Here is a 134,849-nt window from a genome sequence, read left to right as displayed (position 1 = left end):
CTCAGACAGGGTGGAGGAACAATGGCAGAGCGCGTAGTAGGGATGTTCCGCGGTAGGTTTCTCTCACCGATTGGAGCATCATGCGCCTGCTGTTCCTGCTGCGCGAGAGCAGCCTGTTGAGCAGCAGTCTGCTGAGCTTGGATGGTCTGCTGCATTTGGAGAATTTGTTGTTGTATCAGTTGCATTTCTGCAGCAAGATCATCATGATGGCCGTGATCACCCATGGTGGTGTTGGTTGGCCTTGGCTGTTGTCTGTTCTCTCTTTCTAACCTTGCAAGCTCTTGGTTGCTTAGTGTAACTAAATGTCCTTGTGCGTTGCTCCGAGTATGTCTACTGGTCATGCACCTGTAACACTAGCTGCAACAAAGAGAAAAGAGCAAGTTAGAGGTCTTAGACTAAATAAATAATCGAAAAATAAAGGTAAAAAGATGGTCACCGGCAACGGCGCCAAATTGATATTACGTGTATACGCACAACAATTAACCTAATGGGCACACTACCACAATCGAATAGTATGTCGATGTAGCACTTTAGGATCGAATCCACAGAGACCAAATGTTACATTTTATTTCTATGGGATCAATATCAAGCTAAGACAAAACGATGAAATTCTAAATAAGAAAATAAAACAAGCAAGTAACAGATTTGATTGGAGTTTTCAGATGATGAAGAATGCTAGCCTAGGGTGCTTCATTGGGTGTTAACATGATGAACCAAACAATTATTCAAACTCGGTTAAGAACAGTCTAGAACTCAGATTTCTTAGATAGAACAGCCTGCTCTCGCAGAGCTGCTCCTTTTGCAGAGCGACCTTGACACCTAAGCTCTCACTTGGATCAAGGGTCGGTAGCAAATATTAAAGCACAGATCAAATGTGTTCACAAAATACCCTGATGTATACTCTCTCTGATCAGCGATATGATGTTCGTTTATAACAGATCTAGCAACCTAATTCATGGTTAATGATAAAAGGTTAAACCTAGATTCAAACACTAAGTGATTAGATTAGTATTAGCATTAAGAGCAGTTATAAACGAAGACAAAGAGATGAAGCTTATCTATGTTCAGTTCATGAATCAACACCCTAGAACCCTAGACTAACAAATCCGACTACTCAGCCATAGCTCAAGAAAACACAGAGATCATAATAGGAGAAGACATGAAATAACACTGCAATAAAAGAGAAATAGGGTTCAGGAGGTCTTCTCTAAAACGAGAGAGATGAAGATCCTTCTCCCTTTACAAATCCTCAAATCCTAAAGTCTCCAATCTTTTCTTGTCTGTAGAATAGCGTAGAGTGTCAAAGAAAATAAGAATAGAATATGTCTAGAGGCCACAGGCGGCTGGGAGAAGAAATTAGAAAATCTAGGGAAAATCCCGAAATTAATGAGAAGTTTCCATAATTTTCGAGAGCAGGCCTGGGGTTGCTCCGTAGGGGTGCTCCGCGGCAGAAAACTTCCAATTTTCATTCTTTTTTTTCATGTGTCTCTCCAAATGCCTCCTTACCTAATCCACACCTGCAATGACTCAAAAGGACTAGAAAGACTCGATAAAGACTTGAAAACAATTAAGAAAACATATATAAAAGATGTCAAAAACACCATATATCACCTGTTGATACACTAAAAATGAATCCTTGCTACTGTCAAGTTAACAGTGGTAATTGTAATATTTGAGATTCAATCCAGAGGACCAGTTTACTCTTTATTCTTACGAGTTCAATAATAAGCTGAGAAACAAGTGGGGTTTAGAGAATTAATTGTGACGCAAGTAACTAGAATACCTAGATGGTTCAAATTCGATTTAATTGAAGCCGGCTTAGGGTTATTAATCGGGTGTCAATGCAAAACTGAACAACTATTCAAGTGCAATGAGGTGCAGTCTAGAACTTAGATCACTCGGCTAGAACAATCCACCATCGTGGTCTTGCTCCCTTTGCAGATCGGTCTTGAATCCTAAGTTCTCACTTGGAACAAGACGCGATAACAAGCCTTAGAGACAATATCTTATTAGTTCACTTAATACCCTAATATCTACTCTCGCTGATTAGGGATACAAAGCTCACTCAATATATGTCAATTTATCTCCTAAGCGGTTAACTACGTGATTAAATCAGAAATCGAACATTAAGTGATCAATTCAATGTAAGCAGTAAGAACAATATGAATGAAGAACAGTTAAGATCACTTATTTGTGTTCAGTTCATGCGGCTAACACCCTACAACCCTAAGCAAGCTTAGCCTACTACTCAATCATAAAGCAGGATGACACAGACATGGTTTATGAATAATAATGCATATAAAATAAAGTAGAAAGACAAGGGTTCAGGATGATCTTCTCGTGAAGATGAAGCCTCCCCCCTTACAAGTTGCTTAATCCAAATAAAATAGTTCTAGGTCTCTTGCCAAAAACTAGCGTAAGAAAAAGAAATGATAGCATAGGCCTTTTTTATATGGAGGCGCTGGTGGTAAAGAGATAAGAGAGGGTGGAATCTAGGGCAAACTTCCGGAATAGGAAGTTTCCTTAATGATCGGGAACAGTCAGACGCTTGTTCTCTTCAGGAACAACCTTCGGGTTGTTCTAGATGGCTGTTCCGCATCATATCCTTCAAAACAACATCTGACTTCCTGAATCTCTCTTCTTTGCTCTTTCACCTGCTCCAAACCTGGAATGATATCAATTAAACACGAATTAGGACTGAGAATTAGCTCAAAGCACACATATAATGGTATTAAAAACACCATATATCAATTCCCCCAGACTTAGATCCTTGTTTGTCCTCGAACAAGGCCAAGCCTCAAGAACAGGGAGAAAGGTTTGAAAGAGTGGGAACTCGCTTTTCCTGAATAACCATGCTCTTACCACACATCTCTGAACCATACAAGCTGTAGACTTAGACCGCACACCCTTACCAGAACACCTACGATCGCTGTTCGAGAATCAGCTCCGTACTCTCTATCTCGTACCTGAAAAGGTTGCACTATCGAGACAAAACTCCTTAAACATCAATTAAGAATAGCGTGAGCTTCTCTTTACAGACACTATTCAGGGTAGACGGGTTGATAAGGAACAGGCTGTTTTATGGTGGAGCTGAGAGTGTTTAGGGGCTACCGTATTTGAGTGTATGCAGGATATCGCGCAAAATAGCAAGAGAGGACGGATCTATTGATGTCCACACCCTTTACTCGTTTCTGCTTCATGGATTTGGTTGTTCTCCACTTTTGGGTCAATCATATGATTGTTCTCCAGCTCTTGACTTCTTTTCTTATTCCTCAAAAATCGGTACCAACTCCTGGCTCAACCCTTCCCAGTGGCGTGTATCTTCCGAAGTTACCTTCCCCATCTCCATCAATAAATAAATAAAAGCATATTGTATATAAATAATGTTTTTTTTTTTGAATAACAGTGATGGGTTTCGAGGGAAAGGTATCGGGGTGAATGTTTTTCAGCCACTGGTGGTCTATCCTTTTGTTTCTCCCGGGTCGCCATTGTTCCTCTGGTCAGATCATGCACCCTTGAATGTTCTTTTTTATTAGGGCTTGATCTTGTCAACTGTTCTCATTATGCTTGCTCTCTCTTCTCTGAATGTAAGACATTAACGAGTAAGGGGCTGCGTCAATCCTATCCTCTCCGACCTTTTTGCACATATCTGCACATATGACATTGAAAAACAGAGTGCATGAGGGTGAAAATAAAGGCTTAGGTACAAGGTTGGAACTAGCTAAAGATGAGCTAGCCACTCAGGATCAGCAAGATTGGTAAAAAGAATAAGAAGCCCTGAGCGTGGGTCTCGTATCCCTGATCTAGTGCCCATAACAAGAAGAATTTCAGTCAGGATTAGGTTCAAGTTAGGTGGAGTTGAGTCTATCCAGTGTAACCTGATCGGATGAGAGCTTCTGGAGAATCAAATGAGATAAGTCAGAGGGTGTTCCAGGTCCAAGTGTGGGTCTTTCATCACTGCTAAGGTCACTGGATAAGAATGTTAGAGCACGAGGTGGTTAAGAGAATATATCACAAGGTCCTAATTCCCAGAAGAGTTTTAGCTGACTCGATTTTAAACTGACTCAATAAAACATCCAAATGACATAAGGACTGATGCAAAAACAAAGAAATAAAGTTTCAGCATACAGTGCTTCCCCCAAACTTAATTTACACCATCTCTGGTGTGAAATGAATCTGAGGTCAGCTTAAAATCAACACAAGGCATAAAAATAAAACATAAAAATAAAGAGTTCAGATGGATAGAACAATGGATAGAGAATAGTCCTCGCGGACTCAGTCGGACTCGCCGCTCTCGGCTGGATCAAACGAACGTCTGTTGCGCGAGCGATGAACCTCCTCGGTCGAAGTGCCTGTTCCCATAGGCGCCTTTCCAGGTCGGTGCGATCGTGGAGCCTGCTCTGCTGGAGGCTGTCGCTGGTTACTTCCGCCAATGCAGCCTCCAGTGATGAGATGGAGGATCCTCCGCATGAGGCTGTTGTTCTTCCGCTGCGAGTCAACCATTCAGCGTCGGTAAGCCTGATCATCGGTCACATCAGCCAGCTCTCCGAGGTCGTATGACGGTTTAGCTTCTGGGGTGATGTCCTCAACATCTTCCATGTCCGCGTCAGGGACTGCAGCACGTGGATCAGTGCAAAGGAGCTCAGGTGGAGGGAGGAAGCGTGTGTTGTCGAACACGCTGAACCTGGTGATCTCGGGGTGAGGCAGTTTGGTGAACAGCTGGGTACCGGCCTTATCAAAGAAGTTGTAGGTCTCTTCATCACTCATGATGTGGCATGCCATAAGGTACTTGATGTCAAGGTACTGAACCTCTTTGTTGACGATGTACTTGCCGAGATCAATGCTGAAATGCTTGAAGAGCGGTGTAAGCAAGCTACCGCTTCTGTCCTTCTTGTTCGAACCGTGCATAAGACACTGCCGCCTCTCGCAGATCATGGTCATGAAGTTGAAACCGGGGTTCGTTTTGACCTTTCGAATTGGAATGCCGGACCCAGAAGCTCGGATTTCATCCTCAATACCAGCGTACACGATTTGCAGCTCCCCGTTGGTGACCTTCGAGGTGAGATCTTTAGCGAACAGGAGGTTTGAGATGATCTTTGTAATGACCCGAAGCGCCGGGTTCCTGATCTGCGACTGGTAAGCCTTGCCGGGTGTAAAGTTCCCATTCGCAATGCAATCCCAAAAGGCGTTAGAAGGAGAGAACTTTTTCGCAACCGCTACTCCTTTCGGTTCAGTGGCTGTCTCATAGATCTCATTGAGCTTGTCGAGGGACAAGGAGCAGTACTCTCCATCGGCCATGAAAGAGAATGAGCAGTTGGCGTAAGAGGGTGCATTGGAATCCTCGTACGTGATCGTGGCGGTGGCGAGCACTTGGCGAGCAAGGTCTGCGTAGAGCTCATGTGTTGTATAGCACAGAGGAGCTATCCCTATGGCGTGTAGCGTCTCGAACACGTGCTCGTCGATCCCAAGATCAGCCAGAGTCTCCGCGTGGCAGAAACGAGTGGGTAACATGTCAACCCGGAGGAGGGCGTTGTAACGCGCTGTTGTTCCCTTATTCCATCCCTCGTAGTTGAAGTCCAAGAGGAGTAGGCTGTCGAGATCAATCGGTTCACCCTCTTGTTCATGGGGCCATGGGTAGGTCGCGGAGGTTTGTTGTTGTGCTTGCGGGGGTGGCGTACTGCTCGTGCAGGTCGCTCGCGTTCTCTTGGCTGATTGCTTAGTGCGTGCCATCTGCAAAGCAAACAAAAGAAAGCTTTAGTTCTGTTATGCGCACAGGAGAAATGGAATAGAACAATTTTCATCCCTCCTTATGCAAACCGTAAATTGCCTTGACACGACAACCAACAAATCGAAACTTAACCCAATAACTCCATTCAACTATCCACAAACCGAATCCAAACAGACCTATCAATTGCAAATCGCAAATGTGAAATGAATCATGAGTTCATCTTCTAAATCAACCCTAACAGCAAAAGGGAAAATCGAAATCAATGTAATACAACAAGGATCGATCTATTGAAGCGGTTAGAATGATGAACTTTGCAAACTGAGTATTGCGATTTGGATGAGGATTGTCGAGCCTCTTACCTGTAGAAACTGGTGAAATGAACTGCAAAAACAGAGAGAACTCGAAATTCCAAACAAGTGAGAAGCAAAACCAACTTAAAACGATTGAGAGACAAAGATTTGGTGGTCGCTTAAAAATCGCAGGGGGAAGGGTCAGTGTACGGCGCAGTGAAAAGGGGGAAAGTGGAAGGGTGGAGCCTTAAATAGGCAAAGCCCTAACTGCCCTTCTCCTTCTTTTTTTTTGGTTCGGAACACTTACCCGGAACAGGCAATGGGTTGTTCTACCAGAAGAACAGTCCTTTGGTTGTGGTGACAGAAGTGTCCGATTTTATTTTATTTTTATTTTTTTGACCTACAAAATAAATCTGAGAAGAAATAAAATAGACTATAGAAAACAATGTACACACTAACCAGTGGGTTGCCTCCCACCAAGCGCTTGGTTAAAGTCATTAGCTTGACTTGGATCAGCCGATCAGGCTGATGGGGGATCACTTAGGGGAATTTCTTCGCCCTCTGCGATAGTGGAGTCAGCAAGGTAATGCTTTAAGCACTGCCCGTTCACTACGAACTCGTCTCCTTTTCTGTCCAGTAACACAACAGCTCCGTAGGGTCGAACTTCCTTAATAGTGAAGGGTCCGGACGATCTAGACTCCAGCTTGCCTGGGAACAACCTCAACCTTGAATTGAAAAGCAAGACCTTATCGTTTGGTTCAAAATGTCTGGCAATGATGCGCTTGTCATGGTAGGCCTTGGTCTTCTCCTTGTAAATTTTGGAGCTTTCATAGGCGAGGTGCCTTATCTCTTCCAGCTCATGGATTTGGATCATGCGTCGCTCGGTTGCTGGCTTGATGTCGAAATTCAGTAACTTGACTACCCATGCAGCTTTGTATTCGAGCTCGACAGGGTGGTGACATGCTTTACCGTAGACCATGTGATAGGGAGTTGTTCCCAGCGGCGTTTTGTAGGCTGTTCTGTAGGCCCATAATGCATCGTCCAGCTTAAGTGACCAATCCTTTCGTGAAGTGTTGACAGTTTTCTGGAGAATGCTCTTGATCTCCTTATTGGAAACCTCAACCTGTCCACTCGTCTGCGGATGATAAGTGGTTGCCACCTTGTGCTTCACTCTATTCTTTTTCAAGAGTCCCTGAAATGCCTTGTTGATGAAGTGTGTTCCACCATCGCTAATGACGACTCGAGGCACTCCAAACCTCGGAAAGATGATGGAGTTGAACATCTTAGTCGCCACTTTTGTATCATTAGTAGGGCTTGCTATCGCTTCTACCCACTTAGATACATAGTCAACGACCGACGAGGATGTACTCGTTCTTGAAGGACGAAGGGAATGGTCCCATGAAATCGACTCCCCAACAGTCGAACACCTCAACCTCTAGAATGTAATTCTGAGGCATCTCATTCCTCTTGCTGATGTTCCCAAGTCATTGGCATGCATCGCACCTGGATATGTAGGCTTGAGCATCCCTGAACATAGTTGGCCACCAGAAACCTGCTTGAAGGATTTTGGAAACCGTTTTGAATGTAGCGAAGTGGCCTGCGTAAGATGAACCATGGCAGTGATGTAGGATTCCTGGAATATCTGCCTCTGGAACACACCTTCTGAACAAGCCATCCTTGCCATGTCTGTACAAAAACTGTTCATCCCAAACATAACGCCTCGCCTCCCTTAAAAATTTCCTCTTGTCGTTTCCAGTGAACTTAAGGGGTTGCTTTTCAGCAGCAAGAAAATTCGCAATCTCAGCAAACCACGGGAGGTGAGAGTACTGCTTTTGGATCACGGCGACTGGATTTTCCGCGACGTGATAACAATCGGATCTCCTTCCCAGAGGTTGTTCCGCGATGCTAGAGCAGTCAGATGTGATTCGCAGAGGTTGTTCCGCGAAACGCAGACCAATCGCATTGACGAGTTCCACTGGGTGTTCTTCATCAAGAGTTGTGTCGTCATCAATCTTCATTCTGGACAGATGGTCTGCAACCCCATTCTCAACTCCTCTCTTATCCTTTATCTCAAGATCGAATTCTTGGAGGAGAAGAATCCACCTTAACAACCTCGGTTTCGCATCTTTCTTTGTGAGCAGATTCTTAAGAGCAGCATGGTCTGTGTGCACAATCACCTTAGATCCCACCAGGTAGGATGTGAACTTCTCGAATTGAAAAACAATAGCCAGGAGTTCTTTCTCTGTTGTGGCGTATCTGGACTGAGCTTCATCCATAGTTTTGCTCGCGTAATAGATCACATGACGTTTCTTATCCTTGCGCTGCCCCAGTACTGCTCCAACTGCAAAGTCGCTTTCATCAGTCATGATTTCGAAGGGGAGATCCCAGTCTTGCGGTTGCACAACAGGTGCGCTGACTAGAGATCCTTTGATGGTGTGGAACGCAGCTAGACACTCACTGTCGAAATCGAACTTGATCTCCTTGCAGAGCAGTCTGGTGAGTGGTCTCGCTATCCTTGAGAAGTCCTGGATAAACCGTCTGTAAAACCCAGCGTGACCCAAGAAACTCCTGATAGCTTTCACATTTGTTGGTGGTTGCAAACTCATCATCACCTCGATCTTTGCCTTATCCACCTCAATTCCTTTCTCGGAGATCTTGTGCCCCAGAACAATCCCATCTGTGACCATGAAGTGGCACTTCTCCCAGTTGAGCACGAGATGTTTCTCCTCACACCTTTTTAGTACCCTGCACAAGTTTGACAAACAGACATTAAATGAGCTTCCATAGACGCTGAAATCGTCCATGAAAACTTCCATAATGTCTTCGATCAGGTCAGTAAAGATTGACATCATGCAACGCTGAAATGTTGCTGGCGCATTGCACAGGCCGAATGGCATTCTCCTGTAAGCGTACGTTCCGTAAGGGCAGGTGAACGCCGTCTTCTCCTGATCGTCTGGATGGATAGGGATCTGAAAGAAACCTGAATAACCATCTAAAAAGCAGTAATATGGGTGGTTAGCCAATCTCTCAAGCATTTGATCAATAAAAGGCAGTGGGAAGTGATCCTTTCTAGTTGCTGCATTTAATTTCCTGAAATCAATGCACATGCGATGTCCTGTCACTGTCCTAGTAGGGATCAATTCATTCTTTCATTTGTGATAACAGTGATCCCACCTTTCTTAGGTACTACATGAACAGGGCTGACCCATTTACTATCAGATATGGCATAGATTACACCTGCTTCAAGAAGTTTCATAATCTCTTTCTTAACGACATCTTTTAGATTCGGGTTCAACCTCCTCTGATGTTCGACAGAAGTCATTGATTCATCTTCTAGGTGTATTCTATGCATGCATAAATCAGGTGAAATGCCAGGTATGTCAGCTAGCGAATATCCTAATGCCTTACGATATTTCCTAAGCTCACACAAAAGCAATGCAGTTTCCACATTATTTAGCTCAGCATTGACAATGACAGGATATGTGGAATTCGGACCTAAGAAAGCATACCTGAGCCCCTTGGGAAGGGGTTTTAGCTCAACCTTGGGAGCTTTAAGCTCGCTCCAGGGATCCTCTGGTTAGTTCGACAGAACAGGCGAGTTCGGTGTAGGGATCGCTCTAGATGGAGTGGTTTCGACCATGTTGCTCTCCTCCCCCAGACTTAAACTTGCCTCCATTCTTCCCATACTCCTTGCGGAGTCAAGCATCTTGGCATACCTTTCTGCATCAATGTTCACGACACTCTGCTCGGCGTCGGCTCGCACTAGTGCAAGCTCCAGTGGGTCTTCGGTAAGAATCTCCTCGATCATTCCTTCTCAAGGTTGGAGCGGATCAATCCCTTCATCAACCTCAAAGGTCTGCCCATCCAACATTGGCTTCTTTAGTAACTCATCCATCTCGAACTGCATAACTATGTCTCCAAGATTCAAATCAATCTTCCCCTGTCGCACATCAATGATGGCTCCAATAGTACATAAGAATGGTCTTCCCAAGATGAGAGGATCTTTAGACTCTTCTTCCAGTTCTAGAACAACGAAGTCTGCTGGAACAGAGGTGTTCCCGACCTTTACTTGGAGATCCTCTAGAATACCAACCGGGGATTTGACTAATCTATCTGCGAATACCAATGACATCTTAGTTGGTTTGAAATGCGTGTATCCTAGACGTCGAGCCACAGAGTAAGGCATGAGATTCACGCTGGACCCAAGGTCAACCAAGGAGCATGCAAAAACTGTCTTCCCAATCTGGATAGAGAGGACAAATTTGTCGGGGTCTCCTCGCTTCTTTATCTGCCTGTTCTGAAGCACTGCGCTGCACTCCTTGGAAACCGTCATGAACTCGCTCTCCTCTGATATTTTTCCTGAGATCAATCCCTTCATAAAGCTGCGCATGGAGGGCATCATCTGGATTGCATCCATCAAGGGGAGTCGGACGGTTAGGTCCTCCAGCATCTTCCTGCACTTCATTTCCTCTTTGTCCTTACGTGTGGCACTTGCTGGAACAGGGTAAGGGACCTTAGGAATGTATTCGCGAGGAGGAACAACCTCTGGGATCGGGCGCACCGCTTCAGCTGGTTGTTCTGGCCCTGGCGAACTTGTTTCAAGTGCTGGTTCTGTATTCCTCTCATCTGCTTGATCGGCTGGCAGTTGTTCCGACTCTTTCTGCTTCCCTTTCTCAGCCGCGGTGAACCTCCTCCTTTCTGGCTCGGAAAGTTGCTTTCCGCGCCTTAGCTGAACCGCATTGCACTCCTTGGGGTTTTTGTCTGTTTTACCAGGTAGAGTACCTTGCTGCCTCTTGACACTCTCAGCAGTCTGAGCTATCTGAATGTTCATCTGTCTCATATGGCTTGCGACATTATCGTACTTGGTTCTCAAATCTCCGAACATATTGTTTCATTCTGGTATTGATCTCGGTAGTGACCTGGTTCAGAGCTATCCCTTGGAGCTGTTGTCCTTGGAGGAGTTGCTGCAACATGGTTTTAGTTTCATCTTGCGGAACAGCGACAAGGGTGGAAGTAGCGACCTGATTGTTCTGGTGGTTCTGCATCTGAGGTTGATTGTTCTGTGGTTGGCTTAGAACATAGGCTCGGGGTTGATAGTTCTTCTGATACCCCGCATACTGACCTTGGTTGCTCTGCGCCGGATCAACTGGTTTGTCCTGCTTAGGCCAGAAAAGCTGTGGATTGTTCCTTACGTTAGGGTTTGGGTGGTAATTCTTCAGCTGCCACCCTTGCCCATTTACGTAGCTCACTTCCTGCTGATCGTCTCCTGCTTGTTCAGCTTCAAACGCCTTGTCGCCTGCACTCTTCTCAGGAGTTGCTTCTTCCATTATGAAAACCTGGCTTTGGTTTCCCTTAAGCAGTTGGTCCACTTTTGCCGCTAGGTCATCTATACTGTTCACACTTTTGGAGCGATCATGCTCCTTGTTCTTATTGAGTGAACTCGAAGCCATGTTCTCAATCAGCGCGAACGCACCAGGTGTGGTTTGAGTCATGAAGTCTTCGTTACTAGAGGAATCAAGGGTATTCCGGAACTCATAGCTCACTCCATCGTAGAACACCTCCAATATGTAATCGTCATCAGACCCATGGTGTGGGCACTCTCTCTGGTACTCTTTGTACCTTTCCCAAGCTTCATGAAAAGGTTCATCAGATTTTTGCTTGAAGTTGGATATTCTATGCCTTAGAGCCGCAGTTTTGGACTTGGTGTAGAAGTGGCTCAGGAATGCTGATTGAACCTGGTCCCATGAGGTTAGAGAACCGGTTGGGAGAGATTGCAGCCAACGAGAAGCTTTCCCTTCGAGAGAGAATGGGAACAGCGTGCATTTGACATAATCCGGTGGCACTCCATTAGAGCGAGAAAAATTGCAAATCCTCTCAAAGGCCTCTATGTGGTCCATTGGTATGTCTGAAGTGAGGCCGCTGAACGTGCTCTTCTGTACCAGACCTATCAATGCAGGTTTGATCTCATAATCTTGTCGAGTACAGGGTGGAGGGTTGATGGGAGAGCGGTTTGTAGCGAAGCTCCGCGGAAGATTTCGCTCCCCAATAAGAGCACCACGCTCCTCTCGCGCGGCGTTCTCGGCTGCTTGTTCCTGAGCAGCTTGTTGCTGATTTTGGATGGTTTGCTGCATCTGCTGCATCTGCTATTGCTGATTCTGAATTTGTTGTTGAATGAGTGCCAAAGCAGCAGTGAGGTCATCCATATTGTCGTGATCACCCATGTTGGTGTCGGTTGTTCTTGGCTGTTGGCGGTTCTATCTTTCTAATCTTGCGAGTTCGTCGTTGGTCAGTTGATGTAATGTTCCTTGTGCGTTGCTCCGAGTATGTCTACTGGTCATGCACTTGGATCATCTATTCTAACAAAGAAGTAGAGCAAGTTAGATATCTCAGACTAAATATTAAACCGAAAAATAAAGGTAAAATCTTAGTCCCCGTCGCAACGGCACCAAAACTTGATACACTAAAAATGAATCCTTGCTACTGTCAAGTTAACAGTGGTAATTGTAATATTTAAGATTCAATCCAGAGGACCAGTTTACTCTTTACTCTTACGATTTCAATAATAAGCTGAGAAACAAGTGGGGTTTAGAGAATTAATTGTGACGCAAGTAACTAGAATACCTAGATGGTTCAAATTCGATTTAATTGAACCCGGCTTAGGGTTATTATTCGGGTGTCAATGCAAAACTGAACAACTATTCAAGTGCAATGAGGTGCAGTCTAGAACTCAGATCACTCGGCTAGAACAATCCACCATCGTGGTCTTGCTCCCTTTGCAGATCGGTCTTGAATCCTAAGTTCTCACTTGGAACAAGACGCGATAACAAGCCTTAGAGACAAGATCTGATTAGTTCACTTAATACCCTAATATCTACTCTCGCTGATTAGGGATACAAAGCTCACTCAATATATGTCAATTTATCTCCTAAGCGGTTAGCTAGGTGATTAAATCAGAAATCGAACATTAAGTGATCAATTCAATGTAAGCAGTAAGAACAATATGAATGAAGAACAGTTAAGATCACTTATTTGTGTTCAGTTCATGCGGCTAACACCCTACAACCCTAAGCAAGCTTAGCCTACTACTCAATCATAAAGCAGGATGACACAGACATGGTTTATGAATAATACTGCATATAAAATAAAGTAGAAAGGCAAGGGTTCAGGATGATCTTCTCGTGAGGATGAAGCTTCCCCCCCCCCTTACAAGTTGCTTAATCCAAATAAAATAGTTCTAGGTCTCTTGCCAAAAACTAGCGTAAGAAAAAGAAATGATAGCAAAGGCCTTTTTTATATGGAGGCGCTGGTGGTAAAGAGGTAAGAGAGGGTGGAATCTAGGGCAAACTTCCGGAATAGAAAGTTTCCTTAACTCAAACTCTTAATTTTTTCAGGTCGACCAAACTCTTTTTTCATACATGATCTGTATTTCAACGTTCTCTTTATTTTTGCAGGTGACGACGATGCAGATTATCCTAAGTGGTTACATGAAGTAATTCAATCTCCACTTGTAAAGGTCACCACATCACAGATGTATTTCACACGAGGCTATACTTTTCACACATATGAGTATGGTAGACAGCGGGAGACCAGTAACTATGGAATATGTGTGAAAGGGGAAACAGATTTCTGCGGGATCTTGACGGAGATTATTGAAGTCGAATTCCCAGGGATATTGAAGCTGAAATGCGTTCTCTTCAAATGTGAATGGTTCGACCCCGTCGTCAACAGAGGTGTTACAGTTTAAGAAATTCGGTGTAGTTTATGTCAATGGTGGACAAAGGTACAACAAATTCTTTTTTGCCATACATGAGCAAAATAAATTAATTTCTACGTTTTTTTTATTTTTGCAGGTACAACAAATTCGAGCCTTTCATCTTAGCTTCACAAGTAGACCAAGTTAGCTTCCTTCCATACCCTCGGATGAGAGAATCGGGAATAAATTGGTTAGCCGTGATCAAAGTTACACCTCGAGGATGAATCATCAGTGGAGAAGAACCACCATTGCAAGAAGAACATAAAAATGAAGTCGAGGAACCTGAACAAGAAACTGATGACATCCTTCTCATTGATCCACATAATCATGAGTACGAAGATCTTACCGACGATGCCATGGACGAAGCTGTTGAAGACGAGTATAATGAAAATGATGATGTTTCTAGTGATGACGAGAATGTCGATGTATCCGATTGATGTATTTGTTTTTAATAAGATTGATTTTCAGAATTAATGCATGTGATTTGATGGATTTAATCATGAAAAACTATTTATATAATTTGATTTTGTGTAAGGTAATGGGAGTTTGTATTAGAAATAGGAGATTGAGATTATAAGTTAAGGAATTGTGGTTTTAGAATTTGGGGTTTGGAATGGAAAGAATAGATTGAGATTAAAGGGAAGATGGGTTTGAGGTTTGGAATATATGAAGTAGAAGATAAGGAAGATGGGGTTTGGGGTTTCGTATTTTAGGGATTTAAACATAATCCTCGTAAGATAACAAGGAAATAACGACGAAAAGAATGCGGGACTCGTTAATTCCACGTAAGCAGAAATCGTCGTAAAGACATCGTAACCGGAAAACGGGGGCCACGCTATTTCCTCGTAAATAATAACACGGACCTTGCTATTTCCTCCTAAATGAACGACCAATATTTGAAAAAAGAAGAAAAGAAAGATATTGGAATCATAGGTGGGAAGAAGCAAGGCGAGACCTACGTAAGTCTAGCCTTGTCTCCGCCCACATGTGTTCCCGTATCTTTCTCTCCTTTTTTTTTCAAATCTTTCTAATTTGAGAAGCAAACTGGTGAGTAATTATCTCTGATTTGAGAAGCAAATCGGTGAGTTTATCTTTGATTTGAGAAGCAAACTGGTGTGTATTTATAAGAAATTTCGAAAGGTTTTACGACCAATTAATTAGCTTTGTCTCCTTCCTCGTAAATAAAAAAAGTGGGTCTCGCTAATTCCTCGTAAATGAACGAGGACATTATGAGGAAACCAAACACGGGCCTCGCGAGTTCCTCGTTAAAGGGAAGATCGATTTGGGGTTTAGAATATATGAAGTAGAAGATAAGGAAGATGGGATTTGAGGTTTCGGATTTTAGGGATTTAAACATAATCATCGCTATTTCCTCGTAAACTAACGAGGAGCTTACGACGAATCCTAAAATAATCATCGTTAATTCCACGTAAGCACAATTCGTCGTAAAGACCTCGTAATAGGAAAACGCGGGCCTCTCTAATTCCTCGTAAAGAAAAACACGGGCCTCGCTAGTTCCTTGAAAATTTACGAGGAAATTACGACAATTACTAATTTCTTATATATATACGCGAGCTTCGCTCTCCCATTTCGTCTCCACTTCCTCTCTCTTTCGTAGCAATGGTACGTTCTCTCTCTATTTCCTCTCTAATTTGATTAGTTTAGGGTAGATTAGGTGGTTAGTGTAGGAAATTTAGATAGGTTTACTGATTTTATGTTAATTAGTGTTGATTATGTGGTTAATGCAGGGAATTTAGCTAGATTTGTAGAATTTGTTATTTATAGAATTTGTTAATTACTGTTGATGTTAATTTTAAAAATTAAATTTTTTTTTCAGACGATATAAAAGAACAGACTTACTCCCCATTACAGACAGATGTTCGATGAGCCTGGTAGTCGTTTAGACCCATCGTCTACTTCAGCTCCCGGTTCTTCTTCAGCTCCTGGTTCTTCGGGTCCGGAGACTATCCCCGAGACTCAGCCTTCTCAGAGAGTCTCTCGGTCATCTTTAAATTTGTTTTTTTCAGGTTTGGGGTTGACGGATGTCTTGCATCGGACGTAACCGACACGATCAAAGGTTACTTCTCCATGGCACATCCGAACTAGAAAAAGACGCCGATCTACGCCAGAAACACGTGGTTCAAAATTTACGATGTAAGTTACTATTAATTAATTATATATACTTTAATTTTTTCATTATTTATATATATATATATATATTTTTTTAAACTAATTATTAATATTTTTTTTTACAGCAAAAATATCATTGGTCCATGGGGGTCAATGAGAGGGTGAGGAAAGCGTTTTACGCGAAGGCGAAAGTTCGCTTGTTGGACATGGTTTCCAACTGGAAGGGTGACTGGATCGTGAAGGGGTATGAGCGTGGCAAACCCGCTCAGCTCACCATGGATGTGTGGGATGGCCTCATCCGTTATTGGTGGAATCCTGATTCCATTAGAATCGCCCAGTCTTGCTCTGCCTCCCGTAACACGGTAGATATGAGCACGGCCACGGGCCGATGCTTCACTCTACGGGCCAAAAACCCCACGGCAGTGTCCGTTTGGAAATGGTAATTAAATATTTTATTTAATTAATTTTTTAATATATATATATGTATATTCTAACTTTCTTAAATGTTTTTTAGGCCAAAGAGACGGGACAACTCCCGTCTCTTATGCAGCTTTACGAGGAGACCCACAAGAATAAGGTGGGCCAATTTCTAGATGGCAAGTCCGAGCAAATCTTCAACGACTTGGTTGCTCAGGTTGACGACCGCCAGACCCAGCTGACCCAGCAGTCCACCGACGGATTACCCGTCACCTTATCCACACTTGAAGTGGATAAGATTTACGAGGAGGTAAATTTTTTAAAATTTTAATTTTTTTTTTTTGACGTCTTTAAAATTTTAATTTTTTTAATTATTCATTTAATTTAACTTTAAATTTTTACTAACAATATTTTTTTTGTTTTTAAGGTTGTCCCTAAGAAAAAGGGACGTACGTTGGGGATTGGTTCCGTCAACGATGTTCCGAGAGCGACATCGTCTTATGGTCAGACACGGGAATACGAAGTCACTCAGCTGCATAGAGAGTCCGCTCAGCTGCGTAACGAGTTGGACTCGACGCGATCTGCGTTCACAGCTCGTGTGGGTGGAGTCGAGGGCTTCTTGGACGTTATAGCGGCCACAAATCCGGAATGGGAGTCCTTGTTGAGGAACATGCGACGACAAAATCCCATTCCAGGCGAGTCATCATCCGACACACATGCCAAGGCGGATGTAGAGAGGAGGAGTGATGAATTCTACCGGGCAATGAACGACTCTTAGTTCCCTTTTTTCGGTTGTTGTATTATAAATTCAAAACTTAATTATATATAAAATATTTTCGTATTGATTTTGTTTTAAAATTTTAATTTTATTATAAAATTAAATAATTTTAATTATTTTTTAATTATATTTTTAAATTCTGTAAAGTAATAAAACGAAGTGAATTCGTAGCTAATTTACGACTTATTTGCGTGGAAAGTTTACGAGGAAATGACGAGGAAAGTTAAACGAGTACTTTACGAGGAAATATTTTCGAGGTATTTACGTGTACTTTACGAGGAAATACTTTCGAGATAAATATATGTAGTTTACGAGGAACTACTTTCGAAGTATTTACGAGGAAATATAGCGACATTCTTACGTGGAATATTTACATGGTCTTTACAACGAAATATGGTACTTCGTCTTTACGACGAAACGTTTTCCTCGCTAAGTTACGACGAATTGGCGAGGAAATATGCGTTACGACGAATGAGTAACGACGAAACGTGTTTCCTCGCTAATTCCTCGTAAAGCCTCTTTTACGACGAACTCACGAAGAATACCGCCGTCCTTAAACTTATGTTTTCTTGTAGTGGATCTACTAAACGAGAAGACTTACGAAGAAGTCTATATAAAAATCAAAATCAAAATCAATTTTGAATCATTTTTGGCAATTTCCCCATATAAAAATTCATTAAATTTTATTATAATTTCTAATTGAAATTAATCTAGAACTTTTATATACGAATATTTTCAATAGTTTATCTTCAAAAATTTAAATTTTATATGTTTTGTGACCTGTTTAATATTCCAAAGATTACCTTAATAAAATTATAAGGATGTTTTTGCTTTTACATTGGCAGTTCGACTGAGATTTTAGTTGTTTTGTTAAGTTTCATATTATAACAAAATATCATATATATTTGTTAGTTCTTTTTATAATCTATTGTTATATCATGTATATATATTCCTGTTTATATTTTGGCAAGTATTTAGTAATTAATAAGAATATCAAAGTATTTTAAAAAATTTAGATCTTTGCTAAGCTTCAAATATTTAAGTTAATTAGATATAAAATATAAGTTTTAAATAATGAATATAACTCATATACGGAAATAATATGTAACATATGTAGTCGTATATAGTGTAATATAATATGTATATGATAATAATATGTTATCTCACACGAAGCGTCCATAGTAACTAATTATTAGATATGAAAGATAAATATTTTAATTATATACTAGATCTCGAACCGCACGGATTTTTTTATTTATTTTAATATAAATATTTTGTTTTCAATTCTAAATTGGTATATATTATAATATATGTGTCTATCAATTTTTAAAACATAATAAGTTTACGGTATATTTTTTTATTGAATAAATTGTTTTAAACTTTCACATGTATTTGTATCTTCTTCTATATATATTTTCGAATTATTATTTCATTATTAAAATCGTAACTATATGTATAAAGATTAGTAAAATATTTTTTTATTGTCATACTCAAAGATATTGTAACATTTCACAAATTTAGAAAGTTTTTTAAAAATTAAACTTTTCGCTTCATAGATTTATATTATCGAGTAAATAATTAAACATTTTATTGATAGTCCAATAAATCCAATGGATCATCTATTGTTTAAATCCAGTTATTGATAGCCCAATAAAAATTTCTGGTATACCCAAAATTTAAATGATAAGATTAAAGATTAAATGTAACATGATTTTCTAGGAATAAGTCCATTAAGTCCATTTTTTTAAAAATCACACATGAATCAAGGTTGTGACTTCTGTTTTAATATATAAGATGTAACAGTTCATGGTTTCTCAATTAATCAATATATATATATTGTTTTGTTATTTCATATTAATTAATAGAACGTTAAATAAATTATCCTACATAAATAATTTGTATATACAATTTTTACTCCGGATAAGGTGCGAGTCTTAAACTAGTATCTTACTAATTTATAAGCATCATGGAATTAACTTAATATGTGATTTACTAAGAACATATTTAAAAATATTAATTTAAATTTCTTAACCAATTAGATAATGATGTCAAATTAATTTCTAACTAACTTATTCAATATATTTTTATTTTAAATAAAAGATGTATTTTCAGTTCTATAATAAAATATATTAAACAACTATATATATTTTAATAATAAATTATTAAATTTAATATTTTATTGTAAACTAAAAAATATATATATATATATATATGATAACTAATGTTTTAAACCTTGCTTCATTGCCTATTGCAGTCAATTTGTGCTAAAAAAAATATGTACGATAACTAATGTTTTAAACCATCAGTTTGTTTGTTTGTTTGTTTGTGTTGAACCCTAGACATCCAGTATTAAACAGTTTTAAACTGTAACTAGATCATGATCCGTGCCTCCGCGCGGATGCTGGATTTAACTTCTGTTCAACGTAAATTCATAAACTATTGGTTTTATAAAATGTACATTTATATTTTTATGTTTTGTAAATTCCATTTAGAGTAAAATATATTATTTTATAATATTTATATTTGATAATAATTTTTTTAATCTCTACATAATATTATATCTATAATTCTATAACTTGATGCAATTTGATGTAAATGTAATATTCATATATTAACTTCTTGATTTTTGTTTATTTATTTAAAAATGATTTAATTTTTTATTGTTGTGGTTTTCTGTTAATTTTTTATTGTTGTAGAATTAATAAACTTAATAAAATATACTTGCCTCATCATATGAGTCATTCCAAAGCTCCACAGCTTCCTTACCAATAACAGTTTTTCCAACAGAGTCGAACAACATTAGTTTGCATGTGTCGCTGTCATCTGCCACATACACATGAAGCTTGTACCTAACATTTGAGTGTGACAAATTAGTAATATTTTTAGCTTAACAGTGAAAAATAGTTTAGAATAATAATTTACACTTACTTTGGAGACACATTAGTGACATTAGCACGACAGTTCTCACAACGCCCTAATGGTTTTTCATTTTTTGCAATTCTTCTAGGATCATTTCTACCAATCCTAGTAACACGCCGGTTGCATCCATTTGCATCATGTCCAAAAAAGAACCAACCCCAATCTGTGTTAATTGATTCGATGGAGCATACGATTTTGCATTTTTGCGCCTGAAAAATTAAAAAAAAACACACAATCTTATATTACTCAGCCGTAATCGGATCTCTAATTCATAATATAACTTATGAGAAAATTTAAAAATAACCTCAACAGCCACCAAAATCTCAGAAATTGAACAGACTTGAACATCATCCCAATCTTCTGCTTGCTGCTTCACAACCTTGTAATCCGGTTTGTTTTCCAAAATAGCAAGAGGAAGCTCGGCTTGCAACATCCTGAATTTTATTAATGTACAAATTATCAACCAGCTTTGATGCATCCACGTAAAAGCGCCTCTAAAATATGGATCTAAATGTACATTTCTTTAAAATCAACTGCTTCTTGCACTTCTGGGTTGAGAGTCACAAGGGAAGCATCAAATGCATTTGTTATTTGCATATTTCTTACTCAACAATAAACTTGCTGATGTAAGCTTCAGTTTTAATATAGTCAAACCCGAATTACTTTTAAAATTATAGATAAATGTTTATACCTTTGTAGTAGCTGATTTTAGCAAACCTAATCAAACAAATTATTAGTTGCCCTTCATTCTCTTGAAGATGAGATTCAATAAGTTCTGCGGATTTCTCCCACAGACAACACTCCATGTCATTCCCACTGAAATTCAAGATAGACAATTAAAGAATGTCGATTATAGTTCTTATACAGTATAAAAGATAACAATATTTTGCTTACTTTGTGTCACGTAGTCGGAATACAACCCTCTTCGGATCTTCGTTCTTGACTTGCACAGTCTGTATAGTGCGCATATCAAAAATTTCACCGAGCACATCTGTTCCAAAAATATTGTAGTTTAGTTTATAAATCAGTGAAAAAGCATGGACTAATATAAGAAAAAAACTCAAACGAATATCATACCAATTAGGAAGTAGGGATTCAATTTTCCCTCAATGGTATCTTCATAACTTGCAAGATCAAGGAAGTTATTGTTGTTTTGTAAATCAGATTTCGATATGACTGTGCCACCACTGATTGTCATCTTGTACTACAGGTTCGTTGGTCGATACTGCCCACCCGCTTGGGATACGGTGAAGTTTTCAACAAATCGCCATTCTCCAATAGGTAAGCCTCGCTGAACCCAAAACATTTGACTTCTTTTGCATGAAGCATGAATCTTACCACCCTTTGAGCAGGAGAAACTTCGTATTAAAGTATGTTCAGTTTTTGTAATCTATATAAATATATATGTGAAAAATAATTTCTTACTGTTTCATCTGCAAGGATGCACTCAAGTGTTTCTCCTCCAAAGTTCTGTTTCCACGAATGAAGCATCTTCACACTTACTCTCCACCCGATTTTGTAAGGCTTCACATCCTTAAGCAGGTTACAACACGCGTTACTCGACATTTCTTGTTGTGATTTTATTGTTGGTGATGGGTTGAGAATGAAGAAATTGAGTCGTAGAGGGATATCTATATATATGGTTATGAAAATTGGTGAACACGTTAAATATCACAAGCAAAAACTAACCATTAAGATATTTCTTGATTGTATGGTTGATATATATTTGGGTATATTCATTTTTCTCTTACGAAATACTTCAATATATTGTTATATTTTTTGCGATGATTTAGGTAACTAATTATGGAGGCATTCGTTGGCTTTTAAGGATATAAGGAAGCAATATAAGAGATTTGGAAATATTTAGCTTGGACAAAAAAAAGACGTAGGATGAAAGTTTAGTTTAGAAAATTAAGGTAATCATATATTTCTAGATTGCAACCGAGAATCTAGCTTATTTTGTGTACCAATGAATTCCAATTCTCTATTTTATTAAGATATTCTCACGAATATTTGATGCTTTAATAGTTTGGTTAATTGAATCAATTGGTTAAGATATTTATGGGGAAAGTTAACCGATAATGTGCATGTTATTGATTTCAATTTTGGTTTAAGTTGTGTGACAGTGAAATTACGAAAATGACATTAATGAAGGGTTCAAAGAAAACGTTTTCTCCTAATAACTTTGTGTCCAAACAACAGTTAAAAAAAAATTATAAGTCTGCTATTCTTGTATCCAAACAGTACCAAAAGGTATTTCAGTTTTAATAATATAGATAACTAACTTCCCCGTAGTATTTTATTAAATAACCTATAGGTTGTGAGAATTCAGAAAGATTAAGTGAGCAATCAAAAGATTACCACACTTCGTGTAGACGTAGATTTCAAAATCAGTCGATGGAATTCAGGTGACAGACGTTTGAGTTGGGCTTTTTATGTGCTTGATTGGGCCTTTGGCAACGAATAAGAACAGAAAAAAATAATACCAGACTAAATAAATTGAGATCTACCGAACAAGATTCCGACTTGTGAGATCATTCTAGAAACCTAATAAGAGATCGGCAGCCGCAGCCGCAGCCGGAGAAACATGTCGAGCCGTTCGTCTTCTTCTTCTGCCCGCGAATTAGAACTTCAGAAGGATGTGAAAAGGCACGAGGTTGCTCTAGATGAATTGAGCTGTCTCTCTTCTTCTCGAAGTGTCTACCAGAGAAACGGAAACCTCTTCTTCCTCACAGCTGCCAAGAAAGCGAAAATCGATGCGGAGAAACAACTAGACCACGCTAAATCTGAACTCGCCAAGATTCGTTCGCAGACACGATGAACAATGGAGCTTGTACTTTGCCTCTTGTCTTTTTGCTTAGTCTTATGTATTGCTTCGACTTGTAGTTTGTTGATATGATTGATGCTAATACCAGTTTTCATTATAGTTGGATAAATTGTTTATCTTTCGATTTATTATGTCTTCAAGCCATGCCAGCAATTAGCAAATCAAATGTGATATGTATCAGAGTAACGTTTGGTTATCATAACAATTTGAAGATAAACCAACAAGGAAGCATGGCGATTTTGTGGATTTTGTGGATTTTGTGGGTAGTGATAGCGATTGCAGGAGGAACTAATATCGTCAAAAATAAGATGAATGTTTTTGATGTTATACGTACCAGCTGTTGCTTTAGTTTGTGCAACCGTAACATACATGGTCGAACCAGTCTCGCACTGCTTAAGAGTCTCACCAGTACAAGCAATCATCACTTTCAAACTTTGAGCAGGTGCATACCCAACCCAACCTTTTAACCCACAAGTGAAGTCAACTAACGTCCTCACTCTATAGGCAGCTTACAAAAGTTTCTGAATCTCTTACAATTAGTTGTTAGATTGTTCTATTTACGCAGTGTCAAGATGACATTCACATCTCCAAAGCAATGAGGATGCTGCTGTTACCAACAACATGCTGTGATGGTACTTGAGCTTCGTTAAGAGTGTTGGCAATCTTCTTCACCTCCTCAATAGTCCCATTCTTCATAGATATAATCAAAATAAAAGCAATCAAATTGCCTCCGACGAAGAACGTCCAGCCATCCTTTCAAGTTTGAAGATAATGATGACAACAAGATTATATAGATTCAGTTTATATCAGTTGTATCAATATTTAAAATAACCAAGATACTTCAATTATATTTGCGGAAATAAATATTTGGTTTTTTTTTTAACAACGAGAAAAAATATTTAATTCGAATTATAAAAATTATAGTGTAAGAAAACTGAACCTGTTTTATTTGTTTTTAGTTGGTTCTTAACTTTTATGCAAAAATAAGCCAAATTTTATTATCCGGATGATTTATCAAACACATTTTAAACAAAAAAATGTTGAACTAAAAAAAGAAAGAAAATTAAAATTGAGCAAAAAAGAAAGATTCAAAAGACCGATTATCCAATAATGTAAATGAATAAATTCTGCAAAAAAAAAATTATAAAATAATACAAAAAACTTTTCAGATCGTTTAAACTGATGATGCATCCACATGTTCCGAGACTAGACAGACCCACACAGACTTCCACTCTCTCTCTCTCTAGTCCTCCAATGGCGGACCACGACGAGGATGAGACCCACCACCATCAAAGACCACCGTATATGCCCAAAGAAACCGCCCTCCAAGCTCTAAACACCATAATCCAGCTCCACTTCGAGAAAACCCTGGAGAAAAAATGAGCCATTGACAACCAAAAGAAGAAGCTCCATAACCTCTTCACCCTCTTCTTCATCTTCCTCGTCGTCGTCTTCGCTTCCCTCTCTCAACCCTCTAGCCGTCTCCAATGCCGCTATTGTTGGGCACCAATATGTTTCCTCTCTTTCTCTCACCTCATCTTCTACATCTCAGTCGCATAGACCCTACGTTGCATCAACGGGTTCAAGTACCAGCGTCGCTGCCATAAGCTAACTCTCGGCCTCACCACAGAGAAGCTTCGCTTCGTAAAGACAGTGGCAGCTACCGCTGTTGGTGAGGAGGAGATCTCAGCCGCTGCGGCTGCGGGGGATCTGGAAGTGTCGTACCAAGAGCCGTCGGAGAGTTATTTGGGGAAGTTTAAAGAGGAATTGGGCTCTTGATTTTGGGTTCTTGATCCTTCTCTATGCTTTCTTGGTTTCTTTCTCTCTTGTAGTCCTCTGTTTCTGATCTAAATTCAAAGGGCGTTTTAGGTAATACGTTAATTTTAGTAAAATTCATTTTGGTTTTGTATGAGTAATCAGAAGATAATTATCAAAAACTATAGAGATTGATCCCACTTTGGGTTATATTGTTATTCATCTACAATGGTAACAAAGAACACTAGTAGTGCAAACTGCAAAGGTAATGTTGGAAGTTCTTTTTCTCGACAAACTTATTGAGTTAATTAGTTCGGTTATTTCCGGTTTCCTTTTGTCGGTTTAATCATTTTTGGTTTAGTGTAGTTTGTATATAATCTGTACATTGTACTCAACTTTACGTAATGAGAAATATCTTCATAACAAACTTTCTCTCTCAGATGTTGATCCTCTTGTTCAACTAATATGGTATCGGAGCAATCTGAGCTGATTTTCGTCTGATTCTTCCATTGATAGAGCTTGATTCGTGTTCCCTGATCGATTCTTCTCCTCTACGATGGTTTCCATGAAGAAAATTCCGCGAAAATCAACTCGAGTATCTCGTCGTACGATCCGATCCATGAATAACGAGGATTCACCTCCGCAATCTCCTCTGGTAGCTGCAGATCGCAACATCGGTGCTTCGCGAGCGGTGAATGTCCCAGAATCTATGGATCCAACTCAATCTCCTCTGTTTATGCACAACGCCGATCATCCAGGTTTATAGCTTATCTCTCTTCGTCTCGATGGCTTAAACTATGATGATGCGATGAAGATTGCTTTAGACGCGAAGAATAAGATTGGTTTTGTAGATGGAACTTTGATCGTCCTGATACATCGGAACCTACATTTCGTTTGTGGTCTATATGCAACAGTATGGTGAAATCTTGGCTATTGAATTCAATTTCTCCTCGGATCTATCGCAGTATTCTCCATTTGAATGATGCGTCAGATATCTGGTGTGATCTCCATGGTCGTTTCCATATGACGAACTTACCTCGCACTTTCAACCTAACTCAAGAGATTCAGGAGCTCAAGCAAGGTTTGATGTCATTATCCGACTATTATACTACTCTGAAGACTCTTTGGGACAACTTGGAAAGTGTTGATGAACCAGATACACCATGCATTTGTGGCAATGCTATCAAGTTACAACAGAAGGCGGATAGAGCTAAGATTGTTAAGTTTCTTTGTGGACTTAATGAATCTTATGCTATTATTCGTAGACATATTATCATGAAGAAAGTCTTACCCTCTCTGGTGGAAGTCTACAACATTCTGGATCAAGATGACAGTCAGCGTGGTTTCTCCAATGTGGTTACTCCTGCTGCGTTTGCTGTCACCCGTTTCATCTTTTCCTCTTTCATCTCTATCACCACAAATTTCTAAAAGGCATCGCACTGTTCCTGCTCGTCTTAAGGACTTTCATTGTTATGCAGTCGATGATCCTTCATATTAACCATCTTCTAGACTTTCTTACTCTAAAATTTATTCACATCATCTTGCTTATATCAATAGCATTACTAATATTCCTATACCTACAGCATATGATGAAGTACTGAAGTATAAATAATGGACTGCATCTTATGATAAAGAGCTAGATGTAATGGAAGAAAATAATACTTGGGATGTTGTATCTTTACCAAAAGAAAAGAAGGCGATTGGTTGTCGATGGTTGCATACTCTGAAGTTTAATGCAGATGGAACGTTGGAGAGGAGAAAAACTAGACTGGTGGCAAAGGGTTATACCCAAAAGGAGGGCTTAGACTACAATGTGGTTACTCATGCTGTGTTTGCTGTCACCCGTTCCATCTTTTCCTCTTTCACCTCTATCACCACAAATTTCTAAAAGGCATCGCACTGTTCCTGCTCGTCTTAAGGACTTTCATTGTTATGCAGTCGATGATCATTCATATCAACCATCTTCTGAACTTTCTTACTCTAAAATTTCTTCACATCATCTTGCCTATATCAATAGCATTACTAATATTCATATACCTACATCATATGCTGAAGTACGGAAGTCTAAATAATGGACTGCATCTTATGATAAAGAGCTAGATGCAATGGAAGAAAATAATACTTGGGATGTTGTATCTTTACCAAAAGGAAAGAAGGCGATTGGTTGTCGAGGGTTGCATACTCTGAAGTTTAATGCAGATGGAACGTTGGAGAGGAGAAAATCTAGACTGGTGGCAAAGGGTTATACCCAAAAGGAGGGCTTAGACTACAATGAAACTTTTTCTCCCGTACCAGAGATGGCTACGATCAAGTTATTATTGAAGATCTCTGCCTAGAAAGAAGTGGTTTCTCCATCAGTTGGATATTTCTAATGCTTTTCTCAGTGGTGACTTGGAAGAAGAGATATATATGAAGCTTCCAGAGGGTTATGAGGATCACTTGGGAGATTCAATACCTAGCAATGCTGTTTGTAAACTCAATAAGTCCATTTATGGTTTAAAGCAGGCATCACGTCAGTGGTTTAAGAAGTTCTCAAATGCTCTGCTTGTTCTTGGCTTTACAAAGGCACATGGTGATCATACTCTCTTTCTGAGACAGATTGGTGATGATTTTGTTGCCATTTTGGTGTACGTGGATGATATTGTCATTGCTAGTACCAGTGAGGTTATAACGACTCAGCTTATCAGTGATCTCAAGTCTTTCTTCAAGCTTCGTGTTCTTGGTAGTCTGAAGTTTTTCTTGGGTTTGGAGATCTCTCAGAATACTGAAGGTATATTTATTTGTCAACGGAAGTATGCCTTGGAGTTGCTCCATTATACTGACATGCTTGACTGTAAACCTTCCTCTATTCATATGATTCTGAATTTAAAGTTGTCCAAGGAGGATGGTGATATGCTTGAGGATCGTGAGATGTACCGCCGCATTGTTGGGAAGCTTATGTACTTGACAATCACGCGACCTGATATTATGTTTGCGGTGAATAAGCTTTGTCAATTCTCTTCTGCTCCGCACACGTCTCACCTTGGAGCAGTATACAAAGTTCTTTAGTATATAAAAGGCACGGTTGGTCATGGTCTTTTCTACTCTACCTCTCCTGATCTTATTTTGAAGGGTTTTGCCGATGCTGATTGGCCGGCTTGTGTTGATAGTCGTCTGTCTACGACTGGTTTCACTATGTTTGTAGGTGATTCTCTCATATATTGGAGATCCAAGAAGCAACCTACAGTGTCTCGGTCATCGGCGGAGGCAGAATACAGAGCTCTTGCTTTAGCTTCATGTGAAATGATGTGGCTCTGCATCTTACTTCGAGAGTTGCGAGTTCCATCATCTTCCATGCCTATTCTCTTCTCTGATAGTACCGATGCAATCTATATTGCTACGAATCCGGTTTTTCATGAATGTACCAAACATGTTGAATTTGATTGTCACACAGTTCGTGAGAATATTGATAAGGGTTTACTCAAGACTCTTCATGTCAGAACAAAGGATCCAATTGCTGATATTCTCACTAAACCATTGTTCCCTCTTGAGGGGGCCTATTGAGTTAATTAGTTCGGTTATTTCCGGTTTCCTTTTGCCGGTTTAATCATTTTTGGTTTAGTGTAGTTTGTATATAATTTGTACATTGTACTCAACTTTACGTAATGAGAAATATCTTCATAACAAAATTTTTCTCTCAGATGTTGATCCTCTTGTTCAACTAATAAAACTCCATACATCAAATTACGAAGATTCGATTTGATGAATACCCACAAAAACCTATTAATCCAAAATTGTCTGATTTACTTGAGAATTAATAGTTTTGTGTGTTTTATGTTTTACAAAGAGAGTCAATATAAAGATGTTGAAATTTAGATCGAAAAGAGGTAATGTTGGAAGTTTTAAATTCAAGTTGTGTCCTCTACAAGAGACCAAAAAGGCTTTTTGATTGGCCCATAATAAATCGTTACACTCTGTTTTCTTTTTTAAAGACCCAAAACTGTCAAGTCAAACTACTAAAATCCTAAAAATTAAAATTAAATAATTATTAAAGAGAAAATAGTCATTTAAATCATGAACTTTCTAATTTGGTTGAAAAAGCATGAACTTTATCGTGGACCATTTAAAGCATCAATTTATCGTGACTAGCAATATAATGCCTCAACTAAGTTTGACGAAGCCAATTTTAATAGGTCGTTAAAAGGGTTAACAGATTGAGTTAACGAGGTTAATTTCCGTCTCTGCTCTTTGTTAAATTCATACGACGTCATTTTTTGGAATTTTAAAATAATTGGTGTACAAGGGAATCGAACATGAGACCAAAGTTTCCTTGTTACAAACCTAAACCACTAGACCACTTACGATTCCATCGACATGTATGAATACTAATAGTTAATATTATTATACCTCTAAATCATCTTCTCCCAAAAACTAAATCCCTAATTTGTTTCTGTTAAGTTTTAAGAAACGGGAATATGATGAATCTGGCGGTGATGGGTTGGTTTCGAATTCGAAAACCAAACCAGAATTCGAAACCAACCCATCACCGCCAGATTCATCATATTTTGGAAGATTATAAAGATGTTCAAATTTCGATTGAAAGAAGGTAATGTTGGAACTTGGAAGTAATTCATAGCACTTTCATTAATGAGATATTCTCCAAGAGACCAAAAAGGGTTTTTGATTGGCCCATAATAAAACGTTGCACTCTGTTTCTTTAGATATCCACATTTTTAAAGGTCCAAAATAATAAAGTCAAACTACTAAAATCCCCAAAAATAAAAATTAAAACTAGATTTCGATCTACGCAGATTTTTGTTTTCATTTATTTTTATATAAACATTTTGTTTTCAATTCTAAATTGGTATATATTATAATATATATGTGTCTATCAATTTTTAAAATATAATAAGTATACGGTAATAGATTATTTCAAACTTTCACATGTATTTGTATCTTCTTCTATATATATTTTTTTGGATTATTATTTCATTATTAAAATCGTAACTATATATATTTATTAGTAAAATATTGTTTTATTGTCATATTCAAAAATCGTAACATTTCGCTTCATAGATTTATATTATCGAGTAAATAATTAAACATTTAGTTTTTGTTTAATTTTTAAAATAAAGTATATAGTTAATTTGTTTTCATTGGTTTAAGGTAGTAAAATTTAATTATTGTTAGATAATATGATTTTTGTTATTTAAAAAATATTTATAATTTTAAAAGTCAACATCAAAAAATATTTAAATAATTAACATATGGAGGTATAATATTAATACATTAAATTATATCTATTTAATTTATACTATCTATAAATCTAATGGATCATTTATTGTTTAAATCCAATTATTGATATCCCAATAAAAAAATTTGGTAGGTCTTAAATTTAAATGATAAGATTAGAGATTAAATGTAATGACTTTATAGGAATATAGGTCTATTATGTCTATTTTTAAAAAAAATTATAGATGAATCAAAGTCGTGACTTTTCTTTTAATATATAAAAGATAATTATTAAAAACTATTTTCACTTTTGTATAATTGAAAGACAGAGCAGCAACAGCTTTATGCTCAAAGGACAAGCGAGAAGAGAAGAAGAAAACAAACACCGACTTTCATAGAAATCGCAGACAGAGATCCCATCCCTCCATCGTTGAATCTCATCTCTTATCTGAGTTTCGATGCCTTCCCGTAGAAGAACTCTCCTCAAAGTCATCATCCTCGGCGATAGCGGGTCCGTCAACTCTCTCTCTCTCTCTCTGCTTCTTTAGTGTTTTCGATGAGTAATATTCTAATCTTTAATTGGATTCGATCTGAATCGGGCTGGTCTTAGATGTTTGGTTTATGTCTATTGTGTAGCTTGTTGGAATTGAATTAGTAAAGTTGTAAACTGGTAATCAAAGACTTACTTAGCTCTCATGGGGAAGTCGTGAATCAGATCTCAGCAAATGGGGTTTATTGTCTGTGGTGATTCCATTCATTTAAGTTATAATTCCATTCATTGTTGGACTTGTGATTTTTGCAGGGTGGGGAAGACCTCTTTGATGAATCAGTATCCTAAGTTGTGTGTTAATGGTGTTTTAACTGGAAGCTACAATGGAATCTGTTCTTTTTCTGAGTTATATAGATAAGTTTGTGTCCTTGTTTTACTTTAACACCACGTTTTCAGATATGTTAACAAGAAGTTTAGCAACCAGTACAAGGCCACCATTGGTGCCGATTTCTTGACTAAGGAAGTACACTATGAAGACCGCATCTTCACTTTGCAGGTTTGTCTTGTCTCAGCGCTTTTATATAAGTAAATTTGTTTTTTTTTTTTTTTTTTTATCTTTGGGTAGATTGCACTTGCTTAGTTACTTGGTTTTAATGTCACTCCTAAGTGGCAGAATAAAGTTGATTACTTTATGAGCTTCTGGCTGATCTTTTTAGTCAATCTCTGCCCTTTTTTGTTTGACCATAGATATGGGACACGGCTGGTCAAGAAAGGTTCCAGAGCCTTGGTGTAGCTTTTTATCGCGGTGCTGATTGCTGTGTACTTGTCTATGATGTCAACTCCGCCAAATCATTTGAGGATCTCAACAACTGGAGGGAAGAGTTTCTGATCCAGGTATGTGTGTATTCATGCTCCATTGTCCTTGCTCAATGAAAAGCATATTGCTTTAATGTTTGGTTATTGTGATTTTCACAGGCGAGTCCATCTGATCCAGAGAACTTTCCCTTTGTTGTCATCGGTAACAAAATCGATGTGGATGGTGGAAACAGCCGTGTGGTTTCAGAGAAGAAGGCTCGAGCTTGGTGTGCTTCAAAAGGAAACATCCCTTACTATGAAACTTCTGCCAAAGAAGGCACCAATGTTGAAGACGCATTCATGTGTATTACCAAGAATGCAATGAAGAGTGGAGAAGAGGAAGAAATGTAAGTTTCTATGCTTTGATGGATCAGAGATTTTGTCTTAGAACTTGTGTTTATTATTGTTTTGATGATTGGTCTTAGGTACATGCCCGACACAATTGATGTCGGAACCAGCAATCCACAGAGGTCAACAGGATGTGAATGCTAAAAGGATTATTTTACCTTTACTACTCTCCCCACCAGTTTATCTCAGTCTCCAAGGTTTTTACCGTCTTGTAAATCTGTTTTGTTCTGTGGTAAATTATTGAAAAAAAAAAAAAAAACAAACCATAACGTTGTTGTCTACCGTTGTTGTTATTGTTGTTGTTGTCCAATACATTTATGAAAAGACTCGATGGTTTCGTTAACAATTTCATCATGATTCATGAGATATCTCCCTTAGTGTGTAGGTTTGAAGACGACGACAATGGGATATCAATACAATACATACAATAAATAAAAGGAAGATATCCTCAATGAAAAGGGGGTTCACGTCGGATTAATAATTCAGACCAATCATAGAGTCGTATTGTGTCATGTCATATATTCCTCACACGTCAAAAATTAGTTCGATTGCATCGACTTCAACTTCCTCCTTTTCCTCGAAGAAACCCAACCGTTTCACCTCTTCTCCTCTGTAACGTTAAAATTGTGACTCATAAAGCTTTATCATTTAGTGCAATCACTATATAATCTACCTCTTCACATCCAATTTTGCCGAGGAGAAGAAGAACTACGACGTAGAATCTATATTTCCCCGGTCATGTCAATGTCAACAACTCTGGATCAAGGTGGCTCTTATCTCTCCCCCTCTAAATTTGTTTTATAATATATATGCAAGCTTTCTGTGTATTTGGTTATTGGGTTTTTTGGTAAAAACCAAATTAAGTTGTAGTTTAAAAATTTATTGGATCTGATATTTGATTTTTTTGGGGTGTTTCTATTTATTTTGAATCGACTGATGATTGAACCTGTCGAGTTGATTTTTGGGTTTGTATTTCCAGCACTAAATCTCTGTCGTCGACCAAACACTGACCATGAAGAAATCAGCAAACTCTCATCTTCAAAAGCCAAGGATAACAGAAAGTCATCATCCAACTTCCCAGACTTCTGCAACTGGTCTCGATGAGCTCCAAACTACGTGTTTATCCTAATCGTTAAGTTCACATTCTTTGGGTTCTTGATCTGATTCATCACCGTTAAATCCTTCGAGATTTTCTAACAGCGAGATGGCTTCACCAAAATGGAACTGAGGTGAAACACAGTCTGGAAACTCAAATTCCTATTGGCGCCACCTTCATCACCATCGGTATCCAAAGAAGCCAGTGCCGTCCTAATGTAAGTTGTAACCAGGTTTTACCTTCCTCTCTGGTTTTAATGTAGAAACTAAATACTTAATTGATAAAAAAACAACAAACTATATACTTGATTTATGTAGAATTTGATAGTGATTAAGTTGAGGCTTGAGGCGTATTGATGGCACAACGACCAGATTGTTCTCCTTCATATGATAGTTTAGTCGGATCCTGTAACACACTTTTGAGTATAACCATTTACAAGTACCTACTGCTAAATCCACGAAAGTCTTCTGTCTCCACGGAAAGGTCTCCCATCGTCATGTATTATAACAATCAAGGTTTGTGTCTACTCTCTTCATATTCATTATTTTACTCTGCTCAAAATTGTTCCTTCGATTCTTTTTGCGTGATTCATTGATGTTACCTTAATTCTTAAAAAACAGCAAAATCATAGCATTGTTTTTCATCCACATAATCACCCTTCTATTTAAGCAGGGAGTTAGGCATGGATATAAGATCAGAACGATTGTTGGTTTTGAAGCATAACCCGTGTTCCGATCATGTCAGAGCTCCACTGACACCACCCATGACCATAGTCAGAATCAAGTACAGTTCCGTGAGATCAATATTATCCCTCATAAGAATATTGATTCTGTGTGTGTAAATTTGAATATTTTTTCTTGATTGGATGCAGTGGAGTAATTTTTAGAGTTGTAATATATTAGTTTGAGCTAACCCTTTTTTTTTTGTTTTAACTTTTAAGCTTTCCTGTTGAATTCTTCTTGACCTTATGTATACTTTGTTTTTCTGTAGTATGAACTTCTTTGAAACTTATGAATTCTCACATCAGTTAACGACGAGGTCGTCAAGAAAACCTATAAGTAGTCCAAGAAGGTAAATTTAATAGTCCTAAACTGTTTTTGTGTGTTTCAACTGCAGAAGGGTAAGTGACAATCACTTCTAGGGAACCATCTCAGAGTGTATTGGCAACTGGTCTCAGCTTAAAAATCTGTAAGGTCAGCATTCATCAAAAAAAAATTATTTTTCTTATACTTTGTATCTCTGCACCATCTAAATTGTTTCAGTTAACCATATAATGAACAATTGCAGTTGATTAGCAAATGGAAACTAAAGCAGGACTCATGTTTAAAGCAATTTTTTTTTTGATAAGATTGGTATAAGCATCATCCCAAATCCAGAAACGGCATCAATACCCTGTATTTTTTGATGTTTCAGTGACCATTTCTAAAAGCCATGTGTCAGTGACTTTCACCGTTTGTAACGACTTGGTGTAACTGTGTGCAGGCACAATAGAACACAAACTGTGTGTGATCTGGCGTGTAGAAAAGGACTTGACGTCCTCGACCTTCCACCTGATATCCAACCACACTCGAGAAGGAGTACTTCAAGAACCATCATTGTCTCTAAAATCGTACATGGGAAAACTCTCCATAAGTTTGGGGCATGTAAACTGGTACACTGATACGTACTCCTGCAGGATATGTACATTCTTAGATGTTCATTTTCTTCACCTTATTTAGATTAAAGGGGCAGTAACCTTGAAGAAGATGATAGGGATGGGTTTTCCTTTGTTAGACGTGATATACCCGTAACCCGCCACTAGCACTGAAAAGCCTTCTGGCTAAGGTTGTGAAGTTGTTCAGCCGTCTACTAAGCTTCTGCCAGTTGCTTAGATGGGAGTTGTTGGTCGGAGGTGATTGTATCTTTCACATAATTGGAATCGCACATGACAAATCAAGTTGGCTTCTCGATGACTTCCTGCAGTCATTTATGAAAGCTCATGGACCTCTGAAGATATCAGCAATTGGGAATTGGTCAGTTCTCTTACAGTGTCAGATGACTTGCTGTGCTGCTATTGTGCCAAATACCAAATGTATCAGTGTTAAACTTAGTAAAGCTAATACAATCCAACTTTTCTTCTTTGTATGTGTTCTTTACATTAAAAGAACAAGATTCTCCGGTGAGATCGAGTTGAGATACCTCATCGGCAAAACCTTGATGGAACCATTGTCATATGCTTCTTCTGAGTAAACTCTGGCTACAAGGTTCTGAAATCGTAACTCGAAGCTCCATGGTATAGACCCAAAAAAATGTGTACGTCAAAAGCTAATGTGCCACATAATTTTTTTTGTTATGTTTGGTGTAAAACCACACTTTTTTTTCTTACATCTATTATCTCCAAATTGTCTGGTTGATACATAGCTTACATAGTTTCTCAAAATTTGGCATTCTTTTTACTACTTAGATGAATGATATGTAACTTGCTAAAAGCACATATTATTGCGACAAAAAAAACCCACATATTCATATATGTTTATTCCAAATAGAATATGTTGTAGGTCAAAAAGTTTGTAGGTGTTGTGTCAGCCTCCTACTAAGCTAATCGTAATTGTGCGTAAAGATAATCACCATAATCCGCAATGCTCACCATCACTGATCATCTTCCATCTTTATTTTTAATCAGATCAAAGAGACGTGAAACATCATAGGATGTATTCTGTGTAGATCGTCAGATATATATAATAAAATGGAAAGTAAGTAACAAAACAAAATACTTTTCAGTTTGAAAAGTGAATAATGAATAAATCGTATATCATAATCAAATATTCATTTGTAACTCTTTCCACAATATAAAACATAATATCTAATTATTATAATATTCTGCAGCATTAAATATTAATGCAAAAAAATACAAAACACTTATATAAAAACCTATATTTAAATATATACTAAAAATTAAAATATTTTTAGTTGTTTTTGAAATTTTTCATCCGCCCGTAGGGCGGGTTTAATCCTAGTATCATTTAATGAGTGAGTGATATCTCATTTAAATTTACACTTGGGGATTTAACACTTTACGGGAAATAAAGAGTTAGCGACTTATATTCCTGAAATTTCTTTTCAATTTACTGGAGTTTATCAAAGAGCAATACAACGAATATAAAAGTTAGAAAACGATTTAAGTTGGAAGACAATAAGAGAAGAGATGGCAATTTGAAGACTTGCCCGCGGGCCTGGCTCAATAAAGCTTGGTGCGGGGTGGGTTTGGGATGGACTTAAATTTTTGCTTGATTCAGACCTAAATTTTTTGCTGACCACGCAGGAATGGACTTGACTTGAGCGGGTATTGGCTTGGCGTGGGATGGGCCGGATTTGGACAATAAAAACCCGTGATGACCTTCATTTCAGCTTTTCCTGAGGAGAGATGCTAATATTGGTTATCCGAGATATATTTTATAAATTACACTTAATATTTTACACTTATAAATTACACTTAATATTGGTTATTTAGTCAAAGATTTAATTCAAACATATAATTCGATTTACATACATATATGACGAAAACCTAAAATACAAGTATGATCTTACGAAAATTAATATCTAAGTTAATATTAAATTGAACAGAATTTGTAGTAAAATATCACATAATGTAAAATTTTAGTTACTGTTCATGTTTTAATTAGAGAGATATCACTAATAATTTGAAACTAGGTAATAAACCGCGCCTTGCGCGGGATATGATTATTAGTTTCATTATTTTAATAAAAAAACATTAAATCTGTTTAATCTGGCTATTGGTTCAGTTTTAAATTTTTTTTTTGGTTTTTAATCTTCTAAAATATAACTATTATTTTAAATTAATATTCATTTTAGTTTATTCGGTTAAAATGTTTGATTTTTTGGTTTTTCCGGTAAAAACCAAAAATTAATCTTATTTATTTATTTTCATGTTATGAATTTTAGATAGTCGTCATGTCGAACCAATAGTTTCATATTATAGTTTCTAAACAGATAATAGTTTAAAAAAAAGAAAAGAAAATTATTAAAATAAATCATTTCACTACAATTTGGTCGGTAGTGAAAAAAGCATTAAGAAAAATTATTTCAACTTTCAAAACAATTAGATACTTCAGTTGTGGTGAATACTTAGTTACAAGGTGTTCACATCAAGGTGCACATATATGTGTATGTAAAAAGTATATAAAAATAGTTGACAAATATATAAAGATATTGTTACTTAATATTAAATGACATTTTTGTTCAAAATAATACATGAAAGATAAAATTAAAATTAATTTAAAATAAAAAAGGTCTTGACATTAGTCATTTTTTACATATAATGAAAATAAAATAGTATCCGTAAATAGGGGTGAGCACATATCGAATATCTGGGTATTTGGAAGCATTTGTGTCGATTCGATCTTTAGCCACCTAGATATTCAGTGACTCGGATATCCGAAATGTTTAGAATTTTAAAGAATATCTGATTTGATCCGTAAATAAAATAAAATTTTAAAAATAATTGAAAGCTTTAATAATAAAATTTTATTACAAAAGTAAAACATTATTTAACTTTTTAAATTCTAGTACCTAATATAATAAATTTAATTCATAAAATATTATAAAACTGATATAAAGTATAATATATATAACATATATATAATTCTTTACATATATGTGTATATATATATGCATATAACAGATCGAATTGGATATATGTTCCCAAAAATATTGGTATTTGTGATTTACTTTTTTTTTGGATATTGTATTTTAGTATTTGATTTGTTTCGTAGAGTTACGGATGTCTTGATTTTTTGGTTCCAATCAAAACGGATAACGAATCGAATTAAAATTTATGAATATTTTGCTCAACTTTATCCGTAAACAATAAAAATAATATATATATATATATATAGTTTGGCTTTTGATCATTATCTATTTTTATTCGAACCGAAAAATCCAGAGTTTTATTGGAACCATATATGTGAGTTTTATATTTAAAAAAACGCAAAGTACATAGTGTGAACACATTTATAAATATAGTGTGAACGCGTTAGCATACTTATTATCAAATTATTGTGAGACTGCAACATGTCTATTATAGTGTGAATGCATTTATTATAATGCTTCTCTTTTAATGTATAAGGGATAATAAATTAAATTACTACATGCAAACTATAAAATTGTTGTGTTTGAAAATATTATATTAAACTATTAGTAATATGGTAAATCTTAAAATTATATACCACTAATCATGTGAATCAAATATTCATATATGTATAAAATGAAAATAATCATCAAGATCTAGTTTTAATTAAACTCTTTAGTATAATTTTGATTAAACTCCGAGTAATAGGTTAGAACCTTATATTTTCACAATTTTCTTCGTTTTTCTTATAATATTCATAAGGATATGATGAATTTTTAATTCCCATTTTTATACTGTACTATTATATTAAACTATATAAGAGAAATAATTCAATTGAATTATACAAATAGTATCATTCTCTCTATATATAAACATTTGTAACGATTCAATTTCTTCTTATTCAATTCTTCTTTCTCAGTTTTAATTGAAATTACCACCAGATTCTGTCCATTATTGATTGCATTTTGTCTTATCTCCCAAATCATGTGTTCTCTACTTTATTCAAAAGAATTACTACCCATTGTTTTGTACTACATTGTAACCTCTGTATTTTTGTCTCATTAGGAGTATGATATCATGCGTTTTAACTTTTTCATAGATTTTTAGAAACTGTTGCCCAGAAAATAAAATCAGAAATTATCGAATACATCTTGCATTATTTTGATTTTATGCTTGAATGATACAGTAATTTTTTGGTTATGGTCAAAGGAATCATTTTTTGGTGTCTTAGGTGTTATATGACTTGGCTGGTACTATGTCTAGGGTTAACATTTCTTCACTGTGAATATATTGGTAGAACAACAACTCAAGCAGATGTTATTATCTTATTGCTTAACACACGCATACACGTGCATGTATAACCCGATACATAGATTTAATCAATTATACATTAGGATTGTGGTAGATGATGACGACAGATTTGGTGTTGAAATTCTTAGCGAACCTCTCTTGTCCTGTCCTAAAAGGATTGTTGAGAATATCTTTGATTGGTTCAGGTAATGGCTCACTCTTCATCATCTTCTTCCAATAGTCCTCTGCAACTTCTGATTTTCCTTCACTCAGATACACAAACTATACCAGCAAAATATAGCATTTGTTATATACATATATATAAATATATATACATGTATTGAAATCAGATCTTCATTAGTTAGGTTTTAATATAGAGAAGAAGCTTTACAAGGAGGAAGCTGAAAAGGACTACGAAGAAGGCGACCAAAAAATGTTGTTGCTTCATGTCTTTTAACTTCTGATCTGTTGTTTGAGAATTTTCTGGATCTATGGTGAATCCATGGGCGTTAAGTTTATATAGAGAGAGAGACCCTTTAAGAGGAAGTTGATAGACTCTTTAAATAATAAGTCGTCCTTCTCGATCCTAGCATCTTTTGTTATTATTTGAAAATACTTTAAATAATTACTATTGTAACTTGTGAGGTCAACTTTGTACTGTATACATTTATAAATACTAACCTAATTTTTTATGTTTATATAAATTTCACAGTGGTGGGCTGCTTGAGAAGGATTTTTGTCTTTTCTTCTCATGAGCGATCAACTATTACGGTTCGAAGAGCGACAACATTTTCTATAAGTATTAAGAATATGACCAATATAATTGAATATAACATAGAAAAGTTCTATGAATTGTTATGCTAATTTTCCAGATTACAGTTTACAACAAAGATTCCGTGATTAAATGAAACAATGAAGAATAGAGACAAAAATACTCTTAGTCTCGAGACAGTTTCTCCGTCAATACGGACCCGGCTTTGAAACCTCCCGTGGCCACCCGGGCCCTCCCTGCTAATTTCTGTGGTGGAAATTACGTGGCTGCTGCGAGCCTCGTGGGATTAGTCGGTTGACCTCGATCGCCGGATCCCCACGGATATCAAAAAAAAAAAAAAATACTCTTCAAATAATGCAACTAGAATTCCATTATACTCCCTCTGTTTTCAAATATTCTCAATTAATATTTCTCAAAAGTATAAAAAAGTACCTTAACAATATAGAAAATCTATCTTTGTGGAACAAGAAAAAAACTTAAAACATCTTACTTTCGAGAACGGAAGTAGTAGTTATTTTCAGAAAGAATCTAATTTCTGTGTGAAAACAGAGCCCTAAAGATATGTATTTACGATTCATATCACAAAAATGCTAGTTTCTTTAATATTTAATTATGTTCACAATGAAAACATAAAATGATTACATATGATATACCAAACTAAGGTTTTACGAAATTTTAAGGTTTTTATATCTACTACTTATGTTAAATACTTAAATGTTTTCTGATTAGCTATCGTCGAGGATTTTGATCGTTGTTTATTTAAATAATGATTTTAAATTTGGTGATAACATATAAAAGGTTTCCTTTTCTTTAAATTAGAGGATCAATTAGGGGAGTGTCCGCGTTTCGCGCGAAATATTATTTTATTGTCGTTAAATATGATGTTTTTGAATGATGTAATTATATGGTCATTATTTATTTGTGAAGAGCATGATTTAGTATTTTTTTGTGTGATGTAGTATTAGGTTATAGGTTAATATATTTCTCCCTCCGTTTCATATTGTAAGTAGTTTTAGGAAAAAAATTTTGTTTCAAAATGTAAGTAGTTTTCATATTTCTAGGTAACTTTTACATTTATTGAATATAGTGTGACCAATCAAATTAAATAGACTTATTTTTTATTGGTTAAATTATATCTAACCTATTTATTATACAATACTTTTTAAAACATAATAATTTTCTTAATGTTTGTGATTTTAGGCAAAACTACTTACATTACGAAACGGAGGGAGTATGTGTTTGACTTTTCAATAACGTGTTGTTGTGTGTATAGTAGTATGTTAGTGGTGAATAAGCTTCTGATGTAAAGCATTTTGAATTTCAATAAATTTTCATTTAAGCATTTATTGATTCTAACATTAACGGTTTAAGCGTCAACATTGTATTTAATATTTTCACATTTTTGAACACTATTCTTTTTGTTAACAACGTCGAACATTATTCTCCTAAGATGTTTTTTCCTTCTCCGCATATTTTGACTTGAGCAATCACCATCTATGTATTTCGTTTACATTTCCAGTGTGCGGTGTTTCTTACCATCACCGGAAAAAGACTCACCTTTGTTTCTCTTGTTTTTCCTCGTTTTTTTCTCTTGTGAGATTATCTAATATTTGTTGTAGATCAGGTTTATGAGTTCCCAGTTGTGCGGTTGTTTCTCATGATGTTGTACGCTGTTCTGGTCAATATTTGTTCTCTTCTTCCTTAAATTTGGCTAATGTTAGGAACTACATCTCCTTGGGTTTGTCAGAGTTTAGTTGTCTTTAATGTTGTCTTCCTCATAGTTGGTTTGTCGTTGATAATCACTGCTCGTCTTGGTTTTCAAGATCTAGTTTTTGCTGATTTGACTTTTACGTTCTCTTCATAGATCGAGGATGGCTCCACAGTTTATTGATTTTTTGTACTCTCCTTTTCTCTCTTTGTTCTCTCATCTCGTTACACTTTTCATCGCTGGCTGCGTCTCCGGTGGCTCTCCATTTCGCCATGTTTGCCACTTCAGGTTTGGATAGTGTTTTCCTTCGTGTATGTTATGTGGGCTTGGAAGATTATTTCTTGTCTCAAACTTGAGATTTGGTTTCTTTGTGGTTAGCTTCCATTCTCTCTCATTTATGTTGTTTTTCTTCTTTTCCTGCTTCCCTTGGTATAGGTGTGTGGAGTTAGTCTCTTGGAGCTGTGGTCTCTTCTATTCAGAGCTTTGTGATTCTTCGTTGGCAATGAGCACCTTGTATGTGGTTGTTTGTTTGTGAGGTGCTTCTTAACTCTTAGCTGGTGGTTGTGCTTTAGGCATGTGTTTTCGTGCTTCTTGGTGACTTTTATCTTCCATTGATTATTCTCCTTCTAACCCGTTTTTTTTTATTTTTTGGGTTGGTGCTTGACCGCGTTCATTTGTGTTCCAGACTTTTACTGAGTTAGTGTTACTATAGTATTTTGCTTTTTCTTTGTGATTTTGGAAATTTAGGTTTAGATTATGTATCGTACTCTATTTTATAGTTTTTAATAGTCAAATAAATTTATAATTTGTAAATAAAAAAAATAGAAAATATCAAAAAAAATAAAAGTTTATGTTATTTTTTATTTATGAATAAATAAAATATTTAAAATATATTTTTTTATTCATCTTCAATTTTACTGACCAATAAAATAGGTTATAAAATTTCATATAATAATGGTTAGTGTGAGAAAGATTTTATGGCACAATTAGAAAGTATTAAGCAAAATTGTAAAAGTGTAAAAGAAGAAGGACCTAAAATGTAAAAACAAAAAATATATGGAGACACATGTCATCAAACCCCCTGCTACTTGTAATAAGAAGAAAAAAAAGTTGACTTTATATATATAGATATGGGGCTGTTAAAAGTTTTAGTTAAAAACAATTTAAATTTGGCTTTTTGCCTCTTTTTCCCATGAGAATTAGTTCAGTTGATGAAATAGACAGGGCAAAAATTGGATTTAACCATTAAAACTTAAAAGGTATTAACAAAAACCAATGTCCCACTTGTAAAGGGAGTGCTAGTAGCCTTCTGCTGCTCGGGTTCTATATGCATTGGAAGGAACTAAACCACCTTTTATTTTACCACGAGTCGACTTTGAATGTGTGTATGCACCACTGCTATACCGTATAGCTGTCAAAAGTGAAGCGGGTTGACTTTGAATGTGTATGTGCACCATTGCTATACTGTAAAGCTGTCAAATGGATGGGTTAATCAAAGATCGTCAAGTCCAAATATAAACGAACCTAATTTTGTTACACTCATTTAGATTGCATGCTATAATTGGACAAGAGTCACAAGACTATTTAGACCGTGGACGTTAGTGGGTTTAAACTATATGGATATAGTCCGTCCAATAATCTAAAACAAATAGAATTTTAACATAAATCAAATTTGAGAAAATAAGAGTTTTAAAAATTCAAAACCACAAAACAATTTTTCCATCAGAACCGTAAAATAAATTTTCTCGCAAAAATTATAAAATCATGTTTCCTCGCTAAACCACAAAATCCAGTTTTCTCTCCAAAATCGCAAAATCAAGTTTTTCCGCTAAAATCGCAAAATCAAGTTTTTCGGCCAAAACCCAAAAAAAAAACAATTTCTCAACAAATAAATTTTTCTATTGTCAAAATCAAAAACGAGTTTTTTCACCAAAATCACAAAATCAATTTTCCACCAAAACTTCAAAAACAAGTTTTCTGATAAAATCGCAAAATCGAATTTTCTCGCCAAACAAGTTTTTGGCCAAAACTATATATAAAATTCCTGCCAAAACCATTTAAAAAATTGCGCAAAATCTTATTTTTCTACTAAAACTACAAAACATTAAGTTTTCCTACGAAAACCATAGAATCTTTTTTTTCACCAAAACCGCAAAAATGAATATTTAATTATATAGAATTATGAAATATAAATAAAGGAAGATTGTGCTTAATTTTATTGAATAAAATGATTGATTGTAAAGTATAAAACTGAGTCAAAGTGAAATTATTAGATGAAAATAGAAAAAATGATGGCCTATAGCATCACCATTTTTATGTCATTGTCATGCTTTTCTTCTTGTTTCAAATTGTCATGTTTTTCTTGTTGTTTCAAATGTTTATTTTCATTTGTTTTTGATGATCTAAGGTGTCAAATGGATTTGTTGTGACAGTTTATATTCATGTTTATTTTCTTTCTGTGTGTTTTGGGGAAGATATGCTAGAAAGTTGTGTGAGAGAGAGAAACATAATTGTGGTTGTGGTAGTTAGTGTTTTATTTTTTAGGAATACGTCACTTTTGTTTTCGTTAAATTTAGACGTTACCAACTTCAAATGCAATAACACATCCAAACCCAACCAGTCATTTTTTTATTTATTGAGTTTCTTACTGCTGAAAATTCTTATGATGCTAAATCTCCAAATTAAATTTTTGATTCTGACTTAACAATGAAAAACCCTTGTGATGACTTTTGCAAAAAAAAAAAAAAAAAAAAAAACTTGTGATGACCAAGCCAAAACACCGATGCACTCAGATGAATCTGGACTTGGGCAACTTCAAGAGAATATCCATTCTCCATTCGTATATCAACTGAAAAAGTAAAAGCAAAAGGGAAGGACAATACAAACATGACAAACAACTCAAAAACGTTTTGTACTATATGATGTTTTATGTCAAGCTTTCAAAATTTTTGATTCTTTTTATCTTCTCAACTACATGACTCCTAATATGAAGTAACTTTAATTTTGGTAGACGTATAGTTATAGTTACATGACTCCTAATATGAAGTAACTTCTCTCTACAAAACTAATTTCCCCTTTTTTTTTTGGTTATTTCACAAATAACCCCTTTATAAATACTATTTTACCAAATGGTAGAGAATAGAAAAATTATTGGTTATTTGTTAGTAAATCAACATATCTCTGTATATCACATAAAATAATTTTATTAGGAATCTCCACGATTTTTATCTCAGAAAGCATTTTTCATATTTGAATTTTGTGACATATTTTTACAGCGGATTTTTAAATTGACCATTTATCTTAATAGTTTTTTTTTGCATAAATATATATATGAGTTTTAGTTTTGCCTGTTTATTACGTTTCTTTCTCAATTTTCATGTTTTTGAAAGTACATTCATCGACGTCTACTCCTTTTATGCATTTTTTACTATAGATATAATGCATTCGTCATAATTTCAAAACTATTATAGATACTGGCAGATTGTTATTTTACCAATTAATATTCCAGTTTTGGATCTTACTCCTTACTATTGTAGAGTATTTACTATATATACAAGTTTTTTATTTGTTTAGATTAAATGTTTTTTTATAAATTTATAAGCAACTCAAAATATTCCTGTGCAACTAGTGGATATACATTTTAAAGTATAGTTTGAGAGAAATATGATTAGACGAACACTCAGCTAATTTTTGTAGACAACAAAAGCTAATGATTGTATGATAAATAGTTCACTAAAAATGAGACAACAGAAGCTACAGCCTATTTTGATAGATGCCAAATCTTATTTAGTTTTTTTTTTTTTTTGTATTTTTGTAAATTCTTATTAAACTTTGTATACATGAAAAAATAGTTGAATGTCGATTTATTGTTGAATACCCCTTAACCACCACAGTCCACAGCAAATTATAGTAACACTTATTGAGAGAACTATCACTTTTAGAAGGTTTATAGTAGTCGTTTGTTAGTTATTTAGTTAAGCGAGACCAGTGTACCACTGTAATTCATTTCTATCAGTGATAAAAGAAAACTTTTAACGTCTACTTTTTTATCTCTTTATAATGCATCAAATTCAAAATGGTATCAACATTTTTGAAGGCTTCATATGATTTTTGTCTATTTGTTCTATGAGAAGATTCTTGCATTTTCTTCGATTCTTATAGATGTGATTTTCTTTCATATACTTCTTCCACCTCTGATTATAGTTAGTTCTCTGTTTTTTGTTAGCTTCAGAACAATATTTTCATGAATTAAAAATGAATGTATAGTGTTGTAGTATTAAATAATTCGACGCTCCACCAAAATCTTTTAACTAAACACAATTCATTTTGGATTATGTTTTAAGTTAAGAGTTTCATTTGTTGTAAGAACACACACACACACACACACACACACAATTGGACGGTTGGGTATTTTTTCTATTTATACGTTTTAGTAATAGCGTTGTACTACAAAACAGTTTTTATTATAGTATTTTTCTTTTTTACTAGTGTTATGCCGTTTATTAAAAAATAGTGCTATGTAGTATTTCGTCTTCCTATCTCATATGATATGAAAACAATTTTAAACCATAATAAATCTGTTTTATAAAAAGGTGTTTTATATTACACCAAAACAAAATCTATTTTATAGATAAACTGTTGTTAAAGTTATCTTTTATATACTAAAACAGAAGTCACTTGACCAATAAAAATTTGACACATGGAATTTATTATATAATTTTTTTTTAAAAATTAAATGTAAAAACAGTTCAACTTATTAATTTTATTTATTTATTTTTGATATAAATTAAAATCCCCTAAAATTTCTCACACTAACCATGATCTCCTCACGATCTTTGAACAGTTAAAATTTTCCCGTTGAACATTTGACTCAACGATTCTATAAATTCATCTCTGCATGCTTTTTCCTAAATTATTTGCAGTGGCTCCAATTATTCTCTCTTTTTCTGAAAAGAAAGTTGATTTTAAGGGAGGAGAGTACTAGGAAGAAGAGGAAGCTCCAGTCTCTTTGCGATATGAAAAACTGTTTGGGTTTTGTAAAACATGTCTAAGTCTATGCCATAAGTTGGAGAAGTGCCTGCTGACCTCAAACAACCCTGATAAGATGGTGGAGATAAGGGATGAACCTGAAGGTGGTTTTGAGGATCGGGCTCGAAGTTACAAAGGGGTGGTGATTAACGGAAATGGAGGACAACAGGATAGGGGAAGAGAGAAACGTGAATACCAAGGGAAAGGCAAAGAGAAAATGTATGAGGAAATGGATTCAAAGTGGGTCAGGGCTGCAGATAGGGAGTATAAATCTTACAGTAACAAAAACCAAAGGAGTGGCCACCGTGGAGAGGAGGAAAACTCTCGTCACAGGAACTCCAGAAGGGAGCAGATAAGGTCTCATCATCAAGATGAACGCGCGAGAGTTCCTGCAGGTCTGAGAGGTGAGAGAGTAGCTCGTAGCGAGGGTCGAACGGAAGGGAATGAGGAAGGCGAGATCAAAGAGAAAGAGCTGGAGCGGTCAAAACATAAGGAGGCGAAGGTACAAGACCAGGCACAACCCTCTCAAGCTTTCCTTGCAGAGCTAATGGAGACACAGGGAGAGCCATCCAAGGTAATATCAAATCCTTCTGGTGGAGAACGAGAGGTAGATTTGGAGAATATGGATTTGGGTTTAGTGGAAGGGAATAATTTTGACTCCGATGTGGGTATGGGGTTGGAGGATCACCATTATGATAATGCTAGTATAAGGAATCATGAGAGTTTGGGGGTTGAGTCTCACGTAATTGATGAGGAGGAGATGGAGGAAGAGGTTCAAATGCAGGAGGTTATGATTGAGAATCCCGAGGAAAAGAAGAAGATAGAGGATATGGAAGGGAAATATGGGATCACTGGAGAGGTGGAGAAGCGACAGGGAACTCGTAAAAAGGCAGTTAAGGCGTCGATGGGTGCTGCAGCTTCCAACAAATTGAAGATGGCTCAGTTGGTGGTGGCCAAACGTTCGGTAGCCAAACCAGGCATTCGTCATGGTGATCACTCTAAGCATGGAGAGGAAAAGGGCACATCAGGTCCAAAGTATGAGCCTGCAAAGCAAGCAAAAGAACCATGAATCAAAGCGTATTGACAGAGAAGTTACTTGGGCATGCTACGGTTAATGTTTTTTTTACAGCTTCAATAAGCTCGCTGAGCATTTGTATTTGTTTTTTCTTGGATTTTCTGTTGTTTTATGGTTGTTTCCTGTTATCTTGGGCTGTGGAATGGCCTTTCAATATGGTTGCTAAAAGGAATAAAAACGGCTTGTTAGTGAGTCATTGGTGGCATTTCTTTATGTTAAGAGTTGTAGATATCAGAGAGTATGGGATAAGTTTTTTTATTTGTATGATTCCTTATCGAGAACAAGATCTATGGTTCACTTTATTGGTATGGTATGGGATTGTTACTGATCATCGGGGGCGAGTTTGGGCTATATCATTAACATTAATGGGATTAGTATGCTTGGTTTCTTTACACTATGCATACTCAGGAGTGCGTCGAATGCAAGGGACGAGTTCCTGGTTTCAAGTGTACGAGCGTTTTGGGAGTAGAAAAGAAAATGGACTAAATTAGTTTTCATTTTGCGAACATAAGATCATCTGTTGTGGTGGTGGTAATTCAAGGAAAGGAAAGTAATAAGCTCACCTTAAAAGCACACATTTACAAACCCCAGATCAGCTTGAGAAGCCCCACAAGAAAAAAAATATATATGGTGATAAGTAAAAATGAGGCTTAAGAGACTCATGTCTACTCAGGTTGGTATTTCTTATATTTGTATGCTGATATTATTTTTGGATCAACATACGCTTTTGTAGATTTTCTTAAAAATAAAAACTTTAGAATCATGAAATATTTAAGCCAAAAAGTGCAGCATTGAAAGTGAAAAAAAAAACACGTGAACTATCTACAAGTAAAGTTGATATTTTAGTGGTATGTTATAAGATATTAACATCAAAATCTATTTTTCAAGTGTTCCACTAATAAATCTTAAAATAAAATTTATTTTCACAGTAAATTATAAGTATTCTATATAATTAAAATATATATAAATAATAATGTCCGTGCATAGTGCGGGAGTAATACTAGTTTAAAATAAAATAAGTAATATTAAAACACTCTATAAAGAATATGACATGGAAATCTATAATCAATGTTTTATAAAAGGAAAAAAAAAAAAGGAGAAAAGGTGAATAAAATATTATAAATATAACAAGAATATCATTGTAAACTTTTTTTTGATCAATAATAGTATCATTGTAAACTTATAAGCATTTATTTTATACTATAAAATTATTAATTCAACCAACAAAAAATTGAGCATAAATTAACTTACTAATGATACCAATAAACCCTCACTGCTATAATTAAAACACGTGTTATCTTTTACAGATGCAAACATTTTTAAAAATATGAATTCATTATGGTGGTATACCAACCTCCTGTTCTGGGTCAGGAAATTTATTTGGCAGCCATTAGTATCGTGCACAAATAACTTGGCCCTTAATTGGTTGGAGAACAATGGGTCAATTACCCCACCATTAATTATGAAGTTGATCTTCTCATTTCGATGAATACTGAGGCGCGCGATTATGTGTTGTGTTTATGATCACCAAAATTAAAATAATTATTTTTCTCTTGATATGATTTCAACGATATGGTGTTTGCTTGTTTGGCCAAGTACACTAGCTCATACTTTACCCAACTTTCTAAAAAACGTTGCTAGCTTTTGGAAATTTGTCTAAAGATTTGAAACAGCTTCTACGGGGTTTCATTTAGAAAATGGATAATCATGACTATCAGCCTAGCTTTAGAAGAAAGTCATAAAGAAAAAGCTGATATAGTGCTTCTCATAAGTGGATACTGAATTTTTTAATTCACATATTTAGGTTATGGGTCTAATTAATAAAGAGTGTAGATACGGTTTATGGTTTGTAAGAATTCACTTTATATGTAATTGTGCATAAACAAAAGTATTTAAGGGAATGTATTCAATTAAACATGAAAAATAATTTGACGACCTGTTAGTTTATTCGCTTGTCATTTCCATACCACCTACAAGTTTCATCCAAATAATTAATTTAATATTGAAAAAATAATTTAATATTTTTTGTTGAGTTTTTGGATGAACATTTGGATTAGGGGTATTCATTTGGCTTTTGGTTCAGTTCTTTTCATTTATATTTTTTGTTAATAAAATTGGCTACCGTAATAGTACCATAACTATTTTGGTTTATTCTGGTCTAAATAACATTGATTTTTGATCAATCAGTTTTATACAAAAACCATAGTTAAATTTATATTTTTTTAAATATAAATTTATTTATATAAAGTAAAACCTACTACAACATAAAAAATTCTTGTTTAATATATTATTTTAAATTAGTTAATAGATATTAATAATGAAAATAAAAATTTATTAAAAATAATAATATTTTGTTATTTTTAATATTATCAAATAAATAAGATATATCATAATAAATAAATTTCACCATACAATTTTTAATAATAATTTGTTTAAAAACTATGAAATTAAAATAAAAATAAAATAATTTTAACTTTAAAAAAAATAATAGTAGCAAAATCAAAGTTTTAAATCAAGACTATATTAACAAAATAACTTATATCTGTATAAGTACTATTACTTATATTATGAATTTTACATATAACTATACTACTATCTCCTACTATAATGTAATATATCGGTTTTAGTCTATTTAATCGGTTAATAACTTAACAATATTCACATACTGCAGGTGTGTAGACAATGACATCCATATTCCTTATTTTGGTTTTGTTTTGGTTGGTTTATATTCACTGAATTGAACATTCATGTTTGGACAGAGAATCTGAATTCTTATACCTTTTTATTCAATATAAATGAGTTTCATAAAATGAGTAAAATACATATACTTAAATCTTAAATAATTTTTACAAGTTAATTTTGAAGTTTTAGTAAAATTTATAATTTGTTGTAAAAGAAAATTTTACGCTTTTATGGTGCGATATTTAATTTTTTGCATGATATTATATTTTCTGGTATTGAAGAAAAAATATAATTTTATAAATTTGGCATAAAATTGAAAATGGGAGGAAAATATAATATATTTTTGAAGGTAAATGTTATTTTGAAATCTAGCAAAAAAATTGCGATCTTATGATTCTAACATCAAGATATAATTTTGGTTTTTGGCGAGAATTTTTTTTTGTGGTTTTCATGACAAAATGTGTTCACATAGTTCTTGCAGAAAACATATTCTTGGGGAAAAACAATTTTACAAGTTTTATGAAAAATAAGAATTTGCAGTTTTGGTTGACCAATGTGATTTATCTGTTCTAATGCAATTCTGATGAAATTGTGGTTTTGACAAATTGTGGTTTTGAAATTTTGACAAAAAATGTAGTATTACAATTTTAAATGAAAAATATAATTTTTGTGATTATGCAAAATTGTGATTTTGGTAGGATTTGTTTTCACTTTTGGTAGAAAAAATATAATTTTACAGTTTTGTAGTTTTGGTGAAAGAATGTGATACCGTTTTAATTAGAAAATTTGACTTCACAATTTTCTCAAAAATAATATTTGATGTGATTAACGAAAAATGTGATGTTGTAATTTTGACAGAAAATATAGTTTTATACTCCTTCTGTTTTTAAAAGATGCATATTCTACACTTTTCACATATATTAAGAAAACTCATTAAATATGCATTGTTTTTTGTGAATAACAATTTTTCATAACTTTTAGCCAATATAAATTTAATAAACACTATTAATTTTTTTGAAGCTTACATTTTTTCATAAACTCATAGATTGAAAAAGTAAAAAATGTATCTTTTTGAAACAATTTTTTTTCTAGAACATACATATAATTTATGTCATATTTATTGTTTATTTAAATTTATATCTAATTTTCCTACCAAAAAAAATTTATATCTAATTTTTTTAATTTGTATTTTAAAACGAAAAATATTTTTTTTTATAAAAATCTTCTTTATTTTTTATTTTTTTGGAATTTTAAAGATCTTATTAAGTTTTTAGAGAATATTTTTATATTCAATCAGTACCAAATAAAAGTAAACATGTTAGTAAGTACATTGAAAGTTCCACTGACCTAGTGGTAAAAGACCTTGTCATTTGACCAAATAACTTGGGTTCGAATCCAGGGGTATACATATTTTTAATTTCAAATCATGTAAAACGACGTCGTTTCATCTCATTTGAAAACGACGCCGTTTCACTTAACGCCAACAATCCGTTTCACTTAACGCCAATAATAAACGACGTCAAATATTTCTGTTAAATTTGTTGACGGCGTGCTAAATTGGCAAGTCAGCGAAAACATTGTTAATTAATTCTAAAGTCAATGAAAGTTTGGTGTTTTTTTTTGTCAGCCTAAAAGTTCATGTTTCTTTTGGCAATTCGTGCAAAGTTAAGGTTTTTTTTGGCCGAATTCTCATTTATCCATATGCATCAATGTGGTTTATCGAAAAGATTTTATACCCAAAAACTCCCTTGTTTTTTTCAAAAACAAATAGTATTAATTCTAGTAGACAAAATGTCCTCGTAAATTTACCTTTGCGTTTCAAAAGTAAGACCTTCTCGAACGACACGGAGCAAGTGAGGAAGTGAGCAAGTGAGTGGGGATCAGTCAAAGTAATGCATGCATTGGGTCTAATTTTTTTTCTTTGAGATTATCGATCCGGAATCAAAAGAAAAATATTAATTCTGTTAAACAAAATGTCCTCGTAAATTTACCTTGTGTGTTAAAAGTAAGACCTTCTCGAACGACACGGAGCAAGTCAGCAAGTGAGTGGGGATCAGTCAAAGCAATGCATGCACTGGGTCTAATTATTTTTCTTTGAGATTATCGATTCGGAGTAAATATGTGCTATGATTTCCAAAGTATCATTTGACTCCTCTATCATGCATGTAGCTCCGTTCCTCATTTTTTTTTTTGAAAAACTTTGTTCTTCATTAATAACACAATTTTAAAAGTATCATTCAAATCATTTGTCTTATCCCATGATGCTCTTGTAGTGTACACATTACAAGAAAATACTCAATTTCCAACGAGAAACGTTGGAATAAAATTTTGAGAAATTTTGAGAAATTTGTCAGAAATTTCCCATAAAATAACAATATACCATCTGTTAAGCTGTTGCAATTTTCGATGAGTTTTCGATAAAAAGACAAATAAGTCGAAATTCATTGAGAATTCTCGATAGAGTTTACAACCACTATGTATCCGTTTGAAAAATTTAAATTTCCAACAAAATGATATTTTTTCGTAATCCGCCGGAAATCTTTCAAATATCCATCAAGAATTAGGTTACATTATCTATGAATATCACATCTCTTCATTCAGAACAAAGTAAAAAATATACTATGTTTTCTAATTATTTTCATTCGTAGATGGATAAATCTACTATAGATCCATAGAAAACAATTATTTACAGATAAATATATATATATGGTATTACTGAATTCATAGCGTTGTCTCAACAAATCAACAACCTCGTTCTCGAGGTATTTTAGAAACATTTCATTGACATATTTTCAATTTTATCATCATTTTTAGGAGGTGGTTCCGAATAAAAAATGTCGTTTAATCGGGTTAGATTGTGGAACACACTTTTTCGTCGATGCAAGTTTCGTATATTAATCCCCAAATTGGCTCAATCAATTGGAGAACCAAAATGCAACTATATTTTCACAGTTGGCAAAAAAGCAAAATCTTGTCGAGAAGATGAGCCATAATTTCGGCTACGACTTCTAAATCTTTTCATTATTATTCGAACTAGTGGTTTGATGGATCATTACCCTGATGCTATGTTGCAGGGAAGCTTCATCGTCCGTTTCCAGCTTCCGAAACAGAATCGGAATCATAACTTTGTGGAAATTTAAGGAATCTCGCTTCCAAAACGCTTTTAAAATATTCTCTTTGAAAACAAGTTGGAAACACAATTCCGTTTTGGAATCACGCTTCTGTTCTTTAAAAAAATACAATGTCTTATATCAAAAAAAATATAAAATTATAGTTTTAAATTTATATAAAATCTAAATTTTAATAGTATTGAATAGAGAAAATATAAATATACAAATATTAAAATTAATACTATAAATTATATTTACGGATTGAGGTTTTTATTAAAGATAAATCATACATTCAAATATATTATGTCAATTAATGATAAGGTATTAAAAATAATTAATATAATAATTTATTTTAAATTTAATTTATGTGTATTTTCACAGTTTTAATATGAAATCATTACAAAATTATTATAAATGAATAAATGCTTTATTTTAAATTTAAACCATATAAATTTTAGCTCTAGATTTTTTTAAAAATTCTTACATATATATATATATATATATATATATGTATATGGATACGCTTCTAACACGTACATGCTTCCTAATTTTTTTTTAAATCCCGTTTCTGCGCTTCCATACGCTTTCGTTTCCACGTACCCGCTTCTGTTTCCATGTAGGCCCTGATGATATAGTAGAAAAGCTTTTCCTATTTCGCAGAATGAGGAAAAAAAATTGTTTTTATATTAAAAACTTGTATGTATTTAAATTTTAACTATGAGTTTTGATTAATTATTTTCTTAAATATTTTAGATTATTATACTAAATTTTAAAAATAAAAAATTACTAATTTTTGACACATTTTCAATGAAAAGTCCATAGGAAAGTTTTTTGGGAATTCTTTTTAAAAAAATTATGTACCACAGCCGTCGAGAAGTTTTAACAATTTATTTTTATAAATGTTTTTGTTGGAAATTTTTTAAAAATTAGTCTCTCAGAAATTTGTAGCTATTCTTTGAAATTGTTTTGATGAATTCTTTACCAACGAAATAATCTCGACAAACACGTTTTGTCGGGAATCCATACGAATGCATATTCCCGACGGATATATCTATTAGAAAGAAAACGCATTTTTTCAATTTTCGTCATTATTGTTTCTAAGTTAAGCTTTTTTTACTTAACATTCTAAGCTTAAGCTTGATAGAGTAGTGTAAATCTAAGAGAATTGTGTCATGCAATTTTATTTTTAAAACTATTTATTTACTTTATTTACTTTTCTATGGAATGTAATAAATCGAAAAAATATTAGTTTCAATTGGCTACCACAATTTAGGAAAACATGATGTGGGACTTTTCATTCCTAAAATTTTATGTCATTCATGTTGAAGTTTTTGTCATATATCGATTCATGGGTCCTATTTTCGATTCCTCTAATTTCTTTATGAATGAGAAAATTGTGAAGAAAAAAAATCATTCTCCAATTTCTATGAGGAATGAAATGAACACAAATTTATATATTTTGGGCTTTTTTCATAATTTATATTCATTACTTTATTCCATTTTCCATTCAATTCAACAGTTAACAATTGAATTCTTAAGAGTTAAAAATATGGATTTAAACATTAAGGATTTTAAAACTGTTTATTTTTTCATTTAAAACTATAAAAAGCTTTAAACAAACTCATCCGTATACTAAAAGGAGATTCCACAAACGTGAATATTCATTTTGAAATTTTCAACTCAGTTTCGCGCAAATTCGGGTGTAAAATTAAATGGGTAAATTTATTAAAGTCAAAGATTATAAAATGGTGGGTGGGTAACTTAAAAAAAAAAAAAACGGTCAAATGATGTCGCGACTAAGTTCGATGTAAGATCAATGGCCTTTTGTATATTTTAGAATATTATTTACAGTCTTAAAATTTTTAAATTGCATTAATCCTTTTTAATTCGCCAAAGGTCTAAAACAAATTATTGAAGAGTACCACAATACTTCGTGAGAATGACCTCCGTTTCTATATATATTTTTTTTTTTTTTGTTTAACCAGGTGTTGACCAGCCTTCGACCAGCCCACCACTTAGGCCCGGCGCCAGCCTGTGCTTGTACCGGTTAGGGCCCTGGGCACGCCTCCCCCTCCCCGCGAGTCGAACAGCCGACCTCCCCTCCCCAAAGAGGAGGTAGTACCACTGGACTACGAGGTCCTGAGTCTCCGTTTCTATATTTGAAAACTTTTTTTTTTGAACAACCTATAATATGATGAAAGTAATATATTTCTATAAATATTCTCTCGGTTAAAATATTATTGTATACTATTACTCTTGAATTCTCTTTCTAATTCCGAAAATGACAGGGATTATAATTAATCTACAAAACAAGGTTTTAGTTCTATTTATAATTCTATTTGTATCATTAGTATTTTATTTTTTTGAACATTGGCTTATTTTTATCATTATTTTCAAATAGAATTAAAATGATAAAAGTCTACTTAATGTATAAACTAATAAGTCAGTTGTCAAAAAAAAAACTAATAAGTCCAGTATAAAGACAAGTAGACTGATTATTATAAAAAAAAAGTAGTTTTTTTTGTGCGACATAAAAAAAAAAGTAGATTGATTATTAAAAAAGAAAGGTATATTGATTATTATATATAGAGAGAGTTGGGTGTGAACATAAGGTAGAACTCATTACTCTCGTCAAAGAAAAATAATCTATGGCTTCTTTGCGATTCTCTGTCACCTTCCCCGCCCTCTTCTCCCTCCTCCTCTCTCTGGTATGTTTATGTACCTCTCTATATGAGTATGTGTGTTTTATAAAAAACTTTATTTTGAAAGCATTATTCCTGGGCTGCTTCTTGAACAGTATATAAATGCTACACAATGACAAGTCTTGCAACATATCAGATCATTCGCAATAAGTTTCTTCATGGCTCTTATATTGTTTTTAAAAAAAATTCTTTCTTCAATCGGATAAAAAGTAATCTAAACATAGTATGAGAATCTTAGTATTATATATATATATATATATGGAAATATACTCCTTCTTAAATTTAAAATTTTTTAGGTAAAAGACAAAGTTACTTTTTATCTAAAAAGTATCATTAAAATTTAAAATTTAAAATTATTCAACCAATTACAAAATAAAACTATTAAATTTGTTGGTTACAAAGTTTTTGATAAACTTAAAGGTACCTAGAAATATGGGAACATCCTACATATTGAAACATAAAAACTAGTATAAACATCTTATATTAAGAACAGAGGGAGTATTACTTTTAGAACTTTTGCAAAACTATATTTTTTTCTAGAAAATTCTAGAATATGACTTTTAAATTTTTGAAAATTGAAAGTAAAAATTTCAGTATTATTCTTTTGAAGTTTTCGTCTCTAATTACCTTGAAACGGTTTTGTGTTAGTGGGTCGTGGACGCATGCACGTCAAGAAAGCTGATATCAAACAATGAACAAGAAGGTCAAAATATCAGCCATTTGTTTAAAGATGGTGAATTCGAGGATCCTACTATGTACATGTTTTTCAAAATCAGTGATCTTAAATTAGGAACCAAGTTGCCCATTTACTTCAACAAAAACGATCTTCGAAAAGTTCCTCCACTTCTCACAAGACAAGAAGCTGATCTCATCCCTTTCAGTGAGTCTAACCTTGACTTCCTTCTCAACCACTTCTCTATCTCCAAAGACTCTCCTCAAGGGGAAGCCATGAAGGAGACTTTGCAACGTTGTGATTTCAAAGCTATTGAAGGAGAGTATAAGTTTTGTGGTACTTCTTTGGAGTCAATGCTTGATCTTGCCAAGAAAACAATAGCGTCTAATGCTGATCTCAAGGTCATGACGACTAAAGTAATGGTACCGGACCAAAATAGAATAAGCTATGCTTTGCATAACTATACATTCGCGGAGGTTCCTAAGGAGCTAGATGGGATTAAGGTCTTGGGGTGTCATAGAATGCCATACCCTTATGTAGTTTACTATTGCCATGGTCATAAAAGTGGAACCAAAGTATTTGAGGTTAATCTGATGAGTGACGATGGGATACAACTAGTTGTGGGACCTGCGGTTTGCCACATGGATACGTCGATGTGGAACGCTGATCATGTGGCTTTTAAGGTGTTGAAGATAGAGCCGAGGTCCGCACCGGTTTGTCACTTCTTCCCTCTTGATAATATTGTGTGGGTATCAAAGTAGCTCTATTGGATATGAGTATTTGTATTCAAATAATTAATAACTATGGCTTGAAATATTTGTATTCTCTTTGTATTTGTAATGTTTGAAAGCCAGTTCAAAAAAAAAATATAAAAAATAAATAAGTCTTGTTGGCTTTGGTAATAGCTCTTTTGTGTGACTTGCATCCTATAACGTGAAAATATTAGTACAAAATTAAAGTAAAACACATATATATCTTGCGTCCAGATACACTAAACATCATACTAATTTAGTAATATATTAATATATCGCAAAAAAAAAATCCAAAATATTTACGACCGAAAATTATAATATTAATTTATCAGATATTAATTTATACTCCCTCAGTTTCAGAAAGATAAAAATTTTACTATTTTCACACATATTAATAAAACACATTAAACTACCATAAATTTATCATTTTCTGTAATTTTCAATTTTCAATAACTTTTAACCAATAGTAATTCAATAAAATCAACTAATTTTCTCGAAGTTTACATTTTTTTATAGAAAACACAAAAGTACATCTTTGTGAAACAATTTTTTTTCTAAAAAATCTATTTTAATGGAACGGAGGAAGTAGTATTTACTATAAAAAATTATAGTAATATTAGTTAAGCATATATTAATTTAAAAAAGTTGTGAATTTGGTCAATGAGATTTATGTCTGATCTAATACTCAAAAAAATATAATGACAATTACCCGACGATATCAAAGTTCAATTAAGACTTCTTATTTCTCGCATAATACTTTTCAGTGTATCGCTATTTTTAATTTTCATAAGAAGTTATTGCACTTAAATCGAAGAACGTTACATCAAAGAATTCAAGATCCATAGCAACAATCTAAAGTAACAAGTAACAATTCCGACCATTCATAGTATTATGTTATATATTTAAGACCCGACTAAGCCCACTACATGTTGTACTCTCTTAACTACATGTTGGACTCTCTTAACTTTGTTTTTGTTTTTGGGTTTTCTACCTTGGTTAACTAAGGGCGTTATTGGAACATGAATTTTTGTAGAATTTGATGATTTTAATAGTTGACAGGGTTTTACAAGTTAGTTAGATTTAACAAAATTTATCAAATATTTTTACACATATTTTCATTATTTGTGCATAGAGTTCTATTGATTGTTATTAACTTTTAAAGTAGAAAATTAATGGTGGTAGGAGAAAGAGAAAGAAAATCATTTTAATTAGTTTGTTATAATCAAATTTTCGTAAAGTCCAAATTTCTGAGTTTTTAATATTTTTTTTTATTTTTGAATACTAATAAAAACATGTTAATGATGACATGTTTTTTTTGTTACACATCTCATATAGTTTTGTACCTTTTGTTTATTTATTAACAAATATATATATTATGTTATTAGTGGCTGAATAGTAGTTTATGCTCTGTCTGTTTATATAGTTTTGAAATTGTTTTAGAGTCATACATGTAAAATTACAGAAAAGTAGAAATTGTCTTTGTCGACTATGTTAAAGTTGTGATTTGTATTATTTCATAGATTTTAAAACTCTTATGGGTATAGATGATATTCTCAAAATTGAGTCTTATGGTAAAAACAAAAAAAAATTTGCATTCCAATAACAATAGAGTTTAATAAGATATTTATATCAATGAATTTTTTTTTCTAATAATAAAGAATTTTGAATGGAATTTAAAAGTCTTCACCCCACTAAAAATAGATTCTATTCATATTTTTTATTAAAATCTCGTAAATATTTCATTCCAAAAATAAAAAAATTGGTTTTTTTGGAGATTTGATGCAATTACTAATTCATGATCTGGCATGTACAGAATAAAAATTTTATTTTCGATTCTACGAGAATTTTTATGAGACAAAAGATCTTCTTTCAAAAGAGATTCAATTCGGAACTCTTATATGTCCAAGCCAATAACAAAGGAATCTCAAAGTTTAATAATTCCTCTAGAATTCTTCTACCAATAACCCCCTATGAATTAAACAAATTTGAATGACCTAAGCCTGGCTCCAATTTAATCAGAATACTGTATGCAGATATGGTCAAGAATATTTCTCTATAGTTAGGTTAATAAGAAAAAATCGCTTTCAACTTAATTTCGTTTACAAGTTTTTTAGTAAGAGTATATTCATGATGGAGAATGAGTTTCTAAAAAGAAATTCGAGGTTTTCAAATGAAAAAGTTACCATTTTATCCCTTTTGAGTACTTAGATATTATTTCATTTTAAAATATTTCAATTTTTTCAAAAAAAATCGTTCTCCATTTGCTATTCGTGTTAGATTCGACATTTTTAATTTAATTATATTTAAACAATGTATTATTGATCAAACACTCAAAAATATTAGAACCTATGTACGTGATACTTGTAAAATCATAAAGTTTCTCATAAAAGAATTGCATAATATCCATAGATTAGGATGAGACGTAGTCAATGACCAAAGTATTTTGTAAGAAATGTTCAATAAGTGTGATTGGTCAAAAGAAATTTTTTACAATAATTGAGTTGAAAAACTTTCAAAGATTAAGACAACAGGTTGTTCATTACTCCTAATTATTATTAGAACAAAACCTAAGTTCACCCCCTATGGTGAACCTTTAAATTCACCTCAATTTTTAAGACCAATCAAAATGACACATAGATTATTAATTAAAAAACATTAAATTAAATAAAAAATAGCTATAAAAAATAAAAACGCTAATTTTAACGACGCTAACGCTTCCAGCGAAACCCTAAACCCTAAATCTTAAATTCTAAACCTTATACCCTAAATTCTAAACCCAAATTCAAACCCCTAAACCCAAACCCTATACCCTAAACCCTAATCCTGGACCCTAAACCCAAATTATATATCTTAAACCCAAAAAATAGACTATAAACCTAAATCCTATACCCAAAACCAAAGTCTTAGACCCTAAACCCAAACCGTAAACCGTAAACCTTAACCCAAACCCTATAGCATCTAAGTTTGGGGTTTGGGTTTAGGGTTTACCGTTTTGGTTTTAGGTCTAGGATTTTGGTTTAGGGTATAGGTTTTGGATTTAGGATTTACGGTTTGGGTTTAGGATTTACGGTTTGGGTTTAGGATTTACTGTTTAGACTTATGGTTAAGGTTTTGGGTTTAGGGTATATAATTTGGGTTTAAAATTTACGGTTTGGGTTTAGGTTCTACGACTTGGGTTTAGGGTATAGAGTTTAGGTTTATAGTCTAGTTTTTGGGTTTAGGGTATATAATTTGGGTTTAGGGTCTAGGATTAGAGTTTAGGGTATAGGGTTTGGGTTTAGGGGTTTGGATTTGGGTTTAGAATTTAAGATTTAGGGTTTAGGGTTTATCTGGAAGCGTTAGCGTCGTTAAAATTAGCGTTTTTATTTTTTGTAGCTATTTTTTATTTAATTTAATATTTTTTTTAATTAATAATCTATATGTCACTTTGATTGGTTCTAAAGGTTGAGGTGAATTTAACCTAAGTTCTGTCCTTATTATCATAGGTTAAGACTCAGCCATGTGGTGAACACATAGCAAACTATTCTTTCTCTTTTTACAAAAAGAATACTGTATGTTATCCACGGTTCTTAACATTTTAGCCAAAAAAAAAGGTTAAAAACGAATAATGTTGAATGAAATAAGAAATATCCAAAATAAAATCTGAAAATATCATTCTCGCAACAGTTTTTCAAACCATAAGGTAAGATTCTTACACATCTAATAAGAAGCAATTTATAATCTAGCTAAAAGGTATTCACAAAGCATTTCTAATCAAATTATAAACGGAGTGTTCCAAAAAAACAATCAAATTATAAACGGTATTTTTTATACAACTTTATGGCTAAATTAATGATGCCTTAAGAAACGGGTATTGAGAGAAAATCAAGTTAGTTGCATAACAGAAAAGATCCTCATTCTTCTGTGTTTATTCACCTTCTTTTCTCTCTTTTCTCACATTATCTCTTTGTACATTCTCGTCGTTTTCTTGTGCATTCACTTTTGTCTGCTTAACCTTTTCCCTTTGTTTCGGTACTGAAACCCTAATTAAGTTTATTTATTTATTATTTATTTTACGTCGTTTCTCTTCACTCCAAGAACACATGGACGACGAGAGCCAAAGAGGTAACTTGAGGAGAAGAGCTCGACCGGTTTGTCACTTCTTCCCTCTTGATAATATTGTGTGGGTATCAAAGTAGCTCTATTGGATATGAGTATTTGTATTCAAATAATTAATCACTATGGCTTGAAATATTTGTATTCTCTTTGTATTTGTAATGTTTGAAAGCCAGTTCAAAAAAAAATATATAATAAAATAAAAAAGTCTTGTTGGCTTTGGTAATGGCTCTTTCGTGTGACTTGCATCCTATAACGTGAAAATATTAGTACAAAACTAAAGTAAAACACATCTATATCTTGTATACACTAAACATCTTACTAATTTAGTAATATATTAATATATCGCAAAAAAAATCCAAAATATTTTTGGTCAAAAAAATCCAAAATATTTACGACTGAAAATTATAATATTAATTTATCAGATATTAATTTATACTCCCTAAGTTTCAGAAAGATAATTTTTTTACTATTTTCACACATATTAATAAAACACATTAAACTACCATAAATTTATCATTTTCTGTAATTTTCAATTTTCAATAACTTTTAACCAATAGTAATTCAATAAAATCAACTAATTTTCTCGAAGTTTACATTTTTTTTTATAGAAAACACAAAAATAAATCTTTGTAAAACAATTTTTTTTTCTAAAAAATCTATTTTAATAGAACGGAGGAAGTAGTATTTACTAAAAAAAATTATAGTAATATTAGTTAAGCATATATTAATTTATAAAAGTTGTGAATTTGGTCAATGAGATTTATATCTGATCTAATACTCAATAAATTATAATGACATTTACCCGACGATATCAAAGTTCAATTAAGACTTCTTATTTCTCGCTTAATACTTTTCAGTGTATCACTACTTTTAATTTTCATAAGAAGTTATTGCACTTAAACCGAAGAAGGTTACATCAAAGAATTCAAGATCCATAGCAACAATCTAAAGTAACAAGTAACAATCCCGACCATTCATAGTATTAGGTTATATAATTAAGGCCCGACTAAGCCCACTACATGTTGGACTCTCTTAACTACATGTTGGACTCTATTTTTGTTTTTGGTTTTTCCACCTTGGTTAACTAAGGGCGTTATTGGAACATGAATTTTTGTAGAATTTGATGATTTTAATAGTTGACAGGGTTTTACAAGTTAGTTGATTTAACAAAATTTATCAAATATTTTTACACATATTTTCATTATTTGTGCATAGAGTTCTATTTATTGTTATTAAATTTTAAAGTAAAAAATTAATGGTGGTAGGAGAAAGAAAAAGAAAATCATTTCAATTAGTTTGTTATAATCAAATTTTCATAAAGTCCAAATTTCTGAGTTTTTAATATTTTTTATTTTTGAGTACTAATAAAAAACATGTTAATGATGACATGTTTTTTTGTTACACATCTCATATAGTTTTGTACCTTTTGTTTATTTATTAACAAATATATATATTATGTTATTAGTGGCTGAATAGTAGTTTATGCTCGACTAAGTCCACTACATGTTGGACTCTCTTAACTTTATTTTTGTTTTTGGTTTTTCCACCTTGGTTAACTAAGGGCGTTATTGGAACATGAATTTTTGTAGAATTTGATGATTTTAATAGTTGACAGGGTTTTACAAGTTAGTTAGATTTAACAAAATTTATCAAATATTTTTACACATATTTTCATTATTTGTGCATAGAGTTCTATTGATTGTTATTAACTTTTAAAGTAAAAAATTAATGGTGGTAGGAAAAAGAGAAAGAAAATCATTTCAATTAGTTTGTTATAATCAAATTTTCATAAACTCCATATTTCTGAGTTTTTAATATTTTTTTATTTTTGAGTACTAATAAAAACATGTTATTGATGACGTGTTTTTTTGTTACACTTCTCATATAGTTTTGTACCATTTGTTTATTTATAAACAAATATATATATATTATGTTATTAGTGGCTCAATAGTAGTTTATGCTCTGTCTGTTTATATAGTTTTGAAATTGTTTTAGAGTCATACATGTAAAATTACAGAAAAGTAGAAATTATCTTGTCTTTGTCGACTATGTTGAAGTTGTGATTTGTATTATTTCATAGATTTTAAAACTCTTATGGGTATAAATGATATTCTCAAAATTGAGTCTTATGGTAAAAACAAAGAAAATTTGCATTCCAATAACAATAGAGTTTAGTAAGATCTTAAAATCAATGAAATTTTTTTTTTCTAATAATAAAGAATTTTCAATGGAATTTAAAAGTCTTCACCCCACTAAAAATAGATTTTAATCATATTTTTTATTAAAATCTCGTAAATATTTCATTCCAAAAATAAAAAATTGGTTTTTTGGAGATTTGATGCAGTTACTATTTCATGATCTGGCATGTACAGAATAAAAATTTCATTTTCGATTCTACGAGTATTTTTATTAGACAAAAGATCTTCTTTCAAAAAGAGATTCAATTCGGAACTCTTATATGTCCAAGCCAATAACAATGGAATCTCAAAGTTTAATAATTCCTCTAGAATTCTTCTACCAATAACCCCCTATGAATTAAACAAATTTGAATAATCTAAGCCTGGCTCCAATTTAATCAGAATTCTGTATACAAATATGGTCAAGAATATTTCTCTATAGTTAGGTTAATAAGAAAAAATCGCTTTCAACTTAATTTCGTTTACAAGTTTTTTAGTAAGAGTATATTCATGATGGAGAATGAGTTTCTAAAAAGAAATTCGAGGTTTTCAAATGAAAAAGTTACCATTTTATCCCTTTTGAGTACTTAGATATTATTTCATTTGAAAATATTCCAATTTTTTCAAAAAAAATCGTTCTCCATTTGCTATTCATGATAAATTCGACATTTTTAATTTAATTATATTTAAATAATGTATTATTGATCAAACACTCAAAAATATTAGAACCTATGTACGTGATACTTGTAAAATCATAAAGTTTCTCATAAAAGAATTGCATAATATCCATAGATTAGGAAGAGACGTAGTCAATGACCAAAGTATTTTGTAAGAAATGTTCAATAAGTGTGATTGGTCAAAAGAAATTTTTTACAACAATTGAGTGGAAAAACTTTCGAAGATTAAGACAACAGGTTGTTCATCACTCCTAATTATTATTAGAACAAAACCTAAGTTCACCCCCTATGGTGAACCTTTAAATTCACTTCAATTTTTAAGACCAATCAAAATGACACATAGATTATTAATTAAAAAACATTAAATGAAATAAAAAAATAGCTATAAAAAATAAAAACGCTAATTTTAGCGACGCTAATGCTTCCAGCGAAATCCTAAACCCTAAATCTTAAATTCTAAACCTTATACCCTAAATTCTAAACCCAAATTCAAACCCCTAAACCCAAACCCTATACCCTAAACCCTAATCCTAGACCCTAAACCCAAATTATATATCTTAAACCCAAAAAATGGACTATAAACCTAAATCCTATACCCTAAACCCAAGTCTTAGACCCTAAACCCAAACCGTAAACCTTAACCCAAACCCTATAGCATCTAAGTTTGGGGTTTGGGTTTAGGGTTTACCGTTTGGGTTTTAGGTCTAGGATTTGGGTTTAGGGTATAGATTTTGGGTTTAGGATTTACGGTTTGGGTTTAGGATTTACCGTTTAGACTTATGGTTAAGGTTTTGGGTTTAGGGTATATAATTTGGGTTTAAAATTTACGGTTTGGGTTTAGGGTCTACGACTTGGGTTTAGGGTATAGAGTTTAGGTTTATAGTCTAGTTTTTGGGTTTAGGGTATATAATTTGGGTTTAGGGTTTAGGATTAGAGTTTAGGGTATAGGTTTTGGGTTTAGGGGTTTGGATTTGGGTTTAGAATTTTAGATTTAGGGTTTAGGGTTTATCTGGAAGCGTTAGCGTCGTTAAAATTAGCGTTTTTCTTTTTTGTAGCTATTTTTTATTTAGTTTAATGTTTTTTAATAAATAATCTATGTATCACTTTGATTGGTTCTAAAGGGTGGGGTGAATTTAACCTAAGTTCTGTCCTTATTATTATGGGTTAAGACGCAGCCATGTGGTGAACACATAGCAAACTATTCTTTCTCTTTTTACAAAAAGAATACTGTGTGTTATCCACGGTTCTTAACATTTTAGCCAAAAAAAAAGGGTTAAGAATGAATACTGTTGAATGAAATAAGAAATATCCAAGATAAAATCTGAAATATCATTCTCGCAACAGTTTTTCAAATCATAAGGTAAGATTCTTACACATCTAATAAGAATCAATTTATAATCTAACTAAAAGGTATTCAGAAAGCATTTCTAATCAAATTATAAACGGAGTGTTCCAAAAAAAAAAAAATCAAATTATAAACGGTATTTTTTATACAACTTTATGTCTAAATTAATGATGCCTTAAGAAACGTGTATTGAGAGAAAATCAAGTTAGTTGCATAACAGAAAAGATCCTCATTCTTCTGTGTTTATTCACCTTTTTTTCTCTCTTTTCTCACATTATCTCTTTGTACATTCTCGTCGTTTTCTTGTGCATTCACTTTTGTCTGCTTAACCTTTTCCCTTTGTTTCGGTACTGGAACCCTAATTAAGTTTATTTATTTATTTATTTATTTATTTTACGTCGTTTCTCTTCACTCCAAGAACACATGGACGACGAGAGCCAAAGAGGTAACTTGAGGAGAAGAGCTCGACCGGTTTGTCACTTCTTCCCTCTTGATAATATTGTGTGGGTATCAAAGTAGCTCTATTTGATATGAGTATTTGTATTCAAATAATTAATAACTATGGCTTGAAATATTTGTATTTTCTTTGTATTTGTAATGTTTGAAAGCCAGTTGAAAAAAAAAATATAATAAAATAAAAAAGTCTTGTTGGCTTTGGTAATGGCTCTTTCGTGTGACTTGCATCCTATAACGTGAAAATATTAGTACAAAATTAAAGTAAAACACATCTATATCTTGCGTCCAGATACACTAAACATCTTACTAATTTAGTAATATATTAATATATCGCAAAAAAAATCCAAAATATTTTTGGTCAAAAAAATCCAAAATATTTACGACCGAAAATTATAATATTAATTTATCAGATATTAATTCATACTCCCTCAGTTTCAGAAAGATAAAATTTTTACTATTTTCACACATATTAATAAAACACATTAAACTACCATAAATTTATCATTTTCTGTAATTTTCAATTTTCAATAACTTTTAACCAATAGTAATTCAATAAAATCAACTAATTTTCTCGAACTTTACATTTTTTTTTATAGAAAACACAAAAATACATCTTTGTAAAACAATTTTTTTTTTTCTAAAAAAATCTATTTTAATGGAACGGAGGAAGTAGTATTTACTATAAAAAATTATAGTAATATTAGTTAAGCATATATTAATTTATAAAAGTTGTGAATTTGGTCAATGAGATTTATATCTGATCTAATACTCAATAAATTATAATGACATTTACCCGACGATATCAAAGTTCAATTAAGACTTCTTATTTCTCGCGTAATACTTTTCAGTGTATCGCTACTTTTAATTTTCGTAAGAAGTTACTGCACTTAAACCGAAGAAGGTTACATCAAAGAATTCAAGATCCATAGCAACAATCTAAAGTAACAAGTAACAATTCCGACCATTCATAGTATTAGGTTATATAATTAAGGTCCGACTAAGCCCACTACATGTTGGACTCTCTTAACTACATGTTGGACTCTCTTAACTTTGTTTTTGTTTTTGGTTTTTCCACCTTGGTTAACTAACGGCTTTATTGGAACATGAATTTTTGTAGAATTTGATGATTTTAATAGTTGACAGGGTTTTACAAGTTAGTTAGATTTAACAAAATTTATCAAATATTTTTACACATATTTTCATTATTTGTGCATAGAGTTCTATTGATTGTTATCAAATTTTAAAGTAAAAAAATTAATGGTGGTAGGAGAAAGAGAAAGAAAATCATTTCAATTAGTTTATTATAATCAAATTTTCATAAACTCCATATTTCTGAGTTTTTAATATTTTTTTATTTTTGAGTACTAATAAAAACATGTTAATGATGACATGTTTTTTTTGTTACACATCTCATATAGTTTTGTACCTTTTGTTTATTTATTAACAAATATATATATTATGTTATTAGTGGCTGAATAGTAGTTTATGTTCTGTCTGTTTATATAGTTTTGAAATTGTTTTAGAGTCATACATGTAAAATTACAGAAAAGTAGAAACTGTCTTTGTCTACTATGTTAAAGTTGTGATTTGTATTATTTCATTGATTTTAAAACTCTTATGGTTATAGATGATTTTTTCAAAATTGAGTCTTATGGTAAAAACAAAGAAAATATGCATTCCAATAACAATAGAGTTTAGTAAGATCTTAAAATCAATGAAATTTTTTATTTCTAATAATAAAAATTTTGAATGGAATTTAAAAGTCTTCACCCCACTTAAAATAGATTCTATTCATATGTTTATTAAAATCTCGTAAATATTTCATTCCAAAAATAAAAAATTGGTTTTTTTTTGGAGATTTGATGCAGTTACTAATTCATGATCTGGCATGTACAGAATAAAAATTTTATTTTCGATTCTACGATAATTTTTATGAGACAAAAGATCTTCTTTCAAAAGAGATTCAATTCGACACTCTTATTTGTCCAAACCAATAACAAAGAAATCTCAAAGTTTAATAATTTCTCTAGAATTCTTCTACCAATGACACCCTATGAATTAAACAAATTCGAATGATCTAAGCCTGGCTCCAATTTAATCAGAATTCTATATGCAAATATGGTCAAGAATATTTCTCTATAGTTAGGTTAATAAGAAAAAATCGCTTTCAACTTAATTTCGTTTACAAGTTTTTTAGTAAGAGTATATTCATGATGGAGAAGGAGTTTCTAAAAAGAAATTCGAGGTTTTCAAATGAAAAAGTTACTATTTTATACCTTTTGAGTACTTAGATATTATTTCATTTTAAAATATTCCATTTTTTTCAAAAAAAATCGTTCTCCATTTGCTATTCGTGATAGATTCGACATTTTTAATTTAATTATATTTAAATAATGTATTATTGATCAAACACTCAAAAATATTAGAACCTATGTACGTGATACTTGTAAAATCATAAAGTTTCTCATAAAAGAATTGCATAATATTCATAGATTAGGATGAGACGTAGTCAATGACCAAAGTATTTTGTAAGAAATGTTCAATAAGTGTGATTGGTCAAAAGAAATTTTTTACAACAATGGAGTTGAAAAACTTTCAAAGATTAACACAACAGGTTGTTCATTACTCCTAATTATTATTAGAACAAAACCTAGGTTCACCCCCTATGGTGAACCTTTAAATTCACCTCAATTTTTAAGACCAATCAAAATGACACATAGATTATTAATTAAAAAACCATTAAACTAAATAAAACATAGCTATAAAAAATAAAAATTTTAATTTTAACAACGCTAACGCTTCCAGCGAAACCCTAAACCCTAAATTTTAAATTCTAAACCTTATACCCTAAATTCTAAATCTAAATTCTAACCCCTAAACCCAAACCCTATACCCTAAACCATAATCCTAGACCCTAAACCCAAATTATATATCTTTAACCAAAAAATAGACTATAAACCTAAATCCTATACCCAAAACCCAAGTCTTAGACCCTAAACCCAAACCGTAAACCTTAACCCAAACCTTCTAAAATCTAAGTTTGGGGTTTGGGTTTAGGGTATACCGTTTGGGTTTTAGGTCTAGGATTTGGGTTTAGGGTATAGGTTTTGGGTTTAGGATTTACGGTTTGGGTTTAGGATTTACCGTTTAGACTTATGGTTAAGGTTTTGGGTTTAGGGTATATAATTTGGGTTTAAAATTTACGGTTTGGGTTTAGGGTCTACGACTTGGGTTTAAGGTATAGAGTTTAGGTTTATAGTCTAGTTTTTGGGTTTAGGGTATATAATTTGGGTTTAGGGTATAGGATTAGAGTTTAGGGTATAGGGTTTCGGTTTAGGGATTTGGATTTGAGTTTAGAATTTAAGATTTAGGGTTTATCTCGAAGCGTTAGCGTCGTTAAAATTAGCATTTTTATTTTTTTGTAGCTATTTTTTATTTAATTTAATGTTTTTAATTAATAATCTATGTGTCACTTTGATTGGTTCTAAAAGGTGGGGTGAATTTAACCTAAGTTTTGTCCTTATTATTATGGGTTAAGACGCAGCCATGCGGTGAACACATAGCAAACTATTCTTTCTCTTTTTACAAAAAGAATAATGTGTGTTATCCACGGTTCATTTTAGCCAAAAAAGGGTTAAAAACGAATACTGTTGAATGAAATAAGAAATATCCAAGATAAAATCTGAAATATCATTCTTGCAACAGTTTTTCATATCATAAGGTAAGATTCTTACACATCTAATAAGAATCAATTTATAATCTAACTAAAATGTATTCAGAAAGCATTTCTAATCAAATTATAAACGGAGTGTTCCAAAAAAAAAAAATCAAATTATTAACGGTATTTTTAATATAACTTTATGTCTAAATTAATGATGTCTTAAGAAACGGGTATTGAGAGAAAATCAAGTTAGTTGCATAACAGAAAAGATCTTCATTCTTCTGTGTTTATTCACCTTCTTTTCTCTCTTTTCTCATATTATCTCTTTGTACTTTCTCGTCGTTTTCTTGTGCATTCACTTTTGTCTGCTTAACATTTTCCCTTTGGTTCGGTACTGAAACCCTAATTAAGTTTATTTATTTATTTATTTATTTTACGTCATTTCTCTTCACTCCAAGAACACATGGACGACGAGAGCCAAAGAGGTAACTTGAGGAGAAGAGCTCGACCGGTTTGTCACTTCTTCCCTCTTGATAATATTGTGTGGGTATCAAAGTAGCTCTATTGGATATGAGTATTTGTATTCAAATAATTAATAACTATGGCTTGAAATATTTGTATTCTCTTTGTATTTGTAATGTTTGAAAGCCAGTTCAAAAAAAAAATAATAAAATAAAAAAGTCTTGTTGGCTTTGGTAATGGCTCTTTCGTGTGACTTGTATCCTATAACGTGAAAATATTAGTACAAAATTACAGTAAAACACATCTATATCTTGTGTCCAGATACACTAAACATCTTACTAATTTAGTAATATATTAATATATCGCAAAAAAAAATCCTAAATATTTTTGGTCAAAAAAAATCCAAAATATTTACGATCGAAAATTATAATATTAATTTATCAGATATTAATTTATACTCCCTCTGTTTTAGAAAGATAAAATTTTTACTATTTTCACACATATTAATAAAACACATTAAACTACCATAAATTTATTATTTTCTGCAATTTTCAATTTTCAATAACTTTTAACCAATAGTAATTCAATAAAATCAACTAATATTCTCGAAGTTTACATTTTTTTTATAGAAAACACAAAAATACATCTTTGTAAAACAATTTTGTTTTCTAAAAAATCTATTTTAATGGAACGAAGGAAGTAGTATTTACTATAAAAAATTATAGTAATATTAGTTAAGTATATATTAATTTATAAAAATTGTGAATTTGGTCAATGAGATTTATATCTGATCTAATACTCAATAAATTATAATGACATTTACCCGACGATATCAAAGTTCAATTAAGACTTCTTATTTCTCGCTTAATACTTTTCAGTGTATCGCTATTTTTAATTTTCATAAGAAGTTATTGCACTTAAATCGAAGAACGTTACATCAAAGAATTCAAGATCCATAGCAACAATCTAAAGTAACAAGTAACAATTCCGACCATTCATAGTATTATGTTTTATATTTAAGGCCCGACTAAGCCCACTACATGTTGGACTCTCTTAACTACATGTTGGACTTTATTTTTGTTTTTGGTTTTTCCACCTTGGTTAACTAATGGCGTTATTGGAACATGAATTTTTATAGAATTTGATGATTTTAATAGTTGACAGGGTTTTACAAGTTAGTTAGATTTAACAAAATTTATCAAATATTTTTACACATATTTTCATTATTTGTGCATTGAGTTCTATTGATTGTTATTAACTTTTAAAGTAAAAAATTAATAGTGGTAGGAGAAAGAGAAAGAAAATCATTTCAATTAGTTTGTTATAATCAAATTTTCAAAAAGTCCAAATTTCTGAGTTTTTAATATTTTTTAATTTTGAGTACTAATAAAAACATGTTAATGATGAATAGTAGTTTATGCTATGTCTGTTTAAATAGTTTTGAAATTGTTTTAGAGTCATACATGTAAAATTACAGAAAAGTAGAAATTGTCTTTGTCGACTATGTTAAAGTTGTGATTTGTATTATTTCATAGATTTTAAAACTCTTATGGGTATAGATGATATTTTCAAAATTGAGTCTTATGGTAAAAAAAAAAAAATTTGCATTCCAATAACAATAGAGTTTAGTAAGATCTTAAAATCAATGAAATTTTTTTTTTCTAATAATAAAGAATTTTGTATGGAATTTAAAAGTCTTCACCCCACTAAAAATAGATTCTATTCATATTTTTTATTAAAATCTCGTAAATATTTCATTCCAAAAATAAAAAATTGGTTTTTTTGGAGATTTGATGCAGTTACTAATTCATGATCTGGCATGTACAGAATAAAAATTTTATTTTCCATTCTACGAGAATTTTTATGAGACAAAAGAACTTCTTTCAAAAGAGATTCAATTCAGAACTCTTATATGCCCAAGCCAATAACAATGAAATCTCAAAGTTTAATAATTCCTCTAGAATTCCTCTACCAATAACCCCCTATGAATTAAACAAATTTGAATGATCTAGGCCTGGCTCCAATTTAATCAGAATTCTGTATGCAGATATGGTCAAGAATATTTCTCTATAGTTAGGTTAATAAGAAAAAAATCACTTTCAACTTAATTTCGTTTACAAGTTTTTTAGTAAGAGTATATTCATGATGGAGAATGAGTTTCTAAAAAGAAATTCGAGGTTTTCAAATGAAAAAGTTACCATTTTATCCCTTTTGAGTACTTAGATATTATTTCATTTTAAAATATTCCAATTTTTTCAAAAAAAATCGTTCTCATTTTCTATTCGTGATAGATTCAACATTTTTAATTTAATTATATTTAAATAATGTATTATTGATCAAACACTCAAAAATATTAGAACTATGTAGGTGATACTTGTAAAATCATAAAGTTTCTCATAAAAGAATTGCATAATATCCATAGATTAGGATGAGACGTAGTCAATGACCAAAGTATTTTATAAGAAATGTTCAATAAGTGTGATTGGTCAAAAGAAAATTTTTACCACAATTGAGTTGAAAAACTTTCAAAAATTAAGACAACAGGTTGTTCATTACTCCTAATTATTATTAGAACAAAACCTAGGTTCACCCCCTATGGTGAATCTTTAAATTCACCTCAATTTTTAATACCAATCAAAATGACACATAGATTATTAATTAAAAAAAACATTAAATTAGATAAAAAATAGCTATAAAAAATAAAAACGCTAATTTTAACGACGCTAACGCTTCCAGCGAAACCCTAAACCCTAAATCTTAAATTCTAAAACTTATACCCTAAATTCTAAACCCAAATTCAAACCCCTAAACCCAAACCATATACCCTAAACCCTAATCCTAGACCCTAAACCCAAATTATATATCTTAAACCCAAAAAATAGACTATAAACCTAAATCCTATACCCTGAACCCAAGTCTTAGACCCTAAACCCAAACCCTATAGCATCTAAGTTTGGGGTTTGGGTTTAGGGTATACCGTTTGGGTTTTAGGTCTAGGATTTGGGTTTAGTGTATAGGTTTTGGGTTTAGGATTTACGGTTTGGGTTTAGGATTTACCGTTTAGACTTATGGTTAAGGTTTTGGGTTTAGGGTATATAATTTGGGTTTAAAATTTACGGTTTGGGTTTAGGGTCTACGACTTGGGTTTAGGGTATAGAGTTTAGGTTTATAGTCTAGTTTTTGGGTTTAGGGTATATAATTTGGGTTTAGGGTCTAGGATTAGAGTTTAGGGTATAGGGTTTGGGTTTAGGGGTTTGGATTTGGGTTTAGAATTTAAGATTTAGGGTTTAGGGTTTATCTGGAAGCGTTAGCGTCGTTAAAATTAGCATTTTTATTTTTTGTAGCTATTTTATATTTAATTTAATGCTTTTTAATTAATAATCTATGTATCACTTTGATTGGTTCTAAAGGTGGGGTGAATTTAACCTAAGTTATATCCTTATTATTATGGGTTAAGATGCAGCCATGTGGTGGACACATAGCAAACTATTCTTTCTCTTTTTACAAAAAGAATATTGTGTATTATCCACGGTTCTTAACATTTTAGCCAAAAAAAAAGGGATTAAAAACGAATACTGTTGAATGAAATAAGAAATATCCTAGATAAAATCTGAAATATCATTCTCGCAACAGTTTTTCAAATCATAAGGTAAGATTCTTACACATCTAATAAGAAGCAATTTATAATCTAACTAAAAGGTATTCAGAAAGCATTTCTAATCAAATTATAAATGGAGTAATCCAAAAAAAAAAAAATCAAATTATAAACGGTATTTTTTATACAACTTTATGTCTAAATTAATGATGCCTTAAGAAACGGGTATTGAGAGAAAATCAAGTTAGTTGCATAACAGAAAAGATCCTCATTCTTCTGTGTTTATTCACCTTCTTTTCTCTCTTTTCTCACATTATCTCTTTGTACATTCTCGTCGTTTTCTTGTGCATTCACTTTTGTCTACTTAACCTTTTCCCTTTGGTTCGGTACTGAAACCCTAATTAAGTTTATTTATTTATTTATTTATTTTACGTCGTTTCTCTTCACTCCAAAAACACATGGACGACGAGAGCCAAAGAGGTAACTTGAGGATAAGAGCTCGACCGGTTTGTCACTTCTTCCCTCTTGATAATATTGTGTGGGTATCATAGTAGCTCTATTGGATATGAGTATTTGTATTCAAATAATTAATAACTATGGCTTGAAATATTTGTATTCTCTTTGTATTTGTAATGTTTGAAAGCCAGTTCAAAAAAAAAAAATAAAATAAAAAAGTCTTGTTGGCTTTGGTAATGGCTCTTTCGTGTGACTTGCATCCTATAACGTGAAAATATTAGTACAAAATTAAAGTAAAACACATCTATATCTTGCGTCCAGATACACTAAACATCTTACTAATTTAGTAATATATTAATATATCGCAAAACAAAATCCAAAATATTTTTGGTAAAAAAAAAATCCAAAATATTTACGACCGGAAATTATATTATTAATTTATCAGATATTAATTTATACTCCCTCAGTTTCAAAAAGATAAAATTTTTGCTAATTTCACACATATTAATAAAACACATTAAACTACCATAAATTTATCATTTTCTGTAATTTTCAATTTTCAATAACTTTTAACCAATAGTAATTCAATAAAATCAACTAATTTTCTCGAAGTTTACATTTTTTTTATAGAGAACACAAAAATACATCTTTGTAAAACAATTTTTTTTTTTAAAAAAATCTCTTTTAATGGAACGGAGGAAGTAGTATTTACTATAAAAAATTATAGTAATATTAGTTAAGCATATATTAATTTTTTAAAGTTGTGAATTTGGTCAATGAGATTTATATCTGATCTAATACTCAATAAATTATAATGACATTTACCCGACGATATCAAAGTTCAATTAAGACTTCTTATTTCTCGCTTAATACTTTTCAGTGTATCGCTACTTTTAATTTTCATAAGAAGTTATTGCACTTAAACCGAAGAAGGTTACATCAAAGAATTCAAGATCCATAGCAACAATCTAAAGTAACAAGTAACAATCCCGACCATTCATAGTATTAGGTTATATAATTAAGGCCCGACTAAGCCCACTACATGTTGGACTCTCTTAACTACATGTTGAACTCTATTTTTGTTTTTGGTTTTTCCACCTTGGTTAACTAAGGGCGTTATTGGAACATGAATTTTTGTAGAATTTGATGATTTTAATAGTTGACAGGGTTTTACAAGTTAGTTTGATTTAACAAAATTTATCAAATATTTTTACACATATTTTCATTATTTGTGCATAGAGTTCTATTGATTGTTATTAAATTTTAAAGTAAAAAATTAATGGTGGTAGGAGAAAGAAAAAGAAAATCATTTCAATTAGTTTGTTATAATCAAATTTACATAAAGTCCAAATTTCTGAGTTTTTAATATTTTTTATTTTTGAGTACTAATAAAAACATGTTAATGATGACATGTTTTTTTGTTACACATCTCATATAGTTTTGTACCTTTTGTTTATTTATTAACAAATATATATATTATGTTATTAGTGGCTGAATAGTAGTTTATGCTCGGTCTGTTTATATAGTTTTGAAATTGTTTTAGAGTCATACTTGTAAAATTACAGAAAAGTGGAAATTGTCTTTGTCGACTATGTTAAAGTTGTGATTTGTATTATTTCATAGATTTTAAAACTCTTATGGGTATAGATGATATTCTCAAAATTGAGTCTTATGGTAAAAACAAAGAAAATTTGCATTCCAATAACAATAGAGTTTAGTAAGATCGTAAAATCAATGAAATTTTTTTTTTCTAATAATAAAAAATTTTGAATGGAATTTAAAAGTCTTCACCCCACTAAAAATAGATTCCATTCATATTTTTTATTAAAATCTCGTAAATATTTCATTCCAAAAAAAAAAAAATTGTTTTTTTGGAGATTTGATGCAGTTACTAATTCATGATCTTGCATGTACAGAATAAAAAATTTATTTTCGATTCTACGAGAATTTTTATGAGACAAAAGATCTTCTTTCAAAAGAGATTCAATTCAGAACTCTTATATGCCCAAGCCAATAACAATGAAATCTCAAAGTTTAATAATTCCTCTAGAATTCCTCTACCAATAACCCCCTATGATTTAAACAAATTTGAATGATCTACGCCTGGCTCCAATTTAATCAGAATTCTGTATGCAGATATGGTCAAGAATATTTCTCTATAGTTAGGTTAATAAGAAAAAAATCACTTTCAACTTAATTTCGTTTACAAGTTTTTTAGTAAGAATATATTCATGATGGAGAATGAGTTTCTAAAAAGAAATTCGAGGTTTTCAAATGAAAAAGTTACCATTTTATCCCTTTTGAGTACTTAGATATTATTTCATTTTAAAATATTCCAATTTTTTCAAAAAAAATCTTTCTCATTTTGCTATTCGTGATAGATTCGACATTTTTAATTTAATTATATTTAAATAATGTATTATTGATCAAACACTCAAAAATATTAGAACCTCTGTACGTGATACTTGTAAAATCATAAAGTTTCTCATAAAAGAATTGCATAATATCCATAGATTAGGATGAGACGTAGTCAATGACCAAAGTATTTTGTAAGAAATGTTCAATAAGTGTGATTGGTAAAAAGAAATTTTTTACAACAATTGAGTTGAAAAACTTTCAAAAATTAAGACAACAGGTTGTTCATTACTCCTAATTATTATTAGAACAAAACCTAGGTTCACCCCCTAAGATGAACCTTTAAATTCACCTCAATTTTTAAGACCAATCAAAATGACACATAAATTATTAATTAAAAAAATATTAAATTAAATAAAAATTAGGTATAAAAAAATAAAAACGCTAATTTTAACGACGCTAACGCTTCCAGCGAAACCATAAACCCTAAATCTTAAATTCTAAACCTTATACCCTAAATTCGAAACCCAAATTCAAACCCCTAAACCCAAACCCTATACCCTGAACCCTAATCTTTGACCCTAAACCCAAATTATATATCTTAAACCCAAAAAATAGACTATAAACCTAAATCCTATACCCTAAACCCAAGTCTTAGACCCTAAACCCAAACCGTAAACCTTAACCCAAACCCTATAGCATCTAAGTTTGGGGTTTGGGTTTAGGGTTTACCGTTTGGGTTTTAGGTCTAGGATTTGGGTTTAGGGTATAGGTTTTGTGTTTAGGATTTACGGTTTTGGTTTAGAATTTACCGTTTAGACTTATGGTTAAGGTTTTGGGTTTATGGTATATAATTTGGGTTTAAAATTTACGGTTTGGGTTTAGGGTCTACTACTTGAGTTTAGGGTATTGAGTTTAGGTTTATAGTCTAGTTTTCGGGTTTAGGGTATATAATTTGGGTTTAGGATCTAGGATTAGAGTTTAGGGTATAGGGGTTGGATTTGGGTTTAGAATTTAAGGTATAGGGTTTAGAATTTATGATTTAGGGTTTAGGGTTTATCTAGAAGCGTTAGCGTAGTTAAAATTAGCGTTTTTATTTTTTGTAGTTATTTTTTATTTAATTTAATGTTTTTTAATTAATAATCTATGTGTCAATTTGATTGATTTTAAAGGGTGAAGTGAATTTATCATAAGTTATGTCGTTATTATTATGGTTTAAGACGCAGCCATGTGGTGAAGACATAGCAAAATATTCTTTCTCTTTTTACAAAAAGAATATTGTGTGTTATCCACGCTTCTTAACATTTTTAGCCAAAAAAGGTTAAAAACGAATACTATTGAATGAAATAAGAAATATTCAAGATAAAATCTGAAAATATCATTCTCGCAACAGTTTTTCAAATCATAAAGTAAGATTCTTACACATCTAATAAGAAGTAATTTATAATCTAACTAAAAGGTATTCAGAAAGCATTTCTAATCAAATTATAAACGGAGTGTTCCAAAACAAAAAGAAAAAAAATCAAATTATAAGCGGTATTTTTTATACAATTTTATGTCTAAATTATTGATGCCTTAAGAAACGGGTATTGAGAGAAAATCAAGTTAGTTGCATAACAGAAAAGATCCTCATTTTTCTGTGTTTATTCACCTTCTTTTCTCTTTTTTCTCACATTATCTCTTTGTACATTCTAGTTGTTTTCTTCTGCATTCACTTTTGTCTGTTTAACCTTTTTTCTTTGGTTCGGTACTTAAACCCTAATTAAGTTTATCTATTTATTTATTTATTTTAAGTCGTTTCTCTTCACTCTAAGAACACATGGACGACGAGAGCCAAACAGGTAACTTGAGGAGAAGAGCTCGACAGGTCAACGGGGAAGACGTCGACCGGCCAACGAATAGACGTCGTCAAAATGAACTTCAAACCGACGGCGTACAAGCTGGTGATCACGTCGAACCCCTTCCCCTTGAACTAAGCTTGGGCTCAACATCACACTCCTCTCAGATCCCGCCTATGACCACGTCGTCGCTTCCTCTAGCACCACCATCACCTTTTGCTCTTCCTCTGACGGCGTCGTCGCTTCCTCTAGCACCAGCATCGCCTTTTGCTCCGCCTATGACGACGTGGCAGACACCTGGTTCTATAGCGCAGTACTTTGCTTCGTCACAGTCTCATTATATGACGTATCCGCCCTATTTGAGCAATTCTATCTACCAGATAAGACCGTCAACACCGATGCAGCCACCGTTCGGACAGTCGTTTAACGTCTTCCCATCGTCATCTTTCACCTCTCCGACAAGACCAGTCATGAGACCAGCAGCTTCCGGGGCTGTGTCACGTCGTAGCTACAGATCGCAGTCCAGCGTTAACCGTAAAGACGATACGATCCCGCCGCCGTTTCCATGGGCGACGAATAAACGAGGGTGGATACAAAGCTTAGAGAATCTCGCGTCGAAACAGATCACCACCATCACCGGAGAGGTGCAATGCAAACACTGCGAGAAAGTGTATCAGGTGAGTTACAACCTGAGGGAGAAGTTCTCGGAGGTTGAGAATATTTTCGTAATGGGCAAATGGATTATGAGAGAACGTGCTCCTGCGATATGGACAAATCCAGAACCGGCGAGATGCGATCTCTGTGGCCGTGACAAGGCGGTGAAGCCGGTGATAGCTGAACGGAAGTGTCAGATTAATTGGTTGTTTTTGCTTTTGGGACAAACGTTAGGTTTTTGTACGTTGGAGCAGCTCAAGAATTTTTGTAAGCATTCAAAGAGTCACCGGACCGGAGCTAAGAACCGTGTGCTTTATTTGACGTACCTTGGTCTTTGCAAGATGCTCGAGCCTAACCGTGAGCTCTTTCAACGTGAAACCGCTAGGCGGTGAGTAAGATCGTTTGAAGATCTTATCAAACAAAAAAAGATCGTTTGAAGATATTTGCTAGGGGTTTTAGATGATTTGGATGGTTGCATTTAGGTGGGTTTTATTTGAATAATTGGGGTGAAAAAAATGCATATGTTCTTCTAATCCCTTTTGTCGTTTCTTGGTGGTGTGTTTATTTGGACTTTGACTTAATATCTTATTAATATATAAAGTCTAAAATTGCATGGATTACGTTTGAAATTTTGACTTATCTCAAAATTTTAAAATTAAAATAGCGCTTTTTGTATGTGATTTGAATTAGAAGAAGATATTCAGAAATCGGAACCTTTTCAAATCGATCCAAGTCTAACGACTTTTCCGTTATAGATCGCAAGTTAATCTAACTTCGGGATAAATCTAACTTTCAAAAGTTTATTCAGAGAATCACAAGTATCATACCATTGATTCTTGCATATCACATCTTTTTTTGCTAAATTAATTGTAAATGCCATATCACATCTATCTTATAAAAACAAGAACATTGTTTCAAACTTCAAAGTAACATTGTCACTCGGTGTAATTTATAGAAAAATATAATGTTACTATTTTACATCATTTAAATAAATGCACAATATATATTGACATTATTCGACAATTTGCTAATAGTTTCGCATTTCAAAGCGTGTATCAAAATATGTTATATGATTAAATTGTTAACAAGAAATTTAAGCATATCAAATATGATTAAACTGTAGACATCACATACTTACAATAATACACAAAATACAAAAATATAGTTCGATTTGATACAAGTATCTTAAAATTATATAAACAATTAATTAAAAGAATAAAAATAAATAGTTTTTAGTAATAAGTTATTCTGCTAAAGATGAATCATAAGAAAAACCTAGATTACATTTTACGAATAAATCCTCATTCCCTATCCCTCCCCAAAATAAAAAATGTTAATGTGAAACTCCATCAGTCTAAAATATAGTTAAACTAGGGTAAACCTGCTCTACGGGCAGACGAATAAATAAATTAATAGTATAAAATTGTTTTAATGTTTAATTTATTATAATTATTTATTTTACTATATTTTTTTAAAAAATATAATTATAACTATAACAATAGGTGAATAGATTTTCATAAAATTATAGTATTAGAACACTACAAGAAAACATATTTTTTACGAGGGCAGTATTCGTTGTAAATTCGTCGTAAACGGGGTGTTATGATGAATTAGTCTCGAAAGACGTTTCGTTGTTAAACGACCATCGTAACGGAGGTTTCGTCGTAAACGACTCGTTACGTTTCGACGAAATATATTCCTCGTAAAGCGCAGGGAAAGTATTCGTCGTAAACAACACGTAAGACTTCGTGGTAAAGCCCACGTAATGATTTCGTTGTAAAGAACACGTAAACATTTCGATGTAAAACCCTCGTAAATCTTTCGATGTTAATCACTCGTAAACATTCGATGTAAACTCCATGTAATGTTTACGAGGAGTTTACATCGATTCTTATTATATTATTATTAGTATATAATAAATTTGAATTTATATTTAATATTCGAAATTTAAAATATTTTAAATTTTAAAACGAAATATGAAAATGAAAAACATATTTCAAAAAAGCATTTAAAACTCATACAATATTTAAATTCATAATACAAACAAAAATATATAAAAAACTACATAATGTCGAAGTAGTCGGTGGGGTTGCTCTGGTGTTGACGGTTTGGATCGGACTCTTCGGGATTTCGTGATGGCAACCCAAGAGCGGCTCGTCTCTCACTCAACATTCTCTGCGTAGTCGGATTTCCCACCGCCATCACGTCTAGCAGATCCTCAAGAAAGTCAAAACGAACCTGTTGGCTATCCATTCGAGCTTTCATCTGAGAAGTCTCTTCATCCCGTCTCGAAGTGTATGACGAAGTTGCCCTTTCAACTTCGTTAACAGAGCCTATGCCGACTATTCGTCCCTTCTTTTTAGGAGCCACCTATAAAATTAAAACATATATTAATATAGTTAGTTATGTAAAAATATTAAAAATAACGTAAACAAAAATTTTAAGTTGTACCTCTTCGAAGATTCTGTCGGCCTCTTCGGTGGTCAATGTGACGGGTAATCCATCGGGAGACTGCTGGGGTAGTTGCGTCTCCCGTTCTTCAATCCGAGCAGCCACTGCATGGAAGAGTTTCTCAGATGCATGATCCACAAAAAATCCGTCGGATGTGGCGTGAGTCATCTTGAATAGCTCAGACAGAGATGGTAAGACTCCCGTCTTCTCTAACTACAAAAAAAGTTAAAGATTAAAATTTAAATTAATTGAAAATTTTAAAATAAATATTAAAAACAAAACTTACAGTTTCTAGACGGACTCCTGCATGAGGTTTTTGTCCGGTTCTGTGAACCATGGACAAATGACTATCTTTATCTTTCGTTCTTTGAGAAGCAGAGCACGAATTGGCTTTTTTGATCGAAGAGGGTAGCTTCCAATAGGCGATGAGGCCATCCCACACATCTGTCGTGAGCTCAGTGGGCTTTCCCTCATACCCGTAAATCTCCCACTTGTCCTTCCAATCAGAGACTGTGTTGCAAAGGCGGGTCTTCGCCATTGCAATGAATTCCCTCTTCACCCTCTCGGTGATTCCCAAAGACCAATGTCACCTTTGCTGAAACACAAAATTTTTGAAGAAATTACAATTAATAATAAATATTTTAAAATAAAAAGTAATATTTAAAAGTGATAATTTAATTAAATTTAAAAATCTTAACTCAAAACATTTAAACCAAGTGATCTTAACGTGATTTGGTGTCATCCTCCAGTTCGGATATGCCCCGTCGTAGTAACCCTTATTCACCGCCGAAACGCTCCGGCTAACACGGTTGCTAGTCCCAAACCTGAAACAAAAAACAATTTAATTGTTAGAAAATAAAAATAATTTAAATTTTAATGTAATAAAAATTAATAACTTACCAATAAGTTCATCGGGGTCTATCGGGGTCTAGAACTTCCAAACCCTCATGTCCAGGCTGGGCAAGCAAATCCTCCACCGTATATCTCGCGTATGGTGCATATGAAGGCACACGCAAATCTGGATGAACTGCACCTGCTGGAGCAGGCTGAGGTGCAGCCGCTGGAGGTGGAGGTGGAGGCATCTGCGGTGGAGGAGGAGGACTCCAAGAAACTCTCTGAGAAGTCTGACAGTCTGGAACTGCATCGGAAGATGATGGACCGGAAGAAGATGCACTGGAACCATCGCCAAACAACTGAGAATAAGTAGGTGCTGCTGGTTTCCTCCTATGAGTCATCTAAAAAAAGTTAAAATAAATTTAATCAATTACGACATAATTAAAAAATTATTCTGTCACCTAACTAATCACCTAAACTATTATTCCGTCACCTAACTAATCACCTAAACTAATTACCTAACTAATCACCTAAACTAGTTACCTAAATAATTAATCACCTAAACTAACTTAAAAAAATAATAGAGGAGAGAGGGGGGTACCTTTGGAGGGAGAGAGGAGTTTGGGAGTAATGAACGAGGCACCCTCGTTCTGTCGCGTCTCAATATATAGGGAAAGGCATTTGTCGTAAACTACGTAATATTACGACGAAGTTACCAGACCCGTCTTTTTTCATTTACGACGAAGTTACCAGACCCGTCTTTTTTCATTTACGACGAAGTTACCAGGCCCGTCTTTTTTCATTTGCGACGAAGTTACCAGGATTCGTCTTTTTCCATTTACGACGAAATTACGTGGAACCGGCCTTTTCATGTACGACGAAGTTATCAGGCCCGTGTTATTTTTACAAGGATTTTACTGAGCTTAACCCTAAACCCCAAGAATGAAATCCCTAAACCCCAAAGTCAGATATCATCTAACATCTTCTTCTTTACTTCTTCTTACTCTTTCTCCAACTTAAACCCTAAAACTCCAAATAATTTTTTTAAATCTAAAAAAATACATATTATATAAAACAACATTTGTTACACATACATTAAGATGATATAAAAACAATATTTTTTTAAACATACATTACAATAGAGAAATACAACATTTGTTACATATATTACATCACTCTAAATCGTTTTCGTTCTCATCAATATTACATCACTCTAAATCGTTTTCGTTCTCATCACTATCATTACAATCATCATCGTCGCTTCTCTCGAACTCGTCTTCACGTGCTTCATCTGTCGCATCTTCGGGAATATCTTCATATTGAAAGTTTTCTGGATCGATCAAAAGGATTTCATCAGTATGTTGTTCAGGTACCTCAACTTCAGTGATAGCGTCTTCTTCTTGCAAAGGTGGTTTTTTTCCAGCGACAATGCGTCCACGAGGTGTAATTTTGATAGCAGCTAACCAGTTTATCCCGGAAGTTTGAAGCCGAGGATAAGGAAGGAAGCTAACTTGCTCGGCTTGTGAAGCTAAAATGAAAGGCTCAAATTTGTGGTATCTTCTCCCAAATTGACATCCACAACACCAAATTTGTTATACCGAATCCCTCGGTTCACAACAAGATCGAACCATTCACATTTGAAGAGGATGCATTTTAGCTTCAATAACCCTGGAAATTCCACTTCAATAATCTCCTGCAAGATCCCGTAAAAGTTTGTTTCATAGGTGATGTGGTGACCTTTGCAACTGGACCTTGAACCAAATCGTTAAACCATACGGGATAATATGGATCGTCATAATCAACCTGCAAAAAACAGATATTCTTAATTAATATTGAAGTATCAAAACACTTGCTTAATTAATCAATGTATGAGATATATTACGTACATGTGATTTTAACCACTTGACAAAGTACTTATCTTTCCGTGTGTCCACATCAGTTGCAGATATTCTTGGTATTTCTTCTTCAACTTGAGATACAAACATGCTGCAAATTAAACAAATGATCAAGTCATATATAACTAACTTCAATTCATATAATTAACATTCACAAAATATTTACCTTTCAAAGTAACGGGTCACTGCATCCTCGCAGTTGAGCAAAATATAAGTGTGGGCACTATGTTTATCCTCTTCACATGACCACAATACTTCTTTCGTTTTACCACCATACCGTCCAATTTGGCAGAAAATGTCAGGAACACCATCAATTGCATATGATGTCGGTACTCCACCATCATCATATCTTCTAGGAACTCTTTTTCTCGTACGAACAGTTGGAGCAAAGTAGTAAGATGTGAAGTTAGATGTTTCGGCTGTCAAACTCCCCGCAAGTATTGAACCTTCCACTTTTGCAAGTTTTCTTGCTTTCCCCTTCAAATGTTTCATTTGTCGCTCATACGGATACATTCATCCGTTGTGAACAGGTCCACGAAGCAATGCTTCATACGGTAGGTGGACAACTAGATGCTCCATAACGTAAAAAAATGAAGGAGGAAATATCTTCTCCAGGTTGCACAATATGATCGGAATGTTCTGATGAAGTTGTTCGATGACTTCTTTCTTGAACGTACGTGTGCTAAGATCTCTGAAGAATGCTCTGATGGCTATGTATTGCAAAAGTAATCAAATTAATAACATTGCATAACATATGTGTATATATTATAAATTTATAATTACCTGCAAGTGCTTCATGGACATTTGCTGGAAGGAGCTCGGCAAAAGCAAATGGAAGTAGTCGTTGCATAAACACATGACAATCATGACTCTTCATTCCGGAGAACTTTTGACCTCGTTCAACACATCTTGACAGATTTGAAACATAACCATCAGGAAACTTAACTTCTGATGCAACCCCGTCAAACAAAGTTGTTTTGGCTTCTGATGACAACCGGAAGATGAGAACATGAATGTTCCCATTGCTCTTGATATGTAACTCACTTCTTGAGCAAATATCAGGTAAGTCTATCCTTGACTTTTTGTTATCTTTTGTCTTCCCAGAGACGTTAAGTATTGTATTCATGATGTTCTCAAAAAAGTTCTTCTCAATATGCATGGCATCCAGATTGTGGCGTAAGAGAAGATCCTTCCAATAGAGTAGCTCCCAAAATATACTCTTATTATGCCAATTGTGAGAGACACCATACCCATCAGGCATATTTCTGAAGAACATGCCAGTTTCCTCCAACCTTAACTGTTTTCTGAGCTCCATAATAATCAATGTCCGCTTCGATCTGCTGGCCGGTGAGATATGGAGGAGGACTGTCTCTGACAACTTTTTTTGTGCCGAAACAATGTCTTATTTCTTCTGTACGGATGAGAAAGTGGAAGAAAGCGACGATGACAATCAAACCAACAACTCTTCCTACCATTCTTCAGTTGAAAAGCATCCATCGATCCAAGACAATATGGACAAGATAATCTTCCATGTGTTGTCCAGCCAGAAAACATCCCATAAGTAGGGAAATCCCTTATCGTCTACATCAGAACTGCTCGCATCGTAAAATTATTTTTCAAGGAACAATCGTACGTCATCACCCCTTCTGACCACAATTGCTTTAGCTCTTCTACTAACGGTTGAAGAAAACCAAGAGACAGTTTTGCATGCTTCGGCCCAGGGATTAATATAGTCAAAAATAAAAATTCTTGTTCCATGCACATATCCGGCGGTAAATTGTACGACGTAAGAATGAGTGGCCACAAACAATATTGTCTACCAGACATTCCAAATGGACTAAATCCATCGGTGCATAACCCAAGATAGACATTTCGAATATTTGTAGCAAAATCTGGGTGTACCTTGTTGAAATGTTTCCACGCTCTTGCGTCTGATGGATGTGCAACCTCGCCATCTCTCTGGACATGTTCAGCATGCCACCTCATCGACGCAGCAGTCCTCTCAGATTCATATAATCTTTTCAATCTGTCTGTAATTGGTAGGTACCACATCCTTTGGTACGGTACCCTATTCCTCCCACGGCCTTGCGGTTTGAATTGTGATTTTTTGCAGAATCGACACTCTTCTAACTTGTCATCTTCCTTCCAGTAGATCATGCAGTTGTCGATGCAAACATCAATCATCTCCGAAGGCAACCCAAGACTATAAACCAATTTCTGAATCTCATAATAAGATTCAGCAGACACGTTGTCTTCTGGCAAATACTCTTTAACAAATTCAGCCCATGCATCCATGCAATTCTCAGGTAAATTATGATCCGTTTTAATATTCATCATCCTAGCTGCTAGAGACAATTATGATCTGTTTTAATATCAATCTAGCATTTCATAAAACCTTTTTGCATCCAAATTAGGTTCTTCTACATTTCCAGTTCCATCAACTATTGTTGTAGTTGTTTCTAAAAATGCATCACTAATCATATCTTGAACCCTATCATGATCTACCATCTGCTCCTCCTGATGATAATTATATTCATTATGCAAATGATTCGGTTCTTCATTATGATGAGCATCCTCAAAATTATTATTACTACTACTAGCTTCATTTCCCCCATAACCCTCTCCATGTTGATACCAAATGTAGTACAGTGGTGTAAATCCTCTGTTTACTAAATACTTCCATACAGTTTCACTACGTGCAAATTTTGAATTCTTGCATTTCTGACAGGGGCAGAACATCTTACCGCTTTCCTACGTGATCGGTGTACAGCCCGCCTGGTGCATGAATATCTCTAGCCCGCTCAGAAATGCGTTCGTCACCCTCCCATAGGAATTTTTGTGCAAATACATCCAACTCTGTAACTCGTAAATACTACCGCCATCGACCATTTTTTTTCTTAGATTTTGTTTTGAAAAAAAAAATTCCTGATTTTTTTTTTCGTTTGTGTGTTGTGAGGAAGAGAGTTGTGGAAAATGACATATATATAGAAAAATTTTCGAGTTTGGTAGGTGAAATATAACAACGATTTTACAAGGAATGTTTTACATGGATTTTACAAAGAATGTTTTACATGGATATAACAACAATTTTACATGAACTTACAACCACTTTACAACGAAATTAGTTAAGTTAAAGCACATAGAATACACGTTTTCACCTAAATATAATGGTAACATGTTTCGTTGTAATGTCGATGTAACGGTTACGACGAATTTATCTTTCCACGTACTTTCGTCGTAAACTTACATTGACTTTACGACGCAACTGTTTCGTCATAAAGTTACATCGAGTTTACAACGAATTTTGGACTCCTCGTAATTTCGTTGTAAATGCCATGTAAATTTACGAGGAAATAATTTCCTCGTAAATCTTCGCTGTTATAGAAACGTTTTCTTGTAGTGGAATTAGTAGAATAAAATTATTTCCGCTCTCCATTATATATTTGTTTCATGATTAATTTTTTTCTTTCTTAAAACTAATGATATACATGACATAAAATAAATAACTCATTCGTTATAGCTATAAATATTTTGAAATAGATATATAGATACTATGAAACTATCATTTCTATTTATACATATACATATCTGTAAACGATATGGGCTTGGAACATCATCATCTCGACAAAAAAATAAATAAGAAAAGATTCATGTGTTTAATTGCATATAGACGGTTGGAGTTGTCATTTGGTTAGGTGAGACTAAATTCAAAAAGAAACAAAAGAAAAAGGACCAAACTACAAATAGATGTAACTTAAGTTATTTATCAGATCGAGGGTCTTCTACACCTATATCGGCCAATCTCAAACTCTGGGATTAGGCTCGTCGCCTGTTGATGGCGGTTTGAGATCCTCTGCAATTGTAGGTGACATCGACGACTGTGCGAGCTGAGATGGCTGTTGGATGTGAGATTAGAAGGTCGCGGCGGTGAAAAGAGGAACACGACTCACGCCGCGGAGAAGCTTAAACACAACAATGGAGGGATGCAATCGCGGTTGGACCACCGGAGATCAATCTGACCTGCGATATAGATGACAGGAGAAGTCGTGGGGTGGCATGGCAAGGAGGTCGCTGAGACTAATAAGGTAAGAGAAGAACTTTGATATTAGCCATTTCTCTTAGAGCAAGTTTATTTCGTAAGTTAATCAAATTGAAAATATGATTTTGAGAAGAGGATGTCTAACTTTCTTTTATAGTTGCAGGTACACCTTCTCACATAAGAGAAGCTCACATTAAATAAGATCGTAGTGGCTCGATTAAGAAGGGGTGGTTTAAGGCTATGCGTCTGTTACCGTGAACGTTTCGATCAGTGAGGAAGAAGATCAAACGACGTGAGACAACTACCAACAGATTCATCACGTCAACGTCGGCGGCTCAATCTCTCGAGAATGTGGTGAATCCTAGAATCAAAATCGACGCTTAGGGATTCTCACTATCGAGATGGGTCCTTAGAGTAAACGTAAAGCCCACATAAAACCGTAACCCATTTTTTTAAATGAAACGCATCATATAGTATAAATAGACAGGTGTTACGCTGAGAAGATCTGAATTAGTGAGTTGGAATCCTAGGTAGACACCCCAGGAGTAAAGCAAACATATTTTTATATACATAGATATAGATTTGGACGTAAACCATTAATGTGAACGATACTCTTTAACTAAATCAAATTACATATTTTATTTCTAAAACTCCTCAACCATATATATATGATACAAAATCACTCAATTATATTTTTAGTGAATAATAACTTCTCAAATTAAAACTCCTGAATGTTAATCCTCTTCAATCTACAATATTTTATAATTTAGACAAATTGAAGTCAACAAATCCAGAAATCCCTAAATCAAAACTTAGAACATCACCAAACTAAAGGTCAAATACTTAATTACTAGGTAATATCATGTGCCTTGCACGGAATGTGATTATTAGTTTCGTTATTTTTTTAATAAAGAGACATTAATCTGTTTAATCTGGATATCGGTTCGGTTTTAGGTTGTTTTTTTATTTTTAATCTCCTAAAATATAGCTATCATTTTAAATCAATATTTATTTGGTTTGTTCGGTTAAAATGTTTGATGTTTTTATTTTTTTTTTCCTGTGATAATCAAAAATTACTATTATTTGTTTGTTTTCATGTTATGAATCTTAGATAGTCGTGATGTCGATCCAATGGTTTCATATTATAGTTTCTAAACGGATAATAGTTAAAAAAAGGAAAAGAAAATTATTAAGATAAATCATTTTACTACAATTTGGTCGATAGTGAAAGAAGCATTAAGAAAAAGAATATTTTAACTTCCAAAAAAATTAGATATTTCAGCTGTGGTAAATACTTAGTTATAAGGTTCTCACGTCAATGTGCACATGTATGTGTATGTAAAAGTACATAAAGATGGTTCATAAATATATAAAGATACTGTTAATTAATATTAAATGACATTTTTTCAAAATAATACATGAAAAATAAAATTCTTAAAATGATATGTGTATATATATATATATGCATCTAATAGATCAAATTAGATATCCGTTCCTATAAATATTGATATTTGTGATTTGCTTTTTTTTTTTTTACGGATATTGCATTTTAGTATCTGATTCGCATCTTAGAGTAACAGATATCCAGATTTTTCGGTTCGAATCAAAACATATAAAGAATCGAATCAAAATTTATGAATAATTTGTCCAGCTCTATTCGTAAACAGTAAAAATAACGTAAAGAAGAATCATGCATGTGAGTTTTATATTAAAAAACATGAAATACATTGTGTGAACATATTTATGTACAGTTTAGCTGAGAAGCTCTAAAATGCTTCTCCATTAATATATGTAGAGTTTGGCTGAGTTTTATATTATGTAGAATCAGATACTAAAATGCAATATCTACATGTGACATGTGTCCGACTAAGCCCACTACATGTTGGACTCTCTTAACTACATGTTGGACTCTATTTTTGTTTTTGGTTTTTCCACCTTGGTTAACTAAGGGCGTTATTGGAACATGAATTTTTGTAGAATTTGATGATTTTAATAGTTGACAGGGTTTTACAAGTTAGTTTGATTTAACAAAATTTATCAAATATTTTTACACATATTTTCATTATTTGTGCATAGAGTTCTATTGATTGTTATTAAATTTTAAAGTAAAAAATTAATGGTGGTAGGAGAAAGAAAAAGAAAATCATTTCAATTAGTTTGTTATAATCAAATTTACATAAAGTCCAAATTTCTGAGTTTTTAATATTTTTTATTTTTGAGTACTAATAAAAACATGTTAATGATGACATGTTTTTTTGTTACACATCTCATATAGTTTTGTACCTTTTGTTTATTTATTAACAAATATATATATTATGTTATTAGTGGCTGAATAGTAGTTTATGCTCGGTCTGTTTATATAGTTTTGAAATTGTTTTAGAGTCATACTTGTAAAATTACAGAAAAGTGGAAATTGTCTTTGTCGACTATGTTAAAGTTGTGATTTGTATTATTTCATAGATTTTAAAACTCTTATGGGTATAGATGATATTCTCAAAATTGAGTCTTATGGTAAAAACAAAGAAAATTTGCATTCCAATAACAATAGAGTTTAGTAAGATCGTAAAATCGATGAAATTTTTTTTTCTAATAATAAAAAATTTTGAATGGAATTTAAAAGTCTTCACCCCACTAAAAATAGATTCCATTCATATTTTTTTATTAAAATCTCGTAAATATTTCATTCCAAAAAAAAAAATTTGTTTTTTTGGAGATTTGATGCAGTTACTAATTCATGATCTTGCATGTACAGAATAAAAAATTTATTTTCGATTCTACGAGAATTTTTATGAGACAAAAGATCTTCTTTCAAAAGAGATTCAATTCAGAACTCTTATATGCCCAAGCCAATAACAATGAAATCTCAAAGTTTAATAATTCCTCTAGAATTCCTCTACCAATAACCCCCTATGAATTAAACAAATTTGAATGATCTACGCCTGGCTCCAATTTAATCAGAATTCTGTATGCAGATATGGTCAAGAATATTTCTCTATAGTTAGGTTAATAAGAAAAAAATCACTTTCAACTTAATTTCGTTTACAAGTTTTTTAGTAAGAGTATATTCATGATGGAGAATGAGTTTCTAAAAAGAAATTCGAGGTTTTCAAATGAAAAAGTTACCATTTTATCCCTTTTGAGTACTTAGATATTATTTCATTTTAAAATATTCCAATTTTTTCAAAAAAAATCTTTCTCATTTTGCTATTCGTGATAGATTCGACATTTTTAATTTAATTATATTTAAATAATGTATTATTGATCAAACACTCAAAAATATTAGAACCTCTGTACGTGATACTTGTAAAATCATAAAGTTTCTCATAAAAGAATTGCATAATATCCATAGATTAGGATGAGACGTAGTCAATGACCAAAGTATTTTGTAAGAAATGTTCAATAAGTGTGATTGGTAAAAAGAAATTTTTTACAACAATTGAGTTGAAAAACTTTCAAAAATTAAGACAACAGGTTGTTCATTACTCCTAATTATTATTAGAACAAAACCTAGGTTCACCCCCTAAGGTGAACCTTTAAATTCACCTCAATTTTTAAGACCAATCAAAATGACACATAAATTATTAATTAAAAAAATATTAAATTAAATAAAAATTAGGTATAAAAAAATAAAAACGCTAATTTTAACGACGCTAACGCTTCCAGCGAAACCATAAACCCTAAATCTTAAATTCTAAACCTTATACCCTAAATTCTAAACCCAAATTCAAACCCCTAAACCCAAACCCTATACCCTGAACCCTAATCTTTGACCCTAAACCCAAATTATATAGGGATAATTTGTAAATTACTCCATTAACAGTTTCAAATTTGAAAATTACACCTTCTATTTTATTTTTTGAAAACTACACTTTCTTAAATATGAATTGACATTTTTATCCAGATTCATATTTCAATAATTGAGATATAAATTTCAAATTAATAAGAATAATATTATTATAATTATTTATGTTTAAGATAAATTTGTGTGTTTAGATAAATATGTTATTTAACTATTTAAAATTTTACAATAACAAGAATAATGTAAAATAAACAAATTATGAATTTTTTGACTTTATAATGAAGTTTATATAAATTTTATTTCATGGATTGGTGAGCTAGACGTCTCTGTTACTCGTGAGTAGCATTTTAATTCTTTTTTTTCATTAGTTCAGTACAATGGATATGGTCAAAAGGTTAAGCACCTACCAAGTAGCAACTAGCAAGCGAGTGTTAATCGTTAAGTGTACTCTTGTTTTGATTTTACTTTGATTTTACTGAACATGTGGCTTATATGGCTTTGGTGGGATCATTTCCATTTAACTCATTCATGTCTAGATTTCTCTCTGGTATTGGGACGGCTGTTCTTGCTGTGTTTTTAGCATTTTGAAAACATACGAATACATGTACATTAGGAATGTATGAAACCAATAGAGTTTAAGTCAGTTGGTATCAATCAGATATGAGTTTGGAACCAGAACGAGCGTTTACAGATTTTGTGCTATGCAGTTTCATGACACTTACGAACTTGAACAGAATTGGAGTTCTTCAAAGGCGTAGAACATCCATCTCCAGAACTCAGCCAAATCACACCTCAAAAATAGAACTATTGTCAAAGTAAAATAGTAGGAGAATTAGAAACAAAAATCTGATTCATGAATCAACAAACCTCTTAATGAGATAAGACAAAGAATCTGTGAAACTAGAAAAAGAAAAAAAAATCAGAAAGGGAGGATACTGAGAATGAGACAAGACGTCATCTTGAGTTCTTATTTTTATTTTTTCCAAACAATAAAAAGTTTAAGATATATTCAAAAGATATTGTCTAGATACTCTAAAGATTTTTTAATGAATTTTTTTTTTTTTGTAAAACTGCTACTTAAAATATAAAATAAATTAGGAATTGATAAATATTAAGATTAGACAATTTGGTAAATTTTTATATACATAAGTGTATTTTTCCAAAAACTTAAACAATGGTGTAGTTTTCAAATTATAATCTTATCTGAATGTATTTCTTCAAATTTTCCCAATTATATATCTTAAACCCAAAAAATAGACTATAAACCTAAATCCTATACCCTAAACCCAAGTCTTAGACCCTAAACCCAAACCGTAAACCTTAACCCAAACCCTATAGCATCTAAGTTTGGGGTTTGGGTTTAGGGTTTACCGTTTGGGTTTTAGGTCTAGGATTTGGGTTTAGGGTATAGGTTTTGTGTTTAGGATTTACGGTTTGGGTTTAGGATTTACCGTTTAGACTTATGGTTAAGGTTTTGGGTTTATGGTATATAATTTGGGTTTAAAATTTACGGTTTGGGCTTAGGGTCTACTACTTGAGTTTAGGGTATTGAGTTTAGGTTTATAGTCTAGTTTTCGGGTTTAGGGTATATAATTTGGGTTTAGGATCTAGGATTAGAGTTTAGGGTATAGGGTTTGGGTTTAGGGGTTGGATTTGGGTTTAGAATTTAGGGTATAGGGTTTAGAATTTATGATTTAGGGTTTAGGGTTTATCTAGAAGCGTTAGCGTAGTTAAAATTAGCGTTTTTATTTTTTGTAGTTATTTTTTATTTAATTTAATGTTTTTTAATTAATAATCTATGTGTCAATTTGATTGATTTTAAAGGGTGGAGTGAATTTATCATAAGTTATGTCGTTATTATTATGGTTTAAGACGCAGCCATGTGGTGAAGACATAGCAAACTATTCTTTCTCTTTTTACAAAAAGAATATTGTGTGTTATCCACACTTCTTAACATTTTTAGCCAAAAAAGGTTAAAAACGAATACTATTGAATGAAATAAGAAATATCCAAGATAAAATCTGAAAATATCATTCTCGCAACAGTTTTTCAAATCATAAAGTAAGATTCTTACACATCTAATAAGAAGTAATTTATAATCTAACTAAAAGGTATTCAGAAAGCATTTCTAATCAAATTATAAACGGAGTGTTCCAAAACAAAAAGAAAAAAAATCAAATTATAAACGGTATTTTTTATACAATTTTATGTCTAAATTATTGATGCCTTCGGGTATTGAGAGAAAATCAAGTTAGTTGCATAACAGAAAAGATCCTTATTTTTCTGTGTTTATTCACCTTCTTTTCTCTTTTTTCTCACATTATCTCTTTGTACATTCTAGTTGTTTTCTTCTGCATTCACTTTTGTATGCTTAACCTTTTCCCTTTGGTTCGGTACTTAAACCCTAATTAAGTTTATCTATTTATTTATTTATTTTAAGTCGTTTCTCTTCACTCTAAGAACACATGGACGACGAGAGCCAAACAGGTAACTTGAGGAGAAGAGCTCGACAGGTCAACGGGGAAGACGTCGACCGGCCAACGAATAGACGTCGTCAAAATGAACTTCAAACCGACGGCGTACAAGCTGGTGATCACGTCGAACCCCTTCCCCTTGAACTAAGCTTGGGCTCAACATCACACTCCTCTCAGATCCCGCCTATGACCACGTCGTCGCTTCCTCTAGCACCACCATCACCTTTTGCTCTTCCTCTGACGGCGTCGTCGCTTCCTCTAGCACCAGCATCGCCTTTTGCTCCGCCTATGACGACGTGGCAGACACCTGGTTCTATAGCGCAGTACTTTGCTTCGTCACAGTCTCATTATATGACGTATCCGCCCTATTTGAGCAATTCTATCTACCAGATAAGACCGTCAACACCGATGCAGCCACCGTTCGGACAGTCGTTTAACGTCTTCCCATCGTCATCTTTCACCTCTCCGACAAGACCAGTCATGAGACCAGCAGCTTCCGGGGCTGTGTCACGTCGTAGCTACAGATCGCAGTCCAGCGTTAACCGTAAAGACGATACGATCCCGCCGCCGTTTCCATGGGCGACGAATAAACGAGGGTGGATACAAAGCTTAGAGAATCTCGCGTCGAAACAGATCACCACCATCACCGGAGAGGTGCAATGCAAACACTGCGAGAAAGTGTATCAGGTGAGTTACAACCTGAGGGAGAAGTTCTCGGAGGTTGAGAATATTTTCGTAATGGGCAAATGGATTATGAGAGAACGTGCTCCTGCGATATGGACAAATCCAGAACCGGCGAGATGCGATCTCTGTGGCCGTGACAAGGCGGTGAAGCCGGTGATAGCTGAACGGAAGTGTCAGATTAATTGGTTGTTTTTGCTTTTGGGACAAACGTTAGGTTTTTGTACGTTGGAGCAGCTCAAGAATTTTTGTAAGCATTCAAAGAGTCACCGGACCGGAGCTAAGAACCGTGTGCTTTATTTGACGTACCTTGGTCTTTGCAAGATGCTCGAGCCTAACCGTGAGCTCTTTCAACGTGAAACCGCTAGGCGGTGAGTAAGATCGTTTGAAGATCTTATCAAACAAAAAAAGATCGTTTGAAGATATTTGCTAGGGGTTTTAGATGATTTGGATGGTTGCATTTAGGTGGGTTTTATTTGAATAATTGGGGTGAAAAAAATGCATATGTTCTTCTAATCCCTTTTGTCGTTTCTTGGTGGTGTGTTTATTTGGACTTTGACTTAATATCTTATTAATATATAAAGTCTAAAATTGCATGGATTACGTTTGAAATTTTGACTTATCTCAAAATTTTAAAATTAAAATAGCGCTTTTTGTATGTGATTTGAATTAGAAGAAGATATTCAGAAATCGGAACCTTTTCAAATCGATCCAAGTCTAACGACTTTTCCGTTATAGATCGCAAGTTAATCTAACTTCGGGATAAATCTAACTTTCAAAAGTTTATTCAGAGAATCACACGATAATATATTTTATTAAATAAATTTGTGAAAAATCTATAATTATCAAGCAAGTATCATCCCATTGATTCTTGCATATCACATCTTTTTTTGCTAAATTAATTGTAAATGCCATATCACATCTATCTTATAAAAACAAGAACATTGTTTCAAACTTCAAAGTAACATTGTCACTCGGTGTAATTTATAGAAAAATATAATGTTACTATTTTACATCATTTAAATATAATAGTTTTGGTGGAGCTCGAATCCACCAAAAAGAGGGATACACTGGGCGAAATGGGACAAGGTTTGCTTATCCAGAGAAGAGGGAGGGATTGGTTTTCGCATGATCCATGAGTTTAATCTGGCATTGTTGGCAAAACAACTATGGAGATTAGTACAATTCCCTGATTCTCTGGTGGTCCGTGTGCTACGGGGGAGATATTATAGGCTGAGTTCTCCACTAAGAGTAAACGCTGCTACTGGCCCATCCTATGTGTGGACAAGCATTTCTGCTGCAAGGAATCTGCTATTATTGGGCATTCGACAGAAGATACACTCTGGATATGAGGTTAAGGTTTGGGAGGATCCATGGATTCCAACGAATCCCGCGAGGCTAGCTGCCCCAATGGCACCAGTGATGCATCCTAATATGCGAGTAAGCGATCTTATTAATCAGGAATCGAAGGATTGGGATGTGGGCTTACTGGAGAACTATGTTCATCCTGATGACATACCATTCATTAGGAGTTTGGCCATAAGCTCAACTCATCATCGAGACTCTTACTGCTGGAACTTCACAAGGAATGGTCAGTACACGGTCAAGTCTGGATATTGGGTGGCTCAGAATTTATTGAATAAAACAGAGGAAAGGGAAGTTTTGGACCCAAGTATTACCAAGCTCCAAGCGGTTGCGTGGAAACTGAAGGCTCCTACGAAAATATGTCATCTTATATGGCAATTGTTAACTGGTCATGTGGCAGTAACAAGGAACCTGGTAAGACGCAATATGAGATGTGATAACTACTGCCCAAGATGTGGAGAAGCAGAGGAGACTGTCACACATGCAATTTTTGAATGCCCACCAGCTCTTCAAGTTTGGTCTTTAGCTTCAACTCCGACAAGCCCGAACATCTTTCCAGTATCAAGCATCTACACGAATATGGACTATCTCTTTTGGAGGAAAAATAGCATTATTGAGCCTGATCGTGATAGGGGCCCTTATCCCTGGATAATATGGTACATTTGGAAGGCTAGGAATGAGAAACTCTTCAGGGGCATAGATCGAGATCCTTTGGAGTTAGTCCGACATGCGGAGAGCGAATGTCAAGCCTGGTTTGATGCTAATGATGTGGTACAACCTGTAACACAAGCTAATACAAATGAGGAGCCCCAAGCCATAAGCTTGGGAAATATTTGCTTGCTAGATGGATCTTGGATGTCTTCTGCTAACTTTAGTGGATGCGGATGGGCGTGGATGGATGGATCTGGGAATGCACAGCTTATGGGGACAAGGAATTTCCCTCGGCGTGAATCAGCTTTGCACTCGGAAGTAGAGGCACTGCGATGGGCGATGGAGAATATGCTGCAACATTCGAACTGCCAGAGCTTCGGGACAGATTGTAAGGAACTGATAGCAATGGTGAGGGAACCTCAGGCGTGGCCAAGCTTTGCGACGGAATTGGAGAGGATAGAGACGCTACAGATATGCTTTCCGGATTTTAAAATCGTTCACGTCCCACGGGCACGCAATCAAACGGCTGACTTTTGGCTAAGACTGCTAGATCCTTCCATAGGGAGTTATGTTTTATTGATTGTTCTATTCCGGTTTGGTTACCCAGGCCACCTCAAGTTTGAGTAATAGAATAGCCTTTCGACGAAAAAAAATAAAAAAAATAAATGCACAATAAATATTGACATTAATCGACAATTTGATAATAGTTTCGCATTTCATAGCGTGTATCAAAATATGTTATATGATTAAATTGTTAACAAGAAATTTAAGCATATCAAATATGATTAAACTGTAGACATCACATACTTACAATAATACACAAAATACAAACATATAGTTCGATTTGATACAAGTATCTTAAAATTATATAAACAATTAATTAAAAGAATAAAAAGAAATAGTTTTTAGTAATAAAGTTATTCGGTTAAAGATGAATCGTAAGAAAAACCTAGATTACATTTTAACGAATAAATCTCCATTCCCTATCCCTTCCCAAAATAAAAAATGTTAATGTGAAACTCCATCAGTCTAAAATATGGTTAAACTAGGGTAAACCCGCCTTACGGGCGGACGAATAAATAAATTAATAGTATAAAATTGTTTTAATGTTTAATTTATTATAATTATTTATTTTACTATATTTTTTAAAAATATAATTATAACAATAACAATAGGTGAATAGATTTTCATAAAATTATAGTATTGGAACACTACAAGAAAACATATTTTTTACGAGGGCAGTATTCGTTGTAAATTCGTCGTAAACAGGGTGTTACGACGAACTAACCTCGAAAGACGTTTCATTGTTAAACGACCATCGTAACGGAGGTTTCGTCATTAAAGACTCGTTACGTTTCCGACGAAATATATTCCTCATAAAGCGCAAGGAAAGTATTCGTCGTAAACGACACGTAAGACTTCGTGGTAAAGCCCACATAATGATTTCGATGTAAAGCACACGTAAACATTTTCGTTGTAAAGAACACGTAAACATTTCGATGTAAAACCCTCGTAAATCTTTCGATGTTAATCACTCGTAAACATTCGATGTAAACTCCATGTAATGTTTACGAGGAGTTTACATCGATTCTTATTATATTATTATTAGTATATAATAAATTTGAATTTATATTTAATATTCGAAATTTAAAATATTTCAAATTTTAAAACGAAATATGAAAATGAAAAACATATTTTAAAAAAGCATTTAAAACTCATACAATATTTAAATTCATAATACAAACAAAAATATAAAAAAAACTACATATTGTCGAAGTAGTCGGTGGGGTTGCTCTGGTGTTGACGGTTTGGATCGGACTCTTCGGGATTGCGTGATGGCAACCCAAGAGCGGCTCGTCTCTCACTCAACATTCTCTGCATAGTCGGGTTTCCCACCGCCATCACGTCTAGCAGATCCTCAAGAGAGTCTAAACGAACCTGCTGGCTATCCATTCGAGCTTTCATCTGAGAAGTCTCTTCATCCCGTCTCGAAGTGTAAGACAAAATTGCCCTTTCAACTTCGTTAACAGAGCCTATGCCGACTATTCGTCCCTTCTTTTTAGGAGCCACCTATAAAATTAAAACATATATTAATATAGTTAGTTATGTTAAAATATTAAAAATAACGTAAACAAAAAATTTAAGTTGTACCTCTTCGAAGATTCTGTCGGCCTCTTCGGTGGTCAATGTGACGGGTAATCCATCGGGAGACTGCTGGGGTAGTTGCGTCTCCCGTTCTTCAATCCGAGCAGCCACTGCATGGAAGAGTCTTACAGATGCAGGATCCACAAAAGCTCCGTCGGATGTGGCGTGAGTCATCTTGAATAGCTCAGACAGAGATGGTAAGACTCCCGTCTTCTCTAACTACAAAAAAAAATATTAAAATTTAAATTAATTAAAAAATTTAAAATAAATATTAAAAATAAAACTTACAGCTTCTAGACGGAGTCCTGCATGAGGTTTTTGTCCGGTTCTGTGAACCATGGGCAAATGACTATCTTTATCCTTCGTTCTTTGAGAAGCATAGCACGAATTGGCCTTTTTGATCGAATAGGGTAGCTTCTAATAGGCGATGAGGCCATCCCACATATCCGTCGTGAGCTCAGTGGGCTTTCCCTCATACCTGCTTATCTTTCCGTGTGTCCACATCAGTTGCAGATATTCTTGGTATTGCTTCTTCAACTTGAGATACAAACATGCAGCAAATTAAACAAATGATCAAGTCATATATAACTAACATCAATTCATATAATTAACATTCACAAAATATTTACCTTTCAAAGTAACGGGTCACTGCATCCTCGCAGTTGAGCAGAATATAAGTGTGGGCACTATGTTTATCCTCTTCACATGACCACAATACTTCTTTCGTTTTACCACCATACCGTCCAATTTGGCAGAAAATGTCAGGAACACCATCAATTGCATATGATGTCGGTACTCCACCATCATCATATCTTCTAGGAACTCTTTTTCTCGTACGAATAGTTGGAGCAAAGTAGTATGATGTGAAGTTAGATGTTTCGGCTGTCAAACTCCCCGCAACTATTGAACCTTCCACTTTTGCAAGATTTCTTGCTTTCCCCTTCAAATGTTTCATCTGTCGCTCATACGGATACATCCATCCGTTGTGAACAGGTCCACGAAGCAATGCTTCATACAGTAGGTGGACAACTAGATGCTCCATGATGTAAAAAAATGAAGGAGGAAATATCTTCTCCAGGTTGCACAATATGATCGGAATGTTCTGATGAAGTTGTTCGATGACTTCTTTCTTGAACGTACGTGTGCTAAGATCTCTGAAGAATGCTCTGATGGCTGTGTATTGCAAAAGTAATCAAATTAATAACATTGCACAACATATGTGTATATATTATAAATTTATAATTACCTGCAAGTGCTTCATGGACATTTGCTGGAAGGAGCTCGGCAAAAGCAAATGGAAGTAGTCGTTGCATAAACACATGACAATCATGACTCTTCATTCCGGAGAACTTTTGACCTCGTTCAACACATGACAATCATGACTCTTCATTCCGAAGATCCTTCCAATAGAGTAGCTCCCAAAATATACTCTTCTTATGCCAATTGTGAGAGACACCATACCCATCAGGCATATTTCCGAAGAACATGTCAGTTTCCTCCAACCTTAACTGTTTTCTGAGCTCCATAATAATCAATGTCCGCTTCGATCTGCTGGCCGGTGAGATATGGAGGAGGACTGTCTCTGACAACTTTTTTGTGCCGAAACAATGTCTTATTTCTTCTGTACGGATGAGAAAGTGGAAGAAAGCGGCGATGACAATCAAACCAACAACTCTTCCTACCATTCTTCAGTTGAAAAGCATCCGTCGATCCAAGACAATATGGACAAGATAATCTTTCATGTGTTGTCCAGCCAGAAAACATCCCATAAGCAGGGAAATCACTTATCGTCCACATCAGAACTATTCGCATCGTAAAATTGTTTTTCAAGGAACAATCGTACGTCATCACCCCTTCCGACCACAATTGCTTTAGCTCTTCTATCAATGGTTGAAGAAAAACATAAAGAGACCGTTTTGCATGCTTCGGCCCAGGGATTAATATGGTCAAAAATAGAAATTCTTGTTCAATGCACATATCCGGCGGTAAATTGTACGACGTAAGAATGACTGGCCACAAAGAATATTGTCTGCCAGACATTCCAAATGGACTAAATCCATCGGTGCATAACCCAAGATAGACATTCCAAATATTTGTAGCAAAATCTGGGTGTACCTTGTTGAAATGTTTCCACGCTCTTGCGTCTAATGGATGTGCAACCTTGCCATCTCTTTGGACATGTTCAGCATGCCACCTCATCGACGCAGCAGTCCTCTCAGATTGATATAATCTTTTCAATCTGTCTATAATTGGTAGGTACCACATCCTTTGGTACGGTACCCTATTCCTCCCACGGCCTTGCGGTTTGAATTGTGATTTTTTGCAGAATCGACACTCTTCTAACTTGTCATCTTCCTTCCAGTAGATCATGCAGTTGTCGATGCAAACATCAATCATCTCCGAAGGCAACCCAAGACTATAAACCAATTTCTGAATCTCATAATAAGATTCAGCAGACACGTTGTCTTCTGGAAAATACTCTTTAAACAACTCAGCTCATGCATCCATGCAATTCTCAGGTAAATTATGATCCGTTTTAATATTCATCATCCTAGCTGCAAGAGACAATTTAGAGAGACCTTCTCTACAACCAGTGTAGATTGGTTGATTTGCAGCATCTAGCATTTCATACAACCTTTTTGCATCCAAATTAGGTTCTTCTACATTTCCAGTTCCATCAACTATTGTTGTAGTTGTTTCTAAAAATGCATCACTAATCATATCTTGAACCCTATCATGATCTACCATCTGCTCCTCCTGATGATAATTATATTCATTATGCAAATGATTCGGTTCTTCATTACGATGAGCATCCTCAAAATTATTATTACTACTACTAGCTTCATTTCCCCCATAACCCTCTCCATGTTGATACCAAATGTAGTACTGTGGTGTAAATCCTCTGTTTACTAAATGCTTCCATACTGTTTCACTACGTGCAAATTTTGAATTCTTGCATTTCTGACAGGGGAAGAACATCTTACCGCTTTCCTGCGTGACCGGTGTACAGCCCGCCTGGTGCATGAATGTCTCTAGCCCGCTCAGAAATGCGTTCGTCACCCTCCCGTCAGAATCTTTGTGCAAATACATCCAACTCCGTAACTCGTAAATACTACCGCCACCGGCCATTTTTTTTCTTAGATTTTGTTTTGAAAAAAAAATTTCCTGATTTTTTTTTTTTTCGTTTGTGTGTTGTGAGGAAGAGAGTTTTGGGAAATGACATATATATAGAGAAATTTTCGAGTTTGGTAGGTGAAATATAACAACGATTTTACAAGGAATGTTTTACATGGATTTTACAAAGATGTTTTACATGGATATAACAACAATTTTACATGAACTTACAACCACTTTACAACGAAATTAGTTAAGTTGAAGCACATAGAATACACGTTTTCACCTAAATATAATGGTAACATGTTTCGTTGTAATGTCGATGTAACGGTTAGGACGAATTTATCTTTCCACGTACTTTCGTCGTAAACTTACATTGACTTTACGACGCAACTGTTTCGTCATAAAGTTACATCGAGTTTACGACGAATTTTGGACTCCTCGTAATTTCGTTGTAAACGCCATGTAAATTTACGAGGAAATAATTTCCTCGTAAATCTTCGCAGTTATAGAAACGTTTTCTTGTAGTGGAATTAGTAGAATAAAATTATTTCCGCTCTCCATTATATATTTGTTTCATGATTAATTTTTTTCTTTCTTAAAACTAATGATATACATGACATAAAATAAATAACTTATTCGTCATAACTATAAACATTTTGAAATAGATATATAGATACTGTGAAACTATCATTTCTATTTATACATATACATATACATATTTGTAAACGATATGGGCTTGGAACATCATCATCTCGACAAAAAAAATAAATAAGAAAAGGTTCATGTGTTTAATTGCATATAGACGGTTGGAGTTGTCCTTTGGTTAGGTGAGACTAAATTCGAAAAGAAACAAAAGAAAAAGGACCAAACTACAAATAGATGTAACTTAAGTTATTTATCAGATCAAGGGTCTTCTACACCTATATCGGCCAATCTCAAACTCTGGGAATAGGCTCGTCGCCTGTTGATGGCGGTTTGAGATCCTCTGCAATTGTAGGTGACATCGACGACTGTGCGAGCTGAGATGGCTGTTGGATGTGAGATTAGAAGGTCACGGCGGTGAAAAGAGGAACACGACTCACGCCGCGGAGAAGCTTAAACACGACCATGGAGGGATGCATCGCGGTTGGACCACCGGAGATCAATCTGACCTGCGATATAGATGACAGGAGAAGTCGTGGGGTGGCATGGCAAGGAGGTCGCTGAGACTAATAAGGTAAGAGAAGAACTTTGATATTAGCCATTTCTCTTAGAGCAAGTTTATTTCGTAAGTTAATCAAATTGAAAATATGATTTTGAGAAGAGGATGTCTAACTTTCTTTTATAGTTGCGGGTACACCGTCTCACATAAGAGAAGCTCACATTAAATAAGATCGTAGTGGCTCGATTAAGAAGGGGTTTAAGGTTATGCGTCTGTTACCGTGAACGTTTCGATCAGTGAGGAAGAAGATCAAACGACGTGAGACAACTACCAACAGATTCATCACGTCAACGTCGGCGGCTCAATCTCTCGAGAATGTGGTGAATCCTAGAATCAAAATCGACGCTTAGGGATTCTCACTATCGAGATGGGTCCTTAGAGTAAACGTAAAGCCCACATAAAACCGTAACCCATTTTTTTAAATGAAACGCATCGTATAGTATAAATAGACAGGTGTCACGCTGAGAAGATCTGAATTAGTGAGTTGGAATCCTAGGTGGACACCCCAGGAGTGAAGCAAACATATTTTTATATACATAGATATAGATTTGGACGTAAACCATTAATGAGAACGATACTCTTTAACTAAATCAAATTACATATTTTATTTCTAAAACTCCTCAACCATATATATATGATACAAAATCACTCAATTATATTTTTAGTGAATAATAACTTCTCAAATTAAAACTCCTGAATGTTAATCCTCTTCAATCTACAATATATTATAATTTAGACAAATTGAAGTCAACAAATCCAGAAATCCCTAAATCAAAACTTAGAACATCACCAAACTAAAGGTCAAATACTTAATTACTAGGTAATAACCCGTGCCTTGCACGGAATGTGATTATTAGGTTCGTTATTTTTTTAATAAGGAGACATTAATCTGTTTAATCTGGATATCGGTTCGGTTTTATGTTGTTTTTTTATTTTTAATCTCCTAAAATATAGCTATCATTTTAAATCAATATTTATTTGGTTTGTTCGGTTAAAATGTTTGATGTTTTTGTTTTTTTTTCCTGTGATAATCAAAAATTACTATTATTTGTTTGTTTTCATATTATGAATCTTAGATAGTCGTGATGTCGAACCAATGGTTTCATATTATAGTTTCTAAACGGATAATAGTTATAAAAAAAAAAATTATTAAGATAAATCATTTTACTACAATTCGGTCGATAGTGAAAGAAGCATTAAGAAAAAGAATATTTTAACTTCCAAAAAATTAGATATTTCAGTTGTGGTAAATACTTAGTTATAAGGTGCTCACGTCAATGTGCACATGTATGTGTATGTAAAAGTATATAAAGATGGTTCATAAATATATAAAGATACTGTTAATTAATATTAAATGACATTTTTTTCAAAATAATACATGAAAATAAAATTCTTAAAATGAAATTATTTAAAAACAAAAATATTCTAAAATTGATATAAACTATAATATATAACTTATATATAATTTTTTTAATATATATGTGCATATAATAGATCAAATTAGATATTCGTTCCTATAAATATTGATATTTGTGATTTGCTTTTTTTTTTTACGGATATTGCATTTTAGTATCTGATTCGCTTCTTAGAGTAACGGATATCCAGACTTTTTGGTTCGAATCAAAACAGATAAAGAATCGAATCACACTACAAGAAAACGTGCCCATAACAACGAACATTTACGACGAAAATATTTCATCGTAAATTTACATGGTGTTTACAACGAAATTACGCGGAATCTAACTTTCGTCGTAAACGCCATGTAAATTTACGACGAATAGATTTTGTCGTAAACTCCATGTAAGTTTACGACGAATGTACGTGGAATGAGAAATACGTCGTAATCATTACATCGACATTACAACGAAGCATGTTACCGTTATATTTAGGTGAAAACGTATATTCAATGTGCTTTAACTTACCTAATTTCGTCGTAAAGTCGTTGTAAATAATATGTTAAAACCATGTAAAATCCATGTAAAATATTCCTTGTAAAATCGTTGTTATATTTCAACTACCCAACTCGAAAATTTCTCTATATATATGTCATTTCCCACAACTCTCTTCCTCACAACACACAAACGGGAGAAAAAAAATCCGAAAAAAAAAATCAGAAAAAAAAAGATTTCAAAAAAAAATCTAAGAAAAAAATGGCCGGTGGCGGTAGTATTTACGAGTTACGGAGTTGGATGTATTTGCACAAAGATTCCGACGGGAGGGTGACGAACGCATTTCTGAGCGGGCTAGAGACATTCATGCACCAGGCGGGCTGTACACCGATCACACAGGAAAGCGGTAAGATGTTCTGCCCCTGTCGGAAATGCAAGAATTCAAAATTTGCACGTAGTGAAACTGTATGGAAGCATTTAGTAAACAGAGGATTTACACCACAGTACTACATTTGGTATCAACATGGAGAGGGTTATGGGGGAAATGAAGCTAGTAGTAGTAATAATAATTTTGAGGATGGTCATCATAGTGAAGAACCGAATCATTTGCATAATGAATATAATTATCATCAAGATCATGAGCAGATGGTAGATCATGATAGGGTTCAAGATATGATTAGTGATGCATTTTTAGAAACAACTACAACAATAGCTGATGGAACTGGAAATGTAGAAGAACCTAATTTGGATGCAAAAAGGTTTTATGAAATGCTAGATGCTGCAAATCAACCAATCTACACTGGTTGTAGAGAAGGTCTCTCTAAATTGTCTCTAGCAGCTAGGATGATGAATATTAAAACGGATCATAATTTACCTGAGAATTGCATGGATGCATGGGCGGAGTTGTTTAAAGAGTATTTGCCAGAAGACAACGTGTCTGCTGAATCTTATTATGAGATTCAGAAATTGGTTTATAGTCTTGGGTTGCCTTCGGAGATGATTGATGTTTGCATCGACAACTGCATGATCTACTGGAAAGAAGATGACAAGTTAGAAGAGTGTCGATTCTGCAAAAAACCACGATTCAAACCGCAAGGCCGTGGGAGGAATAGGGTACCGTACCAAAGGATGTGAACCATGTGGTACCTACCAATTACAGACAGATTGAAAAGATTATATCAATCTGAGAGGACTGCTGCGTCGATGAGGTGGCATGCGGAACATGTCCAGAGAGATGGTGAGGTTGCACATCCATCAGACGCAAGAGCGTGGAAACATTTCAACAAGGTACACGCAGATTTTGCTACAAATATTCGGAATGTCTATCTTGGGTTATGCACCGATGGATTTAGTCCATTTGGAATGTCTGGTAGACAATATTCTTTGTGGCCAGTCATTCTTACGCCGTACAATTTACCGCCGGATATGTGCATGGAACAAGAATTTCTATTTTTGACCATATTAATCCCTGGGCCGAAGCATCCAAAACGGTCTCTTGATGTTTTTCTTCAACCGTTGATAGAAGAGCTAAAGCAATTGTGGTCAGAAGGGGTGAGGACGTACGATTGTTCCTTGAAAAACAATTTTACGATGCGAGCAGTTCTGCTGTGGACGATAAGTGATTTCCCTGCTTATGGGATGTTGTCTGGCTGGACAACACATGGAAGATTATCTTGTCCATATTGTCTTGGATCGACGGATGCTTTTCAACTGAAGAATGGTAGGAAGAGTTGTTGGTTTGACTGTCATCGTCGCTTTCTTCCACTTGCCCATCCGTACAGAAGAAATAAGACATTGTTTCGGCACAAAAAAATTGTCAGAGACGGTCCTCCTCCATATCTCACCGGCCAGCAGATCGAAGCAGACATTGATTATTACGGAGCTCAGGAAACAGTTAAAGTTGGAGGAAATTGGCATGTTCCTGGAAATATGCCTGATGGGTATGGTGTGTCTCACAATTGGCATAAGAAGAGTATATTTTGGGAGCTACCCTATTGGAAGGATCTTCTCTTACGCCACAATCTGGATGTCATGCATATTGAGAAGAACTTTTTTGAGAACATCATGAATACATTACTTAACGTCCCTGGGAAGACAAAAGATAACAAAAAGTCAAGGATGGACTTACCTGATATTTGCTCAAGAAGTGAGTTACATATCAAGAGCAATGGAAACGTTCCTGTTCCCATCTTCCGGTTGTCATCAGAAGCCAAAACAACCTTGTTTGACTGGGTTGCATCAGAAGTTAAGTTTCCTGATGGTTATGTTTCAAATCTGTCAAGATGTGTTGAACGAGGTCAAAAGTTCTCCGGAATGAAGAGTCATGATTGTCATGTGTTTATGCAACGACTACTTCCATTTGCTTTTGCCGAGCTCCTTCCAGCAAATGTCCATGAAGCACTTGCAGGTAATTATAAAACGTTAATATATATACATATGTTATGAAATGTTATTAATTTGATTACTTTTGCAATATACAGCCATCGGCGCTTTTTTCAGAGATCTCAGCACACGTACGTTCAAGGAAGAAGTCATCGAACAACTTCATCATAACATTCCGATCATATTGTGCAACCTGGAGAAGATATTTCCTCCTTCATTTTTTGACGTCATGGAGCATCTAGTTGTCCACCTACCGTATGAAGCATTGCTTCGTGGACCTGTTCACAACGGATGGATGTATCCGTATGAGCGACAGATGAAACATTTGAAGGGGAAAGCAAGAAATCTTGCAAAGGTGGAAGGTTCAATAGTTGCGGGAAGTTTGACAGCCGAAACATCTAACTTCACATCATACTACTTTGCTCCAACTGTTCGTACGAGGAAAAGAGTTCCTAGAAGATATGATGATGGTGGAGTACCGACATCATATCCAATTGATGGTGTTCCTGACATTTTCTGCGAAATTGCACGGTTTGGTGGTAAAACGAAAGAAGTATGGTGGTCATGTGAAGAGGATAAACATAGTGCCCACACTTATATTCTGCTCAACTGCGAGGATGCAGTGACCCGTTACTTTGAAAGGTAAATATTTTTGTGAATGTTAATTATATGAATTGCAGTTAATTATGTATGACTTGATTATTTGTTTAATTTGCAGCATGTTTGTATCTCAAGTTGAAGAAGCAATACCAGGAATATCTGCAACTGATGTGGACACACGTAAAGATAAGCACTTTGTCAAGTGGTTAAAATCACAGGTACGTAATATATCTCATACATTGATTAATTAAGTAAGTGTTTTGATACTTCAATATTAATTAAGAATAACTGCTTTTTGCAGGTTGATTATGACGATCCTTATTATCCCGTATGGTTTCACGAATTGGTTCAAGGTCCAGTTGCAAAGGTCACCACATCACCTATGTATTTCACACGAGGATTTACCTTTCACACATACGAGTATGGGAGACATCGGGCAACGAGTAACTACGGAATATGTGTGAAAGGTGAAACGGACTTTTACGGGATCTTGCAGGAGATTATTGAAGTGGAATTTCCGGGGTTATTGAAGCTAAAATGCGTCCTCTTCAAATGTGAATGGTTCGATCCTGTTGTGAACCGAGGGATTCGGTATAACAAATTTTGTGTTGTGGATGTCAATTTTGGGAGAAGATACAACAAATTTGAGCCTTTCATTTTAGCTTCACAAGCCGAGCAAGTAAGCTTTCTTCCTTATCCTCGGCTTCGAACTTCCGGGATAAACTGGTTAGCTGCTATCAAAATTACACCTCGTGGACGCATTGTCGCTGGAGAAGAACCGCCCTTGCAAGAAGAAGACGCTATCAACGAAGTTGAGGTACCAGAACAACCAACTGATGAAATCCTTTTCATCGACCCGCAAAACTTTCAATATGAAGATATTCCCGAAGATGCGACAGATGAAGCGACGATGATGATTGTAATGATAGTGATGAGAACGAAAATGATTTAGAGTGATGTAATATTGATGAGAACGAAAACGAATTAGAGTGATGTAATATATGTCTCTGATGTTGTATTTCTCTATTGTAACGTATGTTTAAAGAAATATTGTTTTTTTACCATCCTAATGTATGTGTAACAAATGTTGTTTTATATAATACGTATTTGTGTTAATTTTAAAAAAAATTATTTGGATTTTTAGGGTTTTAGAGTTTAAGTTGGAGAAAGAGCACAAAGTAGTAGAGAAGAGATATGATGTTAGATGATATGTGACTTTGGGGTTTAGGGATTTCATTCTCGGTGTTTAGGGTTAAGCGTTGTAAAATCGTCGTAAATGGTTATCTATTCCACGTAATTTCGTCGTAAATGGAAAAACGCGGGCCTGGTAACTTCGTCGTAAACGTGGGCCTTGTAAATTCGTCGTAAACCGATGTTTCGACGTAATTTTGTCGTAAATCGAAAAACGCGGGCCTGGTAACTTCGTCGTAAATGAAAAAACGCGGGCCTGGTAACTTCGTCGTAATATTACGTCGCGTTTACAACGAAACATTTTCTATATATTGGGTCGCCGAGACGAGGCTGCCTCGTCCATTCCTCCCAAACTCCTCTCCTCTCCTTCTTAGGTACATTCTCTTTCCTCCATTTTTTTATTTTTAAGTTAGTTTAGGTTATTAATTAGTTAGGTAATTAGTTTAGGTGATTATTTAGATAATTAGTTTAGGTGATTAGTTAGATGACGGAATCCTATAGTTTAGGTGATTAGTTAGGTAACGGAATAATTTTTTAATTATGTCGTCATAATTGATTAAATTTTTTAAAATTTTTTTTAGATGGCTCCTAGAAGGAAACCAGCAGCACCTACTTATGCCCAGTTGTTTGGCGATGGTTCCGGTACATGTTCTTCCGGTCCATCGTCTTCCGATGCAGTTCCAGACTCTCAGACTTCTCAGAGAGTTTTTTCGAGTCCTCCTCTTCCACCGCAGATGCCTCCACCTCCTCCTCCAGCGGCTGCACCTGAGCCTGTCCCAGAAGGTGCAGTTCATCCGGATTTGCGTGTGCCTTCATATGCTCCCTTCGCGAGATATACGGTGGAGGATTTGCTTGCCCAGCCTGGACGGGAGGGTTTGGATGTTCTAGACCCCGATAGACCCCGAGGAACTTATTGGTAAGTTATTAATTTTTATTACTTTAAAATTTAATTAATTTTTATTTTGTAACGGTTAAATTGTTTTTTTTTCAGGTTTGGGGCTAACAACCGTGTTAGCCGGAGCGTTTCGGCGACGATTAAGGGTTACTACGACGGGGCATACCCGAACTGGAGCAAGACACCAAATCACGTTAAGATCACGTGGTTTAAATGTTTTGCGGTAAGATTTTTAAATTTAATTAAATTTTCACTTTTAAATATATATATATATATATTTTTAATATTTATTATTAATTGTAATTTTTTCAAAATTTTTATGTTTCAGCAAAAGTGGCATTGGTCTTTGGGAATCACCGAGAGGGTGAAGGCGGAATTCGTTGCAAAGGCAAAGATACGCCTCTGCAACACAGTCTCTGATTGGAAGGACAAGTGGGAGATCTACGGGTATGAGGGAAAGCCCACTGAGCTCACGACGGATGTGTGGGATGGCCTCATCGCCTATTGGGAGCACCCCTCTTCGATCAAAAAGGCCAATTCGTGCTCGGCTTCTCGAAGGACGAAGGATAAAGATGGTCATTTGCCCATGCTTCACAGAACCGGACAAAAACCTCATGCAGGAGTCCGTCTAGAAGCTGTAAGTTTTGTTTTAAATATATATTTTAAAATATTCAATTAATATAATTTATAATATTTAATTTAATTTTTTTTTGTAGTTCGAGAAGACGGGAGTCTTACCTTCTCTGTCTGACCTATTCAAGATGACTCACGCCACATCCGACGGAGTTTTTGTGGATCCTGCATCTGAGAAACTCTTCCGAACAGTGGCTGGTCGGATTGAAGAACGGGAGACGCAACTAACCCAGGAGTCTCCCGATGGATTACCAGTCACATTGTCCACCGAAGAGGTCGACAGAATCTTCGAAGAGGTAACTTAAAATTTTTGTTTACATTATTTTAAATATTTTAACATAATTAACTATATTAATATATGTTTTGATTTTATAGGTGGCTCCTAAAAAGAAGGGACGGATAGTCGGTATAGGCTCTGTTAACGAAGTTGCAAGGGCAACTTCGTCATACACTTCGAGACGGGATGAAGAGACTGCTCAGATGAAGGCTCAAATGGATAGCCAGAAGGCTCAAATGGATAGCCAGCAGGTTCGTTTAGACTCTCTTGAGGATTTGCTAGACGTGATGGCCGTGGGAAACCCGGTTATGCAGAGAATGTTGAGTGAGAGACGAGCCGCTCTTGGAATGCCACCACGAGATCCCCAAGAGTCCGATCCAACCCGTCAACAGCCGAGCAACCCCACCAACTACTTCGACAATATGTAGTTTTTTTTTTTTTTTCTGTTTGTATTATGAATTTAAATATTATTGTATGACTTTTTAAAATATGTTTTCCAATTTCATATTTCGTTTTAAAATTTAAATTATTTTAAATTCTGAATATTAAATATAAATTAAAATCTATTATATACTAATTAATAATAATATAATAAGAAACGATGTAAACTCCTCGTAAACATTACATGGAGTTTACATCGAATGTTTACGAGTGATTAACATCGAAATATTTACGACGGTTTTACATCGAAATGTTTACGAGTGATTTACAACGAAAGTATTTACGTGTGCTTTACATCGAAATAATTACGTGGCCTTTACAACGAAGACTTACGTGGCGTTTACGACGAATCCTTTCCCTGCGCTTTACGAGGAATATATTTCTTCGTAAACATAACGAGTCGTTTACGACGAAACCTCCGTTACGACGGACGTTTAACAACGAAACCTCTTTCGACGTTAATTCGTCGTAACACCCCGTTTACGACGAATTTACAACGAATACTGCCCTAGTAAAAAATATGTTTTCTTGTAGTGTCAAAATTTATGAATAATTTGTCCAGCTCTATTCGTAAACAGTAAAAATAACGTAAAGAAAAATCATGCATGTGAGTTTTACATTAAAAAACATGAAATACATTGTGTGAACATATTTATGTAGAGTTTGGCTGAGAAGCTCTAAAATGCTTCTCCATTAATATATGTAGAGTTTGGCTGAGTTTTATATTATGTAGAATCAGATACTAAAATGCAATATCTACATGTGATATGTGTCCATTTTAGTGTGAACGCATTTATTACAATGCTTCTACACGTGACATGTGTCCAGTTTAGTGTGAACGCATTTATTACAATGCTTCTCCATTAATATATAAGCGATACATACACAAAACACTTCACAAATATAGTATTTGTCAAATACATAATGACATTTCCTTGTGCAAAAACCTACCCTGCCCATACATTAACATGACCCACATAAACCAAACATGTTTTCTACATACACCTTCCCAAAAACCTACACTAAACCGGTTGGTTTATTTCACAAACAAAATCCACCAACTTCTTTAGCTGATTCTCATACATAGGTAATCACCCCTAAATTCAAAACCAAACTTCGAGTGGTCCAACGTTAGACTGATCTTCTAGGCCTTTTTTTCTTACCGGTGGAACATTTTCTGCTTGTTACCAACTTACTTGCCTGAGCTAATTTGTTGCATGGTGGCGCTGGCCGTACAACTGATGGCAGACAACTTCCAGGAGGAAACAGTGGTGGAAGTTCAGAAGCTTCCGGCCAATCAGAGACTCCCGGAAGTGGATTAAAATCAGCTGCGTAAGTTCCAAGATAATTCTCTGTGCTGTAATAGTCGTTTACATACAGCAAATGGTCACTATTAGTCCTCCTGCAAAACGCCAACACGTGCGAACACAGATACTTAAGAAGTTGCAATATCCCACACGTGCAAACCATGTCCTTCAGATGAACAACATCTCTAATGTTCCCATCTTGCTTAACAACTGTAACCTGAAACCTCACTCCGGCTGGTTCTAGTGGCAATACATCGTGTGTCCTAGAGGCTACCTTGAACTCTTCAAGCTGTTTCATGACATGTTTAGCATACTTATCCCCTCTGTTCAGTGACTTGTCTTGGTCTCCACGTCCAGATTTGAAACGCTCTGCCACATGATCAAAGATCAGCAAGATACAGGTTGTGATTGGAAGATCATACATTTTGTTTACGAAGCCGTAAGTTGCAGAGATCGTGTTTGCATTCATGGTACCAAATCTTATCCCAGCGTCATCATGAGCCATATACCATTTATGCGGATGTATTTTGTCTAAACCATTTCCGAGCTTTTGGATTCATCTTTTCAATTTTCTTCAAGTAGTTACTAAAATTTGATATGTTCCTCATTGCTGCAGCCTTGTGAACAAACTCCGTCATCAGATTGTTACGGAAAACATCATAAAATTTGAGGCATAGATACCTAAGACAGAACCTGTGTTGCGCCCACTGACACTCAGGTTCCTCGACAACAGCAACTATGTCAGGATCCAGACTTGTTATTAGTCAAAAGCCTTCTCTTCGTGTTACTTTTTCTCTGCTGCAAGCAAAGAACCATCACCAAGAATCAGCAGGAAAACTCTTGTTGGTAATAATGGCAAACGCAAGTGGAAAGATCTGAAATTCAGCATCAACACATGCGGCAATCAACAGTTTCCCACCATACTTACTGCTCAAGTCTACTGTATCCACCATGATCACCGGCGCACAGTGAAGAAACCCTTTGATTGACTGCTGGAACGCCCAAAACACAGAACGAAAAGATGCTTCTTTAGGATCGGGAAAAGGATCATACTGCCAATCCATTACCATCTTATTAGATGAGGAAAGGACAGCCATGAACTTGGGCAGTACACTAAAACTCTTGTCCAAATCTCCCAAGATTGCAGTGATGGCTTTCGTTTTAGCGTCCCACATATTATCACCAGAGACTGTGTAGCCAAACTCTTTTTTCACCCACTTGATCAACTCCGAGAGTGAGAGTGAAGGCTGAGCCTTTATTAGAGCTTGGGAGCTCCCCTGCCAGAAAATCTGAGCGCACCTCTACTGGCTTACAAGTATGCAGACCTCTGTATTTAGTTATCTTGAAGCCAGTTCCTTTCATTTCAGCTGCCTTGAGAACCCATCCGCATACGTATTTGCACCTGAACTCAATGTTACCTCCAAGAGTGAGATAATCGTCAACATCGTAGTTTCGCTGCCTTCTGCCAGAGTAGAGCTTTACTGCTTTCTCTAGCTCCTCTTGATCTCTAAAAAGCATCCCAACATACAACTCACCTTCACTAAGCCATGAACTAGAGAAAAACAACTGCTTTGAGACACTATTGCTGAGGCCTTTCGATGGATCTGGATTTTTCATCTTTGAACCTCTCTGTGCAGCCTCATTTTTATCATCCGTACTATCCTCCTCTTCAAGCCACCCATTATTGTTACTCTCACGAGGGTTCGCATCAATATTAGCATCATTTTGCCGAGAACGCTTACGGGTCTCGTGATTTGCTAATGATGTCGAACGATGAGAGACCGGTTTGACCTCTAAATACAACTCCACACTGTTGATAGAAGAATGATAGCTTAGAACCTCAAGCATGGTCTCAAGACTTGATTCATCCACAATGGGCAAAAACATATACTTCACAAGAGATTGTTGAACAATGGAAGGGTACCTACCAATGAAATCAATATGAAACTTTCCCTTTTCAAATCCAGTGACTCGATGCAGATCGTCCCACAACTTGGGTAATTCAATTTTACTCTCAACTCTGACCACTCTTGGAGTTCATCCTTCATAGAAGGGACCATCAGGACCATCTTTTATACAACCATTCCAATAACATAACACTGCAATCTTTCTTGTCTCCATGAATCTAGAAAAATAAAAAATAAAATAAAAGACAAGGATTTTTAGTTGAATAACAAAAATAAAACATGTTCATGATTTTCCACAAATGCAGACATTAATACGACATGGGCAACATCGCTAAAGGAGCAAGCTTTTTTAAGGAATGAAGGTCATTATATAAACAAGGCAAAGTATTCCAAAAAAAACAAGGTAAAAGGATAAGCCCTAATTTTCTTAAAAAAAAAGAAATAGTGAAAATCAAATTATAGCGAAAGCTACAACTTTAATTTTTACATTCTCGAAGAGATTTAGTAAAATGTGGGCCTGAATCAAAATAGTAAGTGCCCAAAATTCATGTGCGTGGTGTGAGAGACATTGAAAAGCTCTGGTTTCATACAGTGCCGGTCCGGATTAATTTGACGCCTAAAGCGCACCCATAAAATTATACCCCATAAATATAACTAATTTACTGTATTTTTAATATATAGTCAACGTACATATTATTAAAACTTAATTAGTATACAAAAGTAAATATAAACACACAAACAATTCTTGCAAAATTATTTGATCAGTTTTGAATAACCATGTTGCTGTCAACTTGAATTATTATTCCATTGACAATCCATTGGATTCTTAGTTTTATTTTACCATTTTTATAACAAAAATTGTATATTATAGCAATACATATGATCAAAATCACCTTAATATTAACACCAATTAGTTTAAAAAAATATATATATTAACACCAATTTCATTTGAGAAATGTCTCACAGAATATCAAAGCATAGTTTACGATATTTTGCTTTTAGATTTTAATTTTTTTCTAAATAATTATAAAAATCTACAGAAAAACAAAGGAACAGAGAAAATGTGATACATTGGAGATTGGGAGAACCAAGAGAGAATATCTCCTTTGAAAATAATTAGGATTTTAACTAGTTATATAATTTATTAATAATATATCATCTAATAATCTAATATAGTTTTGTAATAAAAGGAATTAAGTTTGTTAGAAAAGAAAACCAAACCGAGGTCAAATCTTTATTACTACTTTCCAAAAGAAAAATAAAAAATAATAAAGGGATGAAGGTCGAACTCGTGACCATAGTACGGAAAAAACAGCACCCAAAACCACTAAGACAAAGTGAATCTACTAACATTTGGTGCCCTCTAAAATATGTGTCCACTGTGGCGCCTAAAACTATTGCTTTACCAGCTTTACCACATGACCGGGCCTGGTTTCATATGATCATAATAAGAATAATGTCATGTAAGAAAACAATAGAGGAGAAAGCTTACACAAACAGAAAAAGCTCAGTTGCCAGGATTCTTTTTTTTTTTGTTTTCCCGTAAATATTTTTTTTAGCCTCGTGACGACTAACATTTCATTGTTTTACTTTAATATCTAGTTCAAAAGGATAAAAACAAATAAATAACGAGAATTTCTAGAACCTGGCATTTCATTGTTTTACTTTAATATATACTATTATCTTATCTGCGAAGTAAATTTTTACAACGGAGCTCTCACGTTGAAAGTTAGAGCGGTTAATATCTATAATATTACCTTTAATGAATAATTTTTATATATAGTATTTGTTATATAATTAATTTATTTAAAAAAATTATCTATATATTTAAAATAGTTTGTATATGAAGATTTCAAGAATGAGGTATATCTCCTTTTAATTATATGATTTGGTTGATTTCAACATACTTTTTGTTTCTATCTTTATTCTTTATTATTATCCTTATTATTGGACTTATCTTTCTAAATAAAACAAACTATTTGACCAAGGCTGTGTATGTATATATTATTTGCGAAGTAAATTTTCACAAAGAAGCTCTCACATTGAAAGTTAGATCGGTTAATATCTATATTACCTTTAATGAATAATTTTTTTATATAGTATTTGTTATATAATTAATTTATTTAGACAAAATTATCTATACATCTATACTATTATTTGCGAAGTAAATTTTCACAACGGAGCTCTTGCGTTGAAAGTTAGAGCGGTTAATATCTATATTACCCTTAATGAATAATTTTTATATATAGTATTTGTTATATAATTAATTTATTTAGACAAAATTGTCTATATATTTAAAATAGTTCGTATACGAAGATTACAAGAATGAGGTATATCTCCTTTTGATTATATGATTTGGTTGATTTCGACGTACTTTTTGTTTCTATCTTTATTCTTTATTATTATCCTTATTATCATTGGACTTATCTTTCTAAATAAAACAAACTATTTAACCAAGGCTGTGTATATATACGTAAGTTAATCCCCACGTCCTGAAAAGCTTCAAAATCAAACTTCTAATATCTAAATAGCGTCTTTTTACTCAGTGCAAAACATGTCTCATCTACGTAGGAAGCCATCTACTTTAGTCTTTATTGATGATATTAAACCAGGGAACAATAGTTACAAATTAAAGGTGTGCGTTATGAAATTGTGGAAGCTGTGGAGATAAAAAAAAGTTATCTCAATTGAGATGGTTCTTGAAGATGCAATTGTGAGTACACTACAATATTATTTTTGATGATTTATGTTTTTAGTTTATGAAAGATTATCTAACTTTTTCAATTGTAGGGAACAAGGATACATGCATCCATTGATGAGGATTTGATAAAAATATATGAAGGAAAGGTGTCTGAAGGTGTTGCTTTTTTTATAAGCAATTTTACACTTGTGAATTATGCAACACAGTATAGGACAAATCCTTTTCCGTACAAGTTGACGTTTTATCGAACGACAAACATTACTCCGTGTGATGATTTTTCTTCTTACTTGCCAAACAAGTATCTGAAGAATTTTTTACAGATTCATTCTGGGATCTTCAAGAATGATGTTTTGATTGGTTAGTAACTTTTTAATTAGTATATGTATAGTTAACAAATATGATTAGTTAAATTTCTTTGATTAGTTAAATTTCTTTGGCAGAACTAATTTCTTAATTTTTTAAAAAAATTTACACATCTTTTCTGGTTAAGATGTTGTTGGTCAGATCGTTCATGTTGGTACTCTCACTGAAATTTATGCTAAAGGAAACAAACTAACAAACTAAATGTTATTTTTCGAGATGAGACGTAAGTGCCTTCAATTCATATTTCCATTTTTATGAATGTCTTCATTCTATTAGTTTGATTTTTATTAATGTATTTTTGTAGTGCTTCAAAACAGAGATAAATTTGACTTGCACTCTTTAATTGATAATGAAATTATTTATCTTTAATTATGTACAAGCGCGGGTTCATTTTTTTTTTTCAATTGATAAATATTTAGTAAATGTCATATTTCATATATTTGTGTTTTATTTTACAAAAGACTTAAACTTTTATCTTTTTATCGTGTTTCATTTTAAATGACTATTTATGTTTAAAAAATTAAACTTTATTTCTTTAATGAATTAAGTTGGTATAACTCTAATAAATTAATTTTATTGTGTGGTTAATATTTTTAATAAAAAAATTATATACTTTTAATACAGATTTATACTTTTCAATGAAAAAAATCAATTTTTTTTATGAATGCTTAAATTTTATTAAGAAAAAAAAAAAATTAAGAATGGTTGAAAAAAAATTATTTGAATTTGGACTCAATGGCCCAAAGGAAAAAAAAATGTGAGAATTGGATCTGATTACTTAATCGGCCCAAATGGCCCAAGAGAGATCTGATGTGGACAGTGGGCTGGATCCGAAAAAATGACCCAATATAAATGTATTATTAATATTACTTGATTGCCCTTAATTAAACATGCAATGTTAGTAAAGAAATGACAGGTTAAGGTAAAAAGGACAATAAGATACTCCTTTAATAGTATAGATATTTGATTTACAAACTAAATAAATTAATTATATAACAAATACTATATATAAAAATTATTCATTAAGGTTAATATAGATATCAACCGCTCTAACTTTCAACGTGACACCTCCATTGTGAAAATTTACTTCGCAAATAATGGTATAGATTTGGTAAAATAAACTAAAAAACTGTTGATATATATATAAATATTAAATTGGAACAAACCTAACCAGTGAAGATCCCAACCAAGCCCAAAACAAAATTTATAAAATTCAATTGGACTTTAAGACGAATAAAGCTTGAAGATAATAATAATAATAATAATAATAATATGTTTATTGTTATTTTGCATAGACAATAATATTTATTTTTATAAGAAAAAACGATACTTTTTAAGAAAAATAAAACGATAGTTTCTTTTTTAATTACCAAATACCTCAGGAAGATGACTTCAAAATACTTTGTCATTTACAAACAACTCGATGTACAATAAATCATTGTTTGGTTTCTTAGTATTGTATACTTTTTCGGGTACATGATCACAAAATTTATCACTCTGTTCTTCAAATTAAAAATGCACGGAAAATATTCTCAAAATTATTTTGTCCGCGTGGACGCGGGCTGGACACCTAGTGACCTTAAAATAAAGAAAACACTCTAAAAATAAAAAGACTATTCAGTAGTATGAAATGTCTGCAATGTAATAAACAGACAAAAAGTGATCATGAGTGTAGAACACTCTAAAAGAAATTTGGAGTTTTCCTGTGACTTAAAAAAAAAATTAGTTTGTATTTTTTTTTTATATTGCAACTTTCTCAGTTTTAAAATAAAATTTTAATTATTTGGTGTCCTTGATATTTGTTACTAATAAACATGTAATAAAGTCAATTTCTTATTTGTTACTCGCTAGATATTTAGTGAGAAGCTAGCAATAAACATGATCTTCGCTTTGTACAAACTAATATTTTTGTAAACTTAATCGCAAAATTAATATAAAGAGTATAAACAATGAAACTCTCAGTGATAGGCTCAAAATATTTGTAGCCTTGGAGAGATCTCCCGATTATCCTCCATTCGTACACCCTTCAACTGCAAAACCTGCTCTCCTCCCTGAGCGTGTGATCCTGTAGGAAGCGCTGCCAACTCCCTTAAGAGATCAGTTACTACATTTCCTCCTCGCTCTATTTCCGCTGGAGACCCTGACTGAACTACTTCCAAACATGATTTTGCTGCATCTACTTCCTCTGCCGCTACACCTCTTTTACGAATGGCTACCCCTGTTGACTTACACTCTGAGCCCTTATGTCCCCATCCTTTACACACACAGCATCGAGGTCGGAGCCATGGGTACTTGACTTCAATCTCACACTTCAATCCATTCTTATCTTTAAACTCAATTTTCTCAACCAATGGATCATGTAGATTCACCTCCGCCAAGACACGAGCAATATCCAATCGAGTACATTTTTCGGTATGGGGGTGAAGCTTGCAAACTTCCCAGCAGCTCTTGTTAGGCACTTCAATCCCTTATGGAAAAAGAGACCATTAGGAACACCTTTCAGATCAATCCACAAAGGCATTGTCGAAAGATCTGGTGGCTTCAAAGCAGATTCCGGAGACCACTCACTAACCACCAAAGGCACATCAGAGATATGCCAATACAGCCTCTGGATCACCCGTGGTCTAGTATGACCGTTCTCAATACGAAACAAGACCGTGTTTTTCTCAATGAACTGGACATCAATCTTCGACCCACCCTTTGGAGAAGCCCAAATTCTGTTTATTGTGGCATGGATAGATCCCATGTGGGGAGCGTCGCCAATGAAGTACCCCACTTCATACCTCTTCCAAAGTAACTCCGCCTCATCAAAAACCTCCTCCGGAATGAGCATTGAAGCCACACCGTCAACTATATCAATCGCCGGCACCGAGAAATCACAGTCGGAACCCCTCTTCCAAGGCGAAGTTCGTATCGCATCTTTCTTTTCCACACCCACATCCTCTGAAAGTGAAAAAAGCCTTCGAGGGATCGGCGGGCAGAGAAGAGTCCTTAAGAGCGCCGCCATTGCTAGGGTTTTGAGAATCGACATCGCCTTCGTCGAGAGTCGCCATCAAATTATTAAATTAATCAAACATCATTACTTTTTCTATAGTTTTAACAATTAGTTACCATAAATAATTGTTTGTAATATTATGTAGATTATTTGGTAAGTGATATTCACTGTTTATAGACTTATTTTTTTTAAAAAATCTAATTAAAATAAATAAAAATTAAAAATTATCGACCATTCAATTTATAACATTTTTAAAGATTTCATCAATGATCGACACATAAGAAAAAGTTCTTAAGTAACTTCTCAGTTAATATATAGTAGGATAGTAGGATAAAATTTTAAAATAGTTTGTATAAATTAACTTATAAGCTTTTATAGATGACTTACAATTTTTATAATCTCACGCCCGCTTTGTTATATTCTGCAGATCTCCATAATGCGCCTTATTTAGAACCCTTAGGTGAAACTTAAGCATTTTCAACTTCTTGTGGAGGCACGACAACACATTTTGAGAATAAAACAACTGTGGAGTAGCCTCCCAAGCTTCCCTAATGGTAGGAAGGAAGTCCTCGTGCTCAGTTAAGTAGTTGAAAAATCTTAAAGGCTTCCTTGATTCATCCAGATGGCCGGAAAGTTTAACCAGACAGCGTGCATGATCTGAGACCCCTCCCGCTTCAAACTTTGCATTAGATTGGGGGTAAGATTTGAGCCACTCCCCATTGGCCAAAGCCTGGTCTAATTTCTTACCAATCGGGTCCTCCTCACGCTTATTCCACCAGGTGAATAGAGCACCTACAAAAGGTAAGTCCAGTAAACCACAGTGTGTTGTAGTCTCCTGCAGGTGGGTCATTCCTGCCTGATCACTTTGATAATCTTGTGCCCGAGAATGTTCGTTTGAAGCCAAAGTAATGTTGAAGTCTCCCATGAGAATCCAAGGAATATTTAGATGAGCATAAGCCGCATGAGTAGCTCTGAAATCCCTCCATAGAGGAAGCCTGTCGGAAGCAGTGTTGTAGCCATAGATCGCTGAGCACATGAACTGCTCACCCATCCCCGGAACCTGAATGGCGCAAGTAATTACCTGATCACTCATATGAAGCTTTGTGACCACCACCTTGTCTGACCAGCAAAACCAAATCCTTCCTAACGGATGATACTCATAATTAGTGATAAATTACCATAATTAGTGATAAATTGCCAATGCGGCAGAGCCGCTTCCATACAGTTTTTACTTTTTCCCTCTTGAACTCTTGTTTCTACCAGACAACCAGACAACCAAACAAAGGATGTTCAGCCTGTATCCAACTACGAACTGCTTTGTGTTTGCATGGCATGTTGAAACCACGAATATTCCAAGAGAAGAAACTTGTCATAGCTTTCGTACGGAAGATTTCTTGAGTTGGCCTTGCTTCCCTACAAACTTCAAATCTCGAGCCCTCACTATTGTCTTCTTGGCTGACTTGTGCGAAGCATTTCCCGCACCCTTTCTTCCTTTGCCATTATCTTGCTTAGGAAGATTAACTTTATCTTCAACTAACTCTCCCTCCTCCATTTCTTCTACCTCATTAACAATATCCTCCTTCTCTACTGCCTCGCTGGTAGTATCCTCCAGTACTTCAAACTCATTGTCTCCCAGTTCCAACAATGGACTGAACCTGGAAGGAGAGACAATGTTAGTCAAGGCACTTCCCTTATTTTGACCATTCGCAGTTCTCTGCACATCTTGAGGACTAGGTGTTCTACCAGCAACCCGGTCCCAGCTTCCCTCGTCCGAATCAATGAAACTCTCAGTGATAGGCTCAAAAGATTTGTAGCCTTGGAGAGATCTCCCGATTATCCTCCATTCGTACACCCTTCAACTGAAAAACCTGCTCTCCTCCCTGAGCGTGTGATCCTGTAGGAAGCGCTGCCAACTCCCTTAAGAGATCAGTTACTACGTACATTTCCTCCTCGCTCTATTTCCGTTGGAGACCCTGACTGAATTACTTCCAAACATGATTTTGCTGCATCTACTTCCTCTGCCGCTACACCTCTTTTAAGAATGGCGACTCATGTTGACTTACACTCTGAGCCCTTATGTCCCCATCCTTTACACACACAGCATCGAGGTGGGAGCCATGGGTACTTGACTTCAATCTCACACTTTATTACATTCTTATCTTTAAACTCAATTTTCTCAACCAATGGATCATGTAGATTCACCTCCGCCAAGACACGAGAAATATCCAATCGAGTACATTTTTCTGTATGGGGGTGAAGCTTGACAAACTTCCCAGCAGCTCTTGTTAGGCACTTCAATCCCTTATGGGAAAAGAGACCATTAGGAACACCTTTCAGATCAATCCACAAAGGCATCGCCGAAAGATCTGGAGGCTTCAAAGCAGATTCTGGAGACCACTCACTAACCACCAAAGGCACATCGGAGATATGCCAATACAGCCTCTGGATCACCCGTGGTCTAGTATGACCATTCTCAATACAAAACAAGACCGTGTTTTTCTCAATGAACTGGACATCAATCTTCGACCCACCGTTTGGAGAAGCCCAAATTCTGTTAATTGTGGCATGGATATATCCCACGTGGGGAGCGTCGCCAATGAAGTACCCCACTTCATAACTCTTCCAAAGTAACTCCGCCTCATCAAAAACCTCCTCCGGAATGAGCATTGAAGCTACACCGTCAACTATATCAATCGCCGTCACCGAGAAATCACAGTCGGAACCCCTCTTCCAAGGCGAAGTTCGTATCGCATCCGTCTTTTCTACACCCACATCCTCTGAAAGTGAAAAAGCCTTCGAGGGATCGGCGGACAGAGAAGAGTCCTTAAGAGCGCCGCCATTGCTAGGGTTTTGAGAATCGATATCGCCTTCGTCGAGAGTCACCATCAAATTATTAAATTAATCAAACATCATTACTTTTTCTATAGTTTTAACAATTAGTTACCATAAATAATTATTTGTAATATTATGTAGATTATTTGGTAAGTGATATTCACTGTTTATATACTTATTTTTTTTAAAAAAAAATCTAATTAAAATAAATAAAAATTAAAAATTATCGACCATTCAATTTATAACATTTTTAAAGATTTCATCAATGATCGACATATAAGAAAAAATCTCTTAAGTAACTTCTCAATTAATATATAGTAGGATGGTAGGATAAAATTTTAAAATAGATTGTATAAATTAAGTTATAAACTTTTATAGATGACTTTTTTATAATAATTTAAATATATAATAAGCCATGATAAATAATTTTATAAATGTTTTTGTAATTTTATAAAACATATTATGTGAACTTTATAAGATGTTAATGATTATTATAATAGTTTATATAAAATATAATGCTTTAAATAAGAATATAAAATCATTATATTGATTTATATAAACTGTTTGTTGTTTATTAATATTTTAGGTATTTTATAAATATAAAAAAATTGATCAACATTATTATTCTTTCTAAAATTTTAACAATTAGTTACCATAAATAATATTATGTAGATTATTTGGTAAGTGGTATTAATCGGTTATAAACTTACTTTTTTTTTTAGATCTAATTAAAATAAATAAAAACTAAAAAACATCGACCAATCATATTATAATAATTTTGTAAGAATTGACGACGCGGAAGCAAAAATCAATAAAGATACTTGTCAGTTTAACGACGTGAATTCTTACAAAATTATTATAATATGATGATTGGTGGATGTTTTCTCTGCTATGTAGCGGACCGAGCGAATAAACCGAGATATTTATCTCCCCCGGTTAAGTATAAAACCGGTTCAGATCAAAATATCTCATCTTCTCCTTCAAAAAAAAACACAAGATAACAGAACTGCCAAAGCTCCATTTTCATCCCCACACACAGCAGAAGAAGACTGAAGAAATGTGGAGGAGATTGAGCTAAACTCCCCCAAATTCGAAAATGATCGTAACCCTAAACCCTAAGATTCTCCACTTCTCCAAACTCAATCCCCAATGTCCTCTCTCTCGTCCCTCTCCCCGCTTCTACAGAACTCGCACCATCTCCCTAACCACCAATTGCAAGCTTCAGAATCCTCAAGATGGGAACAAGACCGGAAGCATCACCAAAACCATCTCCCTCTCCGATTCCGCCCCGCCGGTTACTGAAGAGAGTTCCGAGAAAGGAGGTGGTAACGGCGGAGGAGGAGGAGGAGGAGGGTTTCTGAAGAAGCTACCGAGAAAGGTGTTGTCAGTACTATCTAATCTCCCTCTTGCTATCACAGAGATGTCCACCATTGCTGCTCTCATGGCTCTCGGTAAGCTATAATACTTTTGAACTCACTTGGGTTTGTTGCATTGTCATGGAAACTGATGAAAGTTTCATCCTTTTAGGCACTGTGATTGAGCAAGGCGAAACGCCTGAGTTCTATTTCGAAAAGTATCCAGAGGATAGTCCTGTGTTGGGGTTCTTCACTTGGAGATGGATCTTCGCTCTTGGGTTGGATCATATGTACTCTGCTCCTATTTTCCTTGGGATGCTGGCTCTCTTGGCAGCTTCACTTATGGCTTGTACTTATACCACTCAGATTCCTCTTGTTAAGGTTGCAAGAAGGTCTGTGTTTTTTAAATCCAGAGCTTTTTTTTTTGTTTCTTGCTTAATAGAGATTTGCTAAGGGAAACACATGAACTTTCAGATGGAGTTTTATGAAGTCTGATGACGCTATCAAGAAGCAGGATTTTGCAGAGTCTCTTCCAAGAGCTTCTATTCAAGACTTGGGTGTGATCTTGATGGGTGATGGTTATGAGGTCAGGACCCTAGTGTATAGATAGTTTGATTGTCTTGTTATAGTAGTATTCAATGTTTAAGAAATCGCTAGGCGGTGGTTAGGCGCATTGTTTAGACGGGTGCCTAGACCGACTTTTTAAACGCCTAAACCGAATTTTATTGTCTTGTTATAGTAGTAGTGATTTCTCAGTTTGTTTGTTTGTGCAGGTGTTTATGAAGGGTCCGTCATTGTATGCTTTCAAGGGTTTGGCTGGTAGGTTTGCGCCTATTGGAGTACATATAGCAATGATTCTGATCATGGTTGGTGGAACACTTAGTGCCACCGGGAGCTTTAGAGGCTCCGTCACTGTTCCTCAAGGGCTTAATTTTGTCATGGGAGATGTCTTGGGTCCTATTGGGTTTCTCTCTGTTCCAACAGATTCTTTTAATACCGAAGTTCATGTTAACAGATTCACCATGGACTATTACGATAGTGGAGAGGTGAATACTGTTTTGTTCTGCTTTCTCTGCTCTCTGGCTATGTCTTGTGACCATTCACAGTTAAGTATTCATTGAATTATTGTAGGTATCACAGTTTCATTCTGATCTTTCACTACGTGACCTTAATGGGAAAGAGGTTGTGAGAAAGACGATTAGTGTCAATGATCCGTTGAGATACGGTGGGGTCACTATATACCAGACAGATTGGAGTTTCTCGGCTTTGCAGGTGAGTAAAGATGGTGAAGGACCATTCAACTTGGCTATGGCACCTATTAAGATCAATGGAGACAAGAAGTTATATGGGACCTTCTTACCAGTTGGTGATACTAATGCTCCCAATGTCAAAGGAATGTAAGAACCCTCTCTTTACAACTAAACCCAGCACAAGAGATGGAGTTACATTGTGGTTTCTAGTACAGGCTTTAACTTCGCTCAACTTGAGTTTTCTTTTTGCAGATCGATGCTTGCTAGGGATCTACAATCGATTGTTGTGTATGATTTGGAAGGAAAATTCGCAGGAATAAGGAGACCAAACTCCAAGCTTCCCATTGAGATCGATGGTATGAAGATTGTGATTGAGGATGCAATAGGAAGCACTGGTCTTGAGTTAAAGGTACAAAGCTATGGTGAAAGTTTATTTCGACACAAAAAATAGAAATATAACATGTTCTTGGTCTTTGTTTCTCAGACTGACCCAGGAGTACCAGTGGTGTATGCTGGTTTTGGTGCTCTAATGCTCACAACCTGTATCAGTTACTTATCCCATTCACAGGTAACAGTAACAATATCTATCAAACATCTTGTTTTATACCATTTTGTTCCATTGGCATTTATTGAAGTACAGCCTCTTATGTTGTTTTGCGTGAAACATGATATGAAGATATGGGCACTACAAAACGGAACAACATTGATGGTGGGGGGAAGAACCAACAGAGCCAAGAACGAGTTCCCTGATGACATGAATCGTTTGCTGGATCAAGTTCCCGAGCTAATCAAGACTTCAGTTGATTAGTCTCTAGACAGACCAGTAAAGCTGTACAGAAAGGTATATAATTTTCAAGGAACACACTTGAGACTTGAGAGAGCATTCTACACATGTTGCTGCTGATTATATGGGAAGAGAGAGAGAAGCTATTTAAACTTGAAACTTCAGAATTGATTTGCTTGTAAATTTTGTTTTGAAGGTTACTGATTCTACACAGTAAAGTTAGAATATATAGGGTGGATACTATTTTGTTATTTCGTTTGTGGGTAAGGTTGTTTGTTCGTCAAATTATATGATCTCTCTAACTGCATAATAACACAGTTTCTGAAACCTAATGATCAACTTCATTGTCAAGATCAAATGCATGATCAGTTGATCTTGCTTGTAAAGAGAAGTCAATATCTTCTCTCATGGATCCATCATTGGTTGCTGCACCAACACAAACAATCAGACCTTTCTACATCCGGTCTTTAGAATTAGATCATCAACAACAGAGATTGCAACTAAATTTCATAGACATGAGCAAATCACAACAAGAAGTGGTATCATCCATCCTCAGGAACATCAAGTTACATTCCATTTGCCAGAAATGCCTCCTGAATCTGAAGCTTTGAACAATCTGTTGAAAAGCAATGCTTACATGAAAATCTAGCCATAATATACATCTCAAACGCAAGAACTGACAAAAACTGTTCAAGTCTTAAGAATTCAATAGCCAGAGGGAGAAGACAGTGACATAAAAGGTAGAGATGAATTGGTTCTCCATCACTGTTATTTATCGCAACCTCAGTGCTATATCATCAATTAACATATCAAAATGTTTTCAGGATTTTCAAATCCCCCAGAGGCAAACTTCACAAACTCTGAACTCTGAAGGTTATTACAGGTTTTGTTTCCGTTTGGAAGATAAAGTAAGAGTTGAGAGAGGATGAATGAATAAATAAGTCGGAGATTAATTCAGACTGTGCAACTGAAGATGCGAGCAGAACGCTGTCGTATAGAAACTAAAATGTTTTTTAGCTAGTAAAGTCCCACATCGGGGAAAACAAACGTTTGCTTGTTGTATATATGTGTTTAGCTCACTTACAATGTACGTCGAGCCTGGTAACGCGGGCTTGTAATCCAAGTGGGGACAATAAGGCGATGGGACGTTGGGCCGATCTCTTTGGGCCTGACTCGGAAAGACTATCTACTGGCCTGCCCGTTCCAAGTCGGGAGTCGAGTGTTCGGACTCGAGCGAAGGCTTGTGGTTCGGACACTCTTAGAGCGGAGGAGACTGCGTGAGGCTGGTTTCACAGAGCAGCGTCCACCTCCCGTTTTCGACGGTGGAAGGATTACGGGCCGGTGCCTCCCGAGCCCACTATGACCCAATAAGCCGGCTCCAATTGGACCATCACTTTTTTTTTATTTTTTTCACCACAAATTGTTGGGCCAAAAGAACCCTAGACAACACGAGAATCATTTCATTTTCACTGTTCATCTTCTCTCCGATCTTTGTTGATTCTCAAGAAGGAAGGAAGGAAAGGATGAAGCCAGTGATAGGCACAGTGGTATCGAACAAGATGCAGAAATCAGTAGTCGTCGCCGTGGACAGGCTCTTCCACAACAAGCTCTACAATCGCTACGTCAAGCGCACTTCCAAGTTCATGGCTCACGACGAGAAAGACTCCTGCAACATCGGCGATCGAGTAATCTTTTCTCCATCTCATTTCTCTTCGAAATTGTCTTTGATTGCGAAAAGTCGAAACTTTTGTGATGGTTTAGTGAAAAAGTTGCGTCTTTTAGCTTGGTGAATGTTTGATCTCTGACAAAAACTGTTGTGTAGGTGAAGTTAGATCCCTCGAGGCCGTTGAGCAAGAATAAGCATTGGGTTGTCGCTGAGATTATCAAGAAAGCTCGCATCTATTCTCCTCAAGCCGCAGCCGCTGCTATTGCTGCTTCTGCATCAACTTCCTCGGCCTCCATTGCTGACTCTACTGCTCCATCCTCTACCTCTTAAGGTGATTGATTACTCCTTTGCTCTTGCGCTTAACTGTTTAGTAATCTCTGCTACTGGATTTGCCTTTATAATACTGATCAAACTTGATGTTTCAGGATGGTGTTTGTTTTTCCTGGGATGATTACGAGTTATTTGATGGTCCTAATAGATAATGTAGTGGAAGTTTTATGAATAAGACTGTTAGTAAACTCTCACTTGGTGAGCTTTTGATATCTTGTTATGCCATTTTGGTAACATATGTGCAATGTGCATGAATGAAACAGTGAGTGAACCTTCTTGATGATGGAATGCTTCTTTGTTACACAAATCTGTGTGGCTATTTAAATTTGATTGCAACATCAGCTTTTTCACTCTCATTTTTGGTATATCTATATCAACTGTCATCAATACAAAAATCGAGTTTCTATTGACATTTTTGTTTCTTGCTACCTATCTATTTTGTTTAGTTGTCTTTGTCATCTAATCTTCTTTAGATCAGAGAGAAGGAAGTAACCAGAGGTTGAAGAGAGAAGAAGAAAGAGACAAGAACCAAGTCAAGAAAGCTAATGTGGCTGCAAACTGGTATCTGTTGCAGATTGTTGGAGGGCAAACTGATTCGTCTGATCGCAAAAGATCCACAACACTGGCTGCTGATGAAGCTGAAGCCAACGCTAGAACAGACACCACCTTCAAACACAAAAAAAATTGTCAAAGATCAGATCAAAATATTGGAGACTCCTTTCCCAGTAAGCGTTAGAAAATGTAACTACGTTACCCAATCACCAATTGAGATGGCGAGAAGGATTCGTGGCTTTTGAAATGGTTGGTTGAGAAGAACACAATAGATATCTACCATTGCTAGTGTCAGTCAGGTTCCATGGTATTAGCTAAAGCCATGATCGTCACCAAGTAGCTGAAGATTAAAGTTATTAGGGTTCGTTCATGATATGTAATCTGGAGTTGGGATCTATATACATTACCAGAAAGCTGTGAATTGGTAGAAACGAACACCGATGGTCATGAAGAGAAGAGCACCAAATGCTAACAATGTTTGACCTAATCTCAAGGAAAGGCTTGCACTTGTGCCAACAGAACCAGGAACCTCCACCATCACCAGCTTTGCTTGAGTAGCACGTAAGTTAGCGCTTATCTGAAAAGATAAACTTTTGAGATGGAGTTTTCTATTAGATCATCTGGGTTTTTAATGTTTTCTAGTGAAATCAAAGATATGAAGATCATGATCATGACGAAGAAGAAGGGAGGATTAAAAGAAGGACAAGTTGATGAGAGTTTCTGGTTCGCACGTTTGTTTGTAAGAGTTACGAATGGTGGAAAAGAGAAGACTGTTCATGTTGAGGAGAGTTGTGGTCTGTATTCATCAGACAAAGCTGAGCAAATGTCGGAGCAAACACTATTATTCCTTTCTTCCTTCATTTCCCAACCCCTCCCTTTATTTTATTCTTTTCTTGATGTTTTTCCATTTAATACAAAAAGTTGACTGGTTTTAGAAATTAGAAGACATTTCAGAGTATCATTACCGGATAATTTTGTTCTCATATAGTATTTCATAATAATAATATATTTTAGTTGAAATCTATATATAATTCAAATTATATAACACATTTAATTTCAAGAAATTAAAGAAAAAAATCCATAGCTGTTACATCTACTAGTAAAAAATTTGCCCTCAAGATAGAGATGTTAGATTCGAATCTCAACTGTGGATAAAAGATTTAGCAACCGATTATTATCCAGAACCCAGAAAAATTACGGATTTCATTAAACTTCTTGCAATCAGAAAATAAGTCGTAGAAGAATCTGACAATTTTTGCAATACTGTTTTCTTTTTATTTTTTGCTTTTCAATTTTATAAAAATTTCCAACAACTAATTATATGTATTTGAAGAAGACTTTTAAAATAAAGTAGAAACCTAAAAAAAAGAAACAATTTTCTTTTGAAAGTTTATCAAAAAATGTAATTTACTTGCTCATTTTCTGTAACTATAGATATGGATGAACATAGAAACTGCATCGGTTTAAAATTTGCAACCTCCTGGGTTTTAACCAGAGACGTCGTCCGCAAAGTAAATCGTCGTATCTATGGTCCAACCAATTGAGAAATAATCAATAGATTCTTTTTCGGGAGCGATTCATCTTTTTCGAACGCAACATACAATTCTTTGTTATACCGCGCTCTCCAAATGTGATTGTTCGTGAAATCAAAGTAGATGATAAAGTAGCCGGAAAACATGGAAATAAATGTATCATTTCTAAAAAAAATTGCCTAGATAGGATATGACTCCTATGTTAAGCCATATGTTGTCTAATTAGACCATGAGTTACGAACGTTGGAAGAGTTCTATTGCTATTTCGTGAGAATTACTTGTTATTTGCATGTATTTGCTACTTGGTCAGTATTGATCCATAAAGTTGGGTACTTGGTCTGAGTAGATCGAATATCAAGTAAACTGTTTAAATTACTCACAAGTATAAAACAAATATTAAAATAAAAGTAACTACTTAGTGTTGTATGGTTTGTTACTCTCGTTTTTTTAATGAATAAAAATATATTTTCTTAAATCATAGTTAAATAACTAGTTTATATTTTTATTTAATCAAACATAAGTGATATATTTATATGAACATTTTGGAGTTTTCTATTTTCTATATATTATGTTTCTCGAATTGACTTAAACATAAGAAAATAATGAGATATCTTTTATAAATAAAAAAATTATTTAACTTTGAATTCTAATGAATTATCAAATAACTTACTATTAATTATTAAGTAACTTGGAAATAATAAAGCAAGATAAGTAATTTGCAAGTCTATCATTTTTAACGATTATTTGAAACTTCAAATACTCGTTCTTAACAAACAAAGTTGAAGTCCAAAATTTTACTATTCTTACAAGTCAAACCAAATGCTAAATATACCAAAAATTCTGAGTAATTGGTGTCCACCCCTGGATCTATGAGATGATATCCAAATAGTGTTTTGAATGGTTAATACCGACAAATAGTTCAACTCCAAATTTTGTAAATAAAGCTTAATTATCTGACCAAGCAAATATCAGTTTTAGTTTCAAGTATCGAATCAAAGACCGACAAATTTATACATTGCTTCAAAATCTTTGTGATTGGTTTAATTTTTTTAAAAAAATTTAATTTAAAAGTAAATTATATTTAACATTATATATAGGATACTCTGATGAAAACCTACTACAGAGATGTTCTTGGAAATGTACTGTTTTTACTAGTTTCACAATTAAAACGCTTTTAATTTTTTGGGTCTGATAAGTAGAATGCAGCAGAAGAGAAGATTTTGCAGATTCAAGACAATTTTGGGAAGAATTCGATAAGCATGTCGTTTGTAGAAAGCTTAAGATGATTTATAACGACCACGCTCATAATACTCTTTCCAATAAATCAGAAGAGAAGAAAGGATACGAGAGATGAGAAACCAAAGTAACAAACGAATAGCAAAAGTACATCACTATAATAACTTTTATGTCTCACATCATGGTTATTTCAAGTCCAAAGAAAATTGCAAATACGCCAAAAACAATGTCTTGCATTGCTTCACAGTGCATCTAAATATCACCTCTTCAACACTGCACAAAGATGAAAGGAGATGTCATCTTTTTAGTAAGCCTAAGAGTCGAAACATTTGAAATGTGCAGAGAAATGCTGAATCGATAACATGGTGACCACACACATAATTATTTATATGAAAAAAATTTCAGATGCACACTCTCTACTTACTACTCATAAACAGAAGATTGCTCTATCATGTTCTGGATATTGAAACGTCAACATTTCTTAAAGAAGACTTTCACGCCAGCACAAAATGGGCCAAACTAGCTTGAATATGTAGTAAGTAAATATATTTAATACTCAGCAATCTTAAATCTGCATGGGCTAATTTGGTATATATAAGACAACGTCATACCTATATATCAATGATGCATGATGCATTTAACAGGCTTGCCAAAAAAAAGTCCTCAAGAAGACTCTCATGCCAGCATAAAAAAGGTGAAAACTAGCTTGCCTAAGTATATATATAGTCAATACCTCAACAGTCCGGACTAATTTACTACAAATACATGATAGCTTCACAATGAAAGTATTCTCATCTAAGTCATAAGCTGAAGCATATCATACTTTAATGATTAATCAACACAATCACATGAACAAGCTTGTGAAACCTAAGCTAAGAATAGCCAGGAGATAATAACCTAAAAGATCAATCATAAATAAAAATTGAAACTTTCAAGTTTACCAAAACTCAGATCTTAGAGCAATAGATCAAACCCTAATTCAATTCAGATCAAAAGTTACATAATCTAGAAAGCAGAATCATATCAATTGAAGACACAATTTGAATAGGAATCGTCGAATCAAGTTTACCACTGACCTGAAAATCGAGACTTAGAAGTCGAGCTTGAGCTCATCCTTGGAATCGGAGAAATACGAGAGGATGTACGGAACAGCACGGACAACCACAACCCAGCCGCCGAACAGAGCAACATGGGTCCGTAGCTGCTTCAAAGCCACGGCTTTGTCTGGCTTCTCCATGAACATTCCAGAAAACATGGTTGCTGTCTTTCTCTCTCTCTCTCTCTCGCTTTTCTAAGATTCTAAAACCCTAACCCTCGATTGTTTTGCCGTCTCCTTTTATGTAGTAATAGATAGGTAGGCCGACTTTTGGTTATGGGCCGTTAAGCGGGCTTTTTAGTCCAGTCTGGGAGATGTGCAATTTGTTTTTTTTTTCGGTTTGTTTTTCGGTTAAGTACAATATATGAGCACTCCATTCGGTTAAGTACAAACTTGAATATACATACGGATTTCATTGGTTGGGACTGTAGATTTAATTTGGATTTAAAATTAGTTTGATTGTGATTTTCTTTTTACTTTGATGTGACTTATTTCTAAAAATATCCAAAACACTAAATAAAAACTCTAAAACCCCTGATTTTAGAAAGGGCAAATCTCCAAAATATCAACTTTCTAAGTTTATATCACAAAAATAACACTCAAAAACTAAAATGACCAAAGTAGCACCTTTCTAAGTTTATCCTTTGAAAATTTTAATTTTTTTATTTTTCCAAATTTGAAATCTTATCCCCAAAACCTCATTTCTCAACTCTAAACCCTAAACCCTAAACTCTAAACCCTAAACCCTAAACTCTAAACCCTAAACCCTAAACCTTAAACCCTAAACTCTAAACCATAAACCCTAAACCCTAAATCCTAAACCCCACCCTTTAACTCTAAACCCTAAGTTTGTGACTTTTGATAAAACATTAAGTGCTATTTTTGTGACTTTTGACCTTGAGTGCTAGTTTGAGAACATAAACTTGATTTAGTGCTATTTTTATCTTTTTCTCTTTTAGAAATAACATCTTTTCTTTTCTAATTATTTTGCTCTAAATTAATTTTTGAAACTAAAGAATGATTACTTTATAAATAACTTTTTTTTTTTAAATAATGATTTTTCACAACTTTTACAACCATTTCCAATTGATACCTAAGCTTGTTTCAGCTCGGTTACGATTTTTGTAGGATATAGAAAACATTACGCTAATTAAATTTATATTACTATAGAACAACTAACAAAGACTTTGTTA

General features: G+C 34.2%; 14 protein-coding genes, 1 long non-coding RNA gene, 1 other non-coding gene and 1 pseudogene across 18 annotated transcripts; 11 read left to right on the top strand and 6 right to left on the bottom strand.

Moving 5' to 3' along the window:
• Positions 1 to 9,832: 9,832 nt before the first annotated feature.
• Positions 9,833 to 10,849, bottom strand: LOC106419607. The gene has a single exon (XM_013860420.2). It carries the CDS (start codon positions 10,847 to 10,849, stop codon positions 9,833 to 9,835), a length of 1,017 nt encoding a protein of 338 aa, XP_013715874.2.
• Positions 10,850 to 11,598: 749 nt separating this feature from the next.
• Positions 11,599 to 11,705, top strand: LOC125592149. Its single transcript, XR_007327998.1, has one exon. It is a non-coding gene; the product is annotated as a small nucleolar RNA R71 (small nucleolar RNA).
• An 8,098-nt stretch (positions 11,706 to 19,803) lies between these two features.
• On the bottom strand, positions 19,804 to 21,213 carry LOC106419608. The gene is made up of 6 exons (XM_013860421.1): positions 21,093 to 21,213; positions 20,910 to 21,006; positions 20,757 to 20,831; positions 20,320 to 20,449; positions 20,025 to 20,224; positions 19,804 to 19,945 (listed from the first exon to the last, which is right to left on the bottom strand). Exons 1-6 carry the CDS (start codon positions 21,211 to 21,213, stop codon positions 19,804 to 19,806), a joined length of 765 nt encoding a protein of 254 aa, XP_013715875.1.
• Positions 21,214 to 22,602: 1,389 nt separating this feature from the next.
• On the top strand, positions 22,603 to 22,951 carry BNAC08G03030D. The gene has a single exon (XM_013860584.3). The coding sequence runs from the start codon at positions 22,603 to 22,605 to the stop codon at positions 22,834 to 22,836; it is 234 nt and encodes a 77-aa protein (XP_013716038.1). The 3' UTR covers positions 22,837 to 22,951.
• Positions 22,952 to 23,158: 207 nt separating this feature from the next.
• LOC106419754 lies at positions 23,159 to 25,024 on the top strand (annotated as a pseudogene).
• Positions 25,025 to 30,091: 5,067 nt separating this feature from the next.
• Positions 30,092 to 31,847, top strand: LOC106419755 (ras-related protein RABG3e). The gene is made up of 6 exons (XM_013860583.2): positions 30,092 to 30,319; positions 30,611 to 30,637; positions 30,755 to 30,854; positions 31,046 to 31,192; positions 31,274 to 31,500; positions 31,579 to 31,847. The coding sequence occupies exons 1-6, from the start codon at positions 30,267 to 30,269 to the stop codon at positions 31,643 to 31,645; spliced, it is 621 nt and encodes a 206-aa protein (XP_013716037.1). The 5' UTR covers positions 30,092 to 30,266; the 3' UTR covers positions 31,646 to 31,847.
• A 2,109-nt stretch (positions 31,848 to 33,956) lies between these two features.
• Positions 33,957 to 34,822, top strand: LOC125591439. Its single transcript, XR_007327428.1, has 2 exons — positions 33,957 to 33,991; positions 34,080 to 34,822. It is a non-coding gene; the product is annotated as an uncharacterized LOC125591439 (long non-coding RNA).
• A 3,708-nt stretch (positions 34,823 to 38,530) lies between these two features.
• Positions 38,531 to 39,063, bottom strand: BNAC08G02990D. The gene is made up of 2 exons (XM_013860498.3): positions 38,906 to 39,063; positions 38,531 to 38,796 (listed from the first exon to the last, which is right to left on the bottom strand). The coding sequence occupies exons 1-2, from the start codon at positions 38,960 to 38,962 to the stop codon at positions 38,608 to 38,610; spliced, it is 246 nt and encodes an 81-aa protein (XP_013715952.1). The 5' UTR covers positions 38,963 to 39,063; the 3' UTR covers positions 38,531 to 38,607.
• Positions 39,064 to 55,503: 16,440 nt separating this feature from the next.
• On the top strand, positions 55,504 to 57,140 carry LOC106419576 (dehydration-responsive protein RD22-like). Its single transcript, NM_001315969.1, is given in 2 exon segments — positions 55,504 to 55,597; positions 56,240 to 57,140. Coding segments are annotated over 2 exon segments (846 nt in total). The 5' UTR covers positions 55,504 to 55,537; the 3' UTR covers positions 57,026 to 57,140.
• Positions 57,141 to 77,458: 20,318 nt separating this feature from the next.
• On the top strand, positions 77,459 to 80,307 carry LOC125591438. The gene has a single exon (XM_048765680.1). It carries the CDS (start codon positions 78,118 to 78,120, stop codon positions 79,180 to 79,182), a length of 1,065 nt encoding a protein of 354 aa, XP_048621637.1. The 5' UTR covers positions 77,459 to 78,117; the 3' UTR covers positions 79,183 to 80,307.
• A 12,901-nt stretch (positions 80,308 to 93,208) lies between these two features.
• On the top strand, positions 93,209 to 95,599 carry LOC106442113. Its single transcript, XM_013883841.3, has one exon. The coding sequence runs from the start codon at positions 94,274 to 94,276 to the stop codon at positions 95,336 to 95,338; it is 1,065 nt and encodes a 354-aa protein (XP_013739295.2). The 5' UTR covers positions 93,209 to 94,273; the 3' UTR covers positions 95,339 to 95,599.
• A 492-nt stretch (positions 95,600 to 96,091) lies between these two features.
• On the top strand, positions 96,092 to 112,431 carry LOC106430409. The gene is made up of 3 exons (XM_048766636.1): positions 96,092 to 96,635; positions 96,729 to 97,480; positions 112,411 to 112,431. Exons 1-3 carry the CDS (start codon positions 96,092 to 96,094, stop codon positions 112,429 to 112,431), a joined length of 1,317 nt encoding a protein of 438 aa, XP_048622593.1.
• Positions 112,432 to 113,872: 1,441 nt separating this feature from the next.
• LOC106423817 lies at positions 113,873 to 115,126 on the bottom strand. The gene is made up of 3 exons (XM_013864574.2): positions 115,083 to 115,126; positions 114,450 to 114,981; positions 113,873 to 114,334 (listed from the first exon to the last, which is right to left on the bottom strand). The coding sequence occupies exons 1-3, from the start codon at positions 115,124 to 115,126 to the stop codon at positions 113,873 to 113,875; spliced, it is 1,038 nt and encodes a 345-aa protein (XP_013720028.1).
• A 9,713-nt stretch (positions 115,127 to 124,839) lies between these two features.
• On the top strand, positions 124,840 to 128,643 carry LOC106423846 (cytochrome c biogenesis protein CCS1, chloroplastic). Its single transcript, XM_013864605.3, has 8 exons — positions 124,840 to 125,306; positions 125,383 to 125,602; positions 125,685 to 125,796; positions 125,984 to 126,256; positions 126,342 to 126,607; positions 126,713 to 126,869; positions 126,945 to 127,028; positions 127,137 to 128,643. The coding sequence occupies exons 1-8, from the start codon at positions 124,952 to 124,954 to the stop codon at positions 127,266 to 127,268; spliced, it is 1,599 nt and encodes a 532-aa protein (XP_013720059.1). The 5' UTR covers positions 124,840 to 124,951; the 3' UTR covers positions 127,269 to 128,643.
• A 49-nt stretch (positions 128,644 to 128,692) lies between these two features.
• Positions 128,693 to 130,816, top strand: LOC106423785 (30S ribosomal protein S17). Of its 3 annotated transcripts, none has more exons than XR_007327427.1 (4): positions 128,693 to 128,929; positions 129,067 to 129,241; positions 129,719 to 130,353; positions 130,435 to 130,816. XR_007327427.1 is itself a non-coding variant. In XM_013864543.3 (3 exons), the coding sequence occupies exons 1-2, from the start codon at positions 128,768 to 128,770 to the stop codon at positions 129,238 to 129,240; spliced, it is 336 nt and encodes a 111-aa protein (XP_013719997.1). In that variant the 5' UTR covers positions 128,693 to 128,767; the 3' UTR covers position 129,241; positions 129,336 to 129,578. The 3 variants fall into 3 exon arrangements, 1 of the variants encoding a protein (XP_013719997.1); XR_007327426.1 differs by having other exon boundaries at positions 129,714 to 130,353; XM_013864543.3 differs by lacking the exons at positions 129,719 to 130,353; positions 130,435 to 130,816 and adding an exon at positions 129,336 to 129,578.
• LOC106423783 (CASP-like protein 5C3) lies at positions 129,584 to 130,330 on the bottom strand. The gene is given in 5 exon segments (XM_013864542.3): positions 129,584 to 129,906; positions 129,995 to 130,090; positions 130,092 to 130,103; positions 130,105 to 130,132; positions 130,200 to 130,330. Coding segments are annotated over 5 exon segments (459 nt in total). The 3' UTR covers positions 129,584 to 129,714.
• Positions 130,817 to 132,699: 1,883 nt separating the features above from the next.
• Positions 132,700 to 133,888, bottom strand: LOC106423797 (mitochondrial import receptor subunit TOM6 homolog). The gene is made up of 2 exons (XM_013864556.3): positions 133,637 to 133,888; positions 132,700 to 132,833 (listed from the first exon to the last, which is right to left on the bottom strand). The coding sequence occupies exon 1, from the start codon at positions 133,813 to 133,815 to the stop codon at positions 133,651 to 133,653; it is 165 nt and encodes a 54-aa protein (XP_013720010.1). The 5' UTR covers positions 133,816 to 133,888; the 3' UTR covers positions 132,700 to 132,833; positions 133,637 to 133,650.
• Positions 133,889 to 134,849: the final 961 nt, after the last annotated feature.

This window comes from Brassica napus, chromosome C8 (genome assembly GCF_020379485.1).
Source record: "Brassica napus cultivar Da-Ae chromosome C8, Da-Ae, whole genome shotgun sequence".
Classification (NCBI taxonomy): domain Eukaryota; kingdom Viridiplantae; phylum Streptophyta; class Magnoliopsida; order Brassicales; family Brassicaceae; genus Brassica; species Brassica napus.
Note: the sequence above shows the minus strand (reverse complement) of the source record. Positions and strands in the feature narration are given on the sequence as shown.

What these genes read in the sequence shown, in the direction of transcription:
- LOC106419607 (XM_013860420.2), bottom strand. Translation starts at nt 10,849, where the DNA reads ATGAACATTCAGATAGCTCAGACTGCTGAGAGTGTCAAGAGGCAGCAA.
- LOC106419608 (XM_013860421.1), bottom strand. Translation starts at nt 21,213, where the DNA reads ATGACAATCAGTGGTGGCACAGTCATATCGAAATCTGATTTACAAAAC. An exon ending in TTCCGACTACGTGACACAAA is followed by an intron (nt 20,832 to 20,909) that starts GTAAGCAAAATA and finishes CTTGAATTTCAG; the next exon opens with TGGGAATGACATGGAGTGTT. An exon ending in CATCTTCAAGAGAATGAAGG is followed by an intron (nt 20,450 to 20,756) that starts GCAACTAATAAT and finishes AATAAAATTCAG; the next exon opens with GATGTTGCAAGCCGAGCTTC.
- BNAC08G03030D (XM_013860584.3), top strand. Translation starts at nt 22,603, where the DNA reads ATGTCGAGCCGTTCGTCTTCTTCTTCTGCCCGCGAATTAGAACTTCAG.
- LOC106419755 (XM_013860583.2), top strand. Translation starts at nt 30,267, where the DNA reads ATGCCTTCCCGTAGAAGAACTCTCCTCAAAGTCATCATCCTCGGCGAT. An exon ending in ATCATCCTCGGCGATAGCGG is followed by an intron (nt 30,320 to 30,610) that starts GTCCGTCAACTC and finishes TGATTTTTGCAG; the next exon opens with GGTGGGGAAGACCTCTTTGA. An exon ending in ACCGCATCTTCACTTTGCAG is followed by an intron (nt 30,855 to 31,045) that starts GTTTGTCTTGTC and finishes GTTTGACCATAG; the next exon opens with ATATGGGACACGGCTGGTCA.
- BNAC08G02990D (XM_013860498.3), bottom strand. Translation starts at nt 38,962, where the DNA reads ATGAAGCAACAACATTTTTTGGTCGCCTTCTTCGTAGTCCTTTTCAGC. An exon ending in TCCTTTTCAGCTTCCTCCTT is followed by an intron (nt 38,797 to 38,905) that starts GTAAAGCTTCTT and finishes TTGCTGGTATAG; the next exon opens with TTTGTGTATCTGAGTGAAGG.
- LOC125591438 (XM_048765680.1), top strand. Translation starts at nt 78,118, where the DNA reads ATGGACGACGAGAGCCAAACAGGTAACTTGAGGAGAAGAGCTCGACAG.
- LOC106442113 (XM_013883841.3), top strand. Translation starts at nt 94,274, where the DNA reads ATGGACGACGAGAGCCAAACAGGTAACTTGAGGAGAAGAGCTCGACAG.
- LOC106430409 (XM_048766636.1), top strand. Translation starts at nt 96,092, where the DNA reads ATGATCCATGAGTTTAATCTGGCATTGTTGGCAAAACAACTATGGAGA. An exon ending in AAGGGAAGTTTTGGACCCAA is followed by an intron (nt 96,636 to 96,728) that starts GTATTACCAAGC and finishes GTCATGTGGCAG; the next exon opens with TAACAAGGAACCTGGTAAGA. An exon ending in CGGATTTTAAAATCGTTCAC is followed by an intron (nt 97,481 to 112,410) that starts GTCCCACGGGCA and finishes ATATTTATGTAG; the next exon opens with AGTTTGGCTGAGAAGCTCTA.
- LOC106423817 (XM_013864574.2), bottom strand. Translation starts at nt 115,126, where the DNA reads ATGGTCCTGATGGTCCCTTCTATGAAGGATGAACTCCAAGAGTG. An exon ending in AAGGATGAACTCCAAGAGTG is followed by an intron (nt 114,982 to 115,082) that starts GTCAGAGTTGAG and finishes TTTCATTGGTAG; the next exon opens with GTACCCTTCCATTGTTCAAC. An exon ending in TTGAGTTCAGGTGCAAATAC is followed by an intron (nt 114,335 to 114,449) that starts GTATGCGGATGG and finishes ATTTTCTGGCAG; the next exon opens with GGGAGCTCCCAAGCTCTAAT.
- LOC106423846 (XM_013864605.3), top strand. Translation starts at nt 124,952, where the DNA reads ATGATCGTAACCCTAAACCCTAAGATTCTCCACTTCTCCAAACTCAAT. An exon ending in TGCTGCTCTCATGGCTCTCG is followed by an intron (nt 125,307 to 125,382) that starts GTAAGCTATAAT and finishes TCATCCTTTTAG; the next exon opens with GCACTGTGATTGAGCAAGGC. An exon ending in GCACTGGTCTTGAGTTAAAG is followed by an intron (nt 126,870 to 126,944) that starts GTACAAAGCTAT and finishes TTTGTTTCTCAG; the next exon opens with ACTGACCCAGGAGTACCAGT.
- LOC106423785 (XM_013864543.3), top strand. Translation starts at nt 128,768, where the DNA reads ATGAAGCCAGTGATAGGCACAGTGGTATCGAACAAGATGCAGAAATCA. An exon ending in CCTGCAACATCGGCGATCGA is followed by an intron (nt 128,930 to 129,066) that starts GTAATCTTTTCT and finishes ACTGTTGTGTAG; the next exon opens with GTGAAGTTAGATCCCTCGAG.
- LOC106423797 (XM_013864556.3), bottom strand. Translation starts at nt 133,815, where the DNA reads ATGTTTTCTGGAATGTTCATGGAGAAGCCAGACAAAGCCGTGGCTTTG.